A 144,179-nucleotide genomic window follows, 5' to 3' on the forward strand; every position below is an offset into this window, starting at 1 on the left:
TAGTGATGACCGAAGGTGGTTTCAAATTTTAAATTTTTAACCAGGTTATTTCTCTTAGATCCACTGTGATTATTTCGTGATCGTAAAAACGAAAAAATCGTAAAAAAATATAAGCAGATAATTTAAAAATTACGATAAAAAATATAATCTATCATCACTCAAAAATTGTGTATACTCAGAGTTTTGCACAAAATCATAAGCGTTAATTTTAAGTTCATATTAGAAAATAATTTCTAATAAGCCCCCCTTTACCACGTTTTCATAATTATATTACTAAATCATTATAGTTAATAATAATGTAATATACAATTGACAATTGTTTAATACACAATATTACATTTGACATATTATACGACAGTTGATAATAAACAAATATAATATTATAATTATTAATATAAAACAGTAAACAATCTAAAATATAAGTAGCCATTTGTTTAGTTTTTGTGAAATATCTACCTTTATTAAAATATAAATTTTTACTTCTCGAATAGGACATGTTGAGCCAAGGATGAATAGTATTGGCTCCAAAATTAGAGCAAAACGAAATCCAATTTATAAATAATTATAAAAAAAAATAATAAATTAAAAACAATAAAACAATGGTATTTATCAATCGTGTTTTTGTTTTCGTTTTAATTTTTTTTTGGAAAGGGGAAGCTTAAGAACTATAATAGGGGGCTAAGGTACTTTGTATGTGTGAGTAAAATAGTACAACGACGAACCACCTCCACGGATTTCGCCAGCGACAAACACCAGAACACCCCACGCAAGTCAGTCGTGCGTTCACCGTCAGTGCGCGAGTCGCTTTTTCGCGTTTCGGGAAAATATAATATACGTACGCACACATAAACAGTGCTTGGCTGCCGCATAGCGGTGATGATTTCGATGAATTTTTATTATAGACATATTATAATATTGTATTTTAATAAAATTTAGAATTTATCTTATCATCCAATAGATTTGATTGTTTTTTGTGTTTTTGAGATTCGTTGATTTTTCGGATTTCATCTCGAGTGCCGGCAGTCGTGTTTTGTGTTTATTTTCGTGCTCACGTCATACCCGCAAGCGATTTTAAACATCATTATTGTCATTTTAGATCGTTTTCGTCATTTAACTTTTTTCCACTTCCTCATCCTAGCTGCTGAAAACTTAACAGTGAGACATTTCGAAACAACGATAAATTTATACTATCTCATCGATACCGGGTGAGTTGTAATATACGTCTTATCTATAAAGTATATAGGTATCTGTCTCTAGTATACCTAATATTCATCCATATTATAGAATATTAAAATAATATCATAATTACGAATTATGTGGATGTCACGATACATCAAAATATAAAATAGTATATTATATGTGTAAATAATATACTATAATAATACACTTACGGAAACACGACCTTTATCCCCCGATTTTTCGTATTCTGTACGAGCACAAAATTAAAAAATAAATGTATTTTGACAAAAACTTATTTCATGATTTTACAATAAAATTCGTTTTGCTGACAAACCCTTATAGTAATGGTATGTATAATATGTGTATCCGATGCAATTCTATTAAGATAATGACGACAAAAACGCTTGTTATCTTATATTGAAGATGACAACCGGACGGTATATAGCTAATTATTTTTAAAAATAAAACTCAACACTACTGATTATTCCAATGGTTGCTTTACACGCTATAATTTCAACAATGTACATATATCTACTTACCTACATTTTTTTTTTTTTTTTGGATCCTTCGAACTAAGTTTCGATAAAAATATTAAAAGTTTTGCTAAGCAGTGCAAAATAACTTAAAGAGTCTTATCACTTTGAGTTTTAAATTCCCCTAGTACTTTTTTAAATTTGATTTGATTGCTCGAGTACAAGCACCATTGTATACTATAATTGTTTTGTTTTCTACTTGTATACATGTCTTGATCAAATAATTATTATAGAATAATTAATATGCATAACGCGTATAATAGAATACATCATTTTTCACTTCTTGTAGTGTTGATTAAGCCTTACAAAATAAAATAGTATTAACTACGAAATTCTCAAAGTTATCAGAGTATAGTAATATCTTATAAAGTTACATTAAATTTAAAAACTTATTTTTAGTCTCTTGTTGCAAAACTATAAATGTGAATACTAAATTTTTCTTTATAAAATAGTGTCTCAGAGTAGAATTTTTTTGACAGTTGGTTTATTTTTTTATAAAAAATAAAAATAATAGAAAACATAAATTATTTATTTGAAACAATTTAACGTGTTAATAGTGTTGATAAATAAATTATTTAAAAATTTTGAAGCTAATAATTACTATCAATAATATCGAATTATATAATTAATTTAATATAACTTTGTATACTTTAAAATCTAGTATATCAGTGAACATGTAATTTATGATGCTCAAAATAATAGGTAGCTATAATATATATATATAAATATATATAATATACATTAGGGTGTTCCTTAAACTTTTGATTTAAAAAAATGTTTTGTCTCACCCCCTAAATATGTGCGTATATGTATAAAAATGAACTGCAAAAAATTTGAAACCAATCGGTTAAGGTTAACCCGTGCCGATGTGTAATTTAAGTTTGAATTTCTTAAATTTTTCAATATTTACGAAAATTTTTCACATTTCCATAAACATGCTGTTAACCTTTAGAAATATCGACATTTTTTATCGTATATTATACATATTACTAAATTTATAATCTGTGTATTAAATAAGAAAAAATATTATCAATTTTCCTATACTATATGGATGTTTATTAAATTGTAATGAATTTATGATATGATTTAACTAAAATAAATTTATGTTTTTAATATCTAATTTTTTTAATACAAATTGCGTAACTAGTTCCTAACAGGTCGATGAATAATAATTTTGTGGTTGTTATTTTTTTCATGGCCAAAAAATAGGAATTAATTTCAAAATATTATTAAATATCACTTTAGACAGAAATTAGTATTGCATTGATTATAATCTTGAAAAATTTAAAATAATTAAATTAATATTAATATTTCAAACATAGTTAAATATACTAAATAACATATCATATATGTGAATTAACCCAATTCTTAGTTTTTATTGGTAAATACTAGTGTCAAATCAGAAGTGTGCCTATAGTTAGCATAGGTTTACATTGAAATCAGACATGATATTTTTAAGTTTTATTTAAAATACATTTTAATAATATCGAATATTCTAAAACTATATAATGTTCATTAAAAATATATGGATTTCAATCAAGTATAAAGCAATGTAATACTGAAAATAAGAGGAAAACTTTACTTATCAATATATAATTTAAATCAAACAAGTAGATATAGAATTAATATTATTAATTTAAGTTATTACAATAATTTAATACAAAATTAATACAATATTAAAAAACAAATTTAATATAGTCGATTTTGTTTTATTATATTATTCAGCTTATGTCGGATGAATATGTATTCAACATTTTTATTATTCACGTACCTACACATATTAGTTTTTATTTTAATGAAAGTTTTATAAAAAATAAACATTTTTTTGTTATATTGGTATAAAATAATAAAGTTTTATAAATGTTTAATGCACATTTATAACTTCAATAAATGTAGTGAAATTAATTTTACCACAACACTGTTTGATGTGTATAATAATTAAATAAATATATATAAATATATTTTCACATAGGCACATAAGTTACAACATTTTAAGTATAATCTGTATAAAATGTATGCTTGACATTAATTACTTATAGGTAAACATAAATATGACAAAAATGTACTTATCAAATTGTAATTTCTGTATATTTGAATGATTTAATGATTGAATTTTTAATAGCTTTACTTATACAAACTTTAATTTAATGATCGTAACAAAGTATTTAAAAAAAACACACGAATATTTTGAGGAACCAAGTTAATGTTTACTTTTATTTGACATGCTAAACTTATATGTGCAATAATTTGTAAAGCGAATCTGAGGAGTGTGCCAAAAACCATTCGAGGTTAAGGGAGTCTCTGGTTATCTGTTCATGAAAATTAAAAGTTGAATTAGAATACTTAAACGTCCTATATTGTTGATCCAATATTGTATTTGTTAGTAGCTACATTTTTTAGTTTTGTTTAATTAAATATAATACAATTATATTTAAGAAACTTTATTATATTAAAAATTTAACTAAATGTGATTATGTAATAAGCTACCAACATTTATCCCGACCTTTAAAGCTTTAAATAAATGCATTTCAAAAATCTAAATATTGCTTACCGATCATGGTCATGTGTAGTTAGGAATATGAGTAACTATTAACTACTAATTAGTTAATTTAATTTTGGTAGGTATTATGCTTAACGATGCATGTCGAAAACACACGACTGCATGCTAATATAATATATCATACATTCGCAGGTACAATTTTTCGTTAAATAAAATATATTTTTTACACGAAAATAGTAGTTTATTTTTCCTTATTCCTATAATTACTTCCGCTTTCGGTCCTCTTCTTAATATGTGCAGTCCAAACCTTTATAGGTCTATGCAATCGCTTTTTGATTTAATTTTCGCATGTTTATACTGAATACTAACTACTGTTCAGTGAATTCCGGTATTCACTAAAACAAAATATTCTTCAAAACAACTATAAATTTGTTTTACTCCGGCATAATATTATTTCAGTTGTAGATTTTATTGATTCATCATCTGTATTTGACAACCTAAATTAAATGTTCACACAAAAACGTTTGTTACTATATTCGATGAACTCGCGATTGCGCTCATTTTATCATGCAAGCGGATTAAGTGATTTTTATTTTATCCGGAGAAGAAACGGTTGACTTGTGCAGACTGATATATATATATATATATATATATATATTTTATAGATTAGTTTCGTTACCGGAAAGAAATCGTCTGTAGATTCATATGAATTTTTCAAATAAACCCCCTAAATATTTTCATCATGTGGTGACCGTTGACAGTATAACGATGATGGTAGTATTGACGGGTCTACAAAATAACGTTATAATAACATGGTCATTTTATAATAGTGTCTTTTAAGCGTCCAGTAACTTTTAAACGATTGAAGAACATACGAGATTTAACAGGGCCCCTATCTCATAATGATGTAGAACAAGTTGGAAAATTACATTTTACACCAAGTCCATTAAATCGGCAGATAGGACAATAAAAAAAAAACCCCCATGGTGGAGGTCCATTACAAGCGGTCCATATACAAAAGTTTCCCAACAGTTTTTATTTATCTTTGACCTAAAATGCACGCCAAATATGACTCAATATTCGATATCAAAGCATCTTCATTATTGGGACGATATAATAATATTAAAAGACTGTGGTATTGTCAATTATTGTAGCACAATGCGTGCATAATACTAAACACCTACAAACTACATATAAAACTTACAACCGAAGAACATTATCATTCTAATATAGTTTAATAATCAACGGAATAGTAATTTTGATCCTGATAAATAATGGTCTAACATGCCCCACGCGTGAAACTGTATAATTATTAGTAATTACCTAACGGATATGATTTCAAATCGATCGATTTGTGTTCGAATTACGACGTGATTTATTCATAATAATAATTAGGTATATACAGTATATTATAATATAGTTGCTCAAGCTGAAGAATAAATTAATCGATACAAATAAATTATATAAATAATTGTATAAACAAAAATTAAATTAAAATTCACAAGTTATAACTTCAGATGATTGTAGTAATATCATGTTTTATTTTGAACGGTAATCAAGCACAGATGCAAATATATCCAAAATTTACTTTTACAATATTACAGAAAAATATAAATAAAACGACAAATCCATAATATAATCGTGATGTAAAACTCGTCTTTATGTTATTTTACCATTCTAAAACAGTAAAATCTGTTATAAGATATTTTTTTTTTCAATGTCAGCTAAAATTACAATTATTTTTTAAATAATATTATACTTGTCATCACACGTTTTTAAATTGACTCCAGACTAGGAAAGACTTTTAAACCAAATATAAACTTTTTTCTCCGATTTAGTCTTACTTTACTTAATAACAAATACAATAAATCCTACAACAGTTTTAATTATGAACTGACGTACTTTTGTTATTTTTATTTTCTTGTAGTTTTCTATGAAATTAAATCAATACATTTTGTATAAAATGAATTTCTCTCTAGGAAAACGCTTGTTTTTGATCGAATTTTAAAGAACTTGATGCAAAATACAGGGTGATCCATTTAATTTGGTACACTAACTATCTCGGAAGGTAATAATTTTTTTAAATATATTTTTTTTTAACTTCTAGGTTTATGTTTTCCTTTCAAATGGTAACATAATATAATAAAAATATCATTAATTAATAAAACCATTTTTTTTCTCATGAATTTATGTGTTAACATTTTTATTTTTCGTTGATTGGTTTGCGAGACACAGATCCTCAAAATATTGGTGATTTTTAATATTTTTTTAATAATTGTAAAGAGCAGGAGCTAGCGATAAATTTGATATCGTTGAATCCATGGTAATAAAATAAATAAAAATTGATTAAATTATGATCAAATTGGCATATGAGTGTAATTTAAAGGAGTAATAGGACATTTTATTAATCAGGTACAAAGAGAAACAATTATCAATATTGTTACCTATTAGGTCAAACGGTATCGAATTTATCAGTTATAACTCCTACAACTGCTCCTAGTCTTTACAAATGAAGAAATAGTATGAACAATTCCGCATTTACCGACTATAATACCTCCTTCGACCACCAATACTTGAGGAACTGTATCTCGCAAACCAATCAACGAAAAATAAAAATGTTAACGTGTGAGTTCATTATAAAAATGGTTTTGTGAATTCATGATATTTTTACTATATGTTACCATTTGAAAATCAATATTTATAGTGGTTTCGCTAATAAATATAAGGGTGAAAAAATTTAAATATTATACGGTTTTAGAAAAACATAAATTTAGAAGTTTAAAAAAAAAAAATAATACTTTTCGAGATAGTTAGTGTACCCACTTAAATGAATCATCCTGTATATATATATAACTTTATAAAATATAATTACACCGACAAAATTTGAAAATATTTATTTAAAAATAATAATTATAGGCATATAACCTCATTTATTTCAAAAAATAAAAAGTAAACACAAAATTTACGTGAACCGTGATATTAATAATATAATAAAATTGAAACTGTATTTATGGAGTGAAATACTATACAAGACTATCCTAGCAATAATAGGTACCTAAAATAATAATTTAATATTAAATTGAAATTTTCATATTGTAATTGAACGTTCAGTTGACGTAATTATAAAATAGGTAATAACAATGCAATGATAAGCAGCGGTATAATAAGAACTAAAAGTCATCAACAGATGGCTCGTTATGGGTCGTGAATATTTTTTTTTTACCAAGGAAGAGTGACAAACACAAGATACTAGTCAACTACCCACCAGATAGTAACTACCAGATACTACCTATTTACTGGTATTTAAACTAACCATTTGGAAATAAAACTGGAGTAATTGGTATAGTAAAAATTGTGAATTTAAATAAGAAATATTTTTCCCTGCATATAGCTGATAGGAATCTGTTAGTTCAATTTCCGTGAAAATCGTAAGTTAGTGAAACATTGACGGAAATAATATTATAATATAGATGTTTCACTGCGTTGAAGATTTTTCATATTTATATAATATATAATCATATCTCATATTATAATAATTAGATTTAATGGACATTGTGGCTAGCTGTATTGAATGCAAGTACTGGTTGTTTGATGTCGTAGATTACTAATATAGATTTTATATAAAAAAAAAAAAAAAAAAAAAAAAATAGAAGAATACTCACTAATAGTGTCTACCCATATTTTTAACGAACCATACAATAAATAAAAAAATTTAGTTAAAATCAAAAGCTTAAATTAGATAATAATTAATTTTAAATGTAAACAAATGGCAGTGAACTCTATGTTATTATGTTATATAATATATATGTACCTATTATTTTTATGAGTCTAATCACTCGTTTCGGTCTAGATACACTGGTAGAGTGATAAATGGTAGTTAATAACTTAGAACTACCGTATTTGAAAATAATTCTAAACACAATTTAACTGATGACTTATCAGGATTTTATTGGTGAAAAATATCTCTATTTCTCCGGATTTATTCTATTTGTTTTTGCTGTCTTTCCCATTTGTTTCCCTAAAACTACTGGGAAATAAAATATAACCCCTCTAAAGTATCTAATATAGGTGTTCCAATTCTTATCTATTTTACTTGCCTGCTTCCTTCAAAAAAAAAAAATCTAAACATCAATGTAATCGCTTTTATTGGAGTCATAAATAAATTGCGTTTCAGTAGAAATATATACACACAAATTTGAGTGTATAACCAGCAGTTGATGCGTCTACAAACACGTGATTTATTACAGTTATACCTACTATGTAAAATCGACAAGGTTTGTAATAGTGCAATGTATTATTATGATATTTGAATAATTCATACATTAACATAATATTGTTATAACGTTATATATATATATATATTTTAAGAATATTGAAACATAAATGTGACAAAATCATGGCACATCATCTATTGTGAAATTAAGATTACTTATTTATTTAGTATTAATTACGTCTCGACCTATTTGTATTTTATACTCTCTTTAAATAAATTTATGAGAAATTGTAATTGTAAAGATGTGCTTTAAAAGCAGTTAAAATGATTAAAAATTGAGCTCTTGTAATTTTAAAAGTATTAAGTATGTCAATCAAATATTAAAATAAAAAAATTTAATATCAAAAATATCGATTAATCAGATAGAATCCGTGATACGCATATTTTTAAATCCTGTGAATGACACGTCTTATCAAATCAACAAAAAAGAAACGCTGTAGTTTATATTATAGTAGTTTACACATAGAAGATCTTACATTTAAAATAAAAACAACAATTTTTATAGAACCAATTTTATTTTTATAAACTATAATTATTATATATAATAGTATCGATGTTTACTCATTTCAATCGAATACTTTATTGTAAATTCATACTTTGTCAAATGTTCGAAAATTAAAGATTTCGTACCACAGTAAAATATGAATAATGCACTATCAACATGAAATATTATATTTCAGTCTTGAAATTCGATTCGATACTAAAATATACATGTTTTGATATTATATTTTATGTCGGAATATAAATTACTTAAAAAAAACTATAAAAATACTTTGAACACATCAAATTATCATTTATCTTCATAATCTCAGTCTTAGATTTCTTTATCCGTTAAAATTGTGTGGTTTTCGTCGAGCAACAAAACGTCCAAAACGATTAAAATATTGTAATAATATGTAAAGCTTCAATCCTGAATTAATCCCACAAATGTTTGGCACTGAAATTCTGTTTAATTTTTCATACCGTTTACTTAAAAAACATCTTCCGCATTATAGTCATATTAATACTGTACTAATTATTATATTCTCTATTATTTTGTTTCTTGTTTGTTACAATCATATTTTTGTGTCATCGCATCCGCAAATTCAGTTACTGCGACTCGTAATAATAGCTCGTTTTATTAAATTTATTTGAAATGTCAATGCATGTGGAGACATAATAATTGCAACAGTTAACACGTGGTTTGCAATTTTATGCACGGGAAATAAGCGTATAAACAGTATTATGCAATATACATTCCCTGCAAACATCATAATATATATAGTGCTCGCCACAAGTATATTATACCTAAATTATAATATACTTTGATATAGAGACTCTCTGCGCTTCGGTGAAACAACAAATATAATGATATTCAAAAACTTCATCACGCTTCCTCGATCGTTGTCGTTCTACACATAGAACATGTCACGTATTGTAGGTCTTGATCTTAAGGTCGGGTTATAATAAACGCCGTCATGTGGTTTTGCGATGTCACCCATAACATAGACATCACAATATACGTGTAATGTATATAAGCAAAACTTAAAAATACAACGTGGCTATATTTTTCAATACCATTTTATTTTTACACAATCGCGCATAATATATAAGTGTCATCTGACGGCGGTGGCGCGCGCAATATAATTATTGCGTGTCAGTCGTAAAATTAGTCTTGACGCTCTCTGGCTGCTCAATATGTTCATTCACGAACATACCGCTACAATAAAGTGAGCGGTTAGGGTAATAGCCAAAAAAAAAAAAGAAATACGAAACACTATAGCTTTGATATTCAAAACCATTAATTGGCTGGTAAAATACCAGAAACAATTATCGACGTCAAAAATATAAAAACCGTTTTCACTATTCGAAAGCTTATATTTTTTATTTCCAGCAGGCATTTTATCGCGGTCTTGGCAACTCACCAACTCCTCGACCCGTTTTCTACCGACGAACGAGTAATCTAATATAATCCACTCAATCTAATATAGATACCAACGTAGGAGTAAATTTTAGTAAATCAGATCATAGATGCACAATGGTAGGAATTTGATGGAGAGGCTTAATTTTTTTTTTACGTGTAGACGTTTTTTGGCAATTTATGACTTTTTTTCTAAGCGGTTTCCTTCCGCAATTCTTGTAACTCTTTGATTAATAGGACCCCAAATCAACAACAACAACATCAAATAAATTAATATAAAGGTTGTGTGCTACTTGGTATCTAGTATATAAGTAATATATATTTTCACTGTACTTTACCAAAAAAACATATATCTATATAATTCCTCAACTTTCCTGGCTAAACATCTAGTAGTTTCATGCTACATATTTTAATAATATAATATATATTTGCTTACGTTATTAAATTTTTTTCTCTTTATCATATCATATTAATTATTACTGATCTGTTTTTCAATTATAAATTATAAATAATAATGAATATTAAATAAATATATTTGTATGATACAAAAAAAAATTAAAAACATCTTAATTGAATGAATGATGTTTTTCATTTTTATTTTTAAGATAATACTCAGTATAAGTTTGAGTTGGCCATTTAATTGTACAAAGTCCAAAGGCTGTTCTATTTTGCTTTAAATCTCCACATCAAGAACGCATAACTGCCTGAGGACGCCTAATCGACCTATATAATCTTAGATACGTTTACTAAACAAAAACAGTCATGAACGCTAACTACATTGAAGTTTGTTGTACGACTCCATCGAGCGTTAGTATTACTAAAATAATTTACAGTCATATCATACGTGGTCGAATTGGGCATGTCGTTACTCGTTAGTCTATATATTATATATTATATGTTGATACAGCATTAAATTGTTGCACACGTACCATTGAGTACTAACTCTTATATTATATTAAAATGCACTTACGCTGTCGGTCGATTAATATTATATTGTAACCATTGCCAGTGGGGTTGCAAGAGTACATTTCTATTGTGGCTCCAGACTCGCAATGATCAATCGTACAGTACACGAAACATTAATGTCTGATATAACATTATAGCTTTCGTATATGTATCAAAAAATAAATAAATAACAGATCGGTAGGTGGCAATCATAAAAACACGACGCCGCGCGCCGTAGTCCAGCGGATAAGGGTCAGACACTGTCCACTGCCATCGGGGAGATGTTATTATATTATAGATAGATCCTGTAGAAGGAATTTTTATTATTTCGGAAACCACGCACGATATAATATTTATATACAATATCTATATATATATATATATATATATTACATTTAAGGGGTGAACTATAAACCCTGACAGCGAGTAAATATATAAAAAGAAAACTGTTGACGTCAGCATATCGTCATCGTTATATGCGTGACGTGTATGCGAGGTGTATTATATAATATATAATAATGCGTATACCGGACACGGAAGTGCTGACTGACCGTGACACAAATCCGATAATAAACACACCTGAGCGATATCGTCTGGTGGTGGCCATTTTATTGTGGCTAAAAAACTCGTGTGTAGAGAAAGGTATTATAGCCACAAAATCTTCAATCGGATTTTGCAAAGGCTGAAACGTGGTTTTGAGACACGTTCGGTGTGGAGCTTATGGCGAAAACGCAACGCGAATATTCCAACAAAATTAAGGATCTGAACGTGGAGGAATTTCCAATATCTTATAACACGGTGGGTAAATAACGTAGGTATTGTTGACTAAATCTGCTATGGTGTTATGATATACAGTTACAGTAGTTTAGTACATTATATGACTATATATTAAACACGTCCGATGTTAAGAAATGCAATTACTTTAATGCCAGAACATTAATTCCAGCTCGACCAAAGTTTTCACGAAACAGGTAGCTAAACATTCAGCACACTACGAAAAATTACATTTTGTATTATAATATATTAGTAATATATTAGTAGATATTTTAATCCAGTAAATATTTTTTTTTAGTTTAGGTAGGTACTATGTTGTATAAGTGTGATTAATATATTAATCTTAATGTTTTTTGTTTTTTTTTTATATATTATATTATATTATATTTTAGGTACCTATGTAATTTTTACAATAATTTTATTTCAATGTTATATCTGTATTATGAACTTATTATGAAATATAAAATATTTAAACAGGTGTCTACGTGTTAAAAAGAAAATCAACTGGATATCAGCTGTATTAATTTACATACATATTATTATACCTATAGGAAAAGATTGTTGAATTACTCGAGAACGTTTTTAGTTACCACCAGTAAAATTAAATTGACCTTAAACGAGAGTGTTTATATACAAGCATATAATAATATGTACCTATGTTATAAATATTATTACAGTAGCGTGAAAATTTCAAGACGTTTGAAAATCCAATATCCATACTTACACCCTTTTTGATTTTATGAATGTAATATATATGGAAAATAATGGATATATTGAGCATGGAAATTGCCAATGACCATACACGCAATTACCATATTATATTATGTTCGCGCATAATATTATATAGTGCCACTATATACCATAGACTAAACGTATAATATAAAATCGTTCGGAAATATAAGTACTTAGTATTATCGTTATAAATCGTTTGTCCAGAACGAGAACTGAGAAGCAGAAAAAAATACATTTTCAAAACGCTATGACACAGCCACTATAAATCGTCATCCCGCATATTATACAATATTATATAGAGATAATGTAATATATTATTTCGGAAGAAAGATTGCAAACGACATATCAAACGTTTTTGGACGTACGCAGTAGTTTACTTACCGAATCGATGGTGGTCGTCGTTATCCTTACTTGTTCTGTGGGTTTTCAATCCATAATGATTATTATTGAATGTCGACATTCGGGTGTTTACCACCTATACACTGTATATACCTAAGCAATTCCGACGGCACGGACAACAATAATATTATAAATTAACAACTAAATAACATGACAGTAAAAAGGACGACACGTAGGCGTGCATGCAGTTATCAAAGTTCAACGGACCTATTTGCTTAACTAGAACGGACTTGAAATTTTCACCAGAATAATAATATTGCAATGTATTTTAATATATTTTTTCTTATATTACAAATACATTTGATCATTATACAACATGCAGTTGTTTTACAGTTAACTTCTGATTTATTTTTAAATATAAATTTTAACAAACTTTTACTCGATGAAATTTTATTTTTGTTTAAAAACTTGATATATTTATAATAAATACTTTTTCATTCAAGTAGTCTAACAAATTCCAAATACCTTTCAAAAGTATTTCGTAAGTAAAAATGTATATGGAAATAGAGCATTTATAATTGGCATTCCTTCACAGAATTTTACATATACGAACAATGTAGCGTATGCTGAGGAAAAAGTATAAGCAAATACGATCACGGTTGGAATTTACATAGTTACATAGTTTTTCTTTTTTTTTCTGTAGTTGTTATTAAATAACGAACCGACTTGAGTAATGTGTTTTTAATTTAAATGTTTTTTTTTTTTTTACGTTGTAGATACTAGATACTATATGCTTTGTCAAATATATAACAAAAGGTTTTAAATCTACAAAAAAAATTTCTATTAACTGGTATAGAGAATAATAATAATTAATAGCTGGTTTTTCACCCACCCCTATCAAATAAATTACATCAATAACACCATGCAAATGGTGAATGCATAATAAATATTAATATGAATATAGTAAAATTATTATACATACAATATATCTGGATAGAATATGTATAGACATGTGCAATATTGAAATTTGCATATCTTAATATTCAAATATCGTCACTATATCAATTATCAGCCAAAATGCCTATACATAATATAGTGAGAGAATGATAACATAAGGGGTTTTTTTTTATTAATTTTAGTTTATTTACAAGGTATTTAAAACTGTTTACATGTTCACGTAATATCCTTATATATTAACAGCAAATGTTAAAGATAATATTATATATTATTATCCAATGTTCATAATCGCCTGTCAAAATATACCAAACAATTATTTGAATTAGCGTATACTATGAAAAAATAAATTCTTAATAGTAAGCTACAAAATGCGCAATAATGCGGTTTGGTTATAACATATTATATGATGGACTATATTTACAAAAAGTCTCCTGTTTTCGACATAATAATATTTATTTTTGGCTTGCATATATTATTACATTTAATCCGTTCGACATTCGTGTGTTGTATTATCACTATTATAGATTAGTTAGATATATATATCTAAACGGGCCGTTGCCAAAAACATTTCGATTCACCTGCCGGTAATATTATATTTTTGTTCGATATATTATATATGAAATGCGTATTCCCCGTGATTAGCCCGAATGCTGGAAATCTAGTATAATCTAGATTGAGTATGACGTTTATAATGTATATTGTGGGAGTTCGGTGAACCTATCTGTAAGTTTGTTCCAAACGTTTTGAATGCTGCTAAAGTTATTTAGCGTTTTAGAATTTATATGCAATATTCATCGAATAGTTTATCGGTTGATCCGTACGTGTAATTCAATCACATTTTACGAGTGTCATTGTTTATTACTTTGTTATTTGATATTCTTTACTTTTTTATTGAGAATAGAAAAAAAATATTTACGATATCTTGTCATATTGACTGATGTCATTGTGTTCACGTTAGAATATAATATTAAATTAAAATAAAATGATTACAAAGTAGAGACTGGTAAATAAAAATATATTTAAAACTAATTCCACGGTTAAGGTCTATCCATTGATATCAAATCATTCATGTCCAAAACAAAATGCCATTTTAAATATTTTGTGAAAGATTTATAAATTTAAAAAACTTATGAGCTTGTATTTAAAATTTGGTACTAACCTACTACCTACTCATGACAAAAAGTTCATGATTTTATTTTATAATCACTTTGACTTAAAAATGTTCGTACCTAAGTAAGAACAAATAAATATGATTCTTTACATACTTGTCGATAGGTACTAAGTTGATCAGTGTTTGTTACTCACCTTAATAAAATACATATACGCGCTATCTATATAATATAATTACTTTTACTAAGAATAATATTCCTATTCGACTATACCATATAATATATCATATTTTTATAACTGACTAATAATATTATAATATTCGAATTTTGAAACACAAATCTGAAATATTTTTTTTTATAACAATAAAATTACGTCAAAAATGTTATTGTTATGGAATACAAACATCGCATATTTATTTTTATTTTTCAAGTTTGAATATAATGTTTTATAATATTATTAATTATTAGTAACTATAACCGTATAGTGTTTGTTTATTATTACCTATATATTATATTTCCTTGATATTTTAACACTATGCAAAGTACATTAGAAACTTTAATTGCTAAGTAAAAATAATTAATTATTCATGTACAAATTATTTAACTGACATTGAATAAGTTATTAAAATGTTATATAATAATATTACACGATGATCTGATACTGATTATGAACTATTATATTAATGGTAAATGATCAGATATTATTATTATTATTATTTTTTTTTTTAATTTAAATAAATAGGCCGCGGCGTGTATACCATTGGTATACAAGGAGTTTAAGGTTAATAATTTTTAAGGATACAGTATTTACATACTATTTAAACAAAAACAGATTATAAACTATTTATAAGATTGGTTTTAATTAGAAGGATCATCTTGTGATTTATGGTATCTAGATGGAGAGTTTCCGACTTGATATTTGATACCCCTGCAGCTTCTCGTTTGTCCGTTTCACATAAATGACATTCGGATACAATATGTTCAATTAACAGGAGTATACTGCATCTGGCGTATATGGGTGAGTCTTCTTGCTACAGAAATTACGGGTGTATTAATTGATGTAGTTTATTAATAACAAATGAGGCGTCTGTATAATTTCCTTTTTTGATAGCGTTCATATGTGGGAATGTCTTTTAGGGCATCTCAACATCTGTGGTCTGTTTCGATACATTGAAGCTATTTTGGGGGCGCCTGGTTGCGAGTAGTTTGATCTCCTGATGTCGAGTGGGGCTACGCTGGTTGTATTAAGCACAATGGGAATAAGGTTGGAGCGAAAGACTTCGGTGACAAGCCTTAGTCCTGTGTTGTGCACAGTATCGATCACTTTAAGTGCTGATGTCTATAAATAGGAAAGAATTATATTAAAGTATAGACAGAATGAGTGCTTCATATATTTGTAATAGACTAGAAGAGTGACTTCCCCATGATTTGTGTGCCAGATATTTAAGGGTATTCATTTTTATGAGCGATTCTTTTCGAATATTCTTGAGATGAGGTATCAACGTGTTTCTTGAATCCAACATTATGCCTAATATTTAATGGAGTTTTTATTTGGAATAGGGATATTGTTCATTGTTATGGTGGTATTACCAAGGTTAAGTGCTATATTGCTTCCTGCAGGTAGTTTCAAGTATTATTATATGACATTATAGCAAGTAAATCTTATGAATGTCACATGCTTACAAATAATATCAAAGAATCAGTTAATCATAGCACATTATAATGGGCATAAAAATTAATATAAGTATAACATTTATATCAAATACTAACAATTAAAAATACCTCGTGGCTTCTTTGCTTTCAAAGCTATTCAACGATAGAACCGCAGTAACGTATATATAATATAAATGCTATTTAAATAAAAATGGCGAAATAGATATAATGAATCATAAGTTGTAACTTATAATTGGGAATTAAAATTTAATTTGATTAAACAATGCCAGTACATACTGCTTGGTATCTTAAACTTTGAAAATAAATAATCCAAAAAAAGTACTTATTTTACTTTAAAAATATTGGGGAAATGTAAACTTGGCTCACGGTTACTTGTGGTTTTTGTTGTTAACTCAGCCCGTAAAATGTAGATGATAAAAAAGGTCGGTTGTAAACTCAGCCCAATAATTTTGATCAATTTAAACCATTTCAATTTCAAAATTAAAATCTAAATTATACAATGGTTAGAAGTAACACTTAAAAATATAAAAATAAAGAAATATTTAGGTGAGTGAACACACGAAACACACAGCCTTTTACATAAACAAATTGCCTACATTATTACACTACAATTTTACTTATACTTTAGATTCTACATTTACTCAACGAATTTTATATTATGAATGATAATAATATAAAAATAAAAATATTAAAAAATTATTAATTAGATATTATAAGAAAATCTCAGAATGACATTTTTTCGGGACAAGTTTACACGTCGATCATTTGGGCGGTGGTAAACTCTCGCGATTGTATGGTAAACACTCCCGGGTGAATATTATGTTTATCTGAAAGAAATGTGTAAACTCTCCCAAGTCAATATTATGTTTACCTGAAAGAAATGTGCAAACTCTCCCGAGTTATTTGAAATGTTATTGCTTCTCTATGAATTGGCTACACTGCAGAGATTGTGATTATAATTTTTATTATGATTAGTATTATCGTATTTAATCTGTATTTATCTTGTGTTAACCTGTATTTGTTATTTAAATATTTAATTACCGTTAGAGTATTTTTAATTTAAATATTTAAAACGATATCGACTATAATGGCTCAACCAATTCTAACTGTGTAAAACGAATAATACCCCATGCTCCCCAGCTAGCTTAGTAGTACTCAAGTGGACCCGGGAGAGTTTACATGTTCTCTTCAGGTAGTACTGAACTAGACCCGGGAGAGTTTACATGTTCCCGTCAGGTAGTATTGGACTAAACCCGGGAGAGTTTACCATCGGGAGAGTTTACATGACATTAAAATCGGGAGAGTTTACAACCGCCCGATCATTTTTACCTGTAAAATAACAAAGCCAAGCTTAAAAAAGCCCTTTTAAACTATTTTTTCATTGATCCGAATACATAATCGTTAAAAATATTATACACGTTACCATTTATTGTGAATAAAAAAAAATATGAATTTTAAAATTTTAAATAAAAAAAATACTGGGAATAATTTAATCTCTTGAATCAATTATACAAATATAAATAGTACCCTAATTTTATTTGGTATGAAATTTAATATTCAAACGAGTGAATTTTTAAGTACCTACTGTTTTATTTTCAAGCGCTCACCACACGAGTTAATCGTTTAATAAATAACAACAGACACAGCTTTATATTAATATTAATATTTTATTCAGTAGATTTTTTTTCTCGGTTTTTCTAACTTAATCAGGTATAAAAAGCCATATTATATGAGTGACTATTTTAGTTAATTTACAAGCATTAAAATTAAATTAAATTTAAACATCACAGTAAAAAAAAATCAAATAATTTTTCAAATAAATTAATTCTAATTTTGTACTTCAACTTTTTCACATCTAGTAAATCTAAGTAGATATCATAATCTAATATATAATAATAAAGGCATTAATAATTAAATAATATTGACATTAATTATTGAAAACGTTAAAAACCAAAAAGTAAAAATTTATTGTTCAGCCTCACTACTTTTTAAGATTTACCACTATGTCCTAGGGGTAGGTCAAGCCAATAGAGTACCGCTGCTTTGATTTTTGAAATTATAACTTTAGATTTTTTTCTGTTTTTTAATGGATATAACATACAATTTGAAATTTTAATAAAATTACAAGTTTTGTTTTTTCTTCAAATTGAGCTCTAAAAATCAATATAGTAAAAATAGTGTATATTTTTAAGCTTAAAGGTAATTTTTTTTTTATTATTTCAACATCTTAAAAACTTTTGTAATAGCATTGAATAACAATGTAGTTACAATAATATTTCTTTATTGTGTTTTTAAGTTAAAAACTTTTACTGTAAAATGTTCACATAAAATGTTGCAGATGAATGTTTATACTATACATACCTACGCCATTTTACAGATTTTTTTATGAAGTATCTACAGCATTTAGATTATACATATATCCGGATATGAATAAAAATACTGAATTTTTGGTAATCTTTAGTACTTTTAACTCATCTTAACTAACTAGCTAAGTAAATATAATTTGAAAGTACTAATTCAGTACCAATATTATGGTAAAGATTTTAAATAGGTAGGTATGTTAGGAAAAAAATTCATTATCTAAATTACCTCTTTATTATAGTCAAATTGCATTGTTTTAAAAACTTTTGTTGCATTTTATTAAACAAAGATTAGATTAACTAATCAATAATTATATTTAAGTACTTATATCTGCTCTTACAATTTATTGCTAATTTTACGTTTTATAAGACAATCTCTTGAAACAAAAAATAATCAAAATTGTATAAACCAAAAATAATAAGTGATATCAATAGAACTAACCTTCGTGTAGAGTAAACAGATGTAAGATAAATTCAATTTGGATCTTAGACTTACAACACTTTTACAATCAAAGTTCACTTTTATGTTTTATTGTTATTATTATAATAAATAACTAATATCAACTATATACATCATTATTTAAAGGTATCATACAATATAAACGTTCACATCAACGTATAAGGCCAATTAAAATTATAATTATCAGATCCGCAATTATTATTAAGTTTCAATTTAACGGTTTCAAGAATATATTGTATTTTCACACGGTTTCTACATCATATAATATATTGCAATAGACGGTACATCATGATATGCTTTTCAATATTGTTTGAGTTACAATTAAATTATAATGAACACGTCTGACTGAATACTTTGATTGTGAATAATATAGTGTAGGTACCTATACCGGCTATACCTATAGGCTAAAAGTATATTGCATGACTTACACTAATTTATACTCGTGGCCTGTGACTAGACTCCTTAAATATACATAAAAAAAACGTCTAAAAAAACAAAACTATACAGTTGTAAATCCTGACAAGAATGACCATTCAATTATGTTACTATAAAATAACTAACTGACTGTGTTATTTCTTGATGCACTCTAAATTCTACAAATTCTATATTATTATAATATTTCAAAATTTCAAGCGCTCATCAACGCTTCTAAAAGATTAAAAGAATAATTATGATGGCATTGACAAAGTGTATCGTAACCAATGCTTTTAACGAAACGAAATAAGTTCTCGACCTTTGAGAAATTTTAACGAAATTATTTTAATCGAATATGTTTATCTCTTGTGCAGACACAAATGCGTGCTCTTTTAAGCAAATTTAACAGACACCAGTCACTGGTTTAAGTTATATTAAAGTGCACTACGTCTCAAATCGTGGTTTCAGCACGATTACAATCAACCCTCTACCATAATTCACCCTATTACATATCTTGTAATTCACAAATAAATCAGTAAATAGCTATATGATTATGGGCATCATCTTTTTTTTTTGTAAAAGCTTAAATTTTATTTTAATTAATACAATGCAATGCGTCTTCATTTATCAATAAAGTAACACCAGATATTGATATAACCATATTACCTTTCTCGTTTACATGTATAACTATATAACGTTATATTTCGTATCAATAATACACTTTTTTTAAGTAAATAAATTATTTGAGGTGCCCAATGGTGTTAATAAATTTATTAAAATACTTATATGAATACTATTTTATTGATTTCTGAAAATTATGTTATTTATTTCGTTCGAATTTAAATATATATGGTAAAGAATTAATCAAAAATCGAGAGTAATATTTTGAATACGATTTTTCTAACATGATAAATATAATTTTATTTGATTCGCAGAATTCGTCAGTTGCGTTGATATAAAATAGCTTAATCCCTCAAAAGTCTAATAAAGTCATTGCTATCTAACTACTATACCGTTTTATATATTATAATAGTCACGCCGTTATCCCAAAATTCGTTAAAAATAGGTTAGATACATAATATTGTAAAACGTAATTGAGGTTATATAGGCAACTGTATGAAATAATATATATATATTATCAAAATATTATTATGACACAACTGTGGCCGTGATTTTAATTTTAAATCGTCGTGATCTTTTGATACGTAATAATATGAAAAAGGGTAAGTTTGTCTGAAATCTATATCTGAACCCAATTTGATTAGGTAGCTCAACAAAATGTTATAAACATTTTGCAGTCACGCAATACCAAAAATATACTTCTTTCAATGAATGTCACTTACGATAGGACATATTTCTTTAAAAAAGCAATAAATATAAAATAATTTCATTTAGTCTTTAGTATTTTGAACACGTCATGTAATTTGTCTTTAAAGAAAAATTCTTAAATATAAGATACCAAAATATAGAAGTAGGAATCATAATCATTAATAACATTTTGTTGATATCCATTTTACAATGTAGGTGCGTACCTATATTAAAAAAAAACATAAAAGTTATGAATTACAATGTTCACATAATTTCGGTAATATTTTAAAGAAATATCTATACATTATATTACTTTCTATTTAGCAAATACGTAGCAGTTTCTAAAATTGAAAATAGTTTGAAACTTGTGATAAATTTGTTCATAGTATATACATATAGAACAATATTAAAAATGTTCTCTGTTTTTTTCGTTCTAATTTAAATTATTTAATTTTTATATTGTTAGTAGGTATTATTAGTCTGCATATTGTTTTAATTGGCAAAGGGTATAGACTATATAGAATGGCATTTTATTCAAAGTAGAGGAATAACTAAAGTAAGCATCATAATACAAAATAAGATTGTTTTTAAAGAAAAAGGAATTTTAATTTTAGAATATTTTTTCACAGTACAATAATTTATAACTCTTAGAATTTATTATTTAATGCCTACTGAAACAGGTGTTGAGTTTTTTTTTCACACAAATAATTAATTAACCAAAATATAAGAAGGTGCAATAATAAGAGGGCATTTGTTACATACATTAATATACAGTTGTGCTAATTAAGTACCATGCAAAAATGTATTTTTTTTTTTTTTATTGGTCTTGAAATTTATACAATTTCTGCTTCGACTACTAGGCCATTAGCATAAAATGTATTTTATTATTGCCATAAAGTGCTATTATTGAATAGCTTCTTCAATCAAGCCAACTATGACCTATTATGTACTATTATGTATCTCTTCATTGTGCTTATTGTAAATATTTTTTTTACAGATTGTACAAATTAAATAAATATGATAAAAAATAAATAAAATAATTGCTAATATATATATATATAATATATATTATATTTATTGATACCTGTGATGATTTAATTATTTAATTTTACAGATATAACTAATAAAGTAATAATAAACTAAATTTACTCTCGTTGATTGTTTTATTCGAATTGTTTTATCTAAAAAGTTTATCTTGATCAAATTACATATTATATTTATTACTTATGAATACATACACATAAATATTAATTATATAAAACTATAGCTTTATTAGGTATATCAAAAATAATATAGTTATTAGCTAATTAGCGATTACCTAGTAAAATTAGCAATTTTACTATAATTACCATTATAAATTTACCTATTAACTTGACAGTAGAATTTTAAAGCAAAACTTTCTGTAAAATATAAATCTATGTATATTTTCATAATGTTCATCTATGTAATTCATTTTAACTGAGATTTTGATTAATGAAATATAACTTCAGATTTAGTAAATTACATATAATATAGTTAATCATGGTAAATTATATAAAAGGTAAACAGTATCCAGAATTTGGCTGTTAATAGTGACAATGGAATATTATAGTTGTTTTATTTCTTTATTTTGATAAACTAGATAATTTAAAAAAAAAAATAATAGTATAACTTACTATTTTACATGGACAAAGACATTCCAAAGCTCGATGCTGAAAATAGAGAGTGCTTTTTTATTTATAACGTACGAAATATATTAATGCAGTGATTATGTACAATAATATATTTATTTAAATTATACTTTATTGCAGGGTTTCTAGTGCGATGGTGGTTTGAATAATGTATCAGTCGTACTGCATTTTTTAGTATGCTGTTTGAAGAAAATTTGAGGAATAACACCTTATACAGTGACAACATAAGGTAAACACGCTTGTATAATAAAACATTTAAATAGGTGACTACTTAACTAAGCATAATTCAAATAGGATAAAAACATATACGTACACAGAGCTCATAAATGCCACAGCAGTCACACATAATGGGGTACGATGATATTTAGATCGTCAAAAATATTGTTTTAATATTCATTTAGGTAACGAATATAAAATCGTGCCTTCTTAAACTCCATTCAACATGTATGTATAAATTATATTAAAAATAAGAACATAATTGGTAAAAAATATTCAATTTTCTTTTATGTGTTTCCGAATCTGATTTATAATCACTTAAATTGTCACTTGCTATTTCAACTATTTTCTTTAAAAATTAGGATCATGATCACAGAATTTTGTTTATTTATGACATACGCTAATTTTTTAATAAAATTATAATAATTGTAAATTTACTTATGAGCTCCATAATTAGATAAATAATAAAAATTTAACAATGTTAGGATGACATTTATTTTACTTTTAAAATAGAAACTCTAAAATGAACCACAAACAAGCGCCATGTACGTAAAATAAAAAAAAACCCAAGCAAAATTGTGCAAATTTTAGGGTAGGATTTAAACATAATAAGATAATTGTTTGGACAGAATTAACTTTGATTCAAATAAAATTTAAATTCAAAAAGAAGGAATTATGCAGTCATTATTATGATGTCATACCTACTAATTACGAATATATTTAATTACATTGAACGTTTGTAGACATAATATGCACCGTATATTTTTAATCTTAAATTACAGTACGTTTCTGAAACTACTGTGCAATATTTTTACAACCAGAGGCCAAGTACATGTTATAAGAGATTAAGAGAGTGATAGATTTTCACGCAGACAAACCAAAAATGTAATATTCAATAGGTATGAATATAGTTTACGGACTTATGGTGTTACAATTAGGATTTGGATGCATTGTTGTAACTTGTATCCGGAAATAAATCTTTTTGTACCTATTAGATTTCATTACTCTCTCATCGGCGATTTCTTAATCTCAGGCTGCGGACGGAATAATTAGTATTATAGGTCTTAAAAATGCGAATTATGATGATTCAAAGGGTACCTATTCAATTAAAATGAAAACATATGTTATTATAATGTTATCCAATACAAAATTAGTTAAATAATACTTAGGACTATACAATTTCAGTGCCTGGAGTAACATAAGATCTACACTTAACGAAAAGTTACTTTTATTCTCTTTGACTTTATCTGTAAATATTACCATTATGATATTCTTATCATACAGATTTTTAATTATAAAATTGACTAATTATAAGACAATAATATGTACTTAACGTATTCGACTTGTGGAAATACATAGAAAGTACTAAGTAGTGTAAGGGCCGCTTAGATACTATTAAAAATGAATGTTTAGTAAATCACAAATTGGATAGCTTTAAAGTCATGGAAAATCCATTACAGTAAGTGACGTCTCTTAGAGCAGAGTAGTAGCAATCATAGTGATAATATTGGTGAAGAAATGATAATATTTAATACTTTCCCCTTATTTGGAGTCCTATCATGCTAAATATAACTGAACTATGTGCAATTATTAATAAATTTAAAAGGTAGATTTTATTTTATTTTTTCAACTTATCACATATAAAATATCTTTTAAATGTATATAAATTTAAACGTTATTTGTAAATGTATAGCAACACTTGGCTTCAATTTACTAATACTATTATGAACAGAATTTGGGCGTTGAATTAAATAAGTAATTTTAGATGATTATATAAATTACCTACCTTGAAATTATTACTGTCATTCAATATAACTGACGTACTTCCAGTACATTGTTAACAAAAACTTTCATATGATTTTGAGCCTTAAAAAAAAAAAAAATAGAAAGTACCTAATATCTACTTATACGATAGGTATTATCAGCGCAAATTTAACATGATAATCGTGAAGACACAGCCAAATGGCAGACAATTTTAGAAATTGTAATGATGAATTACCTTTTTACTGCGGTTGCGAATTCTAAATTCAAGATTTCCTATCAGGAATATGATTTGGGTAGACAGAATTTCCGTATTCTGATTGAATTGTGCGATATCTGTGAAGATTTTCATTCAAATTTTTTCACATTTTAAACGAAATTATAGTAAAAAATTCTGAACCATTTTGTGTAGTGAATATTATTATTTTGTTATATCGCTCTGTTGAGAGGTTAAACTCGAGCCTGATATTTTACTGGCGATATTTAGATTAATCATCTTTGTGTATTACCATATCAGCTGAATATAAAAAATATTAATAATATCATTAAACGAAAAACGTGAGCACACAAATCAGTTGAGTCTATTTATAGTTAATTTTATTTGAGAGGGATAGTAATGTCGTTGCTCTTCCAATTTCAATTAAATCTAGAGAGTGATTATGTGAATATTTTAGTGATAAAAGTTAACTTCGGATGGTCTATACTCTATATTCAATATGCATGAGTACATAACTGTTGTATACTGTGACCACCGCAGCACTGTAGTATCATAGCATATCGCTTTCGACGGAGACAGACCGATAAAAGTATAATTTCTAATATCAATAAAACCATCAATTAGATATCGATATAATATAACCATTTCGCATGCTCACCGTTGTATGAAAATGAAGTTCCACTTTTTAAATCAAAAACTTAAACTTATACCGTGATGCCACCATACTATTCAAACTCGATCGATCACCATATTTTAGGTTTTATATTATTTTTATTTTTACGATGAGCTGGAATGCCAAAACTTATACCTAATATTTTATTTTCAGACAGAGTTTCGGTCTGCTGACTTTTAACAATCTTATGGCGCAAATCGCACGTGACAAATCGGCAGCGATATTTTATTTTTTCGATTTTCGATACAATATTTACAGCCTTGAAAGTTAATAAAAAGTCATAAAAATATTTAATTGTGAATACCTAATCTCTATCGAACGCTTATACAGTCATAGACTCACAGCAGAGCTCGACTATATAGCTATATAGGTAATCACGCGCACGGCGATGGCGTAGGTATACGCTAAAAATATTTTGTTTATTATTATTACTTTAATAATTTCAACAATTGTTATCATCACTTGATTTTTAGTCATCAACATTTTGTGTTATTTATTTATATATTCATTGGCGTAATCCCATCATTAAAATTCAGCAGCTGCAAAACTTTTATCTGTCCAATAATCGTAATGACAAATTAAGTCATATTTAAAGCTAATCGCTTTGCTCGCGTGTACTATAGTACCTATCTTTTTATATTTGATAACAATAAAACATAAACAAATATCAAAATCTATAAATTTTAAACATCGTATATGGTGTTTATGTACCATGGTCGATAATAATATTTATATGAAATTAATTACAGTAATAACAAAATATTTAAATAAGTTTATGAAAAATTTGACAATTCAGTATCCAGTTTCGGTGCAAGTGCACCGTCGTGTATCTCCCCACCCCCTAAAATTACACCAATCTATACATGTATTATTATTATTTATTAATCTTATTGACGTCCATCCGTGTTTCTGGTTTGAAATAGCTACGGCAACAACTACAATCGAAACGATGACCCGTGGGGCCCGAGAAGAGACTCACTACCGGTTGTCGTGCCCGTCACGCTCATCTACACTCTGATATTTGCCACGGGCATCGTGGGCAACGTGAGCACGTGCATAGTGATCGCCCGGAATAAGTACATGCACACGGCCACCAATTACTATCTGTTCAGTCTTGCCGTGTCCGACCTGCTGCTGCTGTTGTCCGGGTTGCCGCAGGAGATTTACCAGACATGGTCCAGGTATGATGACCGTGAGGTCCAGATTTGTATTTTCCTATTGGTGGGAAAAAATTTTTTTTTAAATAAAAATAGGTACCTACCTAATAAATAATTAATATTATACTGTTTGATAGCTAAATAGGATGCAGCTAATAATTATAGAGTAGATATCAATGCTATGATGTATAGGTATCACTGGCGCACCGCATAGTAATGAATCGTGATAATATTAATATTATAATATTGCACGTAACGTAGTACGTTATAAAACACCAACCTAGCTTATAGAGATAAAATGGTGAGTTCCCATCGTGCATCATTAATTGCCGAAAACATTAACCGCACACACTCGCCGGTCATTTCGTTATTCACGGATGTATTTGCTTCTACACCACACTATGTAATAATATGATCTCGTAAATGATAATATATGAACTACATTGAATGTATTTAAAGGGATTTTATCGTTACTGCAATTAGATTGGTTGGTATCCACCCCCCCCTCCCAAACACCTTATACGAAACGTCTTACGACCATCATATGTACATGATACAAGTAAAAATAAATATATATTATGGTAGGTTAAATTTTATGAAATTATTATTTACATTAATTTTAGTTGATGTTTTAAACGATTTTTTTCGCAAATAACTAATAAGGGATATTTTCTTTGAGTCATGTAGTATCTACCTATAATATAGGTCCTATATATATTAGAGATTATGACCACAATATGTTCTCAGAATGACAATAATTCGAACCTTAGGTACCGCAACCATGTTACATATCCAAGGCATTAGGACCTAACCCACAAGACATTTTATATGAACTTAATTTTATTTAATTCAAGCGTGATATGATATCTTTAAAGTAAAATATAAATTCATTTTCAAGTGGCCGATGTATTTTCAAGATCAATAAAAAAAATTACGGCGTGTAGTAGATACGTATAAGTTAAACGATTAACGAGTTTTATTTACGAGTAGTTTTCAATTAGGTATATTTCATGTAATGCTTTGAATACGTTACACAACCCATTTGCAAGAATGATAATATTTATTATTTGTACATTCTTTAGTAGAATATAATTTTGAGTCCACCATTTGTAGGTGGAGCTAGAATTATTATTCAATTTATTGCTGAACACGTCAGTTTTGACTTATACGTTGAATAAATACTAGCAACGATAAAACGGTCACATAATTATATTTACGATCAAATGACTAAAATATACATTTCTTTTAGACAGTGTGAAACATGTTATAAATTTTAAATCGGTATCGAAAAATATCCATTGTTAGTTCGCTTTTCATACATACGCACAATTTGTACAAATTATTATTGTTTGTAGTTAGAATATCGGTCTAAAATTATTAATAGTTTTTAAATGAATGAAGAGGATAGAATAAAGACGGCGTTGTTTCACAATTATACAAGAAAACCAGTTATTTTACATTTCAGAGCGCTTGGTTAAGTAGACTTTCTCACCTTTTATTTTGGAGTATTTCCACTCACGTACGACTTTTATACACATATTTATGATTTCTTTTTTTTAAACAATTATACAAACTTATTTTGTTGTTTAATTATTTTTTTTATTTTTTTTATGGCATAAAAAAGTATTTCAAGGCTTTTAAACATGTGACATAAATATAAAGTATCATTAAAATATTTTTAAGATGAAGTAAAACTGAAAAATTAACATTTTTTCAAAAATGTAAAATACGATAATGTTTCATGAAAATAAACTACACTTATAGGTATTAAACCTAGGTAGGTCAATTTCTAGTTCCGAGATCTAATTCATTAGTTTAGAAGTGGAATTTATGATGCCGTTGCCATTTCTGTCAAACTTCCTCTTGGAACATAAACTGAATATGTATGACATTAGCTGTATTAGATCACCACAGTCGTAATTTGGGAAATCTGTCATTGTCCATTTAAATAGAATTTCTTTTCATTATACATGTCCAATTATGATCTTATTTAGTCGGCACCAAACATTTCTTGTGAGTTTTCATCCTGATAGATATACTTTTAGATATATTTGTTTGTAAGGGCTATAACGTATTTTATATAGTAACTCCATCTGATCTTTTAAGAGTTCCCAAGGTTAATTGCAAGGATAAGGGATAAGCTATTGTTACATCATTCAATATTGGTTCGCGAGACTAAAATCATTGTCATGATGGTTTATGTAAGATTTCTTGGATTGGTAAATGTCCAGCCATATTGGAATCGATCAGTTTATTAATTATATTGGTCGCGGAGTATTGGTGTTTAAGTTCGTGAGTTTTTATGAAATGGTTGAAGACATTCTTAGATGCAAAGAAAAAGATGAGAGGCTAGCTGAGACTGAAGCAAGAGCTGCTCTAAACGACTGAGCTTCCTTTGATAAATCAGCAGAACGGGATTCCAGACAGGCGGGGGCCGAGAATAGAATTGACGAACGGGACTGATATCATATCATAATTATTAACTATATTGTTTAGTATTAGGTGAAGAAGTGCAGAAGATTTCTGATGTTAATTACTTGCGCTAAGTAGTTATATTCATTTGTTAAGTTTTGTGTTAAATGTTTTTCATTAATAAACGATGGCAGCAGAGGAGTAATATTGTGCAAACAGACCCTTCTCCGCTGTCGGTTCTAAATAGGAAAAAAAAAGTTCATGAGGTTTTATATTAGATATCACTTAACAGCTTCGGTATCATTAACCTTTGCGCTAATTTTAGATTAGTAAGCATATTTAACAATAGTTTAGAAGTGTTAGAAATATGTTTTATTTGTTTTTGTAAGTGACTGCATCGCCAAGACAAGAATATATAATTGAATAAGCGGTAGTTAGAGACGCACTCTGGCGGAGTGTGTCACATAGGGGTGTGTAATGATAATGTGAGTGATAAAAACACACATTTTCGTTGTTGTAGCATCATAGAATGTATCATGTAAAAGTTGCTTGTATTAATTTTTAATAAAGTATGAATATTTTTTCTGTATTTATGATAAGTAATCTACCTATTGTTTTATCAAAATGGCATACATAACAGTAACAAATAAATAAAAACGTTACACACTACAAAAACGACTAGTGATAGTTTTTTACACATAACTAACCATATTTTTCCATAATTTCAGTAATGAAAAAATCAAATACACTTTATGAATATAATATATTAATTAAAAATTATACAGAAAATTAAGGATGACAGGCATTGTCAGCTCATCTATAACTACAAAAATGTCATATACAACTGTAACTTTATAGGTACTAAAGTATTTAAGGAAAAAAATTCGTCGCTTAATTATGGGAAGAAGTACGAGAACTTGTATTAATAATCTTGTATAATTCAAGGCATAAAATAATTCATTAAAATTTGGGGACTGGCAACCAGAATTATTAGTGATCATGGCATTTACTACATATTATCAATATAGTTTGAAGTTTTTTGAAATCAACAAGTGATCAGTCAATAGTCACACCATTGCATTTTTACCCAAATTAAGTTTATGAGAATGATATACTCGTATAAGGTATAGCACAAGTTTAAATTTCCGTTCATATAATTTTCACATGAAAATAAAACTATCATATTTAAAAAATGTTCATCCATTTTGAATTTAATATGTATAGCAATATTTAATAACTACTAGCATGTGCAGCTGCATTTGATTTAATTAAAATTATAAAACGATCCAAAATGATAAATTATTTATGGGGAAAGAACGTTTTTAAAATAACAAATAACAGTTGTATATTATAAAGTATAAACAAAGAAGGATATAATGGTTGTAAAATAATAGTATTATGACGATAAAACATACTCGTTATTGACCGAGTAAAACTTATAGAACATGCCTTGGGGACACATTTGAATAACTGCAAGTCGTCTAATATAAACTAAAAAATCACATACTGCAGGAGTTGAGTGACTTTGACATATAAAAAATATATAGTTAATGTGCGTGTGTGTATCGTAAATGAGGGTGTTTGACGTTTGTACAATCTAATAAAATAATATTTGAAGTAGACATTTGATAATATTATATCCATTTCAGGTGTAAAATAAAAATCAAGATTCGACATTCTGTAGTCTAATAATATTGATTTAGGACACAAAAAACTAAGTAATCTATGCTAATTTAAGCCTGTATTGGATAAAGATGTTTTTGTTTTAAAAACAACAGATGTTACGAAAATGATTATCTACGTGTAAAGCTAAAAAGATGATTTTTTTATAATAACATTTAGAAAAACAAAAGGTTATTATTATTCCTCTATCTTTAGAATATTTAAATTAAATAATAATGAAACCATGCACTTTAAATTAACTAAAAATGTCTGTTTCTTTAAATGATTAAATATTTGAGTTCGAGTTATTTAAATAAAGTAATTTATTATTACTTATTACTTATTAGTTATTACATTATAAGTTAATATCTGAGTTTTTAATATACGTCAACATAGTTATATTTCAACCCATCAAATTTTATATAACTTAAAGTTTAGACAATGTTACATTTTTTTAAAATCATTTGAGTAATTATTAGTAGGTATTTTAAATATTTGTTGATCAATACATAAAAAAAAAAAATTAGTTTTATTTTAATCTGTATATTATATATAAATATATAACATTTTGATGCTTGACTTTTAATTAAATTATATAATTAACTATATTAACCTTTATTATAATTTATTTATTACATAAATGAGTATCATATACATTTCCAAAAATTAAATATATATCAATACTATTATTATAATATGAGCAAGTTTAAATGAATTAATTCGATTTTAAATTCAAATAATGAAACTTACTTAACGAAGCCTTTTAAAACATCAGTGTATTTGGGTTAAAAAATAAGTGATACAAATATCATATGTTTTCTAAAAACCTAGGTTAAATTAGTATTTTATACTCATTAATCATAACCCTAGGATAATATATGTCGATAAAATATTACAGTTGTTACGAGTTTCACATTTTAAAATGATTATCACTTTTTAATACATTCATAGTCATTCCTTATTAGTTATTATAGTGAAAATATTTTTTTATTTTTTTTTCGCATTGAACTTAAAACATCAGCTACTTGGTCATTAGTTATTAATAAACATTTGTTTTACATATTGCTTACATTTTAATTTAAGCTCTGATTAGGTGACATAATTTGATTTCTATCATTAAGTTGAAAATGTTGTTATTTGATTGCAGATCAAAGTATTATTGCTGGAAAAGTGTATACGAAACTTTTTAATAGAAATATACGTGATGCAGTTTCTGTATTATTAGGCATTGTTGATTAACTGAATGCTTTTATGTATTCGATTTGAGGGATATCTTCAATTGTATTAAATAGTATAGTTTGATCTTTCTTCGTCAATAATGAATTTGTGGTTGTTTCTGCAAATGTTTTGCTAACATTGGATTGTGGTTGTGAGGAAGTTGTGTTGAAATAGTTTGTGTCGAAAATGTTCATAATTAATAGACAGTCATGTCGACGAGAGAGATTACACCTACATCGGTACCTACTATGTTTGTGGGGAGAAGAAATAAATGAACATAATTTCTTAATTTCAGTGTCTGATACTGCTATCAGAAGTATCTGTAATAAGTTATCTGTGACAATCGATGAATCTGGAATGTATGTGTGTATCAGTTAGTTACTTAACACGTACTAAAAAAATTTTAAAAATAAAACAATAGGAACTAATCCACTTTACTGCCCCATGCAAATTTTTCTTTTTTTTTTTTTGGAACTGACTAATGTTTTCTATTTAAGAACAATGTTGCAATCAGAATTTATCGGTCGGACTTAGTTTCGAAGTTATGGCCTTTGGAAGTTCGCGATTTTGCGTTTTTTTGCATACCCAATACGCTATAATTTACCACGATTTTATTTTTTTTCTCTTTTGGTACTTAGGTATTCTAACATATTTAAAACGATGGTGCAGTCAGTATTTGTCAATCAAACTTAGTTTTGAAGTATGTTATTAATCGGTTTTCAAAATTTGCAATTTTGCGTTTTTTACGCATACCCACAAAGATATAATTAAAGTACAGAAAACAAGTTAGATCATGACAATAGTTAAGTCGCTCTCTACGCCTGTTGGTTTTGGTCTCCAAATTAACGAGTTGGATGGGGGATCGTACCCCAAACCCCCGGGGCTAAAATAGCAAACCTTGTGGGGGGGGGAGTAGAAGTTCGATCTCTCCTGGGTGGCGGGGGGGGGGGGGGGGAGAGCACACCTGACCTGCGGGCTGGTGGATGACGTCACAAGTGAACTTAACCTAGTTAGTTAAAGTATAACACAAGTAGAGATAGTGGCTCTGATTTCCAAACTAAAGGGACCCCCTTCCACTTATTGGCTCCAGTCACCAGACTCAATAGCCAGTTAAAGCGACATATTAAGTATATTTCGCCTTCGGTTACAGTAACCCTCTGGAAGTAGAAATAGCCAATATGGTGTATATAAATTCTCGCATTATACCTAGTCCCTACCTACCTAATAATAATTTAATTTTAATAATCATTCAATTATAAACACAATTTTAGATTTTATATTATATTATTAGGGAAACTACTAAACTAGATTTTAATACTCAATTAAAATATAGTTACGTCAAGTGCTGCATTCCAGTGAAGTTAACCTATCGTAGTCTCGTGTTTGTACACTCGTTTAATTTTTATTTAGTATGGAAACATAAAATTCGATTAAAATTTTCAAAATTTTTAACTGTGAGTTAAGTGATCATCTCAATTCTAATATTGTCGAGAAGCTGCAGAATTGGCTCCTTATTCCTAAAGAAGGTGACTAGAGGGCATAAATTACAACTAGTAGCACGAAGTCATGTGAAAAATGCATATTCTTGGGGGTAAATTAGATATACACGTATGAATGACACTATTTACCATTGGAACAAATTCTATAATATTAGGTAATCAAATATATTCTATTTATAGATACCGTGAAAAGTACATGGATCTACATAAAAAGACAATTAGATGTGAATACAAGGTTTTAATAAGAAAAAACACAATTTTTTCAAATTCACACATGTCAATTGCCAACATTATTTTGTTAACTTATCTAGAAATAAAACAAACAAACCAGACGTGCATTATGGAAGAACTAAGCGTAACTCGACATACGATGGTTGATTGGGCTAATTTTTGTCGTGAGGTTACTTTCGATCACATACTTTAAAAAAAAACTAAAATCGGAGGTGACTTCGTTGAAGTCGAAATTGATGAGAGTAAATATGGCAAGCGCAAATACCAAAGATGTCATCATGTTAAAAGCCAGTGGGTATTTGGCGGCATTGAACGGGGTAATAATCGATGCTTTTTAGTTCCCGTTGAAAAAAAGGGATAAGGAAACGTTACTTAAAATTATTAAAGATTGGATTCTACTAAATACTACAATAATTGCTGGAAAGTATGTATTTTAAAAATAATTATAAATAAAAAACTAATTAATAAGGTACTATTTTTAGGCATAATATGATTGTTTGAATGATGAAGGTAATAATAGTACTTTAAAGTCAACCACAGCATTAACTTTAAAGATCCAGATACCAACCAGCACACAAACATGATCGTAGAACTATGGAGACATGTAAAATATTCACTGCCTCAATATCATAAAAAAATTTATTCATAGCTGGATACCTTTCTAAATTTATGTTTTTAAAACAATGCAAGGCATTAAATATCGATCCGTTCATAGAGTTCTTAAGAATTGCAGATAGTCTTTTCAACTCAATTACGTTGATAATGATAAAAATGATAATGAGGGTAATGGCGATAATGAGGATGAATTGAGTGAGGACGATACATATTTTTAGATATTATATATTATTATATATTATAATAAACACCTATTAATAAACTAATTTTATTATTAAAAGTAATTGTGTATTCTTATATTTTCAAATTCTAAATTCAATGATTGTGCCATAAGTAAAAACAAAAACCTAGGCTTAAAAATAAATAGAAGGTACTCATTAGTCATTAATAATTTAATTAATAGGTATATGTCTCAAGAATAAAAGAAAAATCGTAGAAGACGTGAAAACGTAGCATTGCGCTCAAAAAACGCAAAATCGCAAATTTCGAAAACCGATTAATAACATACTTCAAAACTAAGTTTTACTGACAAATACTGACGGCACCATCGTTTTAAACATGTTAGAATACCTAAGTACCAAAAGAAAATAATATACCTAACCTAACGCAAAATCGCGAATTTCCAAAGGCCATAACTTCGAAACTAAGTCTGACTGACAAATTCTGATTGCACTATTGTTCTTAAATAGTAAACATTAGTAAGTTCCAAAAAAAAAAAAAATGAAAAACTTGCATGGGGTGGAAAAGTGCATTTTAGCCAACAAATAAAATCATACCTATATTTTTTTAAATTAAATAGTATTTATTTACATGTTTTTAACATAATACTATTACTATGTTTATTGCTTTATTATTATTTATTACATTTTGAAAATGCGTTAAAATTATTATTTTCTGCTATTTTTAGGTATCCATATGTGTTTGGAGAGATGTTTTGCATAATCAGAGGGTTTGCTGCTGAAACATCAACGAACGCTACTGTGTTGACAATTACAGCGTTTACCATTGAAAGATACGTTGCAATTTGTCATCCGTTTATATCACACACAGAATCAAATCTACCCAGAGCGTTTAAATACATATTAATCATTTGGGTTATAGCGTTGACACTTGCTTTTCCTCAGGTAAATAATTCAATATGCTTAGAAATTATATAAGTGATAAATCCCGAATTGTTAATAGTTAGTTGAAGTAAGTTATGGTAAGTTAATTTCAACTTCAATTCAATGTTTGTATTCTAATTGATATTAATGATAATTTTTAACACACAAAAAAAATATATTTTTTTTAATCAATCGAAAAATAAATATTTCTTCAGGTAACTGTTAATTATATCATTATTTATTATGTTTATTTTTCATCGTTGCACAAAAAACATTAAAAAAACTAAATAATCATACACAATTGCCTACATATTAATGAATATTTTGCATCAAAATTCAACATCATATCTGTAATTTATATATTACACTGTTTTTTTTTCAATAATTTTACATGCAGGCATAATATTACAGATAAGTAGTAGGTACTCAAAAGTTGTATAAGTATATTTTCGTACTTACTACTAAGTATTATATAATTATATATTATATAATGTATATACAATTTTAAAAAAATGTCAAGTACCTACATATTTAATTGAAAAATTTTTATCAAAAGTTCTATACTATATAAGTTTTCTAATAATAATTATACTCAAATATTACTTTCAGTGATAAAAAAGCAAATAATAATAAACACATCCGAACAAGTATAATATCATATGAACCGTTAAAACATAGTATATTTCATTGGAAGGGTAAATTTCTCATTTAACTATGAAAACTCCAAAGCTTATACCAAACGCTTGTGCAGACTTGAGACTACGTTTTATGTAAAACTTTCATTTATCAGTGTTTTTGATGATCTTTTAATATTAGATTGTTTTCCATAAGCAATTAAAAGCTCAGTGGCCATTGTTTCAAATGAAAAACGAAGGTGAAAAACGTTTCCAATTCGTAAAGTTTTTCAATAGTTATAGTAGATAAATTAAAATTCATTCAAAGATATTTACGCATTATGCCTACTCAGTGGCGCAACTAAGGGGGTGCAAAAAGGTCTTTAGCACCCCAAGTTAAAATTTAGCACCCCCTGTTTTTTATATCTATAACTATTATTATTTTAGTGAAATTCTATGAATTTATGTTTTTAAACGATGGGAAATTTCCTGAAATAATGTATAACTATTTGGTCGTATAATATAATTCGTTATTTATCTTTGTTGAATATTGAAAAAGATTTATTCAATCAGATAAACACCGACACTATTTTGAATAAATATTGTATGAAACCCAGAAAAATTATGCTGATTTAAAATGTGTCAATTATTATTTATTTTACAAGATTATGAAATTAAAATGTTTCAATATGTTACTGATATTGTAGTAAAAAAATAGTATTATAATTTTTGTTAATTTTTTTATTTTTGTTAAGTCTTAATATGTGTTTTAAAGATTTTATGTATCGATTAAAGTTGGTCTATGTTTAAAGAGTGTGGGGGGATTCACCCCCCCCCCCCCCACGGCTCTGTGATGCATTCATAGATTTAGCAACTATGTGGGCCTATGTGCCTACCTATTCAGGAACGTTAATATTAGATCACTAAGGGCAAATCTAATAACCACTATAACATGCTTGAAAGATGGAATTTTGTACCGATATAATATTCTGTTCATTATTTCACTGTTATACGTAATTTCTTTAAATATTTGAGAACAATTTAATGTTATTTTTAATCAATTTCGTTAAAAATGTTTATTGTACGATACTGTATTTATTTCAAACAAAAACTATTTAATACAGCTATTTATATGTCTATTATTTCAATGATCGAGCAAACATAATGAAAATAAAATATGACAGTTGTTTAGTTTTGTTTATAGTTGTAAAAATAAAAGTCTGGGTTAACCAACATAAAGAAGCAACGCTTTGTATTTTATGGTAAACTATTTTCTCGGTTTATTTAACGTTTTAGAACCAAAACTATCTGGTTCGCATTTAAAACCATAAATTACAACGATTGTCTCCACTTTGTTCTTAATTTTATCAACAGAATCTGATTGTTTCATTAAGACGAAGTATGGACCTTTTAAAACTTTAACAGTTTATGCACTGAAAGAATGTTTCCAGACTTATAATTTCATTATACGACAAAAAATCTCAATCAGTGACACCAAATCGAAACCTTGTACATTTCAACACACATAATTTTATGGTCTATACTTATTCAACCTAACGCGGTTCTAATATAAAAAGCCTTAAATTCAATGTAAATTACAAGCAAATCACAGTTTAATATTTCTTGTTTTTAATTTTAATGATGCTAAAGGTTAGAGCAGGCGTTCTTATAATCTTTGAAATGAGACCAGATTTTTACTTGTGAATCACTTTTTTAGGATCGCTTACATGTTATGTATTTTTTAATTTTTAATTTTTTTGTAGAGTATGGACAAATATACATACTTACATTATACATTTACATGTTTTTAGACATGATCCAGCACAAAAATATATTTTAAATGCATTCAAACTTCGTGTTCAATTTAATTCCCAGTTATTGTAAAATATTATACTAATGAGTATATTTTGCTTATATAGGTCAGCACTAACTTGATTAAATACAATTCCACTATACAGTGTTAATATGACAATGAATCACATATAAAATGCATTTGAAAAAAATTGAATTATTAGAGCATCTTGTTAAGTTTCTAAAATTGAATACTCCTCTTACTTCTGTTACATTATAATAATGTTATACCTACCTATACATTTATTATACTATTGTTATAAATAATATAAACATTGGAACTCGTAAAATTATAAATTAACAATTCTCTCTCACCTCAGTACCGACTATGTAAATGATAGGTGTTTCTGTTTACATTATACTTTAAACCATTCCTATTATCCACAAAACCAAGGGTTTCAATAAAAAACTTAGTTTATAGTCTAGTGTTCGTGTTCAAATCTGCTAGGTGAGTACTATATTCGTCTAAGTAATAATTATAGTTCTCTCTACAAGAGTTTGTAAGTAATTAATTTCGACTGACCTACGTTTTCTAATGTTTGTCTAAATGGCTTGTAATTTAGTTTCCTTATTCGCTAAATCCTTTGAGTGAGCATATAGTAGCTTCAAATAAATTTTAAGCAACAAGTATAAATAATTTCACCAGGACGAAAACGATAGCTCATAACCCACAGATCATTAGTACCTATAGTTAATTATTGGCTAAACTACTAATGATAAATGATAAAAAAAAATAAAAGTGAATAACCTCAAAAGAAAAGTATACCTTAATAATTCACAATTCGGTTTTTGATTAAATGACCATTTTTTTTATTTAGAACTAATTTAAGTAATTTAAGTGTCAACTGAATCTAAAAATAATTTAGACATATTACGTGACGTAAAATTGTCTATAAAAATATGTCACTGTTAAAGATTCTAATGCTTTGAAAATAAAAGAATTATATATTATACTGATTTATTTATAGAGACATGACAGTTTACATGATTTGATTAAGTAAACTAAAGGTTACTTAAAATTATGATCATCATAATTAATAGGTACCTTAAACACATTTATAAATATGACTTCCAGATATTTAGTTAATTTGTGACATTATTAAACTAATGATTTTGTTATAAACTCTTCCATATTTTAAACTTAAAAGTTTAACCATTGTAATCGGTTCATTTATTTCGCTACATTAACAGAAAATACATAGATTAGGGTGAATTAAAAAAAAAAAAAAAAAAACATTAATACAAAGATAAAAGAAGCACGAATTGTACATCTGAACCTATATTGTAGTAAATACCCCGAGCTTATAAAGATTACCTGAATAAACATTTAAAACTATTATTATAATAAACAACAATTTAGTTAAAGCAATTTCGATTAGCTTTAAACTTGTGCAACTGTTGTTGAAATATTTATTTATTTACTTTTTATTTTTTTATTATACTACGTCTTATCTAGTATGTGTCGCACATCAACAATAAAGAAAAAACACCAAGGGATACGCCAACACGTTTGCTTACAAATATCCATCACTGTTTAAAGTTACTTCACTCGTTTCACGTGGCTCTTTATGGGAGATAAGTTTTCAACAAACTTTTTTTGTTGCTATATCCAATTATTCAAGCGGAAAAAATATATTAGTTTACTGATGGTTTTTCGTTATCCTTAGAAGTAATAGATCATATTATACGTCATTCGTGTGCGATACAACAAATATTGTTTCCACAAAATTTTTCAATATTCTAAATAAAATTATTTAAAACAAAACTATCAACTTGAAAATGCTTGAAGCATATTTGTATTTTCAACGGGCAGACTTATCTCTTTTTTTCAGCCAAACAATACTGTCCGGGCTATTTTTTAATACAATATTTTATTCATTTTCCCGTGGTGGGATTAAATCTAAAAGACCACTTGAAACCTGGTATATTCTGCCACGCTGACAATGTTATGAGTAAGTGAATGTCAGAAGATTAGCTATGATGGACAACATTATTTTAACTGAGTTTTAAGTATGTAGCAGTTGACGGTAAACAAATACCTATATTATGTATTTAAATATCGGATGTATTGATGAATTATATATATTTAGAAGTAACTATATTTCAAATAATTTAAATTAGTAAAATACACACCGAAAAATAATATCTTCATCTTTAGCAATGGCTGAGTGAAAGCTTTGGGGCACTCTGTACCCACATGACATTTTTTATCCCATTATAGTGCTACTAATAAGTGATAATTAGGCATCTAAATTCACATCCTAATAATAGGGAAGATTTATATATTAAGATGTGATTCATACAACTGATATCATTTTATTTTGTTCTGCGTTAAATGAAAACATTTTAAAAGCATTTTTCAGTTTGCGTCAGCCATCGTTCGATTTTATGTTATTTCATTCCGGTAAAATACAGAGTAATGGTCAGATAACTTCAAAGTCTGAAGCATTATACCGGTCAACACCCCCGTAATTATTTTAAGCTAGCTGAACCCGTGTACTTCGTAGCCCGTTAAAAATTCTATCTCATTTATGGTCCATAGTTCATATTGTGTGTTAAATTCATTTCATGTGATGATGCTATTAGTATATTTTTATACATAATGATAGATAGTGGTTAAAATATATTATAATCTCACAACGATATTCAATTCCGTATATCATTTTGTAATTTTCTTCGTTTTTTCAATATAATGTTGACAATTTAAATATTCAATTCAATGATATTAAGGCATAACACTTTCTAACTTACCATATCTTCTGCCCATATGTCTAATAAAATTCTGTACCAAATTTTGTCGCAATCGGTCCAGCTGTTTAAGAATGTATATAGGACTAACAGATAAATATATATTATATATTATAACCATCACTATAATAATAACACAGAACAATAATAACCGCTAATAATTACTGTCACTAAAGCAACCATTTATAAATAAACAAAAATGTCCATCCTAAAAATAAGTCCAGCTGCTCTCGAGTGCACTTGTTTGTTTAAATGGTTGCCTTTGACTACCAAAACATATTAATATTATTTATTTTATTTTTTACTGGGCAGATAGCGCCACTTTAAAGTTTAATTTCATCACACCCTCATCATATTTCTCTAACCCGATAACTTTCTCAAATTTTTCATCCGTAAGAACCTTCTCCTGGCAATTACGACCCAAACAAAAAAAGAGTGAGCGTAATCGGTTCAGCCGTTCTCAATTGATGAATTGTTATACATTTTTGTCTCCATTTTTATATATATATATAATATATAGATGTATAATGTATATGAATGTATATTATATATAATAGTATATTATGTTTATTGTATATTTAAAAATTACAGTATTCGGAAATTAAATCTGTAATTATTTTATATTTAATATTGGGTTTTGCATTTTTCCAAATATTTTTTTGAGCTGATCATTAAGTATATTAATTAATATTATGTATACGAATAGTATGAATACAGTTTATTCAGTGCATATGGTTTTAGTCAATCTATTCATTAAAAATTAAATATTTATCAAACCTAACTCTTTTATAAAATAATAAATATTATTATTTATATTATAGCATTATAATATTAAGTGTGTAAAATGCTGATGAAAATTCTTCATAATAACACATCATATTTCTATGACTTTTCATAGCAGAATAAATGTACTATAATTTATAATTTATAACAATATACAGTCACTGCAGCCACCAGAAAAAAACTTTATTTTTTCATCTATATACATTATACAACCTAATAATTCAGCGAATTGTTACTCCTGATGAATTTTAATTTGGTTAGTACCATATTTTGGACGTTCAATATTATTATTAAAATTTTATAGTCTCTATTTAGAGTATAATAATCTAATAATGACAATGATGTAATGAAAAACTTAATGATAGGATTTGATTTTTCCAAACTGTCCCGACGCTAACAATTTGTCTGGCTTCAATAGTTCATTGTATGTGAACCATGAACTACTTGATTACAATATGCAATAAAATCATGAACAATATTACAGTTCAGATATGTGTATTAGTGAAATAATAGAAATAATATACCTATACTATAGTAACAAAGTATATTTTTAGAGTGAACTCAGACTAGACTATAAGAGTCATTTGAAATTTGAAAACACAATCGAAATTTCTGATATGATATTACTTTCAATATTATACGGAAACAAGATATTATATGTATAGTCTGCGTATTCTATAGTTAAATTCACTGAATTTTTTATACTTGGATGTTTATTTCTAAAAATAATAGAAAAAATCTTCCGATGTATCTAAACAAAAAAATCATAATATATTCTGCTACCGATTGCAAACAATAAACTTAGCGTAAAGCCATCTATTATAAGTGTTCATGATAAAAAAAAACAATATTTATAGTATGCTTTAGGTGTACTTTAATGCTTTATATAGGTACCTACTTACTGGTATTGTATTTATGAATACATCGCAAACGAAACGGGTTTAAATTATACTCTCGAGTCTATGATAATACGCATTAAACAAGTCATGGCTGATATCGTATTTGTCTTGCCGAGATTTAACGGAAAACTTATTTGCGTATATTTTTAGAGTGCGGTGGTAAAGGGTGACTCGGGATTTTCATCGTTAACCGCACACATAAAGAGGTTTACAAAGTTCTAACAAACAAAAAAAAAAGGTTTAACCCGGGTGGAAACGAATTTCACTCGTGGTTGTGTATTTTGGTGCCAAGTGATGGGAGGGGGAGGGGTGCTAGAGAGCAGACAAGGGTATATATATAAAAAAAAAATACACTTAAGTAATCTTCTTTCATTTCTTTCACCGCAAAACATTCAGTGCATTGCGTCGTGTACGATAATAACCACGTGTCGTATTGGTTTGTGCAGGCCATACAGATGGGACTTGTGTACGGACGCGAACAGGACGGCACGATCATACCAGAGCTGTCCACGTGTGGACTGGCCAACAAGCTGCCGTACGCATTTGAACTGTCTTCAATACTATTCTTCCTGGCCCCGTGGATACTCATCGTCGTCCTGTACATACTCATCGGCCTCAAGCTGTACAAATCCAAGCGTGAATCGTCCAGAACAACATGCTCGGCTCACTGCCGGCACACCGCTTGCCTGAGCTCCACCCACACCAGAGCCACCGGGCGTGTAGTCAAAATGCTTGGTGAGTATCCTAAAAATCCATTGATATAATATTATCTAATTATGAATATACATATATATCACAAACAGAACATTGTTATGACACTGATAAGTATCCTGTGGGTGATGCTAAATGTTTGCATATTATTATTCAAAAATTATAGACATTGAACTGTTTTGTATTGATTTATAGTATGATATAAAAAGGTATCTTAAGTTTTAATGATCTATAATGGGAAGAAACTAGGAAAAAGGAACCCATTTGAAGACGACATGTGTGATGTGTTTGCCTCGCCTTAAACATCCTTAAATATTTGAATAATTGAAAATATATATATAGTATAGTTTGAAATTCAAATATCTGAACTTGAATGAATAATATTACAGGATACAATAAAGTCAATCATATTATGTACTTATATAAGTATTTATAAACTCATATTGTCAATATTAATAGTTAATACTCACCACTTCTCCCAAACTCTGTGATAAATTTCACAGGGTAAGTAGGACACACTAAATATGTTTCCGTTAAATCTAAGCGAAATATAGTTCGGTATTTATTTAATGGTTTCGTATTAAAGGAAAAGGCAAATTCAATTATAATTTTTTTAGTTTGAACGAAATTTGAAATTTGGATTTATTCTCGTTTATTGATGAATAGTGTAATGACGGAAACGGCAAAAGTAAAGTTTTGAGACAATTTGAGCTGAAAATATAGCGCAATAACTAAAATAACTAATCACGTCATAATATGTGGAAATCATAAACAAAAGTTTTTACTTTTTTCTTTTTAATCTACCAAGCATTACCTTTTATAATAGAAGCGTTTTAAATGTTAGTTAGGTACACGTTTTTCAGAAAATTTTATATTGCTATAAAGTATAAATGTTCGTTGACATTTATTGAGATTAAAGATTAAAAAAAAAAAAAAAACAATGTATACATTATGTCGACGAAAACACATTTAATGAGTATTTTTTAAACATTTTTCCAGCTCTTTCTTTTAATTTTAAAGCATTTAACATGACGTTGTCAACATAAAATGTTATCGAAAGACGTGGAATAAAACCATTATTGTAATATCAAGTGATGCTAAGTCTTGATTCGATTCTTTTAAGTTCCAAAATTAAACGGCTATGACATGAGAATGCCAAAAATGTTCATGTATATACAATATATATTATATATGTTACTGACTTAATATAAGTGATTTATAATACTATATAAAAAGCTACCAAAAATTAAGTAATTAGTAATTACCTTTTTTTTTTTTTTTCCGTTAGTATCGAGAATCGGAGGAGGAACCATGGTGCCAATACTTCTCCTCCGGCCCAAATTAGTAATTATCTGCCTAATAAAGTTTCTAATTAATATAATTTTTCTATTTGAAATGTCTATTATTGTAATACACTGTAAAATTAAAAACATACTGAACACCTTCATGACGAACTGGGCCCTGACGAAGAATCTATCCAAAATATAATTTTATTTTCGAAAGATATTGAATTGTGCAATTTAATTTAAATTATCATTATCATTTAAAAACAAGCCAATGGTCACGTTACCGAGGCTTTTTCCTTCATAAAAATAAAAAAATTAAAAACATACAGATGTGAATAATTACAAAAATACATTATATATATATATATATATATATTATATGTATGTATTATTCGATAAAGATACAAACATTACTTGAATTAAAATTTATAATTTAGGTACTTTAAGAATTTTAAAATAAACTAAAAATATTTATTATTTAACCTAGTAATAAATTATAGACTTGAACAATAAACCTTTTAATAAACATTGCTATTTTGTAAACCTGCTAGGTATCGTGATAACATGTTTTTTGAAAGTTTTTATTTTAGATACTAGTAAAAGAACTAATAAAATAATAACTAATTATTAAACATTCTTAGGACAGAAAACATTGAACTTAAAACAAAAGTATATATTACGATATAAAGAGATTCAAAACATGACAAATTGTATAAATGGATATTCTGTTTAAAGAACAAAAACGATTTCAAATAAATTACTATGTTATCAAAGTTTTATTTCAAAACAAATTAAATATATTCTATGATTTAATCTTGGATAAATCCATTTCACTTATATAAATATGTATATATATTTTTTTTTTAGTATATTTATTTATTCAAAATAAAAAAAAATTACAAAAATAAATATCAATAAATAAAGTAAAATAATTAACTCATATTACCCAGAAAACTGAAGTATATGTTTTACTTGATTTACTTTAAATTAATTAACAAATGGTTTTTAAATTCTAAAAAAAATCAGATATAGTATTTTTATAATGAGTGCGTTTTAAAAAAATATACATATAGAATTCGTGGATGTCATTTACGGGCATACAAAAATATTTTGTTTAGATTTTGAATATTAATTACCAACGAATGGGAGAGACAAGCTGTCAAGAACATAGTTGATACAACCAAGTGATGGGTGTTTTTTAAAGCCATTTTTACCTGAAATACATTTAACATATTCCATAATTGGCCAGGTAATCCAGACGTTTGATGTCGCAATAGGTGAATTTTATTTAAAAAATTCATTTTTTCTCAATACCTATATTGTTATCGTATCCGTCATCTACCGAGGAAAAACTGACAAAAGTGAAAAAAATATATGAAGTACCAACTTTATAATAATTAAATTGTAAATTATGTTAAGTGTGGCTTGGAAATTATCTCTACTCTCAAAATATTGAGTTATTTATTAATGTAATAGGAGTGTTATATTAATAATATACGTACATATACGCGTATGGCGGTTGTGACTGGTTTATGTGGTTTTATATTTTATCTAGCTGTCCTGTTTTTAATACATTAACTCAATTTTTTTTATTTCAATTTTATTATTCTTTGGTGTTTTATTTTCAATAGGTAGATGACATGATATGTTATATAGTAAATAAGTGGTGTCTAGTTGTTGGATTTAGTAATCGTCACTAATTAGAACCTTGTATAGATGTATATTTTTTGGACATTATATTGGTTTAGCTACCTAATCTATAAATTTTATTTTAGTATAAACATTATTATTGATTGATATTTATATAGATACTAATGCTACTTTTTTGTCGACTGATAAAATATTGGCATGTATCAACAGTTCTACAACTTCTACATACTGGTATACTATTGATTATATTGATATTTTAAAATCAAATCCACTTCAAATTGATGATTGTACGTTTCACTTTAATAATAATAAATAATATAATATATACGATATGTCCCGTGAGAATTTACCTATTGCGATATCTCCCGAAATAATGGATATTCTTATGGATTTCAGTACGAAATACTTCAATGGAGAAACTGGAAATTCTATTTAATTAAGAAGGGTGTAAAAAATCACATTTTTGTCATATTTAGTGTTAATAACTGAACTACTGAAAAAAAAAAAAACGCTAACCACTAAATCTAAAACAAACTACACATTAAATACACATTAAACTACATTTTAAATTATTAATTTATTATCTATTATATTAACAAAAATAAATTAGTAACAATAATAATACTTCGATCGATATTCATTGAACGAGGCACTTAAACCACTGATTGATGCACTAGACCACTTTTAGGCGATGGTGTACCTACTTACAAGTTTTCTAGCGAAATGATGTTTAATACATTATAGTGCACCCCAAATCTAGGTTTATGCATAAAACATGAAATTTTCAACATGGCTATTCGAAGTTTTGCGCATTGGATTATCGCATAAACACGTGGAAATAGAGCCATTTATTCAGCTAGCACAAACGAACGTGTTAAGCATTGCAACCAACCGTACACCAAAATCACTTTTTGTGTAATTTTCTCCTTATAAGAATAAATTTCTTCGAATACATTAGTATCTTATTAAAACCATGTAAGGCATTGAAAACAAATTTGCATGAACCATCATGTGCGTTTAGCAGCAACATTCAGCTGAGTAAGACAAACATTTTTTTGATCATCTTAGTTATGGATCTTTATATATATATAATATAAAAACCTCAAACATTATATGTATTTAATTATATTTTTAGATGGTAAAAAAATTAATCCACAAAAAAATAACGATTTGTACGCATGATCGTAAAATGTATAGATTGTTATAAGAATAAACGTTTGCATTAAAAATAATCGAATGCATTGTATGAATTAAATTTGTGTTTAATATAAATTTAAATATTAAAGAAAGCAAATTATAGTAATTATTAACGTTTTATACCTATTTATACCATACATTGTATAGGATAATGGTACACAATTGGCTTAAATTGTTTAAACGGACTGACAACACATCTTACATTTTTTTATCTTCGTATTACTGTTATAAAAATACGAAGATTTATCATCAATTTATTATTATTATTATTTTTTTTTACCTTATTTATAACTATTTTAATTTTCCGGACTCAAATAGAAATTATTTCTGATCAGTGGTACAGAGTTTAGTAGATAGTGCACCGATAAACGAACACACCAAACACTAATAATAATTATTGAATCTTCAAATAATTGTGTCATAGTCATGTTTGGTAATATAAGTAATTTATTATGTTTTCTGTAATCATTGAATAATTCTGTGCTGCAACAATAATGAAAATATTTTAAATTAAAAACGAATAAACGTTAAACTAAGATTTTGAAAACAAGTTTTAACTATATGAACATAGTTTGTTCACAAAGTTTTTTTTGTGAAGGTTATAGTCACACCAAACTTAAGAAGCAATCAATCTAAATTGAAAATTCCACTGTTTCGTGTTCTGAATCCATAATAATGGACAACTTACAACATATAATATTATCAACATTTAGAGGTTATTTCCGCGATAATACTTTTTTTAACCCTACCCTCTATACATAATTCTAAGTTATTTTACTGAATAATAAGATTTTTAATCAATATTTTGTTTTGGCATTTAAAAATACCATTTTTCCTGTTCATGGTTCTTAGTAATTAGTAACTACTAATTACATACTATTTAATATTATGTTATTATACTCAAATCAATGAATAATAATAAATATCTACTTGGTGACTAACGGTACCATTTATTAATCATTTTTACGGAAGGATGGCAATTTGGTTTCAGAACATTTGAATGATCTACCTAAAAAATCAAAGTGCATTATTAAACACTTAATTTTTATAATACTTGAAATTGTTTTTTTTTTTTTTATAGTTATAATAAGTAATTTATAGACAAATCTGAAAGAAAATGAAATCTGTATAGTAAATTCTATATATTTTTGAAATTATGTACGTATTAAGCCATAAGGAATAATCAACATACCGTTTTGGAGAATTTGAATAAAGTATTTTTTGAATTAGTTAAAAATAGGTATGCTCAAAATAACTATCAAGACATCTTGACTAAAATGAATGATGAGGTACTTATCCGCGTTTGGCCAGTTATACATGCATGTGTGATAATGATTACCATAGACATTGTTCATGAAGCAAGTCACCTCGATCAACGGTAGCACTTCTTATAGTCCAGAGGTCCAGACAGTCCAGTTATAACTATTATTGATGTTGTCAACAATATTGATTTGTGTAATTTTCATTCTGTCAGTAACAAATATCATCAGTCGTTTTCTTTTGGTCTGTCATGTTACCACCGTAAAAGATACAATTAGTAGCGTGCAGCGTGCTTTTGGATTGCCGATATCATTACACGTCAATTCACCTACAGCTGAGCCGCCAGAGGAAACTTAAAAAAAAAAATGCTGTACCCTTTCAGATTTACATACTACTGATTGAACACATCTAATGCTGAATGACCAAAAATAACATTTATTTTAAACATTGTACTATATGTACAATGAAAAACTGAATGTTGTATCGTCAGAGAATAAAATAATCAAATTTGAAAAACCTATTTATATTGGTAAACATACTTTAAATGTTATATCACATAATTTTTAACACGTTCGTATCACGGCGGATAAATGAAATCAGTGGGTATTTTAAAAATCTAAATAAAATAAAACTTACCTGTATTAGCGTCTTGTATTTCATCATCCCGTTCGAATATTTCTATGACTGTTATTCACATTTCGTCATCGAATAGAAAAATGTCAGTTAAACCTTTGGTCGGGAGATCGGAGACGAAAAAATACGGTACTAGTACGTCATGTACGGGTTGAGCAATCGATTCAGCGGGTTGAATATGAGCCGGAACGTTAACGAAACCTAGGAAAAAATTAGATATTAGTTATTAATATTGAATAGATAGTAAAAAAATAAATACAGTGAAAACTCTCTATAACGAATCTGAAGGTACCATGTGATTTCTTTCGTTATTGAGAGTTTTTGTAATAGAGAGTAATTAATAGGTTTTAAATCAAACCAACCATTATAAGTTAACTTAATGTTATTTACGTAATATAGAGTTTTTCGTTATAAAGAGTTTTCACTGTACAAACCATGAGCATTGAACACATACATTAACTTTACTATTGGATTAAAAATAAAAATAAATTCATACCATGATCATTTTTCATATGTTTATTAAGACTAGTTTTGTAGCAGAATGTCCTTGCACATACTGCAGTGCACACAAAATGTACACCTGCATGCTTCTTTTAGTGGGCGACCAAATTACATTTAGTACCGAATATTGTACGCATTAAAACATTATGTAAATGTTGAAGGTAGAAAAGAATAATATGTATAAGCATTGAGAAAAAATTAAATAGATAAATAAAAGCACGAAGACTTTAAAAACACGGAGTGAGCGAAAGCACTTTGCCTCGAACTCTTTGTTCGTAAAGGTGGCTGGTATCTAGAACAGAATGACTCTGTCCGGTGGATGAAGAACGACATAACGACCTATAACGGAAAATTTGGTGTTTGTAAGCCAGGGCTTGTTAAAATATTTATTGGGTATTTACTATAGGGTATATCACCAGATACTTTGGAAGCCATTGAATAAATTGTACCACATTTTAAGGAATTGACAAACGTGTGTTAACAGCAAAACTGCCGCTGTAGGCCACTCCGCTAGCAATAAAAAATGCTTACCGTCAACCGGGGTGTTACATACGTATTGGAAACAATAGATATTTTGATCGATGTATATAAAATTTTAAATTAGTAAAGAGAGAGTAGTGGTTCGACTCAAGTCGGTGTCGGTACAGTATAGTACAACGATGGAACAAATAGTTTAAACTAACGAATATTTATTAACAATTTCTTAAATTAATATAAGGAACATAGAAAATTATTAACATTTTCCAACTATTGGACTATTATAAAAGTTATTCATGCGTTCATGTTCTATATAATTTATTTGAAAATTTTTTACAGCTAAATCAAGATTATTTATTAAATTGAGGTTAACTTTTTTCTTCGTATTACATTTAAATTTAAATGTTTAATTATGATATGTTTATCTAGTTTCTTACACATTCATTTAAGTATTACAAAATGAATTGCTGTCAATAATTTTTACCTTTCCTCTAGTGAGACTTCTATAATAGGTACATTTTAGAATTCCGTGCCCTCTACCGTATTCTAATTGGTATATTTCTGTGTGAAGCATTCTTAGCCAATATTCAACACTGAAGCGGAGTAAAAAGCTATATTTAATATTAAAAAATTAAATTTTGTACTACTAAATTTTGAAGGGATGAAATCAACCCAACTGTTGTTGAGGTTTGTTAAATGGTGTTTTTTACAATAGAATTTTTTTTTAGTTTATACATAGTGATTTTAATTCACATTCTTCCCCACAAGAAGGGTTTTTAAGTTTTTCGGAAGTAATTTTCAAGTAAATATTTATTACTTCAGTGAATAAAAAGAAAAGGTTACTTATCAGAATTGAAGACAACAATTTAAAATAGGTACTTATTTGAATCGTTATCCATTATATTTATTTTTCCTTTATTTTACTGGATATTGTGTAGAGAGATTTTCGACGTTTAAAACACGACTAATTTCAAAATCAACTCGAAAACGATTATATATACGTTATATTATACGAAAACTTACACATAAATTATTGGTTTTTATAGTTCAAGTTCTAAAGAACCATTATAAATCAGAGGGATGCCGACAAATGTGCAATTACGTTTATAATAATAAAAACTACTAGTGTTTGGTTAGAATAAAAATTATATTATGAGTAAAAATTAAATTAAATTTTGAATTCTTTCCATTATAAATTATATTGTTTCACTAGAGAAATCATAACAACCCAATGTATTCGGCGACGACGTCTTTGAACTTCAGATTCAATATTTTCTATTCTCGAGAGGCTGTACATCATCTGCATGGATATATAATGTGTGTGTAGTCGTAACTGATAAAAAAATATCTCGAAGTGTCAACTGTAACTACAATTATTATTTAACTTATATTAGTTTATCTTATGATTTTAATTATGATATTTTTTTTTCTAAAATAATGATAAAGCTTACTAAGGTGTCATCTAAAAGAATTTAATTATCCGTATTGTTGTCAAGCATCAATATAGCAAAAGCAATATCTTATTCAATATTAAGCTGTCTTGAAAGTGATGGAGTTCGCGGCCCCCAATCCAATATCCTCTCACGAGAAGTAAACACCGCCTCTAAATAATCTTCATATAGTATTCTCTCAGTGTTAGGTTATATACTGGAGAAATCATGTAGTTGTTGGGTGTTGCATTTAACTCCCTGTATTGAATATATATGTATATAAAAATAATAAAAAAAATATTTAGCAAATAAATGATTTAACTTATTCGTCCTGTACAACTTCGCCGTGTAGGGCAATGAGATTATGACAGTATATGTTATTACAGTATATATGCTTTCCTCAATAAATTCTCAATATACATTTTTTTTGCATTCGAGAATGGAATAGGAGAATAGTGCGACTAGTTTGTAAAGTGACACTCACGGTCACAGTATGTACACTGTACATACAAATGCATACAGCTCCAACGGGTTCGACGAGTACATACAATTTTTACTTTGTAAAGAGGAATTGTATTTAATGTTTATAAGAACATACAATGAGTTCGTCGACTATAAATGATTTTTAATTTGTATATAGGTATTATACCGTTATTTTTAAATTTTCCATTAGTTTTTTCGGCACACGTTGTCGACGGCGTCCCGCCGCATGCACACGAAAAATAATATATGTTGGTTGCGACAGAAATTCGGGTGCTTTAGCCTGTATACCATTAATATGATAAGAAAAAGTGATAATAAGATGTGATAACTCTGTGTCTGATGTTCCCTTCCACTGGTTAGGTTAGTGATTACACGCGTGATATGTGTTGGTCACATGATGAGTCGGGCTCGGTGGTGGGTTGAGAATCCGTGTTATATTGTTTGCATACGAGTTTTTAAAATATCAGCACTTTATAATTGCTTGAAATTTTTAGTTTGACCAATATAGTTTTAACTTTACTTTGCAGTTGTCGTGGTGGTGGCCTTTTTCGTCTGCTGGGCGCCATTTCAAGCGCAAAGGCTGGTTGCCATATACGGAGACGTGAATCATGAGGACTACTCAAGTACTTCGATAATCGATGCAAACGTATATCAGGTGCTAAATTACGTATCTGGAATCTTATACTACTTGTCAGCCACCATAAACCCGCTTCTGTACAATCTTATGTCGTACAAATTTAGGACCGCTTTCAAAGTGAGTAGAGGTAAACCTACGGTATTTAATAAACTAATAAATAAATAATGTTCTATACTAGGTAAACAGTTTTTACTAAATATTTCTCGTTTCCTTAGTAGACTTAGTGGACCGAGTCCACTGTATAATTATAAATTTTGCTCAGTGTTTTTTAAATTTCAAACTGCGATCAACAATCTCCCCGACTTCGTACCGAAACGAATTAAATCAATTATCTTTGCTGACGATACACATATCTACGTCGAAAGAAATTCAATCTCTTTAATAACTAAAGTACTACAAAACTGCTTCAATAAGCTGTCAAAATTGTGTCATAATTTAGCTTTTATTTTTCTCCTTATAAAACCAAATATATAATTTTCTCCAACAAAAAGAATATAATCAAACCCAAAATCTATTTAAATACCATCTGTTGGCCTCTTTCTGAAAACATCGCTATTCTTGGTCTTACCTTCGACTCTAAATTAACATGGAAACCTCACATTTTGAAAATTAAAAGATCAGCCTACAAAAACCTAAGAGTAATTAAACGCTTAGCTATCTAGAATGGGATGTCGAGTACTCAATTTTATTAAATTTGTATAGATCACTAGTTAGATAAAAACTAGACTACGGCTCAATCTGCTATGGAAATTCGAATTGTAATATATCCAAAATTCTTGACCCGGTCCATAACACCAGTGTAAGATGTGAAATTGGAGCCTTCAGAAGTAGCCCTATCTCCAGCTTATTAGCCATCACTGGGGAACCTCCACTTCAATATCACAAAAATACTATTATCACTCCGCAAATATATAACCAGCATTTTATTGACTCCTGATAATTCACACAAATCTCAGAAAAACACTGAATACAAGACTTCGTAATGAAATGTCCAACAACAGCATCTCTCCTGACACAATCCTTGAATATGGAACAAGCCTTACCCCCACCCCTAGAGCTTACATAACTAGAAATAAAATTGATACTAGTCTTAATGCCCTTATAAAAAAAGAAACACTCTAAATAGTCTATCAAAATGTATTTAATGAATTAATTCATACGGATAAACATAATAGTTCACAAATCTATACAGCTCCATCCAAAACCTCAACAGGTTTGGCAATTATACACAAGTTCTACTCAAGTATTCCATATTCTAATTACATAGTCATAGCAGCATTTATACGGCTGAATACATAGCACTTTTCAAAGGAGTCCAAACAGTTGTTGAAACAAATTATGACAGAGTCAACATTTGTTCCTACTTACTCAGTGTTCTACCAAATATAATACTCACATTAATTCCTTAGTCATAAAGATAAAAAATATAATATATTTATCCAATAAATACATACATTTTATATGGACTCCGGGTCATTGTGATATCATAGGAAACGAAGGAGCAAAAAAAGCAGCCCGAAATGCTATAAGTAACCCTAACTCCTTAACACTTTCTCTTAAGTCTCAAATTGATATAATCAGGCACGTGGACAAATGCTGCATGCAACTATGGGACTCAGATTGGCGTAAAGTTACCGAAAATAAACTAAGGGAAATAAAACACTCAGTCGAACCTTGGCCAAAACTCAACTATTCAAATCGAAAAGAAGAAGTTATTATGAACCGACATAGAATTGGTCACACGAGAGCTACTCAATACTCATGGCTTCCTCTACCTAATGGAAAAGACTTCCACTCTTGCAATTGTTTCATTACAGTCAAACACATCATAATCCTCTGCCAAATCTTCACGGAGGCCAGAAAACAATATGAAATGTAAGACAATATATGCGAAGCTATAGGACCCTATACTGACATATAAAATAATCACATTAAAAAAAAAAAAATTAAATGTATAACTTAATTTAACTTTATTTTTATTTTTTAGTTTTTAAACATCATTGTAAAAAACCTTTATATACATAACTATATAATATAATTGTAAGCTAATAATCTGAATGTAGATGCTGTAACAATAAAAAAAAACTATAGTTTTCAATTTTGTAAAATATAGACTATACCTACTTCCAAAGATTCTAATCAGTAAATACTGGACGATTGTAAATATTTGGTTATTTGTATGAACAGTATGTGCAATGATAATAATAATTATTATAATTGTCATTACTTTTATTATGATTATTATTATTATATACCTACGCTTATCGTAGGTATATCATACTAATATATTTCAACTGTATAATTTTGTATTGTCCAAATATACGTGTGCACCACAACCATAAATTTAAATGAAGGTATAAATTAATTCTAATAAAAACAATAAACATATATAAATTATTGGAAAATATTGTAAACTACAGTCCACTGCATCAAAGTAATTTTTTTCTTTAAACACTTGCAAAAACTCAACAGATTCTATCAACATTTTATTTGTTTCTTGTGGTCCACTGCTCTTGGAAATAGAAACTTCTTTTCGATTAAGCTTGTTTAAAATGTACTCATATATTGGATATTAATAGATAACTTGAATACAAAGAAAATTCCGGAATTTCAAAGCACAGAAAAATCAAAACATTTTTAGTTGCATGTATCTATTTCTAAAATCGTAAGATTTGATGATCAGTGAGAAATACTGTATATTTAACTGAATGTGTTGGTATCACTACCATGCCATAGTCCATACAACGGCTAGAGAGAGGAGAGAGTGAGCTTGTGTTAGTGTGTGGAAGGAATGTGTTCGACCTTCCTGAACTGCGTTCCTTATTTTTATTTTTATTTTTTGTGTTTTATAACCTGAAATAAATACGGTTTTTAAAATTTAAATTACTGCGTAGAGTATATGTATTAAGTAATTATAGTCCCTGCTGACACATGATTGTAAAATACCAAAATAATCTTACAATCAATATTTTGCCCTTGGTACAAAACTTGGGGAGTAAAAATGAATGAAGCTAAATCTATCCACGGTACCTTCGCACTTCGCCACGGCATATGTCCAACACTATTCCTCAATAACCAACCGCTCCCTCCTGCCCAGTGTGTACAATACCTTGGCACCCTTATTGATCGCCACCTCAACTGGAAACCTCATATAAGTAGTAAAATCCGTACACTTAACGACCGCTTCCGTCTCTTTCGTCCACTTCTAACATCTAAGCATATGAAACTCTCTAATAAGCTCCTACTCAGGCCCATTCGCACTTATGGGATCCAACTATGGGGCGCTGCCAAAATCTCCAACATCAACCGCATCCAAAGATTCCAATCAAAATCTCTACGTACAATTCTTAATGCGCCATTCTTTGTCTCTAATCACACCCTCCACTCTCACCTCAAAATTCCGTATGTCTCTGAATTAGCGAAAACACATTATAAACGTTTCAATAGCCGCCTAGCCCACCATACAAATCTCTTAATCTCTGATCTATCATCTATTTCTATACCAGGTAACCCAACTAAGAGATTAAAAAGACAATGGTGTCACGACCTGCTAGCCAAGTGAATATATGTACAATAATAACCTAGCCTAAGAAAATCTTACGTAGTAGTACGTACTAATTTCGTAGTACCTCCACTGGGAGGCCTCTACAACCCGTCAAATCTGCCATTTTATATATTATTATTTTTTTTTTTATCTTAGCTTCTATCATAAAATGATTCTTATTGTTATCCTTTGAAACAGATTGAATAAAACATAATAATAAACACAAAAAAAATAATATATTTTGTAGTTATAGGTATTAGGTGGTAGTACCTATACAAATGTTTAACTATCGAAATTATTGAAATAATTTTAGATTTATGAATTTGTATTTATAGATTAAAATTAGGCGATCCAATATTATGTAGGTAGATGTTGGTATAAATTCAATATCATTGTTATGAAAATTATTATTTTTATTAGTTGAGAATATAGGCTAAATAAACTATTAGTAAAGACCTTATAATATTGAAACACATGGTAAACGCGGAAATATTTAAAAACTGTAAACTTTTTAATACATGCGCCATCGATTAATGAATTTATAATTTTGTTTATTATAAATTTAACCAACCAAATAATATTTTATGTACATACAAATATGTTAATTAATTAATTTAAATAGTCGATTAAATTATTGTTTGATGTACAAATATTTGCCTATCTATCGACATCTTTTATTTAACGCACATTTTTTTATTAATTATTTGTCAGGAAACTTGGAGATCTTGCAAAGGGGCCAGTGGAATAAGTCCCGATCATGGCATGCCCGCCTTGGACTACAAATGGCAGAGACACCATAGCCATAGCAGAAGCTTCAGCAGTAGTCATTTTGACGAGGTAAAACAGTTGGGAATTAAAATGCTTATATCTATTCTCTTAACAGTTGGGTCAATTTTTTATCCTAAGAAATTTGTAATTTTTGCTTGAATTCTCTTTAAATTAGAATTGCCTCATCAAATTTATTCATCACACCTCATAATATAGTCTTCATCAGTTTCAATAGGCACCCTCATAAGTCATAATAATTTATAAGTCTCATTAGTCATTCCCATTATTGGATATTAACGTAACGGAATTACATTGCTTCTAATGCGTAACGTAATTTCATAAGAATTATTTACAAGTAACGGAAATATAATAAAAATTACTTCTGATAAGCAATTTCTAGCGTCACACGTTATAGTTAGGAGTAGTTAAGTTTTTTTTAATTATCTACTAAATAATAATTTACAGTAAAAAATGAGGGTTCTCATTTGAAAAAAAAAACAGAAGTTTGCCACTGGAGACTCCTTAAATAATACAAAAATTCTCATGAATTTGAAAATATGGTCTTTGAGTAGGTTAATTAAATATTTAAAAATTTGAATTAGAATAAATTCATTATTAAAGGAAAAAATGGGGCTGAGCATGCTTGTTGAATCACTCTATATATCGTTTGTACCTGAATGTACATCGAGTTAAATGTGTATTTATAACTTTTATTTTTGTACATCTTTTTAAAATCAAACCTTTTAAATATTTTTAGTTAGATTGCTTATAGATAGAAAATAAATTACTTTTAAAATAAAAAAGGAATAGTTTTTTGATTTTGTAACGAGAAAGTAACATAGTTACTTTTCTATTTGAAAATTAATGTAATTTTATTTAAGATAAGAACAAAGTAACTTCATTACTTTTTAGAAGTAACTTATACAAAACTAGTTATTCCTTTTGGATAACTTAGCGTCTTTGCATGAACCTACTTCTATTTATAATCCTCATTTCGATCTACAAAATTAATATAATATTACAATAAAAAATAATTGTATCGCGTGCTTCAGGTTGTTCACATACAATATTTTTTACACTTTTTAAATATTTACAATAATCTGATTTTCATTAAATTTTTCAGATAGACACCAAATCATAATATTTTAATAGTTCCATCCTATTTAATATACATACCCGTATCATTTATAAACTACTTATATAAATAAATAACCTATTATACTACAATGCTCAAATACTCAATAAATATATTATAATTTATAATTGTAGGCATTGTTATGCATGTGACATAATATGATATCGTTTGGTACTTATGAATTAAATCAATATTAGCAAGTTTAACAATAAGCACTACTATAAAGTTACCTGCCACCCCCCCCCCCTAAGTTTAAATTGGAAATAGTGTCACTGGATGCTCTCTTCCCTCAAGTTTTCACATCTTGTAACTATCATCACATTTACTTATTATATAAGTTAATGAAAATAAATAATAGTTAATAATAATAATAATAATAATAATAGTTATAATGATAGTTAATATAAACTTGTAAATAGATTGTAAATTTCTTTTATTATAAAAAAAGAAGACATATACAGGATGGTCTATCTCTATAGCATTTTTCCATGTTTCAACACTTTCAACTAGGTATAATACTTTACCTAATGAATAAACGGAAACATACGATGATTCACATTTTAAAGGTTATAATAGCTGATTTAAATAAATTATTATTAATCAATTAATTATAATTATTTTTTATAGTATTAAAATGATGACATATATTTTAATTTAACATTTCAAAGCGGAAATCGCAAATAATTTTCAAAGTACAACGAATACTATGTAAATTATTTTGTATTTTTAATTAATTTAAGTTTACATAAGTGAAAATGTGCTCCACGCATTTTACAGGCTAAACATTTTATTTTATTTTTATTACACATCTCATATTTTAATTTCAATGCCAATTTACAAAATATAAGTTCAATATTATAATATAATAATCTTGCTAAAAATGTAATGTTTATACTTATAAATATTATAATAAAACATCATATATTATATTATTTTGTTTTTAAAATGTAAAGATATTTAGTATTATTTTTGCCGTATATTATTAAAGCGTTTTCGTAAAGAGATTATTTTAATTTGCTTATGAAACTGTCTCCAGGTGAATTCGATGAAACAGTTGATGCCCAACAAGTCCTGGCAACCTACAATTGTAGCGATCAATGAGAGTAGTGACACAGGTACATCGTCGGCCGCCGACAAATCAATACGATTTCCACGCAAAACGATTTTCAGCAAACAAGACGCAATTAAAGAAAACGGCACAGCAATGTTGGAAAACGGAATTACCGTTGGCGTGTTGACCAATAACAACAGGACAACCACAATGTTGATGACGCCGAATTAAACGTAGTGTTCCTACTTAGCATTACCTGTCCAGAATGTCATAACCAGAAATGCTCATGAATGATATTAAAACCAGGTACCTACTTGTTTGTTAGTGGAGGCCATAGTAACCCTATTTCCATATACGACCGGGTCTCTCACTTAAATTTATTTCCTCTGTTAGATTAGAATATGTTAAGGAAATTTGCATTTCCCGCCGGTTTGAGGATGTGTATAAATGCACTTGAATTCCTAATTAACTCCATGCGGAGGAAATCAAAATCTAAAAAAATTAGGTATTAAAAATGAGAAACGCAAAAAGTAGGTGATAGTAGGTTCATGTAGTTGATCTAATTGAGGTTGTACATTTTTTGAATAAGGAATATTTCAAAATAATTAAAATCAATCATAATAATATTATACTACAGTAAACTTTTATCAACAATTCTCCGAAAAATATTTAAGAAAGTAAAATAAAAACAAATAATTTTTTACATTTTCAATTGTGTCAGACAAACACTTCTTTTCCTGAATATGCATTAAATCCTCGCTTTTGTGTGTATACAGCATATTTAATATTGTAAATAACATATTTAGAGATTATTTCCCTTGCACGTAGCAAGTTTATAAAACATATTTTTAACAAACAAAATTAAAATATATCTTATTATTGCGATTACTTGTTAACTGCGGCAATAACTTCTATTTCGACTTTGGCATCCTATAAAAATAAACATACAAAAAGATTAATCATCACATAATTTAACATCCCGAGTAACACGAATATGATTCGGTAATTTTGTTGACCTCCGAAAACTAAAAGAAAGAAGTCATATTAAGTGTTTTCACATAAATAGTGACAGATAAAAATAACGAACTATAATATTGATCACGTCAATGATATTTTAAAGTCAGTTTTGTTTAATACTTACTAAGGGCAATTTGGCCACTTGAAACATTGCTCTAGCCGGATATGGTGGCACAAAAACTGTTAAATAGAAAATAAAGAAGCAAATTATTGTTTTTAATCAGTACTTAGTGCAGTCTATTGTGAAATTCAAATGAGCCCGCATAATTACATTGCTTGTAAATCTCGTTCACCGTTGGGCCGTCTTTTATGTCAGCTAACAAAACCGTGGTCTTAACGACTGAAAATAATAAAAATATATACACTCTTAAAAATTATCCAAACATGTTATCACCAAAATAAAGGAGTACCTTTTAGTTTTATTACATAATCACAAGGATGACAATATCCAAGATAAATAATTCACCCTTTACATTTTAAACAAAATATTATTGTTTTTAAATGTTACTTACTATTATTTTTGTGTTATTGTACACCTAAGTGTATTGAATAATTTATAAATAAAATAAATTTTATTTGATACTGTTTTTTTTTTTTATTATTATTTTATTTTGAGTTTGTAAATCATACGTATGATATGAAATGAAGTATGGTGCTCATTATTAATATTGTTAAAGTAATTCGTCTTTTGAATTTTCATTACTTATTACATTATATATAATATATAATATAATTTGGTTATTCTACATATTATTATATTGTATAATATTGTTTGCATAGACAAATATTTCCCAACTGGTAGTCTGTGGACTCATCTATAGTGGTTTCCGATGCCAAAGAATTTTTTTCAATATTATGAAGAAAAATATAAGTGATATAGTGGGAGAAAGGTGATAATGAATAAATCAAAGTCCGTGATGGTGGACGATTTTAAAAAAGTGGTCTGTACCTACCTATTATTGAGTTGGGAACCACTGGCATAGACATTCAACCAAATAATAATAATTCGTTAAAAATTAGTACCTTTAAAAAAAAAAAATTAAATATCTAAATGTATTTATAAGCTTTTCAAATATGTATTGCAAATGAAGATATCATCTGGTACCTAATTACTTCCTAATGAATAGTCATAAAATCATAACTGGCCAAGTAGCTAGTCAAAAATACCATAACATTTGTGGAAATTCACCGAAAGCTGGTAAAACACACATAGGTAATAAAATATGTTACAAGATCTGTATGGCTTAAATATAATTTGTATATTTGTAAGTTATAAATTTATCAGATAATAACAAGACAAATAGATAAAAATTTTAATTTTAATTTTAATAAAAATTTGTTGGTAGAATAATGAAAACAAGTTTATATGAATGAAACATTTTATAATTATAAGGTTATGACATCGACGTATTTATATAGTCAGCTAATAATCAATGGTGTCTATTATACTTATTGTAATCACAATTTGGTTGGAATTTGAAAATACAATAAAATTATGAAATAATGTAGATTATATGTAGACTACCTACCTACAATGTTATTTATTGTTACAAGTTTTAATCACTTAACTAAAATTATGTTAAATCTTTAATTATTATAATGCAATTTTTTTTTAACAACTAGGTTTGACCACGTTCCCACGATAGGTACATATTAATATATTATATTTCCGACGCAATGTGAGATCATTTCACAACATTACTTGTTCAACATCCGATACATTACAAATATCAAATAAAAGGAAAAACAATTAACTATTATAACTGTGCAGTGTGCATATATTATAACGACATCGAACGAAAACTTATATTATACGAATCAATCATGAAAAAGTGCAAAATAATAAGAACCCAAGACGTTACAATATTATAATATAAGTATACCGCGTTATACATGTAAAGTACTAACTTCAATACAGTGTAGTCATAGCATAGGTACCTACCTATTTGCTTAACGGATCAAATATCAAAGAATATTGCAACTAGAATAAAATATACAGTTAGGTATATAAAAAGTTGAGATATTATATTGAAATGATTTTGGCAACTGAATTTTCTGAATTTTTTTTCATATCTGTGACGTTTGAGTAAATCTATAATGTCCTATATCGATGTTTAGTTTCTTCAAATATTTCCTGTATGAAAAGTTGCGTATATTTCGAAGTTAACAAACAATGGAGAAACTTTACGTCAAATATTTCATTAGAAGTTCTTTAACCAGAACGCATGATATAGAATATGACAAATCACATGAACATTTCATGTAGACAAAATTGTATACGCGTAGTTCGAAAATTTTAACATGCCATGTAATTTTCACTGAATACTTAATAAAGTCTATTGCTGCTTAGCGAACTATGAATTAATATCTACGTGGTTATACAAAATATAACCGTTCAAAAGGCACAAGTAACTTTTCGTGCAGGATTAGGAACTGAATCAGAAACTATTAATATTTTTTCTCACATCATTATTCATTTAGTATTATGTGTGTCATGTGTGTCAGGTGCAGTTTAGCTTTTATAAATTATAATAATATAATAAAATATATTGTAGTAACAGTCGTTAATTTTACATTGTTAAGGAAGTCGAGGGTTATAAGAGGGGTATATAAACGTATTTAATATATTGTTTAATTAATATCAACAACTTCAGTGATTAAAGTATTAAACATGATACCCACCGCAGATACCACATAACTAATGCCTATAGGACATAGGTATTAAATATAAATCATGATTAAATTTAAATATTTTTAAAACAATACCACATTATATAATATAACTATACACTAAAGGTATTATAAAAACGCTACTAGACTTTTAATTACATCATAAAATGTACTACAACGATTGCTGAAATTTGAGAAAAAATATACTGAGTTAAAAAAATCAGTTAGGCATGACAGATTATAAATTTAAAAAACCACTATACATTAGAACATAACGATGAAATTTATTATTATGAAGAACAAAAATAATATAAACACATTAATTTCATATCTACTGTGAAGCCATATTAAAATCTTGTTGTATATTAGAATTTTGTGTTATGGAATAGTCGACTAAGATTCAACAATTTATAAGAACTATAAGTACATCATTGGTTTGGAATCAAGTTATTTGTATTTTGTGGTATCATTCATGTACTATATTATCATATTTATTTAGAAACAAATAAAAAGCAATACTTGTGTTAACCATCATATTATAATATACAATTTATAGCCGAGTGACACCATTTAAAACTAAACTTTTAACCGGTGAAACTGGTGAAATGTCTAATGTTAATTATGATCGTAAGTTTTGACAAAATAGTTGCATTTCTTGATATACTTACTTGAACTGAAAGAAGATTGAGACGCTTCTAGAACATGTTTAATATTTTCCAGTGCCTTTTTTATCTCGGGTCCGGCACCGCCTTCAACCAGCTTACCAGTACAAGGATCCAATCCCAAGGTACCTGACAAATAAACTGTATCACCGTATTTAACTGCTTGGCTACAAATAAAATAAAAACTGTTTTTAACTGTATATACATATATACATATATTTTTAATATATTATCTTGTATAAGTTGATAACATAGAAGTTAACATTTTATACTACATGTATTTATAACATGAAGACTAAAGTTTCATATAATATAACCATTAATGTTAAAAGGTCAGTTGTATTACTATATAAAAGATACAATAATCTGGTCTTTAGATGCTTTTTAATCTAAAATAAAGACATTATAATTAGATATAGTTACAATTAATACCATAGTATAACAAAAAACTGTTAATAAAATAATATTAATAAACAAAAATCTTATTAAAAAAAATCAAAATGCATAAATTGATCATACATAAATAGTTTAATATAAGCTAATAAGGTTGTAATTAATGCTTAAAAATCAAAATTGAATATTATGTCCTAAAATAATTTATAACATTAATCTCTCATGTTTTCACACTTAATTATTAAAATAAATATAATTATATGAACCGAAACTAATTAAACCAATGCGATTAGGGAAAAATTCCGTATTTAATTATTCGTGAATAAAGGTTACAACATATGTTATTCAAGAATGTTTTGCTTATCCTTTAGTAATATTGTATAAAAAAAAATAAACAATGAAGAATGAGTTCAAAATTCGTAGAAATAAGTTGTAAATACCTCTGTTAAGAACTGATATAAAACAAATCTATAAAACATTCGTGAAAATGTATGAATACAAAATAAATATAATGCCCTAAAATTTTTTTTAAATTTAATTTCGTATAAATATTCTTACTTAAATAAATACTTAAATGTTCAAATAATAATTAGATATTGTTCAATGATAAGTACAATAAGAAACATGATAAAATGTTGACAGTTTGACCTCAAGTTAAAAATAATTATTCGTTGATAAAAATATGCTCGTTCGTAAATACAATTAATGATTTCTATACCTACCTAATTTATTCAGAATTTAATTTATGATAAAATATAATTTAGATGCCGGAGTAATTTATTAATTTATTTGTAATTTTCTATTCGTTACCGATGAGAAAATGTTTCAATACTTGAATGAAAATATTTAAAAACTATAATCATCTCGTTAGATTAATACATCAAGCAATTGTAAGTTCGATAAACTTAAATTTTTCGAAGATAGTCTTAATTAATTATATTATCATATTCACTCTAAATCAACATTAACAAGTAGATACATAAAAAAACAGAATGGGTATCACGAAAACTTGTATAACCAATATAAATTCCCAAAATGTATTATTTATTTTCACTCAGATTATAATTTAAATAAGTATAATTAAATCTGTTTAAAATTCAATCAAGAATAACATGATGACCAACTCTAATCAAAACAAAAAAATACTATAAAGGTACCTATAAATTTTTATTTTTTAAGTATGTTAATAAACAATTATAAAGCGTATACACGCATTTGAAATGTATCATATTTTTTATATTGATTAAAAGATTAAAGAATTAAATCAATTGTTTGTGGAGTTATTACAATTAGGTACCTATAAAAGTTTATCTAAGGCAATACATTCACAAATAAATATTAAGTGTAAAATACAAACGATTAAAATGTTTCTCATGAAGATAAAAATATGACAAAATTATTTCAAAGATATTTTCTCATTGCGTACGTTTTTTATGATGTTGTGTATCCAAGTATAAATTTATTAAATAATTACAATATTTTATTATTCAGTGACCATGATTTATTTTAGAATATTTATTTTACTTGGTTTGTACCTATTATCATAAGAAATAATGTTTGTAAAAACATGAAACAATATTATTTAACGTTTTTATTGATTTTTAGTTAATACATTACGATTATACAAAGATCTCTAATTATAGCTGGTTTGAAAATATTAGAACATTCACTTTAAAATTACAATTAAAAAATGTTAATAGTATTTAGTATAAAATAATTTAATACAAATTTGATGATTTATATACCACGAAGAAACTTGTTTATGTGAACTTGTGCAATTATTAGAATATAAAATTACATTATATCAAAGACGTGTTTTTACTCAGATCCAAAATACATTTTTTAATGGATTCGGAGTCAAGATTACATTTCACTTCAAACAGAATTTATTTTTTCTAGTTTGTTTGATTTTGCAATTTCTATTTCAAACTGACAGAACCACAGCAATAATTTTCAATGGCCGTTACAAGTAGAATAACTTAGACGTTGCTATATTTGAACTCGAATAATGTTATAACGTGTCCCGAGAATTATATGCGGATCAAAAAAATTGAACCGACAACTTACAACAAGACTTGTAGTCGATCGCCTAGGTGTGGAGAAAATAACATTTCGTAAAACGAAATTCACAATAATGTATAATATATTCGACTTGATGTCTTTGTCCGTACACTATGTACGAATAAATTATATGTGTATATTATTTTGAATCACGAGTGCATCACAAACACAAATCATACGACAACGGTATTTATTGTAGGTGGTCTCATTTCGAGAAGTTGACGTACGATTTGACCACTCAATAAAATATGTCACGGTGAAAATGACACGTGCCTCCTAAATAATCGGCCAGACTTCTCACTCTGAGTGATGGAAATTGAAAACTTCGACCGTCATAAGCAATTTGAAAAAAAAATATAAACTCGTCATCGTACGTCTGGGATGTTATCATTAATAATGAGTACAGCTCGTTATGCGATACGTTAACAGGCATCAAAACCATACTATAACATAGTATAGTATGTATTATGTATAAAGTATATTGTATATTAATTGTATATGAATACATAATATACATCATAAGAATTATTACAAAATTAATTTAATCACCTGTAGATTCCGACCGACGGACCTGCCAAGTCCGTTGACACGTACGACAAGTTGCTCATACCTTTGAAGAACTCGAAACGTTTTCTTTGTGCTGTCGACAATGACGGAGTGCTAATGACCGGCGTGCGAGCTGTTAGTCTACTAATGAACATAATATTTACGTATCTATTTGTATTATAATATTATTGCGTGTTGGTGGCGGTGGTTATCGATTATCATCGGAGTCATTCGGTGATGAGTTCTCTGCTATCTGAAGTCTAAATAATTTCTATTGAGGAAACACGTATAAAAAAAAAAAAAATGATAATAATATTATTATAGCCAACTACTGTTTTCGTCGGCATAGCATCAAATGCACTGCGACAATTAGAGATCATTGGAGATCGCGTTACCCCACTTCCCACAACCGATAATAACGCGTTACATATTTTGTACTACGCTAGCTTATAATATATTATATTGGGTGCGTGCGTGCGTGCATGTGTGTGTGTTCATGTACAGTGTACACGTCATATACATCTAATGATTAATAAAATATCATATAATATAATATTATTATATATTAATATATAAATATATTATATACAAATGAAAGTTTAGTTAAAAACTTATATTCACGGCTTATAGGGCTGTTGATGAGGCTTACAATTTAACTCAATTAATGCAATTAAAAGTAATTTCTATAGGCATGGGGTACCTGAAACCATTAGATCGGATAGTGGTACTCAATACACACCAGAAGAGTTTCAAAAATGTATAAAAGAGTGGCACATAAAACATATAGGATCGAGCCCTACTAATGCACAATCAAATGGAAAGGTAGAAAGACATATCCAAACAATAAAAAAATGTTGATCAAAGCAGATGAGGATAAGAAAGATTATTATCTAACGTTACTAGAATATAGAAATACACCAATAAGTAAAGATTTAGCATCCCCTGCTGAAATATTGATGGGTAGGAAAATAAAAGGGTTATTACTAGAGCCCGGAATTATATTCTTTACAAATAGCTAAGATAAGATGCTAATATTCTCTTAAAAAGTTGAAAATATTCTCCCAATATTCTTTAATCATAATAAAATATGCTTTTTGTTTGGAGCTAGCTATTTTTGTGTAGTAATTCCATTTTTTGTCGGGCATTGTTATCTTAGATAAGTCACATATCTTATATACTACAGTGGATTGCAGCACATTACTACGTAAGGGTATAACAATCGTATATACGATGGACGATGGTATATAAATATATAGTATATTTTCAATATCATATCATTATCACTATTATCGGACATAATATAATTTATATTATTTACGTCACTGCAACCAAAAATATCGAACATCTATACAAATTAATCGATATATTCTCTAATATTCTTTATTATCAGAAATATTCTTTTATCTTGAAATATTTTAAAATATGCAAAAAGAACTTTTGCCATTATTACACCTGTTTCATGATTCGTAAAGATTTCGAACCTCCGTCTGACTGCATAGACTCATAAAAAATATGCAAAAGAATATTATAATTCCGGGCTCTAGTTATTACCTATAGAAGATTAAAAAGGGAAATATGCTGAGGTGAGAGAAATATTGATAGAATTACAAAACAAACAAAAACAGTATTATGATAAAAACGCTAAAGGATTTAAAGAGTTAAGAGAAGGGGATAAGGTTTACTTACAAAAAGAAAGAAATGGAAAACAGTGGAGTCCTGGGGTAATACAAAATAAAATAGATGGTAGAATGTCATATATTGTAAAATTAGATAAAGGGGGAGAATTGTGGAAAAATAGGAGACTATTACATAAACATATCATAAGTGCATAACACCGGAAGCATTAGAGAATAAAAATGGAGAAAAGAACAAGGAAAATAATAATGTAATAGATAGAGAAGGGAGGACTGATTATAAAAGAAAGACGAAAATACCTATAAAATTACAGTGGCGGTTTTTGGGGTGAGGCAAGTGAGGCGGTGCCTCACTTAAAAATTTAGTAAGAGGAATATGTTTTTTAAACAAATTAGACATAGTTTATATTTTTTTCATTTGTATAATATATTATTAATGTTCTGAATTTTGTCATAGAAAAATGTCAAAACAGAATATTAGATTTTAATACAAACATCATTCTGTAGTTAATAGTAATTAATAATATGGTATCAGTTTATACGGGTGTAAGGACTACGGGGAGCACGGGGCACAGGTTGTTTCAGGCTAAAATTATACGCGATTTTGTTGCCCGGTGTCGACTGTGGTCTCGTAATCTTCCAACCGTACCCGTAAGAGCGACCGCTGACGGTGCCTCTCACGTGTAGTTGTATTTAATATTACTGAATAATACGATCCCGCACGCACACGAGCCGTACGCATACCACATGCACTTCATAGGCGACGATTGAGGTGGCATGTAAACATTGGCTCGGCCGAAAAAGTACACAATAATTATTGAATTATCATCAGTGTTGGTGACACTGCGTAAAAATCAGCTAAACGACGTACAATTACAACACTGCAGTTATCTTCTATTCGTATCGAATTGTTTAATCATAGTCTGTGCTTGTATTGTCGTCTATCTGCTATCTCTACTACCTATTCTACTAATCACTTTCTAATCTTTTCAACATGTCAATTTGTTTAATGTATTATAAGTTTGTGTTTTTATTATATATAATATATATATGTAAATGTATATAATTGTTGTATATATGTATGTTAATATTTAGTCGCCTCAGTCAAAATTGAATCCCAAAACCGCCACTGTAAAATTGAAAGATTTTAAGATGTAATAATTAATAATTTATATTACTTATGTAATTTTAAAATTATGTTTTAATTTTACTTGTTGTATGAAAAAAAAAATTAATGATGTTATTTAAAAAAAGGGAGATATAATGATAACAGATTAGTTATCAATTTATTATAGATTAGTTTTCGTACATTTGATATTAATTATAAGTTTGACGTTATGGTCACTAATTTAATATAATTTAACTTGATGTAATAGTAATTAACTATAGTTAATGTAATATTGTTTCATATTGTGAATTAACTAATAAACAAATCTACAGTAATATTAGTAGTATACTCACGCGTTACGCTCACATGGTCATACAACACTACAAATTGTTTTTTTATTTTGTTATTATAGTCACATCATTCTTTCATTCAAATTATTCCATTAATGACCATTTAATGTCTAATGATGACAAAATTCACGTTGCTTCGTTAGACTTAGTATTGTTGAACCATAGAAATATATAGTTAGTACCACACAAATCCATTTTAATTTTACAAGGTTGGCAACGCCCTTGTTGTCGTATAACCACAGATTATATAAAACCAGATCGTACACTTCTTCGATTTACTGATAACACGAACCTACCTCAAATCAGTAGGGTCACATAAGAGAAATAAATTAATGTACAACAACTTTTACCATAATTTTTAATTATTGTATCAAATAATATTTAATACATGATAATATTATATTATATTTACTTTGAGCGTCAATGGCTCAATGCTAATGGAATTCAAAAAATCATCTAAAATTTTGCGTAGCTTTAATTCAATATATGAATTAGTCTATTATAATCTTCGGACTTATGTTTATCAAACCTACTTGTATTTTTTTAAACTTTTAACAGATAATCATGTTAAGAACACAAATACTTCCCTAACATTTTTTGAGAAGTGTTTTTAAAATACTTTTTTGTGTATATTATTCCAGAATACTAAATTTGTTTTCTCTTTTTCGATATTTTTATTTAAACTTCAAGAAATAGTGACTCTGTTACACAATTTAAAAATATTTTACTGTGTACATCACAAAGACAAGGAGGAAATACATTATTTTTAAAATAAAAATAAATTTTGGTCTGTGGCAGGAGTATTAGCTCATTTATTACAATGTTCTTCACAAGTTCAATACTCAAAAGATGGATAAATAAACAAAATTATAGGCAGAGAAGATTAAAATCAGATTCCGTAAGAAGCCCGATTTTTAATTTTATGTCCAAAAAATAATTCGTAAAGCTAACTAAACGGGCATGGTTTAACATGAAATATTATACTAAGTTTTACAGATATCAAAAATCGGGCATCTTATAGAATCAGATATGAAAAATATTTTCTTTATTATTAAATAAATATAAAATAATTGGTGCAAAAATAAATTATGAAGATTAAATAAAAAGGTTTAATAAATAAAAAAATTCACACTCAGCATACCGCGTACGTTGAGCAATGAGCAGCAAAACAATAACAGTAATTCGGTACAAACTACGCTGAACAGTGTCAAAAAAGTCAGTGATGCGTAGTTAATAAACAATAATTTCTTATAAAGCCTTATTTTCCCTATCCGTGGAGACACTGATTTAAGGTAGGTTTTGATTTTTGGGATTTTTGAGAATTACATGGGACGAATGGAGAGTGCACCATCTGGTTTTATATAATCTGTGGTATAACCACGACATAATTTACATCAGTCAAGTTACAATAATTAACAGTAACTCTTATAATTTTTCTGACAACTACCGGACGTCCCTACCTAGGCCGTCGCCGGAATTGTTATCAGACCAGAGGCGGTTTTGGGATTCAATTTTGACTGAGGCGACTAAATATTAACATACATATATACAACAATTATATACATTTACATATATATATTATATATAATAAAAACACAAACTTATAATACATTAAACAAATTGACATGTTGAAAAGATTAGAAAGTGATTAGTAGAATAGGTAGTAGAGATAGCAGATAGACGACAATACAAGCACAGACTATGATTAAACAATTCGATACGAATAGAAGATAACTGCAGTGTTGTAATTGTACGTCGTTTAGCTGATTTTTACGCAGTGTCACCAACACTGATGATAATTCAATAATTATTGTGTACTTTTTCGGCCGAGCCAATGTTTACATGCCGCCTCAATCGTCGCCTATGAAGTGCATGTGGTATGCGTACGGCTCGTGTGCGTGCGGGATCGTATTATTCAGTAATATTAAATACAACTACACGTGAGAGGCACCGTCAGCGGTCGCTCTTACGGGTACGGTTGGAAGATTACGAGACCACAGTCGACACCGGGCAACAAAATCGCGTATAATTTTAGCCTGAAACAACCTGTGCCCCGTGCTCCCCGTAGTCCTTACACCCGTATAAACTGATACCATATTATTAATTACTATTAACTACAGAATGATGTTTGTATTAAAATCTAATATTCTGTTTTGACATTTTTCTATGACAAAATTCAGAACATTAATAATATATTATACAAATGAAAAAAATATAAACTATGTCTAATTTGTTTAAAAAACATATTCCTCTTACTAAATTTTTAAGTGAGGCACCGCCTCACTTGCCTCACCCCAAAAACCGCCACTGTATCAGACCACCATCAGCGTTGTCCCGGTATGCATTTTAACCTTAGATCATATACAATGGATGAAGCCACAGCTCAATATGTTGATGTACATGTTAGCGTCAAGCCGCCAGTTGTGTGTACCTTTCTGCGCATGCGCACTTGAGACTTTTCGCATATTTTTCATAATGATATGATAAATATGAACTGATAAGATTAAATTATAATTTTGAATTCTGAATTTGAGACTAGTAGCTAGCGGCGCATGCGCAATATAGGTCATATTATTGGTGACTCGTCGCGAGCATGTACATCATCGCCAATATGTGTAATCTCCGTAAATATAAGTTGCGTCCCAAAAAAAAGGTTCCGATAACAACATACGTAAGTTGCGGCCCGTGTTTCTGTCGTGTTTATCAATCGCATCCGACGGAAAATCCATAAAACGAATATTTATAATGTTTTTATTGATGGCTGGTTAATAACGACTCGTATCAAAAGAGTATATCCGGTTCTCTATCTGCTAAATTGCCTAAATTTTACTGTAATAACATTACATACGACAAACACATATTAGTTCAGCGATAGCCGTTCTATACGAATGCACGTGGTGATTTTTGAAAATGAACGTAATAAATAGTGAAATGCAAAGTGAAAAAAATAAATCATTAAAAGTGATTTCAGGTTATAAGTATCGTTTTCACAAATTTTTAAAAAATGATGTTGAAAGTTGGTGTTGCACCATCAAAACATGTAAGTGCTTTGCAAAATTAATTGTTAAAAGTCTTATTGATACTGAAATTGACATTTTTAATGAACATAACCATGAGCCATTGCCGGAAAATATTTTAACTAGACAAAAAATTAGTAACAATTTAAAACGAAAAGCAGTTGATGACATGTTTGTTAGACCATCGAAAATTTTACATTCTGAATTGAAAAATGATGATATTGAAAATATAACTTCTGAAGATGTTTTATTAATAAAAATAAATATACATAATGCTCGATATTCAAAGTTACCCAAATTACCAACTTCATTAACACAAATTCACGAGACTTTAAAAAATATGGAATTTAAAACAATTAAAGGTGAAAACTTTTTGTTAGTTAATAATAACGATACAAATATATTAGGTTTCTCGACAGTTCGTAATTTACAAGCTTTATGCAGTTTGAACACGATATTTGTAGACGGTACTTTTAAAAGTTGCCCGAAATTATTTTATCAACTCTTTACTATTCATGGTGTGTTAAATAATAATTATATCCCACTTGTTTATTTTTTATTGCCATCAAAGTCAGCTAATTGTTATACCTATGCATTTCAACATTTAGTAGTGTTGTATATGCATGCCTGTGTGTATGTATATAGGTATTGTAAGATATATTTCATTATCAGCATTATTATTATTATTATCAGCATTATTATTATTATCAGCATTATTATTATGTAGTTAGTTGTCGATCGAACGCCGTATAGTGCGCGTCGTCGTATCAGTCTCGCTAAGTTCGTGTGATTTTTTTAAATAAACTGTTTTAACTATTAAATACTAGAAGTATGTTATTTTATTAGTTATTACATGGCGCTGTGGCAAAACGCGAAACCAATTCCTCGTGATTTATAATTATTTATTGTCGCCTTTCAGTAAGATCTGTCACATGGTTTTAGCCTTATGAGCAATTTCTACGTCTGAAATTATAGGTTAGAACCAAGTACCAACCTTCGTGAGTTGATGTCAGTGACGACAGAATAATTGTGTTTCGCAGCATACTTCAAGTCGTTAGTATCACAAACAGTTCAGTAAACAGATAGTGCGTGTTATCTACGTAATTGTTGTGAGATTGTCAGTGTCACGTACTCATGTTTGTCAGTGAATTATTAACAAATCAATTAATGAATTAAATCGGTTTTTTTTTTTGTTTGTTGTTTTCACTTTCTCGTATTAAATTAATTTGTCATGAATACACCTACAATTTTCGATTCTGTTGACATCAATCAACTTAAAACTATTAAAGTCGATGAACTCAGAAAAGAGTTAAAGTTTCGACATCTTCCGGACAAAGGAAACAAAGATGAGCTTATTGATTTTTTATTAGCCGACAACGAACGCCTTGTCGCTGATAATCTACAAGAGTCAAATATTACCTCGCGTTTTAAACAAAAAGAAGATCAAATCAAGTTATCAGAAATGCAAAAAAAAATCGATAGTTATGAAAAAATCGAATCTAAGGATAACAGTACAATACCTATTGAATTATTAACGCAACTTGTACATACTCAAAAATTGATCTCAGATAATTTAAGTGCAAACAATAATAATAAAGTTCAAATCTTATCAACTAATGATACAGCTAATGCTATCTCTTTGTATCACGGGAAAAAGCATGAAGACATTACTGATTGGATCTTAGAAGTAGAACGTATATCTAGTCATGCACACTGGACATCATCTTTAACGTTAGTCAACGCAGTATCCCGACTTAGAGGTGCAGCGCTTAATTGGCATAAAGTATCAGGACGTCAACTTGTTTCGTGGTCAGAATGGAAAGATATAATAACTGATCGTTTCAAGTGTAAAATGTCTTTCTCTGATTTTTTAAAATTTCAAAGTAAACGTGTCTTACGTACAGATGAATTAATTGTAGATTACATTTTTGATAAAGATGCTATTATCGAAAAGGCACCATTCAAAATGGAACAATCTGATCGCGTATCTCTTATTTTGGAAGGAATAAATGATAATATTTGGGCTATTCCGCTTGCAACAGCTAGATGCCTAACTGTTCAAGAACTTCTGGACCACGCTATACCACTTGATACTATTCGTAAAGTAAATACAACTACTAATAGTAACAATCAGAATACATTTAATAATACTAAAGTTCCAAAAGAAACAACTAGGGAAACAACTAAACCAATTCATCGTTATAACCCTACTACAGATAATAAGGATGAGCAACTGTGTTTTAAATGCAAAACTTTTGGTCATATAAGCTATGACTGCCCTTTTCCTGATAGTGTTTCTAAGATTAGAGATTCAAATAAAGTCAATACCAAAAATCAAAAGTCAACTGATATTAAACATCAGTCCGAGAAAAAAACACAAGATTTAACAAACAGTAAAAGTATTAATTGTATTTCAACAGATTTACTCAATATTTCTCAAATACCAGTTACCATTAATGGATCAATTACGATAGACGCCTTGCCAGATAACGGGTCATGTGTTACCTTGTTAAGAAAATGTTTTGTGCCCAAAGATGCTGTAATTCATGAATGGCAAGACGGACCATACGCTACACCTGAGGGAGATTGTACTCCATCCGGCTGGATTACGTTAAGAACACAGGTTGGAAAAATCGACTACACTATGCCTAAAGTAGGTTTATGTGAATCACTTCCAATTGCTATGATATTAGGACGTGATTGGCAAGCTGCAGTACATGCCACTATCATAATCGAACCGAATGGAGCAATTTGCATTAACACTCCATCTACAACTCAAGAATTCGGTTGTATAAAATCTAATAAGTCGTTTATTGGTTGTGTAATTCAGTCCAGATTTGACAGTAAACCTCTCATTTCAAAAACACCAACTCTGATTAGTAACAAATCTGAATGTGATACTGTTACTGAACATTTTTTGTCAAGTGAAGAAAAACAAGCATTAGAAAATTTGTTAATTGAGTATAATGATATTTTTTCCACATCAGAAAACGAAATTGGTGAATTTCCTAATTTTCATATGGAAATCAATTTAACTAAAGATATTCCAATTAAGTGTAAACCATATAAAGCATCAGAAATTGACAAGCAATTTATGCGTGAACAGGTAGAAAAATGGATTAAAAATGGTGTGTGTAGAAATTCTACATCTCCATATGGTGCTCCAGCATTTGTTATAGAACAACCACATCATGAGTCTACTCCAAGAAGATTTGTTGTTGACTATTCTCGCACAATAAACCCATTCACAATCAAAGATCCATTTCCAATTGATAAAATGGACGATATGGTTCACAAAATAGCAGGAAAGAAATACAAAACACTTGTTGATGTTAAACATGCCTTCAATAACTTTAAGATTAAGGAAGAAGATATCTTCAAAACTGCTGCTGTTACGCCTGATCATCACATAGAATTTTGTCGTGTTATTTTTGGTTTAACTAATGCACCAGGCATTTTAGCTCGAGCTATATCTATCACATACAGTCATTTAATTGATAACGGTTTAGCTAAATATTATGATGATCTAGCAGCAGCACACGATACTTTTGATGAACATATTCAATTTATTCATTCTCTTTTTAAAGCAACACGTAAATACAATCTTAAGTTTACTAGAAAAAAATGTGAATTTGCCGTATCAGAATTGAAAATTCTTGGCAGAATTTTAGACTCTAGAGGTGATAGACCTGACCCAGATCGTACACAAGCTGTAAGTCGATACCAAACACTCAAGTCTCTGAATGAACTTCGCAGTTTTCTTGGATTTGCAAATACTTTAAGAAGATACATAAAGAATTTTGCACAAATTGCCAAACCTCTTACAGACAAATTGAAAACTAAACACATCAGAACCAACAATAAAAATAAAAATACTGCAATATCTTTAAATGAAAAGGAACTTCAAGCCTTCGTCAAATTGAAGACTGCACTGATAACTGCTCCGATTTTAGCACATTTTGTGCCTGACGCTCATACATCAGTCGAAATAGACGCTTCATACGAAGGATTAGGCGCTTGTTTAACTCAAATACAAGATGGTGAATTACGAGTTATCGAATATGCAAGCCGATCTTTAAAAGATGCAGGAAAAAGATACCACAGTAACGAATTGGAAGTTACAGCAGTTCGTTGGTCAATCACTGAAAAATTTCGACTCTATCTAATTGGTAAACAATTCAAATTGATAACTGACAACTATTCTACCGCCTACATTATAAATAAAGCTAAATTAAACAGGAAGTTTGCACGATACGTAGCAGATCTAGCTGCATTTGATATGGAACCAGTATTTCGAGCTGGACGTCTTAACAAAATTGCAGACCATCTATCAAGATATCCAATAGAAGATATCCAAGAAGAAAACACAAACAAAGTTTGTTTAGCAGTTTTCACACCACCAAACAGCCGTATTTTAATAGCACAAAATACAGATCCATTCTGCAAACAAGTAGCCAAGAAGCTATCCAGTAACAAACAGAACAATCAATGTAAACAATATAAAGAATCGTACAGATATGAAAATGAAATTCTTGTTTTCATTCAAAAAGAACATGGCCGTGAACAAGCGAAAATTGTGATTCCATTTTCAGTCAGACAATCCGTACTCAAACTTTGTCATGATGACTCGGGACATTTTGATGTTGCTAAAACGTTAACCAAAATACGTTCAAGATATTGGTGGAGCACAATGCGTCAAGACACTAGGTTTTACATTAAGGGTTGTGAGACATGTCAACAGATCAATCGACGCACTACTCTTGCATATGGTATGCTTGGTGAGCGACCATTACCAACCACTCCATTTGAAATAGTTTCTTCGGATCACCTATCTTTACCTTTAACAAAAGCTGGTAACTGTTACATATTAGCACATATTTGTCATGCCACAAGATATTTATTAGCTAAACCAACTTGCACAACTGCAACAGATGATATAATTCACACCATTGAAAATGATTTAATTTATCATTATGGACCACCGTTGACTTATATTTCAGATAATGCAACACCGTTTTCTAGTCAGAAACTTAATACATTCCTTAACAAGTATGGCATAACTCATTCTTTTACACCACCGTACACACCTCAAGCAAACGGTTTAATTGAACGAGCAAACGCAACAATGTTAGCTGTCCTATCTAAATTTGCCTTAGAATTTACAGATGACTGGGATCAACGTTTACCTAATATCATACTGGCAATTAATTCAGCAAAACAAAATTCTACTAAATTCTCTCCTTTCTATTTATTACACGGTTTTCAACCACGCATACCTATTGGAGAAATTCAACTTTGCACAGTCACAGAAGACATATCACGCTTAGATCAAATAAATGAAATGAACGAAGCTCGATCAATTGCAGTAGATAATCTAAAACAAACTCATGTTGTTAATAAAAAACGTTTCGACAAATGCAGGCAACATCATACATTCAAAACAGGTGACTTGGTATGGCATGAATGGCACCAAGCCTCAGACAACAAGTTATCTCCTAAGTATAAAGGTCCGTATACAATTGTCAAACCAGTTGGTACAGTTTGTTACCGTATAATAAAGCCTAACTCAACCAATTCAAAAGATGAAAAAGTAGTACATATACAATCTCTTAAGCCATATCATAATCGACCCAATTTAGAAGAACCATATCAACAACTCGAAGAAGAAACATATCAACAACCTGAAGAAGAAACATATCAACAACCTGAAGAAGAAACATATCCACAAGTAGATGAAGAACCTAGAACAAATCAATCAATTCCATCAGTCAGACATTCAAACAGAACTAAAAAAACACCACATTGGCTCAATAATTATGTTTTAAGCTAAGATTATTAATTTTTGTAATGTTATTATTTTTTTTTATTTCTTTTTTTATATTTCAAACATTTAATGTTTTGTTCATGCAATATTAATGCACATTGTTTATTTTTGATTTGCTATTCATATAATAACATTGTTAACAGTATCTATTGTTAGCGAGTGGTCACACTGATGGCCACCGCCGCCGGTTCTCCAGGCCACGGCCCGGACTCGGTACGCCTGCCTCGTTCTGATTTTCACGCAACCGCGGTGCACGACGTTGTGTGCTCCGCCGACGGTGTGTAACTGCCGTTATAGTAATATAGTGTTATAGTGTTATAGTAATATAGTGTTTCAAGCTTAATAAATGATTAACCGTACAACGAGTTGTTTTAATTCTTAATCCTGACACCCCATTATAATAAGACGTTAACAATTCAGAAGTGGGATGCGATTCCTTAAGTGCGACGTGCGTGACCAATAAGGAATCGTCCGAATCTCCGAAGTGCGTTCGCAATACGAACTTCGCATTCGCCCGGTAATCGAAAACCGTTTCCGAAGTTTCGCTCATTTACGCGTGGGTTTGTTTACGTTTTTTTCCCCCCCTTTCGAAAACGTGTTACCCTATTCACCGTTTTGAGGTTATCGCGCCGTCGATATCGTACCGCGTTCGTGCGGTTATCGCACCGTCGTTATCGCAACCTCGTCGCGTGGCTATCGCGCCAAAATCATCGACATTACCGTAACCGTGGTAACGCCGTATGACGACTGATTAGTGTCGTAATCACTTATCACACCGAAATCGCTATCCGATAAATATCGTTATCATCAGGACGATTGTTGTTGTTGTTGTCAACGAACAACATGCCATCCGATAACGAAACTGCTACGGCCGGCTTAGTGGCCCCGAAGTACAACGATCTATTCAATGCCGTACAAGAATTGCAAGAAAAATTACGCGAGATGCAGGCATCGTCCAGCCCGAACCCTGGAGTAGTACCACCGAACGTCGACTACCGTATTCTTCCGGATGTCGGGACGTCAATCTGGACGTTTACCGGGCATGAGACTAGTAGCCAAGCAGACGACTGGGTTAGTTCGGTCGACGGATTGGCACACACCAACCAGTGGCCGCTCAGATATCGACTAATGTACGTGCGCTCCCACGTCTCTGAAGCTGCCCGTAGCTGGTTTTTGTTCGAAGAGTTTCCTGAATGGAACACCTTCATCGAAAAATTCCGTAAGACGTTCGTTCGCACTATACGAAAGACGGACTTATGGCGAGAGCTTGAGTCGCGTGTCCAATCGCCGACCGAGCCCACAATTGATTACTTTTACTCGAAGATTGGTCTATGCCGTACGCTAGACCTGACGTTCACCGAAACGCGCGATTACGTGCTTGAAGGCCTAAGGTTCCAACAACATGGGTGTCTGGGCGATTGCAGATGGATCGAGACGGACTCCTATCAGACATCCGCGAATGGGAACGTCTACGCGCTAAACGGCAACATTTATTTCCGACGACGAAGACGATACGTCATGTAGTTACATGGCCGAGGTCCAGGCATCGAAACCTAGGGAGCCGATGACCATCGAAGACGTAAGGATCAACACTTCGGTGACCGCCGAACAACGTGAAGAATTGATGACACTTGTGAACCGTTATCGCAACGTTTTTGCCAAGACGTTGGACGAATTGGGTTGCACCGACGTAGTGAAAATGGAGATCGTCGAAACGCCCGATAGTGCACCAGTAAACGCTAAACCGTATCGTTCATCGCCATCCGACAGGCGTCTCATCTCAAATATTCTACTTGAATGGAAATCGGCCGGCATCATTTCGGACTCAACTTCATCGTACGCAAGCCCTGTATTATTAGCCAACAAAGCATCGGGCGAGAAGAGACTCTGCGTCGACTACCGTAAGTTAAACGAACAAACCGTAACGCACCCGTTCCCTATGCCGGACGTTGATGCTCAATTGGGGGCACTGGCCCATGGATGTATCTTTACCACGTTGGACCTATCGAATGGGTTTCTGCAGATACCTCTCTCAGACGAAGCCAAGGACAAGACAGCCTTCGTGACCGAAGACACAGTCGCCCGGTTCGAGCGCATGCCCTTCGGCCTGAAAGGGGCACCCGGAGTCTTCCAGCGACTCATGTCTATAGTTTTTAAGGATCTGAGGGACGCCGGTGTCGTGAATACCTACCTGGACGACATAATCATTCCGTCGAAAAACTGGGCCGATATGCTGATCAGCCTGGGCAAGGTGTTCGAAGCCCTCATGGGGGCGAAATTGACCCTGAAACCGTCCAAGTGCAACTTCGGAATGACCCAGCTGGATTACCTGGGATTTCGAATCAGGGAGGGCGAAATTGAACCAGGACGAAAAATCGACGCAATCAGTAACTACCCGCGACCTCGAGACGCACACGAAGTGCGACGTTTTCTCGGCCTGGCTGGATACTTCCGCCGTTTTATCGTGAAGTTTGCCGAGATTGCCGAACCACTGACTCAGCTTACGGCTACGAACAAGCCCTATGCTTGGTCAGACGAACACCAGTCCGCGTTCGACAACCTTAAAACGAAGCTCAGTAGGGGACCGATCGTAAGAATGTATAGTCCGACCGCAGTCGTCACCGAGGTGCACACGGACGCTAGTTCCAAAGGTTTATCAGGCATACTGCTGCAAGGTGATAAACAATCGAGTTTGAAAATGGTGTACGCCGTGAGTAAAAGGACAACTCGACCAGAATCGAATTATCACTCGAGCCGACTCGAGTTGTATGCCATAATATGGACCCTTAATCGACTACACCCGTTTCTGCTCGGGATACGTTTCACTGTCGTGACAGATTGTCAAGCTCTCACTTACCTTAACGTCAATAAGACAACCAAACCACAAATAGCACGTTGGTTCGAGGTTTTCCAGGAATTTGATTTGGATATAAGGTACCGTCCTGGGTCGCGCATGGCGCACGTCGACGCTCTGAGCCGAGCGCCGAACGACAACGAATCAGCTGACATGTCCGTCGAAGCCGAACTCTCGAGCCGCTTAGAAGTATTCATCGCGCTTTCGACCACTGATCGAGTCAGACTCATGCAGCAAGCAGACGAACGCACCCGCAAGGTAATCAAATTGTTGGAGTCGCCCAACGAAAGAACTAGAGGCGAAGAAGCAGAAGTAAGCCACTACGAGCTGAGTGACGGGGTGCTCTACCGCATGTTCCGAGGTAGACCGTTACTAGTGGTACCTAAGTCGATGCGGAAGGGTGTAGTTATGTCGGCACATGATTATGGCGGACACTTCTCGGTGGACAGAACAATCTCTCGAATAACAAGGGATTACTGGTTCTCTTGCATGAGGAGGTACGTACGACAACATATTAAAATGTGCATAGATTGTTTAACCCACCAACGACCGGCTGGCAAGCAGGCGGGACTGCTTCACCCGACACCACCGGGACGACGACCGTTCCAGATAATACATATCCACAATCTGGGACCATTCGAAACGTCAAGGTCCAAAAATCGTTACCTACTGGTGATCGCAGACAATCTCACCAAGTACGTGCAGCTGTATCCATGCCGTACAACAGACACGGCTGGCGTGCTACGAATTTTGGGAAAGTTTGTCGACGAAAGGGGACTACCAGATCGTATCATCAGCGATCGGGGAACGTGTTTCACGTCTCACGCCTTTGACAGGTTTTGTAAGTTAAACTCTATTAGTCATGTACTTAATTCTACTCGTCACCCACAGGCAAATGGACAGGTGGAACGGGTGAATCGCACCATCCTGCCACTGCTGAGCCTGACGGCAACAGACCAAAGTACATGGGACGCAAGGATACGCGACGTCGAGCGGCATCTCAACTCTGCAGAAAACAAAACCACATCGAAAACCCCATACGAAGCCTTATATGGATATCAACCGCGCTACCAGGGAGGTGTTCTACACTCGCTGAGCCGAACCAAGAATGACCGAGTAGAACCAGCAGAGCAACATGCCGAGGTGCGAGACTCGATAGTACAGGGACAGGTTCAGATGAAGCGGCGGTACGACCAACGTCATCATGACCTACTTCGCTTTGAAGCGGGTGAAGTGGTAGTCATGCTGAGGCAACCTGTGCCAGGTCAGTCAACAAAGCTACAGTCTAAGTATCGTGAACGCCCGCTGCAGGTCATTGAAGTTCTGCCCTCAGACACTTATCGTGTGGCCGAACTGACGTTAGAAGGCAAGACGGTTTATTCCACTACTGCACACGCATCTCAATTGAAGTCATGGAAAGTACTCAGGGAAGAGGATCCAGATTCCGATTCACCAAGCCACGGGGAGACAAGCGAAGAGGATTCAGATCCTACACCAGGCGGCCCGACCCAACGGGATGCCCCGGAGGACATCCCAGACGACCCAAACACATCCAAAAGGATCAGGAAGCCTCCCGCCCGCTACAAAGATTATGTAATGAATTGTTATCCTTAGTAGGATAACAAAAGGTAATGTGTCTAAAATACCTTTGTATATGCCTAACAGTTTGTAACCAGTAAGCCTACCGGCTGCTATAGTTTATATAATGAATGTAATCTGTGGTATGGTAACATTAAAAAGAATAATGTGTTATTATAATACTTTTGTATATGTTTAATAGTTTTGTAACCAGCAAGCCTACCGGCTGCTACAATTTATATAATGAATGTAATCTGTGGTATGGTAACATTATATAAAAAAAATAATTTGTTTTATAATACTTTGTATATGTTTAATAGTTTTGTAACCAGTAAGCCTACTGGCTGCTATAAGTTTATATAATGAATTGAAATCTGTAGTATGATCATAATGTTATAAAAAAAAAAAAAAGATACATTTTTTTTATATTATAGCTATGAACCAGGAAGCAGACGGCCCGGGGACGGTCCGTGGAGTCGGATGGCCGAATGTTAGCGAGTGGTCACACTGATGGCCACCGCCGCTGGTTCTCCAGGCCACGGCCCGGACTCGGTACGCCTGCCTCGTTCTGTTTTTCACGCAACCGCGGTGCACGACGTTGTGTGCTCCGCCGACGGTGTGTAACTACCGTTATAGTAATATAGTGTTATAGTGTTATAGTAATATAGTGTTATAGTGTTATAGTAATATAGTGTTTCAAGCTTAATAAATGATTAACCGTACAACGAGTTATTTTAATTCTTAATCCTGACACCCCATTACAATAAGACGTTAACACTATTTTATCTCATGTTATAAAAAAAAACAAATATAATATTTTAAATATATTTGTTTTTTGAGGGCGAATGTAAGATATATTTCATTATCAGCATTATTATTATTATTATCAGCATTATTATTATTATCAGCATTATTATTATGTAGTTAGTTGTCGATCGAACGCCGTAAGTGCGCGTCGTCGTATCAGTCTCGCTAAGTTCGTGTGATTTTTTTAAATAAACTGTTTTAACTATTAAATACTAGAAGTATGTTATTTTATTAGTTATTACAGTATGTATGTATGTATGTATGTATGTACTACGTATATATTTATGTATGTGTGTATGTATATATGTGCAGGGGGGCTTGCATATCTATAACGCTCAAATGTGTTGTCTCAGGATAAAATGACTGTGTGACCGATTCGGTTCTCACGATGGTCTACGTGACCAAAAAGGCTGGGTCAGCACATACTGAAGGCCTCGGACGGACCGTTGCAACGCGCCCCGTCTGTTGGTAGGCAGTCGAGTCTGGTCAAAAGAGTGAGTGACACCCGCGTTACTCAGCAGAGCATCTTATAATTTGTATAGCAGAACCTCGTATAGTTTTAATCAGATCCTCTCGTAATATTAGTATTTTAATATTAATTTCTTTAGTGTGTAATTCATTTAAATATTCAGTTCTTTAGTGTTTAATTCATATCAATATTGATTTATCCAGTGTTAAGTTCATAAATCAGTAATTATAATATAATATATATACCTATAACCAACACCTGTGTTACTTCATTTGACACTAAAACTAAGATAAACCTCACACGACGGTACACTACACTTCATTGGTGGCAGCGGTGGGATCTCTGAAAGGGAAAAATGGTCGTAATTCATTTTACGACAGTGCAATTTTGGAGATCACTAACCTACGTGGATTTACCGCCTTCTAAGTGTAATAAGTGTCAATACACCAACACAGATTTCGTTCAAAAATCAGTAACACGGTGATTGAAGGTACATATGGTTATTATTATTATTATACGGTATCGGGTATACGTCTATACAGTGTCGAACGTACGCGCCGCCGTCGGTCAGCAGTACTCGTCTCTAAATATATACAAAAAAAATCATCGTCGCCGCCGCCGTAATTTATTAACGTCGTCGTCGTCGGCAGTGCCGCCGTGATATAATTCGTCGCCGTCAGGGAGGGGAGCTGCACACGTCTTCGCTCCAGTACGCACCGCCGCCGCCGCACCAGTGGGACAGTTCTACAGCACTATCAGCGGACGTCGTATCAACATTCAACACCGCCACACTATCAACCATGGTTTAAGATATACAGGTTAGCTATCGGCTATCTAAATTGTATTGATAGCTGCGGTCAGAACTCGTCACGGGTTTAGCGCATAATTTCACCACATCTGTAGAGCGCTAGTAGTAAGTAGGGTCATATAGCATGTTAGGGAACGCGGAACTAACTATATTATTATTCGATAATTCAATATTGTGATTGTGATTTTCTATTTCTTTTCTAATTTCTGATTGAGATTTGCGAATTATTGCGATTGCCTTTAAGTAATTATTATGCTCCCTTGATGCAGAATATTCTAATTCTATTTTGCATTTTTAGCTGTAGATACAACTTTTAATTTATTTAGGTCATTTTTCAACATTTTTAAGTCATTTTTTTTATATTTTATGTCATTTTTTGTAGGTTATGTACAATGTGGGGGCATTTTTCTCAAATTTTAGGTTTTAAAGAAAATTTGTATAACATTAAAAAAAAAATAATTTTAATATTATTATTGTGGGGGTTTTTGGTGTTATACATTCTTTATTTATATTTTACTTTTTAATTTATTTTTAATAATTTTAAATAATGCATAAAATGTAAATGCATAGGTACTATTGTTTATTAATATTATAATTCATATTTTAAAATACTATTATACCCATATCTCTAATAAAAATTATTATTTATAAATACATTTTTTTCACTTATTATGTTTTTTTAGGCATTTTTAAGTTTTTTTTTTAGGTCATCTACATCCTAACTATATTGATAATGTATTTCTTTTAATTTTTGAGGTCCAATATTTTATCATAGTGAATAATGCCACGTTCGTGCTGCGTTGTTGGATGCCAAACTGGATATAAGTCCAACTCTAATAAAATTGTATCTACTTTTTCTTTTCCAAAAAATGAAAGTTTGAGGCAAAAATGGATAAATGTGATACCCCGAAAGGATCTTATTGTTACCAAAAATTCAGCAGTATGTGCTAACCACTTTACTGAAGATCAAATTATTACAAAATGGACTTCAGGGGTTGGCAACAATAAAGTTTGTGTAAGTATTTATTTTACAAATTCAAAAAGTACTATTCGATTAATTAATTTAAAAAATGTGGTATAATAATAAATAATAATAATAATAAAATATTTATAAATGTATAATTGTTTGTTTATTTATTAGCACATAATTAATAGACAAAAAATTTTTTTTTTTACAAACCTTACTAATAAATGTATATTTTTTTTGTATTATAGGTAGGGGCTTTATTATTTTAAAATAATATACTTATTAATGAATAAATATATTTTGATTTAACATTTCTAACAAATTATTGAAACAATAAACTTCTTATAGGTACTTTGCCTGGAAATTCTATAAAAATTTAAGGACATTTTATAAATAATATTGTATACAATTTATTTATCACTTTTTTCAGATAAATTTAAAATATCCAAAATTGAAAGAAGATGCAATTCCGTGTTTATTTCCCGGCCCAAAATATCTTTCAAAACCAATTAAAAAAAGAAAATCTCCTACAAAGCGAGTTAACCTGATGTGTTCACCCACTGATTCTAAAAAAATGAAACCATTAGAAGTAATTTTTTTCAGTAGTAGTGAATAAATATTATTTCTACATCTTATAGTTAGTGTATATTCAAACCTTGTTTTAAACTATTGATATTTTATTTGAAATATTTTGTTACAGTTATGAAGAGGCTGAATTACTGTAATGTTTTCAGTTACAATAATAATAGTAAGTATAAGGAAAATATTTATATTCAATAATGAAAATATTGAAAATTATTTGTATTTAATTACAAAACAATGAAGACAATGACAAATGGAGTGAATGTAAGACAATATAATATTATAGGTATATTATTAATTGTAATTTAATCTGTTGTAGTATAGTCCATCCAGTAATAAATAAGTATAAATGAATCACTGTTTACCTCTACTTGTAAGTTATAAATTATGAACCATTATAATAATTAAAAAGTATATTAAGGACATTAAGGTAGGTAAAGTTTAATAATTACACTTAATAATAATTGTTTTAATCATTATTTATGAATTTGTGATCGTTATTCGGTACATAAAAAATTACAATATCTTAATGTAGGTAGGTAATTGGCTGGGCTGAAGGTTATTTAAAAAGTTTTGAAGATGATTGGATATGTTTTTAAACCATCTTTTAATAATATATAATATTATATCGACATAATAGATATCTGAATAAATATATTTAAATTGATTTTTTAATTTATATTATATTTATTTAGATATTAAATGTATGATCATTAATTCATTAAATTCTATCATGTAGGATACACTAGTACACTACCTATTATAAGTAAAATATAGCCCTACTTACTACTAGCGCTTTACGCGTGTGGTGAAAATATGAACAACTGAACCGTTACACAATCAGACCGTATAGCGGGCCGGCGATAGCTAACCTGTATATCTTAAACCGTGCTATCAACGGAAATCTTATCAGCACTATCAGCGGACGTCGTATCAACACCGCCACACTATCAATGGAAATCTTATCAGCACTATCAGTAAACAATAACAATCAACATAATCATAATGCAGTGGTATTTATTATGCATCATCGCGTAAGTTTTATTTAATGTATTCGTTAATCGGGATTTATTTATGCTAGTGCGTGTCGAATTCAGGGTCAAATGGTAGCACCAATTTAGATTTAATATATTTCAGTATTTTTAGTACCGTTCCCGACTAATTTACTTTAATCTATTTAATTTAGTCAATAATTGGGATTTATTCATTTATTTATTTTTGCTAATGCATTTCAAACTCAGGGTCAAATGATAGCATCAATTCAGATTTAATAGATTTAAGTAGCTCTAGTAATGATCCCTCTAGTGGAGAATTGTATGAACCAAGTAGTTGGTTACGTAATGCAAGAGATACGATAGAACAAGCGGACGAGCTTTTAGGTTCAACCAGGTATTTTCTAAGAGAGCAAGCGACCAACGCACATCCAGAACATCAACAAAATTCAGAACATCAGCAACACGTACAGCATACCGGACATCAAAAAGATAAGACAATCGCAGAACGTCCAGAACCTCAACCAAATCCAAAAAATCAACAAAATCCAGAACATCGACGAAATTCAGAACATTAGCAGCACGTACAGCATACAGAACATCAAAAAGACAAGACAAGCACAGAACGTCCAGAAACTCAATCAAATCAAGAAAATCAAAGATATTCGGAAAAAACAGTACGTCAAAATAACTCAGAGCTACAAATAGGAAAAATGGAAGACCAACAGAAGCTAGAAACCTCTAATCTTAAGACGGAAACACACAAAGCTGGAGTAAGCATCGAAGCAGCAATGCGCGTAGTACCGAACTTCGATGGAACAAGCCCCGACCAAGCATATCATTTCCTAAGGGCGTGTGATTTCGCCGTCGGGATTGTTGATCCGGATCAGGTCGATTTGTTAGTACAGGGACTGATAATTAAGCTATCACGAAGAGCATTGCGGTCTATAAGATATAAGGACATAACGACGTACAAGGAATTCCGAAAAAATATTGTAGAAATATCGGAAACCAAAAAGTTACTACCCCAGCTGCACATGAAATTGCTCACGTGTTAGAAGAGTCCTGATGAAGGAGTGCAGGAATATTATAATAAAATGGAGCATTTACTACACGACTTAATTAGTGCAACAATGGAGGGGGGAGATTACGCGAATGGAACGGACATTGATAGGTTGTTACACAATTAGGTGCTCAACGCATTTATAAGCGGCTTACCCGAATCTTATCAGATATTATTAAAAGCGCGAGACCCTAAGAAGCTGAGCGACGCGTTAGTATTCGCTTTAGAAGAAGAAACAGAGGGAAACCTGGCGAAGGAAACTCAATTGTTCAGTATACAAACTAACACCAAGAATCAACAGCCATCGAAATCTTATTCCGGAGTGTCAAAACATGGAAACAATGGTAAAAGCAACAACACCAATAAGGGCTGTTTCAAGTGTGGCAGAACGAATCATTTTGCCAGAGACTGCAGAGCATCACAATGGGATCAAGAAAAGTTTAGAGCCAATCAACAAAGTGGACCACAAAATTTCAAAAACTCCGTTAGAAATGTATTGATATGTAGATATTGCAAGAAAGAAGGGCACGAGCTAGAAGAATGCCGCAAAAGGAAATACATAAACAGCAAGAAAGAACAGGACCCAAAAGAAGTCACCACAGAGCATCAGAATGCGGGAAACGGGGCAGAGCCGAGCACAACCAGCGCACGTTCGGTTCAGCAGATTCAGAGCGTTGTTTTAAGTCTGCAACGGCCCTCCACTTCTCAGCAGCATTAATAGACAATACGACCTCGCTCAGGATTGCACAGTGTGTTAAGGAAAAAGTAAGATTGATGGTGGATACTGGTAGTGACGTAAATATGATAAAACTTTCAGTGCTGAAGAAAAATATACTGGTGGACGAAACCACTATTTAAAAACTAACAAGTATAAATTCACAGCCAGTGTTCACCATAGGATCAGTCACTTTAAAAATCCAACTTGGAACGGAAGATACAACTGCCGTGTTCCAGGTCACGCATGACAACGTTCCTATATCAGAAGTAGGTGTTTTGGGCGCTCCATTTCTCCGAGACAATGGAATAAATATTAACTTCAGAACCTCTACATTGTCGACAGAATCTTCAAATCCAGAACCTCCAGAACCTCAGATTATCCAACCAAGTTCGGAAACACTCATACCCGTCTTGACAGACAAGGAAGATGGAACAACCTTAAAAATCCATGCGCAGAACATCGGAGATAAAGGGATTTTATCGAGAAACATTGTCAATCATGTAAAGGATGTGTCTCGGTAATAAACACGTCAGAGGATCCCATCGAATTGTTTCCACCCCGGCTGGGGGGTGTGCAACACGAAATCTTCAGAGAATCAGGTGCCTATGTTTGTCATCAAATAGAAGAACAGAAAGTTAAAGAGAGCCGAACAAAAGGGTTAACAGAAACAATTCAAATGGACCACCTAAATCACGAGGAGCGAGCCAGCGTCCTACGAATATGTAAAAAAGATCAGGATTTATTTCATTTTGAGGGAGAACCTCTGTCGTTCACCACAGCGATCCAGCATGAAATCAAAATTCCGGAAGGAACGGCTCCAGTAAACATCAGGCCATATAGGCTTCCCTACGCTCATAGACAGGTGATTGTCGAGCAAATGGAAAAATTAAAAGAGGATAATATTATTCAACCGTCAGAATCGCCATGGAACGCACCTCTAGTAGTGGTACATAAGAAACCTGATGCGAACGGGAAACCACAATTCACGGTCTGTGTGGATTTTCACCGTCTCAATCAGCTTACCATCGGGGATGCTTTCCCAATTCCAAGGATCGATGAAATTCTGGACCAACTAGGACGCTCCAGATATTACACCACGCTAGATCTCGCCAGTGGTTACCATCAAGTACCAATTCGACCACAAGACTGAGAAGACGGGATTTTCAACAGACAATGGTCACTTTGAGTTTGTCCGAATGCCCTTCGGACTATGTGGTGCCCCAAGCACGTTCCAGCGTTTGATGAACAACGTGTTGACAGGACTGAATGGTACGAAGGCGTTTGTATATCTAGATGACATTATTATATACGCAGTCGATCTAATGGAACACGAGACTAGGCTGGAAGAAGTATTCCAACGATTGCGGAAATTCAACTTACAGCTTCAACCGAACAAATTTCAATTCCTTGACGCGAAGTCATCTACCTCGGACATCTAATAACGGATGCGGGTGTGAGACCCGATCCGACAAAAATCAGCTGCGTACGAGATCACCCCGTACCCAGAAATCCAACCGAAATTAAGCAATTCCTCGGACTCTTTGGTTATTATAGGAGATTCATCGAAAACTATAGCCAAACTGCAAAGCCAATGACGTCGTTGTTAAAAAAGGGCCAACCTTTTGAATGGACCGCAGAGTGCCAGACAGCGTTCGAGGCACTCATCCAAAAACTGGTAACAGCCCCGATTCTTCAATATCCAAATTTTGAGGAATCATTCATATTAACAACGGACGCATGTCAGTACGCCATTGGCAGCATTATCTCACAGGGCGAAATAGGTCATGACCTACCTATTGCCTACGCATCGCGTACGCTAAACAAAGCGGAACAAAATTACAGCACTACAGAAAAGGAACTGTTAAGCATAATTTGGTCAGTCAAGTATTTCCGGCCGTATATTTTAGGTCGAAAGTTCCGAATTTACACCGACCCTCAGCCACTCACGTGGCTATTCAATGTGAAGGACCCGGGGCCCCGGCTCATGCGTTGGAGGCTTAAGTTGGCCGAATATCAGTATGAGGTGGTTTATAAACCAGGTGTAGCAAACACAAATGCGGACGCGTTAAGTCGAATGGGACGAGTTATGCTAAACAGTACCTTCGTTCCACTCACACAACTGAATTTCGACACTTACTTGGAGCTAGTGGAAGGAAAATCAATAATCAACAATAAAGTCATAAAGGAAACAGGAGATCTATTTGACGCTCCGTCAGATTACAGCTTAGCGCATTGTGTATCACAAGACTTGAAAATGAACCAAGGCACAGCTCTCATGTTTCGTAGAAAATTTGGCAACGTAGAAATATTAAAGAGCCAAAATCCACAAATCCACGAAGTTGTATATATTCTACAAGAGGATCGGTATATCTTGTACATGATTACTAAATGCAAATATTGGCAAAAATCATCTTTAGAGGACATGTTCCTGGCAATACAAAACCTCAGAGCCATCTGTATCGAACTCAATATTGAAAAGCTGGCGCTTCCTCCGATTGGTAGCGAAAGTGACCAATTAGATTGGTCTACGATTAGGACCATGGTCCGATTTATATTCAAGGAAACAAACATAGATATCCATGTGTATCCTCAAATGGAGTTGAATGATTCAGAAAAGCGACAAGTTTTGGCAGAGCACCATGCCAGCCCGCTAGGAGGTCATCGTTTAATTTTTTTATTTTTTTTTGAAGTGTATTCAGATGCAATTCAATTGGAAAGGATTGGTGGATGACGTAAAAGAGTACGTCTCCAAATGTCCGTCATGTCAAATACAAAAAACAAGTAACAAGAATATCAGGCAGCCTATGATTATAAGTACTACAGCGACGGAACCTTTCGAAAAGGTGTTTATCGATGTGGTCGGTCCTCTACCGAAAACAGACAGCAACAATGCGTATATCCTGACAATGCAGGATGACCTAACCAAATTCTCAATGGCCGTCCCTATGTTTAACCACGAGGCTAATATAGTGGCGTATCACTTTGTGACGTCATGCGTATGTCTTCATGGGATTCCGGGAGCATTGGTCAGTGATCGGGGAACAGAGTTTCTGAGCAGAGTATTAGCTGAAACATGCAAGCTGCTGAAAATAAAATAATGCAACACCTCACCTTATCACCCACAGGCTAACAGAGCCCTGGAAAGGAGTCATCGGACTCTGGGGGAATACCTTCGGCATTTCATAGACCAAGATCAAATGAACTGGTATACATTCATTCCGTATGCTATGTTCGTTTTTAACTCATCAGAACATCGTTCCACTGGAAAGCAGCCACACGAGTTAATGTATGGGCGCACCATAAACATGCCAAATTCGTTCATGAAACCCCCTGAACTTCGGTACAATTATGAGGATTACCATTTGGAGTTAAAGCAGAAACTTCAACTGTCGCATCAAATAGCCAGGGATCGTCTGTTGGAATAAAAACAAAAGACGAAAGAGTATTAAGACCAAAAGCAAAATCAAATCACTGTACATGTACATGTCCTACTGTACTGTAGGTGATCTTGTACTGCTCAAGAATAGTGCAAGAAAAGGGAAACTCAGCCCCAAGTGGTTGGGACCTTACGAAGTAATCGAGCTTAGAGCCAACGAAAATGTAACCTTACAAAAAGAACGTAAAAGGGTGACAGTACACAAAAATCTTATTCGTGTTTTTGCGGACTGAACATTGTGAATAGCATGATAAATCTGGGAATGTAAATACTAACATAATCTTAAGTGAAAAAAAAAACTTAAAAAAAATTCATTTTCAGCTTCACTACAATTAAGGATCAAAGCACTGTATATAAGCTTTATTGAAAACTAGAATTAAGTATGAAAAGAAAACGTAAATCTTGTTTCAGAATTTTATCTCAATCAATCATAATCACCTCTGATGCCTTAGAACATAAAGCGGAATATCCTTTAGTGTCATCCACGTATGCCTATAACATCACGTCATACCACGATCATCAGGGTTTATATTTCGAGCACCATGGGTCAATGAAGATGTCATATCTCAATTGGGACTTAGTAGCATACATCGACCTCGTAGATCCGGGTTATAAATACCAGGATATAATGTCGCTGTATGAAGCTACCGCAAAAATTTGCGGACAAATGACAGAGCGGTTCGGAAGTACGGAAATATCAAATGCATGCGAACAATTCGTACAGGTATTTTCAAGAGCAACATTGCCCTACCTGTATGAAATCGAAACCAGTCGTCGTAATATGCTGCTTTCCATTGGAGATAAATACACGGGGGAAGCTAGGATACGACGAGGATTGGTCCACACAGTACAACGGATGGTGAAAGTATTGTATGGCATGTATTCAAATATTGACACCGATTTCATATTCAAATAAATAATAGCCCTCAGTCTAAGCAGAAATCAGAACATCACCCTAAGCTCGGAGAGGATAAAAATCATGCAGGTGGATACAGACAAACAGATAAAGAAGATCACAGAGCATCAGTAAAAACTGGAGAAAAATCTTCAGTATTTACAAGAGCAAACTAGAGTAGTCATACAAAAGCTTGACAAAATAGAATTGAAAACAAGGCTACTAGAAAAGGCGTTTCTTTTCGAAATTTTACTTAATCAGTATTCATACGAAACCCAAAATTTAATGGCCGTAATTAACTCAGCAATGAATGGCGAAATACATACAAGCGTGTTCTCATCGGAGAAATTTCTCATAGAATTGAGGGAAATTAAGATGAACTTACCGGTAGGAACAGCATTGCCACTAGAACTTAAAGCAGAATTTCTAATAGAATTTCTACAAATCTCTGACCTAACAATCCTTCATAGGGAACACTACTTAGTTTTTCTTATAGGAATACCTTTATCATCTGTTGAGGAATATACCATGTATCACCCTATTTCATTACCCATCCAATATGGCGAAAATACCATAGCCCTAATTCCCTCTGAAGTCAACTACCTAGCATTAAGTAACGACAACGAAAACTTTATCTCATTAGGGGTGAGTCAATAGGAATCATGTAGTAAGTTAGAGTCATATACACTTTGTAAGGGTGAGCAACCGATCCATTACCGAACGGGATCCAACTTATGCGAGTTATCTCAATTAACTAAATTTAACACCCATTCGAAAGACTGTAAAGTCAAACTAGTCACATTAAAGACACCTATTTGGCATCGATTATCGAAGACAAACTCTTGGTTGTACTATACTCAACCAGATTTATGTACGATTAAGTGCACAGATCCTCCGCATACATTCAGAGTTGAGATCTCGGGTGTGGGTAGCTTGACCACCTCCTCATCTTGTGAAATTCATACAAAAAGTTCTGTACTCGTACCTTTAAGATCTTAAATACAATATAAAATCAATGTTAACAGAAACTTTTTGCTCAGTTTTGCCACAGAACCTCACTAATGTAAAAATATTTAAGGATTTTAATTCATTAGCTCATAGAGCAATGGAATCGAGTGAACTTAAGCCTAAACCCACAGAACCATTGTTTATTTTTAAAATAGAATTCCATATTATCATGCTTTATATATCCATAACCTTTTCTATATTATTTATAAGTGCAGTAGCTATAAGGTTTAAGAATAAAATCATAAATATGTATAATCCGGAAATTGCGGGCAACCTTTCAAATAACGATCAAGATAACCTATAAGTTTGTAATTAAAAAAAAAAACCTTTTTGTATCGCCTTTAAGTTAGAAGTAAAATTAAGTTAGTTTAAGTATAAAAGACACCATGTGGCGGTATTTTAACTAGGTGTTACCCGTAGTTTAAGAAATTTGTAGAAGTAGTAAATTAGGTCGCAGGGACTGCTCCAGTTTAACGCTGGGGGTATGTTGTATATGCATGCCTGTGTGTATGTATATAGGTATGTATGTATGTACGTATGTACTACGTATATATTTATGTATGTGTGCATGTATATGTATATGTGTAGGGGGGGCTTGCATATCTATAACGCTCAAATGTGTTGTCTCAGGATAAAATGACTGTGTGACCGATTCGGTTCTCACGATGGTCTACGTGACCAAAAAGGCTGGGTCAGCACATACTGAAGGCCTCAGACGGACCGTTGCAACGCGCCCCGTCTGTTGGTAGGCAGTCGAGTCTGGTCAAAAGAGTGAGTGACACCCGCGTTACTCAGCAGAGCATCTTATAATTTGTATAGCAGAACCTCGTATAGTTTTAATCAGATCCTCTCGTAATATTAGTATTTTAATATTAATTTCTTTAGTGTGTAATTCATTTAAATATTCAGTTCTTTAGTGTTTAATTCATATCAATATTGATTTATCCAGTGTTAAGTTCATAAATCAGTAATTATAATATAATATATATATACCTATAACCAACACCTGTGTTACTTCATTCGACACTAAAACTAAGATAAACCTCACACGACGGTACACCACACTTCATGGCGATACAGCTGTTTTGGAAATTAAATGTCCTTTTTCGATCAAAGATTCGAATGAATTACAAACAGCGGTCGACAATAAAAAGGTATACAGAATATTAATTAATTAAATAAATATTTTAGTAATATGATTGTTTTGATAATTTACAGATACCTTATGTAACTATTGTAGACGGGAAAATGAAATTAAAAAAAACTAGTTAATACTATTATCAAATACAGGGACAATTAAAAATAACAAGAAGGAATGTATGTTATTTTGTTGTATACTCCGAAAAATGTATTGAAGATGACGTAATCGATTACAACGAAAGATTTTGGTATTCAAAAATGGATATTCAGTTAGAGACGTATGTTTACAAAAATTTAAATACCCTGCCTACCTTCGGTGTCTTATCTTTGTCGGGTACATTGTTCATGTGCAATTTTAGAACTATGACATAAACTATCAATTTGATAGTGACAATATTTACAAAAACTGGTTTTTATCGAATAATTATTTCGTTATATAGAAACATCAGATTCGTTATTTGGAGATAAATTTACGTGTAATTAACAATGAAGGTCATAGTTCTTAAAAGTATTTCGTTAAACAGAAAATTTCGTTAAATGGAAGTTCGTTATATGGAAGTTTCACTGTAATACAATTTAACCAATATAGTTTGTTGCATTGAAATACCTATTAGCTATTACATAAGATTGAAAATGTATAAATTGTAATAGGTAGTTATAAATTAAAATAAATAAATAAATAAATAAATTGTATAATAATATACCTATTTCACAGATTTTATAAAGAATGTCTTCTGCCAGAATTGGTTGAACCACGGTATGGAAAAAGACTATTAAAATCTGACATTTTCGAACCTACACATATATCGGAAAACATCAAAAATAAAAACAAAATCATACTAGACGTATCTCAGTAATATTATTATGTAAAATGTAAATAAATTGTAATATGCATATTATACGTATCATAGTACGTATTATACCTTCTAATTGTTTTTATTTTAATATAATTATTATTGTAATATAATAATAAGTAAATTATCCAGTAATCGAATCATACAAAAATCTATACCTATCTATTGGATTACCAAAATTGCTATATATAAATATACTAGCTGATCCCGTGCACTTGTTGCCCTTAAAAATTTGTAAATATAAATCAAGCTATGTTGTATTGCCGTCTTTACAATCTATATATTGATACATATATTTAGGTAAGCAGTAACTTTAAAAAAAAATAGTAGACCCTCAGTACAGCAAACGTCAATTAAAAAGCGACATTATTGAACCTCCTCACATAATTAAAAATATTAAAATTATGAAAAAAAAAAAAAAACAAAATTTAGTCTTCATAATAACTACAAATTGTACATAATATACATTTTTTTTTTATACATGTATTATTAATTTGTAAACTACTGTATAATTTTTTTTTTTTTTTTAAGTTTAGTTGTTAATAAACGGAAAGATGCTAAGAAATGGGAAAATGCAAATTATGCTGTAGTTAAAAATAATTTAATATTGAACAGTTGAACGTAAAATATGTATTTGTTTAGGTACTGTTAAATTATATTTTACTGTATGTATTATATTTGAATGAGTACTAGTGCCATAACTACAAACTAAGCTATGTTGTGTTGCTGTTTTTACATATTGGTGCATATATTTAGGTAAGCACTAACTTTTCAAAAAAGATAGTTCGAATGGTACGCGCGGATATTACAAATAATACCGCGACGTTTACTCTGTGAATTTTATATTGACGGGATACATCAAAGTCGAACGTTCATGAAATAATAATCGGCGCTCCCGAGACGCGCTGAATGAGCAGTGCCAGTAGTGCCGCCGATTGCGAGTAGTAGGCGTGGCTTAGACGTCGCGCGCTTGCGGATCCCGAAAACACCTAATAGCGCCGCTCTCTCGGCCGTTGCATATGTAATACTTTGAGTATCACGTCCTCTTAAATATTAAATAATTTGTATTGAGTCAAAAAGTTAACTATTATTATTTTGTTTTTAATAATTATTTATGTTATTTTTAATTTGTATTGAGTCAAAAAGTTAACTATTATTATTTTGTTTTTAATAATTATTATTCTATTTTTAATTTGGATTGAGTCAAATGTGTAACTATTATTATTTTCTTTTTAATAATTATTTATATTTTTTTAATTTTAAACTGTTTTTATATTTATAGGCACTTTAACCTAACCTTGGAAAATATTTGTTGTATTATAATTATATTGTGTTATCACATATGCAACAACTAGTAGTCTCAGACCTCAGTTGTTCTGTTCTGTTATGCTCTCTCATGTAATAAATTAACCAGTTTTTTTTTCAATTAAATTAATGTGTATTCATTATACAATTTATCAGAAGTGGGATCAGAAGCCAGATTTAAACATCTCGAGATATATGGTTTATGATTTTTATCCATCTCGATCAACAATACGGACACGCGTATTGATCCAATACCGTTTGTTGTAAATTTAAATACACGTTTTTAGTAAATTCAGGCCGAGTTAAGTAAGATGGATAGTCATAAAGATGAATCGAGTTTCCAAGGCGTAATCGAAACAATTTATGTTGGGCCTGATGATGTTCCTAAAGCCAGTGGCCTAGCCAGGGGGGGGGCTAAGAGGGCTATAGCCCCCCCCCCCATTGACTGTGTTTATTTTAGCCATAGTAGGCTATAGTCATATTATGATTTAATAATAAAAAATATCAATCTTTATGATATTCTTTCTCATATCATTGTCTTATCATGGTTAATTCACACAGCGGCGTTTAATAAATGTATAGTACAACTGTACTTCGATAATACGAGCCTCGGAGCAGTCGGTGCCTACCTTTTACAGTTGTAACACTTGTACCAATAGGCAATAACTACTATCACAGTATCACGTCCTTATCTAATATGATGCAAAATCCATATTGTGATTATTGTTAACAGACATACACTAATAAAAATATAATGATAATTGAAATAAACATTTAACAAATGATAATTTATATCGGTTACTGTAATACTGTTACGGTGTTACGCATAGTCGCATAGACAAACGACAAAGTTTATTACCTACTTTATTACTTTATTTAGTTTTTCTGTTACTATATTGATATTATATTATTATATATTCATTTTTTTTGTGTGTTTCGTAGCGAATAGTGGGTAGTGGGTAGTGGGTACGCATTTAAAATTATATAAACATGAGTGATAAACGGAAAAATGTATTTCCAATATTTAATATGAAAAAAAAATGCCAAGAAGTCTACTCGGATGAGCCAGTAAGTACAAATATCAAATTGCATTGACCAACTTAAATAATATTATGTTCTTCATTATAAATTCCATATGCTGAATTTTTATGTTTACAAATTTGAAAATTAAGTACAGAGTATTTCTATATATCTGATATTACTATAAAATTATAAGATTAACTATATTTTTTATACTTTACTTATGAAGATTAAGATTGATAAGGCTGAAAATGAGGAACTAACTATACCATCAACAACACCAATTACCATTAAATCTATTGAACCTGATTCTATTATTTCTAAAGAAACTGATCCTAATGAAAATATTAATGAAACGGTAAAAATTGTGTAGTTTTTAATTTATTTTTAATTTAGATTAAAGCCATTTACTGTCATAAGTGTAAAGTGTAGAATTAGTACAAGTGAATAACTATTATATTTTATCTTATATTTATTTATTTATATATATTGATAATTTTATAATCAATCTTATATTCAGATTCATAGATTTGCTTGTATGCTAATGCTTGTTATTTATTAATTCTCACTTAATAGGTTCTTGGTGCACCTGCTTGGCCCCTTAATGATATTGCTAATTTTATTGGAAAACAGCAACTAAATGCTAAAGAAATAAATAATTGCTTGACGCTTGAGTGGAAACCTCCTGCTAACTATGTTTTTCCTGAATGTGTTGAAGGGAAACAAAAAAGGAGATTTCTACACAAATATTTAACAATGTTCCCATGGTTAGCTTATAGTAAATGCAAAGAAGGGGCTTATTGTAAATATTGTATAGTTTTTGCGTTTTCTGGAGGTGGTGTTGGCCATCAAGTAATTATTTTCTGCTTAAACTTATACCACCATAATAATATGAATAGTTTATAAATTATATAATTTGTTTTTATAGAAACTTGGAAAACTAGTTAAGTACCCTATGGTGAAGTATAAAGATGCATTGAAAGAATTACAAAATCATCAAAATAATGACTACCATCGTTTGTCCACACAAAGGGCCAATGACTTTTTAATTAATTTTGAAAATACAAATAATAAGTCAGTAAATGTGCTTCTAGATAAACATAAACAACAAACAATTGAATACAACCGTAAGAGATTGATGCCAATAGTTAAAACTATACTATTTTGTGCTCGACATAATATTCCATTACGTGGGCACCGGGAAATGGGTTCCATGGCATCAGGTAATGTCAGAGACTTTTGTTTAAATGGTGAGCAAGGAGTGTTTCGTGGTCTTCTTGCTTTTAGAATTGAATGTGGTGATACTGATTTATTGAATCATTTGGAAACAGCACCTAAAAACTGTACAATGATAAGTCCTCAGATTCAAAATGAAGTAATTGAAGCCATTGGCAGTGTAATTGAAAAAAAAATTGTTGAAAGAATTAAATCTTCAAAGTTCTATTCTATTTTGTGTGATGAAACCACCGATTTAAGTACAGAAGAACAAATGACCGTTTGTATTCGATATGTTGATTTAACAAATTGTGTCATTCAAGAGGACTTTTTGGGTTTTGTCAAAATGACTTCTACCACGAGAGTTTCAATCAAAAACGCTATTAAACAAAAGTTAGAAGAACTAGGGCTTAGCTTAGATAATCTCAGGGGTCAAGGCTATGATGGTAGATCAAACATGGCAGGCAAAAACAATGGTGTTCAGGCTCTAATTTTAAACGAACAGCCATTAGCATTTTATACCCATTGTTTCAGTCATTCACTTAATTTATGTATAACTAAAGCGTGCGAAGTGTCTTCAATAAAGCATATGATGGGAGTTATTGGTGCTGTTGCATCTTTTTTCTCTGCTTCTGCAAAAAGAGCAGACAAATTAAAATCTGTTATAGAATCAGAAATTTCAAATACAGAATCCCACAAACAGAGAAAGACTAAACTTAAAACATTGTGCGAGACGCGTTGGGTTGAACGTCATGACTCCTTGATGACATTTAAAGAATTGTATGTTTTTATACTTAATGCACTTGAAGAACTACAACATGATTCAAACACTGAAACTTCAAGTAAAGCATTACTGTACTTAAATTCTATAACTAAAAGTGAATTTCTAGTGGCTATTGATGTTGCGGCGCTTTGCCTTGCTTATACATTACAACTTAGTGTTGCTTTACAATCTAAGCAACAAGACTTATCAAGAGCATTATCCGATGTCATGGTAATAAAAGGGGCATTACAGAGTCTTCGGGAAGATGCAGACAACCAGTTTAACATAGTTTTTAAAAACGTAATAGAATTAGGAGAAAAAATTAATATTGAAATACGCATGCTTCGAATATGTAACAGACAAATAAATAGAATAAATATTGATTCTGAAAATGCTGAAATATATTTCAAACGATCAATATTTCTTCCTTTTCTTGATTATCTCATTCAATCAATGGATACACGGTTCGATAATAGACTATCTAGCATAATCCCTCTAGAAGGTTTGATTCCAAGTCATTTTGATGAGTATGACGATAGAACTATTTTAGAAGCTGCCAAAATATATAGCAATGATTTATCTAATAATATGAACTCTACACTCAAAGCTGAGTTATCATTATGGAGGCAACAATGGAAAACTAACAACATACCAAAGCCTGTCTCAGCTATTGAATCAATGTCCCACTGTACTAACCTTGTACCTAACATTAAATTATTGTTACAGTTGTTTGCAACCTTGCCTGTAACTTCTGCAACACCAGAAAGAACATTTTCCACCCTGTCAAGAATGAAAACATACTTGAGGTCAACAATGATGGAGAAAAGATTAAATGGCTTAGCTATGGCAAATATAAATAAAAAAGAACTTGTTAAGGAAGCAGATATCATTCAAGTTTTTGCTCAAAACGCCCCAAGAAGAATGCAGTTAAAAGATTGGAGCCTGTAGGCATAATAAATAAATAAAAATGTTTATACATGTATACAATTTAAAAAACAAAAGTAAATAAAAGAAATATGTTATTTGTATTTTTTGAATTTTTTTGTGAAAATTAGCCCCCCCCCCCCCATACAAAATTCCTGGCTACGCCACTGCTTAAGCCAATTATGGTAGCGGCGTTACTGGCAGTAGTAGTGATGTTACATCCGAACCTAAGGTCAGTACTGATTATGTCTTGAAACAATTAATGAAACATACATTACAAGTAAGTAAAATAAATAATGAACCTAAAATTATACCAGTTTTACCCGATTTGAATAAATCGTTGCCTAGTTTTGCGGGGAAAAGTTATAACGATGATGCCTTAGATTGGCTAACCTCCATAAATGGCCTGATAATCTGAAGATGGAAACTGCACGTAATTGCCTTGAAGGTTCAGCAAAACAGTGGTTCATTGGTTGAGTTTTCAATTCTTGGAGTGACTTTGAGACTCAGTTCAAGCGTACGTTTGCTATCGGTAGTCGATGGAAAACCTTAGTTGCACGTGTACAAGATAAAAATAAAAACGCATTAGACTATTTCCATGAAAAGGTACGTCTTTGTAGAAATATTAATCTCGGAATAGAAGACATTAAAGAACAAATAATGATAGGTGTAAGCTCCAAAGAACTATGTCAATATTTATTGAGTTGTGATCATTTTAGTGAAGACAGTTTATTGAGCGACATTATTAACTTTTAACGTATGATCGAATATTGCTTACTACAAAATAATAAGATTTCTAACAAATTGGACTTGGGTAGAGTAGTATCTAATCCTAGTGATCGGGATAAAGCTAAAGTAGTAAAGAAGTGTACCAACTGTGGAGGAAGGTATCATGTTGAAGAATGTTGCAAACAAAAGCGAGAAAATGGATCTTGCTTTCTATGTGGCTCTATAGATCATAAAAAACCAGATTTTCCGAAGCGTTCCACATCAACATGGAAGGCTAATAAGGCAAGAGAAACAAATAAGTCTAGAATGTCTACAATGTTCCTGTGGCTGCGGTACAAAAGGTGATTGGTGGAATATTCGGTGAAGATCAGAGGTAAAATTAAATGCAATTCTTGATTCCGGAAGTGGTATCCCTTTAATAAAAGAAAATATTGTTCCTCTAGGCGTTAAGTATAATTCACAGTTTGTTAATAACTTTATTGGTATTAATAATGTTAAATTAGATATTTTGAGTGTCATCAAAGATAAGCTTATAATAGGTGAGAATAATTTAATGTTAGATTTTCATGTTGTTTCTAACAACACTAGGTATGGTAAATAAATGTTTACTGGGAAGGAACTTCTTACTAAATCAAACTATAACCACAGATTATATAAAACCAGATGGTGCACTTCTTCGATTTACTGATAACACAAACTTACCTCAAATCAGTAGGGTCACATAAGAGAAATAAATTAATGTACAACAACTTTTACCATAATTTTTAATTATTGTATCAAATAATATTTAATACATAATAATTAATTATATTATATTATATCATATATAATTTATATGTACTTTGAGCGTCAATGGCTCAATGCTAATGGAATTCCAAAAATCATATAAAATTTTGCGTAGCTTTAATTCAATATATGGATTAGTCTGTTATAATCTTGGGGCTTATGTTTGTCAAATCTACTTGTATTTTTTAAAACTTTTAACAGATATTCATGTTAAGCACACAAATACTTCCCAAACATTTTTTGAGAAGTGATTTTTAAATATTTAAAATATTTTTTTGTGCATATTATTCCAGAATACTAAATTTGTTTTCTCTTTTTCGATATTTTTATTTACACTTCAAGAAATAGTGACTCTGTTACACAATTTAAAAATATTTTACTGTGTACATCACAAAGACAAGGAGGAAATACATTATTTTTAAAATAAAAACAAATTTTGGTCTGTGGCAGGAGTATTAGCTCATTTATTATAATGTTCTTCACAAGTTCAATACACAAAAGATAAATAAATAAAAAAAATTATAGGTAGAGAAGATTAAAATCAGATTCCGTAAAAGAAACCCGATTTTTAATTTTTAAATTTTACGTCCAAAAAATAATTCGAAAAGCTAACTAAATGGGCATGGTTTAACATGAAATATTATACTAAGTTTTACAGATATAAAAAATCGGGTATCTTACAGAATCAGATATGAAAAATATTTTCTTTATTATTAAATAAATATAAAATAATTGGTGCAAAAATAAAATATGAAGATTAAATATTTTCCCTATCCGCGGTGACACTGATTTGAGGTAGGTTTTGATTTTTCGCATTTTTGAGAATTACATGGGCCGACTAGGGAGTGCACCATCTGGTTTTATATAATCTGTGCTATAACTGTAATTTTTGATAATGGTGAAGTAATGATAAAATAAAAAGAATTGTGTTCAGAGAATCAATATATTGCAGATGAGATTATGTTAATTGGTGAAAATGGGTTGTTTGATGAAATCGATGGTAAATATGAGTTAAAAATAGAATCTGAAGTTGATTTTGAAGTAAAAACTAAATTGTATGAGTTATTCGAGGAATGTTATGTTAAACCATTAAGGCCTAGTGAACCCAAAGTTGATTTTGAAATGACTATAATTATTGAACCTAATAATGTACCATTTTATTTTAGACCTAGAAAGTTTTCATATTATAAAAAACAAAAAGTAGAAATAATTATCAATGAATTACTATAAAAAATAAAATTATTCAAAAGAGTTATTCGCCATATAGTTTTCCCATTGTTTTGTGAGAAAAAAACAGGTGATCTGCGTCTGTGTGTAGATTACAGGGAATTAAATAAGATAACATTAAAAGATAACTTCACATTACCAAGGATAGAAGATCAAATAGATAAGTTAAGAGATAAATATTATTTTACTAAACTTGACTTAAAAAAATGCGTTTCATCATGTTAAACTTAATAAAGAATCAACTACGCTGACAACATTTGTCTCACATTCTGGACAGTATGAGTACTTAAGGATACCGTTTGGTCTTAAAAATAATCCACCAGTTTTTATGCGTTACATTAATTTAATTTTTAAAGATTTATCATTTAATTGAATTTAGTGAAATTCTAATATATATTGACGATATCATGATTGCAACTCAGGATGTACAAAGTCATTTTTACATTTTGAAAAAAGTATTAAAGTTATAAGTAGACAATTTGCTAGTATTGAGATTAGATAAATGTACATTTTTATATAATACAATCTCATATTTAGGGTATATTATATCAGGAGAAGGTATACAACCAGGCACATGTAACATAAAAGCTATACAAGATTTGCTTTACCTAAAATGACAAAAGAACTACATAGCTTTGTAGGATTGGTTTCATATTTTCGAAAATTTATTAAAGACTTTTCATTGATGGCAAAACCTCTTTATGAATTATTAAAAAAAAATACTCCTTTCGTGTTTGGCCAAAGGGAAATGGATGTTTTTAATCATTTAAAATGCTTACTAGTTTCCCCACCAATATTATTAATTTATTCTCCATTATTGGAAACATAATTACATTGTGACTCGTCTTCACATGGACATGGCTCAATACCACGGACTAAGATAAACAGGACTGGAAACGATTGATGGGAGGAGGGTGGGCGGCCGGAACCACAGTGTAACGCTTGTGGTACATGGGCGAATGTGGCTCTATCTATTGATAATACTTTCTGTAAATATTAGCAATGCTATTCCTATATTAGGATTAGACGCATGCAGATTATTAAAATTGATTAGTAGGATAGATACAGTAACACTGGAAAATGTGGAAGGTAAAGTTAGTAATAAAGAGCAGATAACTGAGTCCTATAGTGATATCTTTGAGGGACTAGGCGCATTTACAGGAAAAAAATATCATATTACTTTAGACCAAAATGTAACTCCAGTTATAAGCCCAAATAGGAGAGTACTATTTAGTATTATTCCTGAATTAAAAGATACAATTAAATCACTAGTAAAAAGGAACGTTATTAAGATAATAAATGAGCCAACTGAGTGGGTAAGTCCCCTAGTGATTGTTAAAAAACCTAAAGGAGGACTTAGATTGTGCTTAGATCCAAAAAATCTTAATAAAGCGATAAGGAGAGAGCACCATCCCATCCCAAACGTTGAAGAAATATTAACGGGATTAGAAGGTAAAAAGTTGTTTAGTGTATTAGATCTAAAAGATGGGTTCTGGCATGTGAAATTAGATGAGGAGAGTTCAAAGGTGTGTACGTTTACTACACCATTTGGTCGTTATTGTTTTACAAGATTACCTTTCGAAATTTCATCGGCACCTGAAGTTTTCCAGCGTAAGACAAGTGAGGCTTTTGGTGACATAGATGGCGTGCTGTGTTATTTTGATGATCTTATTATATCAGGAGCAACAGAAGTAGAACATGATAGAGCTCTAATTAGAGTGTTAAATAGAGCTAGAGAATTAAATATAAAATTTAATAAAGAAAAGTTTCAATTTAAACAAAATACAGTAAATTATGTTGGACATGAAATTTCTCATGAGGGTGTAAGGCCTGATAAGAAACATATTGAAGCAGTAGTAAAATTAAAGTATCCAAAAACTAAAAAAGATCTATTGAGATTGTTAGGATTAGTAAAATATGTGGGAAAATTTATACCTAACCTAAGTAAAATAACTGCACCTTTAAGACAACTTACACAAAATAATGTTGAATTTAAGTTGCAAAGTCAACACTTACAGTCTGTCGATAAGCTTAAAAAACTGTTATCAACGTCACCAGTTCTTAAAACTTTTGATATTAAAAAACCTATCATAATACAAACAGATGCATCTCGAGATGGCCTGGGTTCTGCATTAATACAAGATGGGCATGTAGTATTGTATGCATCCCGTAGTTTAAATAATGCTGAGAAACAATATGCTCAAATAGAAAAAGAGATGCTTGCCATATCGTTCGCGTGCGATAAATTTCATACATTTATTTATGGTAGAAAAGTAGTTGTACAGTCTGACCATAAACCACTGGAGTCTATATTCAAAAAAGATTTGCATAAAGTGACTATGCGGCTACAAAGACTAATAATGAGATTGTTAAGATATGACTTAAGTATTGTGTATACAACCGGAAAAGAGATGTTCATTGCAGATACATTATCAAGGGATTTTTTAAGCATAGAAGGTGATAAAGATTCTGAAATAGAGTTAGTGGTTCTTGAGTTAGTAGAAAGTTTGGCTATGTCAAAAGAAAAACAAGAATTATTTAGAATAGAAACAGAAAAGGATAATGAACTAAGTACCCTGATTAAAATGTGCAATACTGGTTGGCCAATAACTAAGAATAAAGTTCCACAAAACATAAAAAAATTTTGGAATCTTAAACATGACCTAATGATTATAAATGGACTAGTATTTTTAAACAAAAAAGTTGTTGTGCCGGAGGTATTGAAAGATCCAATGTTAAAAATAATACATGAAGGACACTGGGGAATAGTCAAGTGTAAGTCCAGAGCAAGAGAGTTACTATATTGGCGTGGTATGGATAAAGACATAGAGAAATAAGTTCAGTCTTGTACTGTTTGTACTAAATTACAAAGTTCTAAACCTAAAGAACCTTTATTATCTCATCCTGTACCAAACAGATCTTGGGAAAGATTAGGAGCAGAAATATTGGAGTTTGATCATAAGTATTATCTGGTAGTCGCTGATTATTATTCCAACTGGATAGAATTGTTACATATCTCTAATAAGTCAGCAAGTGAAATAATTTCTAAATTTATGTCTATTTTTGCTAGGTTTGGTAGCCCTGATGCAGTAGTAGCTGGCAATGTACCATTCAACAGTATTGAATTTAGGAACTTTGGAAAAGATTGGAACTTTGAAGTGATAACAAGTAGTCCCACTCGTATTGAAGGTGTTAGTTTTTCCCCAGCAGAACTGTTAATGACTAAAAAACTTAAAGAAAAATTACCTGTCTTAGAAAGTCTTTTGAGACCAAAATACATTAACCTCGATAAAGTAAAAAATAGTTTAAAAAGAAAGAAAACAAAAGCAAAAGCAATATTATGATAGACATGCAAAAAAGTGTAGCGAATTTAGGCCACATGAGGATATATTATTCTTAAAAGATAATGTGTGGGTACCTGGAAAAATTATTAAGAAAGCCAATGCACCTAGATCTTATTGGGTGAATGATATGTGTAAAAAAGAGTTTAGACGAACAAGTAGACATTCGAGGAAAATATACTTAGGACCAATTAGTATAAATGGTGAAAGTGATGAAAATGTAGATCTTAAAGGAAAAATTGTTAAAAATGCAGTTACTAATGAGAGAGGTGAAGAAATAATTGTTAATAATATTGTAAAAGGCAGCGTAAACCAAATATAAAGAAAGACTTCCTATATTATTGATTAATTAATTTTTGTAATACTATTACCTATGTATAATTATTCTTATGTTGTATTTGTTATTTCAAAATAATTAATATTTAATTACTTAGCTTCGAATTTTTTGTATCAACTCTATATTGTGTATTCATTTAAATCTTAAGTGTAAGGATGTTATGTATGGTCACACTGCTGTTCAGCAGTTAACCTATAAACACTTATTATTATTATTTGTCTGGTTGTCACTATATTAGTATGTTGTCCATGTATTATAATTTATATTCTGTATTATATTATATTGTTGTATCCTGTATATACTAGACACCCTGTATGCGATATGTGCGTTCGCTGGATAACGCAATGGCCTACGTGACTGTGGGAAGTGCGTTGGTCAGCGAATTCGCCGTGCAAGGACCCGTACGGTTCCCACGGACGGGGCCGTGTCGGCAGTCGGAGTACGGACTCGAGTTAGACAGAACCTCCATTGTGTAGACAGAAAATCTTAGTTATAAGTTTGAGTAAAAATAATAAAATTAGTGTACGTGAAGTAATTTAACTAGCGTTTTTATTTATAAATCATTAATTCCTGATTCCAACGATAATACGGCGTTAGCACACATCAATATTATAATTATTATAACAATATTATATGTATACATATGTTATATTGTGTTTAATAAATATGAAACGTTACAACTTAGCATTTGTTACACATGCATTTATTTGAATATTTCTATTTATAATAGTTCATTACATTTATACTCACCTATTAGCTTTTGGGTGTTAGTATTGTACTGCATTTTACCAACTATAAATTATATATTCATTTGTTTTTCACGAAAATGCCGAGAAAATGCTCTGTGGATGGTTGTACAGGATCTTCAGAGGGAAAAAGAATACTTTATTTAAAAGCCCAAAAGATGTGGATTGTTTGACGGCTTGGAATGAAGCGATTTCAATTGCCAATGGTCGAAATTGCTTTGCTACATTTGTTTGCGAAAAACATTTTAAAACTGAAGACATTATTTATGAATATGCTAACCATCCAAATAATGTAAGAAATATTTTCATAAATAAATAATTAAATTACAAATAACATTAACTAGGTACAAATTAAAGATAAACGGAGAAATGAAACGCACTATACCTCAATTAAAGCGAGGTGCTGTTCCATCAATTTTTTCTTCTTATATTGGTGAAGTAAGTATAATAGACGATAGTCAGTATGACCAATGCAAAATTGGTATATTTCTAAATTGATAGTTTAAATACATATTTTATTCAATTAAAAATATGATTAGGTACCAACTACTAGGTACTATTTTTTTAAATTTCAGCCCTTAATTATTAAAAAACCCAGACCAGCATGCAGTAAACAATTAGTATGGAGATATATTCCTGCTCCTTTATCTGTGAATGATAATAGTGAAGCCATTCAGGTACATTTTTATTTAGCTATTTATTAAAATAATTATAAATAGTTCTACACTTATTTTAGCATAAAAATTAATAATTTTTACTATAGAAATGTGAACATGTACCTGAAATTAATATAAATACCTTTGACAATCTTTTATATGTGTATAAACATTTGAAGTTGCCATTGGGTTGGTCGTCATTTGGAAATGTGAAAGCAGTAACATTTTATTTATTAGGACATACATTTAATGGTGAACAACTTTTTGCTACAATTGAAAAACAAATCACATTTACATCTGAACATGAAATTGGATTTTATATTATGAACAATTTTCCAATAAGTTGTAATGATCTCGGTTTAAGTTTTAAATTGACTTTTCCCCTTAATGAAAAAAGTATTGAAGAATCAATTGAACATTTTAATAATAAAATAGTTTGCTATGGTGCTACTCATGCGTCTAATTTTTCTGGTAGTATTTATCATTATCTTTTATGATTGCCTGATAAGTTTTGTAAAATATTTACTTTTAGGTATTCAAGTTAAAACTGCATCTCTAGGATTCAATAATGTATGGCGTCATGTTAAATGTTAAATGATTATTTAATTGATTCTAACAAAAGATGTAAATTTTGTGAAGGTTTATTCAACATTTAGGGTGTATAAAAAAAGATCTTTGGAAGTAAAGTCCAAATATATAGGTGTTAACATTGATAAATGTCCTATATTATATTATATTAGTATTAGTTGATAAGAAAGGGGAACTGATTATGTGATTAGGTGATAATGTAATTGATGTTATTATGATTCTTATTATTAAGTTTAGTCTAGTCTCAACAGCCGTACGTTGACTGTTGTGCGAGTCACGTTGTTCCTAATCATGAGTTTTAATAAATAAATGATCAGTAATTTAAGTGTTGTTAATATAGGGTCAATTCTTACTCCAATCCGCAAAAAGAAATATTGTAATATTTTAAATAAAAAAAAAATTTACAAAAATCTAATTCTAAGTAGGTTCAATAGTATTGTATACTCTTTATTATGAATCACTATGAAATGTATCTAAAACTTAATTCTAACTTTGAAAAATGTGTAGATTGCGATTAACAATTGACAAAATGAACAATGTATTAAAAAAAATTCACCAAAAAACAAGAGACATGAGTGATTCTTCGGTGAAATATGTATTAAATAATTGTAAATTATGCGAGTCTCAGAGAACAATTATTCATGAGAGAATTACTGCAAGTAAAGCAGAAAGTCCAAAATGTAGAAGGTACAGCAAAGATTGGATTTTATTATGTGTATTATTAAAAATTCGGTAAGAACTAAGAATCAATCAATATTGTATTTTAGGTAACACTATAAGTCCAATGAATATTATCTAAAGTAAATTCAAAATTAAATTATAATTAAATAATAATTTTAAACTTCAAAATAAATCAAATCAATTGTATACTGCGTGCATGATGATAGATTTTGTTTATATTATTTTATAATAGTCTCTAGATAAATAGATGTCATAACTCATATTATACACGATATGTATATAATTTAGTATATATATAGAAGGTATATAAAATTAATTTCCGCAGTTTGTATAATGTATCTTATCGGTTTAGCCGCAGATTGTATAATCTTAATTTTTTTTTGCCGCAGTTTTCATATCGACTTTTAGAAAAAGGTTAATTTTGCTGCAGTTTACATACAGCTGTGCGTTCTGCTAGCGAGTCCGGTAGGTTGGACTTGATGCGAGCTCGTAAACAAGGCCGAACTGAAGCGTTGATGGATTATTTCCAACCAAAAATGAGGATGTGCCGTGAATTAAAAATGTCATTCCACACCTCGAAAGACTATTTACTCAGAGGTCTGTGTTCACGAAATTTGGCGCTGTATGCCGTCGGTCGTCGATATGTTGATGAAGACGAACTATTGGATGACTTGCTCAGTTGGGAGCGGATGAACGCGTTCCATCAAACCTCGTCGGGGAATGAACGACCTGCAGATAGTGCTAAACCACGCGCGATTGGAAATATTGTTGGGTTTTCGACAACGCGCGCTACGGAGAAGATCGTTCTTCCGACGTCGAATAAATTTGTTGCTAGCACGGAAGCGCGCGGTGACAGTCAAGTATCGTGTTGGAACTGTAAGTTGACGGGACACCTCTCTCGGGATTGTCCTACGCGCCGAAAAATCGCCACGTGTTATGGGTGCGGAGCAGCCGGACACATTCGACCGTACTGTCCACAACGGGGCTAGTCGAGCGTGGCCATGGAAGTATGCGAGACAAGAAGTTACCCCTATCGGAGGTCAGGACGGATTAATGGTCGTGAGGTTGATGTCCTCCTCGATACGGGGTCGCATTACAATTTAGTAAAGGTGAGCGTCGCCATATGTTGCGGACTTCTGATCGAACCGTTAGATAAACCGTTGTTTGGACTCGGCAGCGTCACTGTGCCGTCCGTACGTGCTGTTGGTGTCGCGCGAGCCGAAATTGCCATCGATAACGTTTTTCCCGGACGAGTCGCGTTGTTGGTGGTACCCTATACAGTGCAACAACCGGACGTTATTGTGGGGCGTGAGTGGCTAGACTCGCCGTCAGTGGCGTACCGGAAGATCGGCCGTGAGCTACATCTGTCCAAAGCCGAAACGTGTTTGGGTGAGACCGAGCCTACGGTGATGACTGTCGGTTGTGAGGCCGACTACATTAACGCTGTGGAGGTGCGTGGGGTTCCGGAACGCGACGCGTTGGTACTGAGTGATTTCGCCTACGTTAAGCCTGACATAGACGAACGGGAGCGCGACGATCTATTAAAAATTGTGAATGAATACCGTGAATGTTTTGCGAAGGGACTCAGTGAGCTTGGATGCACTCCATTGTTGAATGTCGACATCAACGAAGTACCAGGAAGTTTCCCCGTTGTTTGCCGTCCGACCGAGAGGAAATTGCGAAAATAGTATCTGAGTGGAAACAACACGGGGTAGTATGTGACACTGTTTCGCCATACGCGAGTCCGGTGCTACTGGTAAAACAGGCTGGCGGTAAAAATCGAATTTGTGTGGTTTATAGGAGGCTGAATAAGCAGACTGTCCGACAACATTATCCGCTACCGGACATGCAGGAGCAGTTAGAGTCCTTAGCTCAAGGTAACCTGTTTACGCAATTGGACTTGGCGAGCGGTTATTTACAAATACCATTGTCGCCCGAGGCATCTGCCAAGACCGCGTTCATTACTGCAGATACGACGGGGCAGTTCACGCGAATGCCGTTCGGTCTTTCCGGAGCAGTCGCTGAATTTACACGACTGATGCAGCGGGTACTTGGACCGTTACAAGGGAAGATCGTACGGAATTATCTTGATGACATGATAATAGAAGGTAAAGATTGGTCCGATATGCTGAACAAGCTCAAGTTAGTACTCGATCGTCTCCGAGAGGCTAATTTAATCTTGAAGCCGACGAAGTGCTTGTTCGGTACCGAACGTGTTGAGTTTTTGGGGTTCGTGGTGGAACGCGGGCAGATCCGGCCGGGGCTAGAAAAATGGCGCGCTATTGCAGAATATCCCACTCCTAAGGATGTACCTGCGATCCGACGTTTCTTGGGTTTAACGGGATTTTTTCGCCGCTTCGTGGTTGGGTATGCCACCGTTGCTGAACCGTTGACCAGTCTATTACGGAAGGATGCGATGTTTGAATGGTCTGGAGAGCAAGAAAATGCGTTCCGCTGGTTGCGCGAGGCCCTTGTTGGGGACGCCGTGCAAACGATGTACCGCCGTGATGCTGAAGTGACGGAGCTGCACACTGACGCGAGTGCAGTTGGGCTGGGAGCCGTCTTGCTACAGTCCGGGCAACGGAATGACCCTTTAAAAATGGTGTACTGTGCCAGTCGACGAACGTGTGAACCCGAATCTCGCTACCACTCTAGTAAGCTAGAGCTGATGTGTATAGTATGGGCAGTGAACAAGCTCAGGTAGTTCCTGCTGGAAATTAAGTTTGTAATCTTAACCGATTGTCAAGCTTTAGTTTACCTTAATAATTTCAAAGGTCAGAATGCGCAAGTCGCGCGTTGGTACGATTCACTCCAGGAATACGACTTTGAAATACGGTACCGGCCCGGAACACAGATGGCGCATGTCGATGCTCTCTCTCGTGCACCTGTTGGAGAAGAGCGACCATCATTGGACGAGTTGCTCACTGAACGTACCGACGTGAGAGGGATTGTGTTGTCAATAGAAGAACGAGTTGCCATGTGTCAGTCGGCTGACCCCGAGATTGCCCGGCGGAAGGCGGAGTTGGTCAATGCACCGGAGAGTGAATTTGTATTGCGCGAGGGATTGTTGTACCGTAACGTTCACATCAAGTTATTGTTCGTCATGCCTAAGAGCATGAGGAAGAGTCTGGTAGTCACTGCACATGATCTCAGCGGACATCCCGGAGTGGACCGGACTGTGAGCAATATAATTCAAGATTTTTGGTTTCCAGGCATGAGGCGATACGTGAAGCTACATGTCCACATGTGTTTCGAATGTTTGCTAACGAAGGACCCGCGGGGAAAAAGGCCTGGATACTTACATCCTATACCTATTGGTAACAGGCCATTTGAAACAGTGCATGTCGACCATGTTGGGCTGTTTGTAACAACGGCTGAAGGGTTCAAGTACATTTTAGTTATGGTGGACAATCTCACAAAATATGTGTCCTTATACGCAGTTGAAGACACCAGTGCTGAACAGTTGATTGTCCAGGTCAAACGGTTTGTCGATAAATTTGGACTTCCTGGGCGACTGATTACTGATCGCGGTAGTTGCTATACATCTGGAGTTTTCGAAGAGTACTGCCGACAACAGGGTATTCGTCTAGTGTGGACTTCGTCACGCCACCCCCAGACCAATGGGCAAGTGGAACGAACTCATAGTGTGGTCATGGCTACTCTTCGTACTGCTGGAGTAGACTCCGATGGGTGGTCTGAGTTGTTGCCAGAGGTGCAACGCTTGATCAACAATAGTGAGAGTCAGTCCACTACTAAAACTCCTTTTGAAATGTTGTATGGTTATAGGCCGAGATTCCGCCTGGGAGCGTTGAGAGAGTTGTCCACTACTACCTCCAGCGGAGGCACGGGAGGAGGTACGCGCACGTATGGAACTCTCTAAACAGAAGATGAAGGCTGCATACGACCTCCATCGCCACGACAATATCCACTATCAGGTAGGAGAAGTAGTAGTGATGAAGAGGGCTGCCAGCTCAACAGGACACTCTAGGAAGTTACAGGATCGATACAGAGGTCCCCTAGTCATAACTGAAATCCTACCTGGGGATGTGTATCGGGTCGTTGAGCTGTGTACTGGGCGGCCGAGTAGATTTGCTACTACTGCGCATGTCTCCCAGTTAAAATCATGGAGGCTGACAGACTGTGACCCCATAGAAGAAGCTGAAACGGAGGATATGACTGAAGAATATGACGGAGAAGGGGAGGTCGGAGGAACAGTCTCTGCACCGGAAGCGACAACTGAGCCGGAAGAGGCACCTGTGGATGGACCAGTCGTTAGACCCCGCCGCAAGCCAAAGCCACCTGTTTGGATGGAAGATTACCAGGGAAAGTGGTAGACTGAATTATTACTTTAATACTGTGATCATAATTCTGTTGATATCATGATTCCTACTATTGTTTCTGTGTATATTATGAAAAAAAAAATTGTTTTGTACTGATTGTTATATTACCAGTTGCTACTTTTCAATAAGCTTTTATTAATTGTTTAATTAAATCTGATATTTACTGTTGTTATGTTGACAATTGCACAATCTGTTTATGTTAAATGTCATACTATAATATTAATGTTATTTTATATTACTTTTTTTTTTTTTTGTCATGTCCTGCTATATTGCTCAATTCTATTGAAATGTTATTTTATATTATTTTTTTTATTTGTCATGTCCTGCTATATTGCTCAATTCTATTGAAATGTTATTTTATATTATTTTTTTTTATTTGTCATGTCTTGCTATATTGTTCAATTCTATTGATATGTTATATTATATATTGTAAAACCCCTGTCGAGGACGACAGTTTTCGTCAGGGTGGTCGAATGTAAACACTAACAGAGGGCGCGTCGTTCACGTCACAGGCGGGAGCGAGCGTTGTCGTCTGTAGTGTATGAGCAGTGAGTCAGTCAGCGTTTGACCGCAGCGTCGTCGCCCCCCCCCCCCCTGTGCTGTTTGCAAGGAGGTGGTGAATTTCTTTTTCTTAATTTGTATGTTGTTAAATTGTTCCTTATGTCTATGTTAATATAGTGATTTCGTTATAAAATATGTGCGTTGCGTTACTATCCGTCCTGTAGTTAACACATATATAAATTCAATATACGCGTTCTCACTATAAGTATATATCAAATGTATGTACCTATATTAAACACCCTACACACGTTTATTATGTATTTTCCTGATATACCTATTATTATACCTATATACAGGGTGTTTCACGATGTTTGCAATAACATTTGATCTATTTAACATTTTTCGATTTTTTTTAACATGTAAGTAAAATTTTAAAATTTTAAAATTTTCTATTTGATATTTGAAAAAATCAAAATAGCCATTTTTTTAGATATGATTTTTAAAATAAGTTCGAAAAAAAAATGCAAAATGTTCAGCCGATTATTTTCTACGATTTTTTAAAGTTTGCACAATTTCATATTATTACTAACCGATTTTTTGGATCCAACTTAGGTATCAACTATCTTAAGCTTTCCATGAAAAAAATCCAACTACCTATCTATATATGTATATTGTATATCTATAAATAGTTGTGATATATCTTAAATTTTGGTATCTACTATCTAGACAATGATATCACTGATTATATTATATTATATTATTATTACTCTGTGAATTGTGATATAACCCATTGGGTTTAATAATGCATAAACCTCATCACGAATTAAAATAAATGTATTAATAATTATTTTATGCCATTTGTATTAGGTATCATATTAATAAATATGTAAAATTATTTGTATTATGTAGTATAAAAAGATATAATTAATATTATATAGTATTTAACTTATTAAATAATAACAACATAACATTATAATATATAATGGTATACAATAGAATAAACTATATTAATTATTATAATAAATAAATATTTAAAAAGTCTTTTATTTAATTTAGGTTGTGTACTGATTAATAAACATATCTGATATCTAAGATGGGTAGTAAGTAATTTATAATATTTAAATAGTGTTATTTTGAGGTATTCTTTTTTAGTTTAATTTATGCATATAGTTCTGTATTTTTTGCAAGTATTTGGCTATATTTATTCAAAAAACTAAAGTTGCGTTTTGCACACCGAACAAGCAACACGTATGTTTCGCTTTCGCAGTTCGCGAGATAGTGCTGACTAAGTTATTACAATTTTTTTTTTGTTAATTTTTACAATGCAAACCATGGCCTGTCGGACGGATGGTAAGTTTTTATAAACAAATATTTTTTTTAAGTGGGTCACACTTAAACTGACCGAATTGCAAAATGTATGCAAATATGGAGGTCGATTCAAATCTGCCGCATAAAATAACAGTTGATGCTAGTATTTGGACACAAATACAAAACGACAATGCGACCTTGAAACAAATGGTAACGGAATTGGGATTAAACAATGAGAAATTACAACTTCAGATTTCTGAAATGAACGCTGGGAGCTCCAAAGAAATTTTGAGCTCGCCAAAAAAAATAATCAAAGTGACGAAAGAAGTAGCGAACACTTCTGTAAAAATCCATAAACCACCTCCAATAACAGTATGTGGTGTAAACGATTTTAAAAAATTAATGATTAATTTAAAACTCGAAGAAGCTGAAGGACACGAGCAACAAATGAAAACTTTGGCTAATGGTGAAATTAAGATACTAACAGGCGACGAACACCAGTTTCGACGAACTATAAAAGTATTAGAAGAGCAAAAAGTTGAGTATCATAGATACCAACTTAAAACTGAAAAAAAGTTTCGGGTGGTAATTCGTGGATTACATCCTGAAACTGATCTCTGTGATATTAAAAACGAATTATCCGAGCTAGGACATTTTGTACATACTGTCACGAACATTCAAATAAAAAAAAACGTCGACCCTAACAACAAGTTTAGTGATCGAACTATTGTAAGACTTCCATTATTCTTCGTGGATTTGGAACCAAAAGCAAACAACAAAGATATTTATGATATTAAAAACTTGTGTTATCATATAATAAAAGTAGAACCCCCAAGGAAAAAAAAAGAAGTTCAACAATGCAAAAATTGTCAACTATTTGGTCACACTCAAAACTACTGTTTCAAAACACCAAAATGTGTAAAATGTAGTGAAGGACATACTTCTCTAAATTGCCCTAAGTCTAAGAAATCAAAGGCGAAATGCGCAAACTGTGGTGAAGCACATACTGCAAATTGGAAAGGATGCATCACTTATAAAAATGCAATAGATAAAGCTCACCCTAAAAAAACTACAGCAGTACAAAGAATACAACAGAAACCTGCGAAACCAGTCACTCAAGAAGTTTCTTTTGCACAGATGGCTAGTTCTTCAAACAAAAATCAAAAGGGTCCACTGATTCAAACCCATACACAACAAAACCAAAATGTACCGTCGCTATCTGACGTTATGTCAGCATTAACAAAATTAAATGAGAGATTGGACAGGCTTGAAAATAGCCAGCCGAAAACCAAAGCGCAAAAGAAAAAGAAATGAGTAGAACGCTTCGAATCATAACATGAAACGCTAATGGGCTTGTACAACGAAAACAAGAACTTGAACATCTTATGAATAACGAAAAAAATTGATATAGCTTTAATTTCAGAAACCCACTTCACAACGTGGACCACTCTAAAATTACATGGCTATCGAATATATACAACAGAACATCCGAGCAATCGTGCTCATGGAGGAACTGCAGTAATAATAAAAGAAACAATTAAACATTATGAACTTGATAAACATCCTCAAGAATATTTACAAGCAACTAGTGTCCATATCAATGACGGCAACAATGATCTAACTATCTCTGCAATTTATTGTCCACCAAGACATAAAGTAGATGACAAAAAATTCATTGAATTCTTCCAGACACTCGGTAGCAGATTCATTGCTGGAGGAGATTATAATGCCAAACACACATTTTGGGGATCGAGATTGATTACCGCCAAAGGGCGGGAATTGTTCAAATCAGCAAATACAATTAAAGCACAATTCATTTCAACTAGAAAACCAACATATTGGCCGACTGACCCAAATAAATTACCTGATCTTATTGACTTTTACGTAATGAAAGGAATTTCATCAAATTATACGGAAGTTGAAGGACTACTAGAACTTACGTCAGATCACATTCCTGTGCTTCTCTCATTAAGCTCTGATGTGATAATGAAACAAAAAAAATGTCTATAACAAACAAAAAATCAAATTGGGACCTATTCAGAAATACCCTCGAAGAAAAAATAATACTTTCAACTCGATTAAGAACAATATCAGATATTAATATTGCCGTAAAAAAAATAACCTATGACATTGTTAGTGCGGCGAAAATAGCAACTCCGGGAGCTATCAATGGTAATCACCAGTTAACTTACCCACTAGAAATAAGAAAACTAGTCCAACATAAACGTCGAGCGAGACGAACATGGCATAATACACGGAACCCAACGGATAAAACGGAATGGAACCGAGTAAGCAAAATTCTTCATGACAAAATCAAAGAAATGAAAAATGAAACATTCAAATCATACTTAAGTGGTCTCACTGCGACGGATAATACTGATTATTCATTATGGAAAGCCACAAGACTCATGAAGAAGCCCCGTGTTCAGATACCACCACTCCGCAAAGAAGACGGCACCTGGGCACGAAGCGAACAAGAAAAAGCCGAAATATACGCTCGGCATCTTGAACACGTATTTATGCCAAACACTATTGACTCTGAGCTTGACACCTTGCAATGCCAATCTCTTGATGCAGCACGTGAAAAAATCAAATATTTCTCACCGTTGGAAATTGCAAAAGAAATAGATAACAACTTAAACCCAAAAAAATCACCAGGCTATGATGAAATTAGTCCAAAAATACTGAAAGAACTTCCAAAGAAGGCTATCGTTCATCTTACACACATATACAACACTATTTTTCGCTTGGAATACATTCCAGAACAATGGAAACGGTCACAAGTTATTATGTTGCTCAAACCAGGAAAACCACCTGAAAATGTCACATCATACCGACCGATATCACTCCTTCCAAGTTTAACTAAACTTTTAGAGAAACTTCTGTTCAAACGCCTAAAACCGATTATAGAGGAAAAAAATCTTATACCAGAACATCAGTTTGGATTTCGCAACAAACATTCAACAATCGATCAAGTACATCGAGTTATTAATGTGATTAGTAAAGCTCTTGAAGAATAAAAGTACTGCTGTGGAGTATTCCTTGACGTAGCTCAGGCTTTTGACAAAGTCTGGCACAAAGGACTCCTCATCAAACTGCGTGATCAGCTGCCACATACCTGGTGTGCACTTCTTGAATCATACTTGACTGACCGTCAATTTCGAGTCATACACGAAGAAGCGATAACCGAATGGAAAGATATATCAGCTGGAGTACCGCAAGGTAGTGTTTTAGGACCTATCTTGTATTTACTCTATACGGCTGATATACCAAACGATGATAACACAACATTAGCTATGTTTGCCGATGATACAGCAATTTTGTCAACACGTAATATAGTCAGCTTACTGCAACCAATAACTTACAGAGGTCAATCGACAATATCTTTGCCTGGATAAGACGTTGGAAAATTAAGATTAATGGCGATAAATCGGTACACGTTAACTATACGTTACGCAAAACCGAAACCATCCAAATAATATTGAATCAATCACCAATCCCACAAAAAAATTCAGCAAAATATCTTGGAATGCACCTTGACTCTCATATAAACTGGAAACACCACGTCCGTCAGAAAAAAATTCAGATTAAAGAACAAATGCGAAAACTTTATTGGTTAGTCGGACCTCACTCCGAGTTAACCATAGAAAACAAACGTCTACTGTATGTAGCAATTATAAAACCGATCTGGATATATGGCATTCAATTGTGGGGTTGTGCCAGTAAGTCTAACATCGATGTAATACAACGCTGTCAAAATATTGCACTTAGGACCATCATCACTGCAGCCTACCGGTTCGAAAGAAACAATGCAATTCACCGTGATATGATGTTGCCTACAATAGCAGACGAAATCCAAAGGTTTGCTCGCAAACACGAGACGAGGCTAGATCACCATGTCAATCCATTGGCCATTCGATTATTAGATAACTCCAAGGATATCCGACGTCTTAAGCGTCTGAAACCATACGACTTAGTTTAAGATTTTAGATTAAGGCAGGAGACACTTCATTGGAAGTGACTCCATCAACGTGTAATATACATATATATTTTATGTCAAGTATATAAAATATGTGTGATTGTCAAACATATTTATAAAGACCTTTGGGTCGTTTAAATAATAAAGCCCCAGGGCATTATATAAAAAAAAAAAAAACTAAACAAATATTAGAATTTACTTAACGGGTTGCCTAAGCAGAGTATTAGTGTAAATTGAAAATTCACTTAAAAGTTAAATAAATAAAGCCATAACTCACAAAATATAAAGTACATTATATATTATTTCAACTAGAACACAAATAACAAGGGTGAATGAGGTATTTTTTTTTTAAGTATAGAAGATAGAATGTAAAAATATTTATAAGTACCTAATAAATTATTAAGAATATGCTTTAATAGGCATTTTAAAATATTTTTATTAATTTTAATTTTGAATATTAAGTGAAATATTTTGTAACATAAAAGGTAGGTACTTTATTCATAAGTATTATTACTAATATGATGAATTGAAACCTACAATCTAGATAAATATTAAAAATACCTAGCTAAATACTTTTTTTCATAAAATATTAATTTGTTATAAATTAAGTTTAATACCAACATTCATCCCTTCAACTATTTTGATTAGAATTACTTAAACAATACAGCACAAGGTACATTAACATAATATAATTAATTTAAAAAAATAAATATAAACTAAAACTATAATTATAAATTAATTTTACAAAATTTTCAGTACAAACAGTATATATTTTCAATGATGACGGCATATTGATTTTTGAATTTGAATCATAGTTATTTCAAATATTAAAATTGATATACTGAAAAATAATTCAAACCTATTATTATTAAATATTAAAATTTATTTAATTAACTTACATTTTAGAATGTCGATCGAAAGTATTATTTGTATTTAGTGTAATATCTACTGTTCTACGACATCATTGTGTAACGAATTTCGAGTCGTTGGTAATACAATTCAATTCGTTAACTTTATTTTCGAGTACAAAGATTTCATTTATTAGTTTACAAGGTCTTGAACATACATATATTTGTACTCAAAGAGTTTACACGAAAATTATATATAAGGGATTCACATACAAGGGTGGGAATGGTGACATAGAACTCACGGTTGTCTTCGGTAGTTTTGGGGTTGGACCGTTCCCGACGTTGCAACGTGTGCGCAGTAGTACTTGGCGTACAAATCCCGTCTGTTGACGTAGGTGGAGTGGTTTAGCTCCTTTGGACGGTAGTGGCTCCTGGTGGGTAGTCTCACTGTCCTGATCGTCGGTGGCGGTAGTAGCTCCTTATGGTAGTCTCACTGTCCTGATCGTCGGTGGCGGTAGTGGCTCCTTGTGGTAGTCTCACTGTCCTGATCGTCGGTGGCTCCGGATGGGTAGTCTCACTGTTCTGATCGTCGGTGGCTGTAGTGGCTCCTTGTGGTAGTCTCACTGTCCTGATCGTCGGTAGCGGTAGTGGCTCCTTATGGTAGTCTCACTGTCCTGATCGTCGGTCGCTGTAGTGGCTCCTTGTGGTAGTCTCACTGTCCTGATCGTCGGTGGCGGTAGTGGGGTACACTGGCCTGTGGCACTCCGTGTATAACGGCAGTTTATTACCGTCCGGCTGTGCAGGCTAGGATATATACAGGGCGATTCTTTTATCAAACAACACTCATTATTTGAAAAAGTATCGACTTTTTTCAAATTTTTTTTTTTCAAAATTGTAGATTTATGCTGTTCTAGAATTGTATATCTTTTTTATATTTTTCACCCTTATATTTATTAGGTAAACCACTGTCAACTTTTGATTTTCAAATAGTAACCTATACTTAAAATTTAATAATTGAATAAAACTATTTTTTTCATTAATTAATACGTTCTAATTTTCATTTTTCGTTAATCCGTTGATGAGATATTGCTCCTCAAAGTTAGGTGGTTTTGGGAGATAGTTATCGTAATATGTAAATGTGTTATACCTCGTCAGCAGATACCGCAGCTATCAGGATTTTTATGTCCCAGTGCAAAAGATATCACACTTTTCAAATCAGTTCATAAAGTACTTAGAGCCCCTAAATGTATTTTATTATGCCCATTTTGCAGGGAGACACGAAGTTCACCCCACGAAGGTGATAACGTCAATGGTCAGTGGTCGTAATAATTATTATCAATTATAAAGACCAGAAGTTATAAGTAATAAATTTGATATCGTTCAACCCAAGATATAGCGGCGATAATCTTTGTACCTGATCGCCGATAATACCTACATACAATAACACACGATCATAATATTACTATTATTATTGGTCTGCTTCTGTTTGTAGCTTCGATCACGATCTCACCTCTATTCTATGCTCCAACACACCATAGAATAACATACGGAAATACAGAATTATTTTAGTGTTTAGTCCATAAAAGTTACTGTTGTCCATGGTTTATCATTACAACTAATACAACTGTCTATCATAAAGAAAATACAGTGTTACCAATATGTGTATTTACAAAATAAATAGTAACTTACTGTTTATTTGTCACAAATAAAATCCCGTTTTTTTTACTCTAGTAGACAGCCTGTACTACAGTTGTAACAACTGTTAACTGTTTTAAATCACTGCTGTAGTGTACAGTAATTTATTTTCCGTTGTCTGTTACTCGTTACTGGTCAGTATAATTTATAGCATGGTGCTATGGCGTCAGCGACCGATACTACCAAGTACTAATTACTTGTGTACTACAGTCTACAGTAGTAAACTTAATAAATTTCACATTTTCACAATAATATTATCATAATAAATAATATTCTGTGCCTTTGTAGTTTTAACGAACTAGCTGATCTAGTTAACTGGAGCTCTAGTTAAATATTTGAATATGTTTAATTTATCAACTTACTTATTTTGTTATTTTCAATAAAATTCCAAGACCAATTTATTAACTTGATGTACATGTGCCTACCAAAAATTCATTCGTTCGTAAGTATAAGAATTCATATTAAATATAAATTTTAACAAACTTTGGTTAAGAATGGAAAAAATGTAACATACATACATAAATATACATGTATGTATTTGTATACAATTTGAATAAAAAATACATGTTATTTATATTTTAGCTTATGTTCAAATTGCTTGCCATCTTCAGTTAAACAAAAATGTTTTAATACTTCAGAGGAAGTAGATTTTTTCAATATTGAGTTTTCAATTTTGTTGCAACAATCTCTTATTCTTTGTTTAAGTTCCTCCACACTATTGCATTTTTCTTTATACACTTCATTTTTTAGATGGCCCCAAAAAAAGAAGTCAAGAACACTCAAATCGGGGGAACGAGGTGGCCATTGAATAATGGGGCTGTGAGTTCCAAACCAGTTATTGTCTCCATACATCTTATTGAGGTATGCACGTACAGCCAAGGTATTATGTGCTGGTGCACCATCTTGCTGCCAAATCAAATTCAAGCGCTGTTGAAGTGAAATATTTTCCAATAGTATGGGTATATCATCTTTCAAAAAACCAAGATACTTATTGCCATTAAGATTTTCCTCAAAAAAATATGGACCAATTAAATACTCATCAATAATCCCACACCAAACATTCACACCCCAACGAACTTGCTTAGTTCATTAATTTTAAGATTTTTAAATTAATAATAAAAACAAAAATCTAAACAGTAAGCACTGAATACGACTTCAAACTTATTAATCCTACCATCCTACCATCCTACACACACTATTGGCAAAATTAATTTTAGTTATTTAGGTATTCCATGGTATTATCAAAAGTAATAACCAATGGTATTTTCAATGATAAATGAGTGCAATAACAATTAATAATAAATGTACAATATATTATATAATAACCATATCTAATAATGGACCTTAATGGCATAATATTAACAATAAATTAACTTAATAGGTAACTTAATTTATTTTTTTATACATATAATATACATATAACTGTGTATAGCTTTGGTAGATTTAACTAATACAAAATAATATGTTAATTATTATTATAGATTTAATATATCTATTTAATGCTGTTTACCATATGGATACTTTGAACATGTAAATGCCTATTAGGATTTAAGTTTTTTAATGATAATTTTGTTTTTTAACAAATCAAATATTGTACCTCTTCTCATATAAAGTATCATTTGAGCACATGCACATTGAATAAAGAAGTTAGACAAGTACATAACACTATGGTACATATGTTTATTACAAATCTGGAAATACAATACTCTGAACTAATTTAATATTAAGTATAAACAACATTTTTTTTTATGTTTACAATTTCAATTTAATACATTTACAATTTCAAATCAAATATTAGTATAATATAAATAATTCACCATACATCGCTTCAATAGTTGTAATATACGTTGTAGGACTAGGTCTTTTTGACCAATCACATGAATTTAATTTTAATCAATATGTAGCTATTTAAATAAACAATGACATACGTCCAAATATACATATATGGCACTGATATAATTATATTTTATGTAAAAAAATCATATTTTCAATGTCGCGAACAGGGTTTGAGACCATTGGCACAACTAGAGTGTGCAAAAGGGTCTTTAGCACCTCTTGTTTTTTTAGATTTAACTATCATTATTATAGTGAAATACCCTCAATTTAATGTTTTTAAAATATAAAATATTATAGCACCCCACGTTTTAAATTTTTTAATGTATATTTTCTACTTTAATAAGATGCAAGTGATAACCACTAACAAAAACTAGGGAGAGAATAACCATTTTTTAGATTGCTTAATTTTGATTATTTAAATGTTTTTTTAAGCGTTTGATTTGATGATTTTAGGTTCTGTTTAGCCCTGAACCCTGTTCACGACAAAATTCCTCACATATTATACTGATATTATTATGAACCGTTAAACAATTTTACTTTAATAAGCCTAGGACTATGAAAAACCTATTTCAAAATGATGATACAGTTTAATCTAAATGTTCGTTTTGCAGTTAATATGCAAAATATGAGTAAAGATAAAACATGTATTCAAAAAATTAAAACAAACTTTTCAATCACCCCAGACTTAAAAGGTAAAATTTAAAAATGGTATTAATAATATTCTAACTTGAATTTAGTACTAATTATTATTTGGCGACAACACCAATCATTGACAGAAATAATTTAGTATTTATCATTATGACATTATACAATGTAGCACAGTAGACTAATGTTTTTGGATGTTTTGATTATTATATCTTTTTTGTTAAAGGGCTTGTCCGTAAAAAATAAAAATAAAATAATTATTAATCACATAGCCACTTAAAAATTCTTAATTTGATTTAGGACATAATCTACATATTAAACACAAAATAAATATCTATATCTATGTATATTATCTTTTAAGTTGTAATGATTGATGTTGTCACCTAATTTAAATTATTTATAAACTAGCATACAAATTATAAAGCTTTAACATTAGCACAATTTTTAGTTTTCAAAACATTTTTTTTTTCATTCCGAAAATCGGTTAAATGATTTTTGATGTCCCTCTCCACTTACATTCCTCTTCAACTTTCAGTATGTTCCTATTCTAGTACCTTCAATCACTTGCTTCAGAAATGGAGTTCTAGCCCTTCCTTTTACAGGTTTCCTCCTTATAACGTGTCCGATCCATGCTTTTCTTCTCAATCTTAGCGTACTCCGTATTGATTTTTGATTCTCCTAAATACCTCAAAATTTTTTTATCTTTTCTGTCTATTGAATTTCAGCGTTTTCCAACAATAATACTTTAAAAGCTTTTATTTTGGCTTTCTCAGTCTTCAGTAGTGTCCCAATATCTGCTCCATATATGTAGATCTACATTCCACACAAAGCCTTTTATAAGTGATTTTCTGTTGTCCAAACTTAATCTATTTGAGGAAAAAGATTTATTTTTTTATAAGAGGCCTGTTTGGCATGCGCTATTCTACATACTGCATCTGTACAACTTTTCTCATCGCTTGTGATTGAATAGGTATGTGAAGTTTAAGTGTTCTTTAAGCTAATGAGATAGATTGTTTTATTAATTTTAATTTTTGCTTGCATTTATCAACTAGTAAAACTTACCAATAGGTACATTGTACAAATGCACTTGCAAAGTATCCAATTCACGTGAGATTAACCAATTTAGGTACTTAAATGTTTAATTAAATTACTAAATAAAATACAATATGTGGTAAATATTATAATTTAAGTATATACAAGAACTAATAATATTATAAATTCACCATTAAAATTTAAACATTTAAAATTATTAAGTATTAACAAATAAAATACTTTATTAGTTATGTAGTGATCACGTCGCCTACAGGTATCAGTAGTCAAGGATGATGTTTGGAAGGTGACTCTTGAGTTAATTACACAACGTAGAATTCTTCTTAATTAGATTAATTGGTTATTTATTGTGGTAAAACATATATTTATTTATAACATGAACGCTGAATGTAAGTTAAGTATTCTGAATGATAGAATAAATTCGGTTTGATTCGAATATTTTCTAAGTTCAAAATATTGTTTATAAGAAATTTTCTAAGTCCAATGAATTAAATTAAACAACAGACTGGCGTGAAGGTGCTCTGGCTAGTCTGGTCAAGTCGCGTCTGAATACAGGCCGTTTCGGGGTCCCTTATATAGTGCTACCCTCTACTCCCCATAGTCTACTTGCTCTTGTCGCTGTTCTCACGGATGTGGTAAAGTTATCTAGATTGACGGAAATGCCACTCGCCCACGTACGAGCTAAATGAGTATCCCATGCGGCTACAGACTTCGATAATTTATATTATTATTAACATTATTATTATGAAAAAATATACATTATAATATTACTTTATGACATTGTTTCTTGTAACTTTTGTAATGATGCATAACCCCACATCCTGTGCACACCTATCAACGATCTTTCATAGTCGTCTAACCACATGATTACGTGTTGCCCTAACGTTAATGATTTCCACGAAATGCTTTCTCTCTTATAATTACAAAGTTGGTCGCATCCTACCCTATCTTGGTTCGGCTGGTACCTAGTTGACCGTGAACTAGACAATGCGGGACGCTAGTCCATAGCAGTTATTACTTATTACCGACTCACGATTCAAATATTGTTGTTATGACTTGTCTTATAAAATTTTAACCTAAATTATAACCGTTTATTCACTCAACGTATTGTTGGTATGTGTGTTAAGAACCACTGAATATTGTATTAATATTATATTATATATATTCTTGTATTAATTGTATGTATAGCTGTAAAATATTGTAAACTGATGTGTGTGTGATTTCGTCATGCGACTGGTCTAAGGAATCCGCTGAATGAGCCTTTTTGAACCGGACGACCAGCTCGTATGAAGAACAACGGGGACACATAGTCAGTCTTTGAGTAACACATTACCAATACAGACCATTGCAGAGCGTTCATTTAATTAAAACATCATTTCAGTTAAATAAAGAGTATAATATTAGCCAAAGTAATTTCGTCTCGTTGTTTTTTTATTTGTCTTGGAGTCGCTAAGTGCGCGTCCATAACATTTTTGGTGGCAGCGGTGGGATACGGCTATTAGTCAGTATCCGTTACCACGAGCAAAAGAAATTACGCTAAATTTTTTTTTTTTATTCTCTTATAATTGTGTGATTGTTTTAACCGTCATCAATTTCAAAACATTCAAGACTCGTCAGAACATTTTCAAACTCCAGACCATCTACAGAATATTTCAAGTAATACAAGTTAATATTATATATAACGTAACGTGTCGTAGTGAACGGATAGGCATAGCGTGAGAAAGGGTAACGTCAACAATTTAATACAATACCCCGTACTCGCCGAGCGTATAATATTCGTTATTACGTAGCAGCCGCGCGTATAATATTCATTATTACGTAGCCGCCGCGCGCCGCCCGAATCGTCATCAGAATATACGATAAACAGCCGCCGTGCGTTAAAACAACTGGTTGTGTGTGGAGGTATCGCTCTCTAGTGGTGCAATCGAGCGAAACTACGAATTGAGCGCCACACAGTGACCAACGGACTATTTGTGCCGCCGTAACGAAAATTAGGTCGTGACCGTGAAATTGCCGCCGCGAAGCAACTAGGTCGTGACCGTGAAATCGACACCGCCGCCGACGACGTCGCCTACAGAGGGTACGCGCCGTCGCGGATGTAAACAAAAAAAAAATAAATACGTATTATCGTCGTACACACTAATACACAAACATCGCGTATATCACATGTATTACCGTTATCACCGGTAGTCACGTAAAATAAACTAAAAGAAGCGAAACCCAATATTAATTATTGGTCCCTGCGCCAGCTGTTTCGGGGCGTAGAACTTCGTATCAGAAAATTGCAGTCGAAGAGGATAGTCGTCGTTGAGAACGGAGTACGTGATCAATCAATCCACAAATTCCCGGAACATTTCAGCATCAAAGGCGGACTATTCAAAACTGGACAGAATGACAGTAAATACACACCGATCCTCGTGAGTTAAAACTATTTTATATAATATTATTATATTTTTATTATCATTTTTTTTTACTCTTTTCTTTTGTGCTTCTGCCTGTGAGTAGTGATTGCCTATTTGTAACTGCCATCCTATTGCTTATTAGCCAAAAAAAAAAAGGGGGGTTAATGAATAACTCCGAGAACGGAAATAATTCATTAAATGAATGTAACGAATTAAATACAGCTTTTACTCAACAACCTATCCCAACTTCTCGAACTAGTTTGCCCGTTAGATTTTCAAATCCTGAAAACCCGATTTCTGAGAGAGAGGTAGCTGATATTACGGTAGATAATTTATTAATTAAGGAAACAGACCTATCGAAAGCCACAGATAATTTATTGACTAACATATCTCATGAACTACAAGAGGTAGACAAGAGCATAAGTTACGTTATCACAAAAACAACTAATCTAACTACAGAAAATACAGAACATACAGAAAATACAGAAAATACAGAAAATACAGAACATACAGAAAATACAGAAAATACAGAAAATACAGAAAATACAGAAAATACAGAACATACAGAAAATACAGAAAATACAGAACATACAGAACATACAGAAAATACAGAACATACAGAAAATACAGAAAATACAAAAGCCACAGAAAATTCGATACGAACAGAGATTTTAGGACAACCCAAGGACTACAAAAATTCAAGAAAATCCGAACAGCAAAAATTAGAAGAAAGTTACTCAGAGATTCGCATTGATTGGACCATAGATCAAATTAGATACGACAAATTGAACATGGCAAATGACACAGAACCTCAACGACAAGATTCCGTATCAAATGAAAATGTCGGAACTTTGACTGTCACAGAAGAGCAGTTAACACAAATTATTAATCAAAAAGTGCAAGATGCACTCAGGTTACGAAATGTCCCTCAGACAGCAGAGGCGATGTCCAGCAATCAAATTGGCCTACAAGACGCGATCAGGCTATTGCCAAAATCACTTGATGGTGAGAATACCGAGCAAGTAGAAGTATTTCTAGAAAAATGTGATTTTGCTGTATCTTGTACGGTACATACAGCCATTCCACGGTTGGTACAAGCAATTCAAACCAGATTAACTGGCAAGGCTCGACAGGTAGTAAAATACCAGAACTTTGAATCTTGGGAAGAACTAAGGGATCTTCTGAAATCAAATTTAGAACCACAAAGAACCACCCAACACTTGTATCAGTCTTTATATGCCACAAAGCAGAAAACGGGAATGGATATATTAACTTATTCTAAGGAAGTGGAGGCCCTTCAAAATACGATTATTGAACAAGAAACATTAGGCTGTTCAATCGAGGTAGCTCAAGCTCTCGAGAGGACAATAAAAAGACAAGCATTACAAGTATTTATTGAAGGCCTAGGAGATTTGAAAAACTATATAAAAGCCCGACACCCAGATTCTCTTTTCAACGCCATACAAGCAGCTAGGGAAGAGGAGATAGTAAGAAAATCATCAGAGGAATCCAAAAAACTATATAAACCAGCAGCGACTTCAAAAAACCAACCAGGACTATGCAATGTTTGTAAAAAGCCTGGGCACTGGGCAAGAGATTGTCGATATGCCAAGACGGAAAATAAGAAGGCCAAATCGACTACCACCTCCACATCAGTCGCTACAGTTAGTACGGTCACTTGCCAATATTGTAAGAAGCCGGGACATACGAAAGACGTGTGCAGGAAATTGAAATATGTATAATCAAAGAGGAATGATTCAAATCATACTGAAACTAAACCAGCGGAAAACTACCAACAACCGAGCACTTCCGGCGGGCTCCCGGTAGGGAGTATCAAAAGCGCCGTGATATCTTTTGCAGAGCATACCCAATAATTTATAAATTAACAGATCATCATTTAACATGCAGAACATTTCAGACCATTAATCCAGACGTAAAGTTTTTAGTAGATTCAGGGAGTGATTTAAACTTGATCAAAATTAGTGCACTCAAAGATGAAGTGATAGTATACGAAGAAATTATCTATCATTTGAAAGGAATTAGTGATCAATTAGTGAAAACAATAGGGTACACTACAATTGGAATACAAGTTGGAAACCTCAATATACCTACTGAATTTCAGGTGATACATTCAGCTTTTCCAATTCCCCATGACGGAATTCTAGGAAAACCCTTTATAACTGGGAACCAGACTATTATAAATTATCAGACTAATGAACTCACTCTACCCACAGTAGATGATATTGTTTCTGCACATTACACATGCGCCATCATTCCAGCACGCACTGAAACTCTAGTGGCTATTCCAACACCAACTTTTCATGAAGGAGAAACCCTGTTAGTCTCTGCGCAGATTATTGGGGAGGTGTTAATGTGTAGTAATACTGTCAATAATGTACGAGATGGATGTGTACTTGTGACTGTCATGAATCCCAAAGAAGAAGCCTTTGAATTGACAACTTCTCATGTTAATAAACTCAGTATAGAAAAATTTAATACAGCCAAGATACATACGTTGACCAATCAAGCAGAAACTTCATATAAAAGTAATAGGATAACTATGCTGAGAAATGTCCTACGAACTAATGAGTTAAATTCTGAGGAACAAGAATCTCTCATCGCTATTTGTGAACAATATACAGATATCTTTCATTTAGAAGGAGATAAATTAACAAACACAGAAGCGGTTTATCACGAGATAAATATACCTACGGCAACTCAGCCAGTCAATGAACGTCCGTACAGGCTTCCTTTCAAACACAAGGAAGAAATAAACAAACAAGTAAAACAATGGGAAGAAGATGGAATAATAACACCTAGTAAGAGCCCTTGGAATGCGCCCTTGCTAGTTGTCCCTAAAAAGCCAGATCGTGACGGGGTAGTCCAATATCGAATATGTGTTGATTTTAGGAAACTCAACCATATATCTAGTGGAGATGCATATCCACTCCCGAACATAACAGATATATTAGACCAATTAGGAAAATCCAGGTATTATACTACCTTGGATTTGGCCCAAGGTTACCACCAAGTAAAAATGCATCCAGACCATAGGGAAAGAACAGCATTTTCCACCGAGAAAGGGCACTTTGAATTCCAACGTGTCCCATTCGGATTAAAAGGAGCACCCGCCACATTCCAAAGACTGATGAATACAGTATTAACAGGATTAAATGGATTAAAAACATTTGTATATCTAGACGATATCATAATATATGCTCGAGATATCCCAGACCATTCGAAAAAACTTCAAGAAGTCTTTGAAAGATTAAGGCAGTTCAACCTGAAACTCCAGCCTACAAAGTGTGAATTCATGAGGAAAGAAGTAAATTATTTAGGACATGTAATTACGGACCAAGGAGTACGCCCTGATCCACAGAAAATTCAATGTGTAATGGATTACCCAATACCACGGAACAATAAGGATATAAAATCATTCCTAGGTTTATCAGGATATTACAGAAGATTCATACCTGATTACGGGAGAATTGCTAAACCACTCACTTCATTATTAAAAAAGGACGTTGAGTTTAAGTGGTCTGATTTATGTCAGAAAGCTTTTGAGGATTTAAAAAATGCCCTCACACATGAACCTCTGTTGCAATACCCCGATTTCAATAAACCATTCAACCTCACATGTGACGCTAGCAATTACGCAATAGGGTGTGTGTTATCGCAAGGCCCAATTGGAAAAGATCTCCCAATCGCATATGCATCAAGAACATTGAACAAGGCTGAACAAAACTATAGCACAACGGAAAAGGAATTGAGTGCTATCATATGGGGAGTCAAGCAATTTCGACCTTATTTACTGGGGCAGGAATTCAACATTATCACTGATCACCGAGCATTAACTTGGCTTTTCAATGTCAAGGATCCTGGTTCGCGACTAACCAGATGGAGACTTAAACTAGAAGAATACCAGTATCAGATTCAATATAAGCCAAGATGTAACAATACAAACGCTGATGCATTAAGCAGAATCCGAGTCACAACTAGGGCACAAACTTCGAAAAACGAACAAAAACCTGAGTTTTCAGAGAATACAGAAAGTACAGAAATTCCAAAACCTTCAAATACTACAGAACCTACAGAAATTCCAAAACCTTTAAATACTACAGAAAGTACAGAAATTCCAAAACCTTCAAATACTACAGAATCTACAGACATTTCAGAACCTTCCATGAATTCAGAATCTTATCAGACATTTTTAAATTCACATGACCTACCTACTTCAAATGTTATAGAGATGGTAGGCGATATCTTTAGTACGTCATCGGACACCTCACTGGCACATTGTGTTTCCGCAGATCTCAAAATGTCTAGAGGAATAGCCCTCCAATTTAGACGAAGATTTGGACGGATACAACAATTACGTCAACAGGAAAAATCAGTCGATGATGTGATACTTTTGAGAATAGAAGGACGAACAATTTTTTATCTAATAACGAAGTTACACAGTTGGCAAAAACCAACTTATCAATCTATATTCAATTGTCTACAAAAACTTAAGGTACTTTGTGCAGAGAATCAAATCACTAAAATCGCCTGTCCAAGAATCGGATGTGGACTGGATGGACTCAAATGGGAGGAGATCCGTAAAATGCTTCGTTACATTTTTAAAAACACTACAATTTATGTAAGTGTTTACTCTAAGGAGGAATTAACCGAAGATCAAAAACTCCGGCTAATATCAGAATTTCATGACACTCCGTTAGGAGGTCATCAGGGAGTCACCAGGACTTTTAATAAGCTATATGCGCAGTGTCATTGGAAAGGGATGAGGAAACAAATACGAGATTTTATTAAGAAATGTCCTATATGTCAAAAGAATAAAATAGGAAATAAACCATTGAAGGAACCCATGGTAATCACCACTACTTCTGACAGACCCTTCGAGAAAATATTTTTAGATGTAGTTGGACCTTTACCAAGAACTCATAGAGGGAATTCCTTTATCCTAACGCTGCAAGACGATTTAACGAAATTTGCATGGGCAACCCCGATGGAAAATCATGAGGCTAACACGGTAGCGCATCACTTCGTAACGCAATTCGTGTGTTTGCATGGGCTACCAAAGAGCCTTGTAACCGATTGTGGTACAGAATTTCTCAGCAAAGTTTTTAAGGAGGTATGCAATCTTCTTAAGATAAAACAGACTTCAACAACCCCGTACCACCCTCAGAGCAATGGATCGCTAGAGAGAAGCCACCGTACTCTGGGAGAATATCTACGAAACTTCATCGAAAAAGATCAATTGAATTGGGATATGAAAATTCCATACGCAATGTTTTGCCACAACTCCACAGTACATTCGGCAACTAAATTTCAACCTTATGAATTGGTATATGGTAACCCAGTTACCATTCCCTCATCTTTATTAAAAGAACCAGATCCTCAATATAATTATGAAGATTACCAGTTTGAAATCAAGAAGCAATTGCAAGAATCACATGCAATAGCTAAAAAACATTTGATAGAATCTAAGTTAAAATCAAAAGCCCAATATGACAAGAATGCTAATCACAGAAACTTTGAAGTGGGACAAAAAGTTTTACTACAAGATAAAACATCTATTAATAAGTTAACTCCAAAATGGCTAGGCCCTTTTGAAGTTTTGGAAATTGATCCTACCAGTAAAAACATAACGATAAAAAGAAAGGCAAAGAGGCAAAAGATTCATTCGAACTTATTAAAACCATTCCATGAATAATATTGATAATAAACATATTGTTTACAGAAAACTGAAAATTAACGACCCAACCATACTCATCGGATACCTGATTGTCACCTCCATCCTCATACAAACAAGGATAACAAAATGTCAGAGTCTACCACCCATGGATGTAGCAAAAATTACATACTTCAACAATACGGAAGGACTTTACTACAAATTTCTAGGCAAACTAAAAGTTACGGATTCCGATTGGAAACTAATAAATTTCTTGGATCTAGAACACTATACAACGAGGTACATGGCACTATCCAGATTATACAATACTACTTCTCAACTCTGTGGTGAGTTACGACAGAAAACTGAAAATTCAGAAAATAAACATAGCTGCCAACAGTTTGCACAAGCAACCCTTCCATACCTTCACGAAATTGATCAAAACCACCAGAATATTTTATCAACAATAGGAAATAATGATCAACCTAAAAATAGAAACCGTCGTGGTCTTGGAAATGCTGTTAGTCGGATGGCCAACGTACTATACGGCAGTGCTGAGAACATCGATTTTGGTTATCTTTTCAACAAAATATCTAAATTAGTAGGGAATAAAGTAAAAGAAATCAACTTGATACCTGAGCAAACTCGAATTATCGAATTAGCAACTAATGAACACAATTACACGCTACACCAGACATTAACAAACCAGCAGAAAATTGAACAGAACATTCAACTATTAAGCGAACAAGCAAAGAAAAACGCACAGAACATTGATCACATAAAGATCAGGACAACGCTGTTGGAACAGACCCTTTTCTTTGAAGTTTTATTGAATCAATACGCCTATGAGACTCAAAATCTTTTAGCAATAGTGAATTCCGCCCTACATGGAAAATTACACACTAGTGTACTGAATACACAGCGTTGGTTAACCGAACTTCGTGAAATTAAAACAAATATCCCAGTAGGAACAACTTTTCCATTCGAAATTAAAGCAGAATCTATTTCCGATTTCATAAAAATTTCCGAAATCATAATTTGTCACAAAGATCAATACCTTATCTTTGTAACAAAAATGCCATTAGTACAAATCACTGATTATAATGCCTATAATATAATTCCATTACCTATCACGTATGATAATCAGAGCCTTGTTTTAATTGATCCCGACATTGAGATTTTAGCAACTAGTTATGATACAGAAAAGTTTTTCTCGTTGACAAATAAGCAATGGGAAATGTGCAGAGAGGTACAATCATATACACTTTGTAAAAGTAGTCAACCGATCCATCATAAATCTAAAACAGATTCGTGTGAGATATTACTCATGTCAAAACCACAAACCCTGCCCGACACTTGTAAGATCAAATTCGTAACAACAAACGCATCTGTGTGGAACAGACTTCCGCAGTCAAACTCTTGGTTATTCTATTTACGATCAGAAATCATAACAATATATTGTGAAAACCCAGTCAGAACATTTACTTTTGAGATTTATGGTGTAGGTCGATTGACTATTATCACAGCATGTAACATTCATACAGATAATACATTATTACTACCCTCCGATCACATAAGACCGAATACTTATGCTGATTTAATTCCTGAAAACCCTAAATTTGATGTCAGAAACTCCTTTGCAACCTTGTTAAGTTTATATATACCTCAAAGTATCATTAATGTACAGATTATAAAAGACCTAACAAAGTTTACACATAATCTACAAGTATTAACTACTTTAGAAAAACGATCCCCAGAACCTCCAAGTTGTATAAAAATAGATGTACACATAGTAATATTATATGTATTTATTATTTGTATCATTAGTTTAAATATTTTTGTTATATTAAAATTAAAGCGGAACAATACAAAAATGTACAAGCCAGATATTGCAGAACCTGAGCTTACAGAAAATAATTAGATTAAGTTCATATAGTGGAAAATGGGGACTAATAAGCCCCCCCAGATAGCAATTTCTCAACATTGAAGTTTCAATAACATTGAAACTAGACTACATTTCAAATATTATCATTTTAATCGTATTAAAATGTTTTATAAAGTTTAAAATAGTTATATTATTTTTTAAACATTTTCATACTATCACGATTTTGTTTTTTTTGTAATATTCAATTTGGAAGTATGCCTTAATATTATAATGCAATTTAATTATCAACGTAAAGTAACATTATTTTGAGAATACTTTCTATATGTTTCCAGTTAGTTAAATTTATATTATTTTAATTGTAATTTTCCGAAAATATTAAATAACATTGAATTTTTAATTGTATAATACGTACTATTTCTAAAATACTATTTATACTTTGCTGTTTATTAATAATACAAATTTTTAGTAGGGAGTTATAATAATAATTGCAATAAGACTGCAGTTTATTTAATTTATAAATATATTTGGTCGATAATAATTTGCACTCACACTCCACAACTACAGCTGTGCTCAAATTAAATAGACTCGAAAAGTGTTCATATATAATACTAGGTTTCGCGTCCGTTATTCTGGTTCATAAAAAATATTGAACAAATTTCCATTTGGTAAGACACTTTTGACAGTATCCTTTCGACAAAAAATAATATACCTAATATAGAAGTTATATTTTTATAGAAGTCCTATAGAGGCTTCAACTGCTTTATGCAGACGCCAGATATCACTAATAGCGTGTCATGTCTTCGTCTTATCGCAAGAACAACGTTATATGATCGAAAATGCAAGTAAACCCTTGTCCCTTTGCAATTAAAACCATGACCACAATAAAAGGCAATAAAATGTAAAAATACCCAATTTACTACAATACTACCAAGTAAACAATAAAATAATTAAAAATTTTAAAATTAATAATATCCGCATATTTTTTATGAGCGTTCTGGTTCGTAAAATTGTCCATTTTGATTTTCGACTTTTCGAGCACTGCTATCCACTGTTAAAAGGTAGTAAGATTATACTAAATAGCATTTTTCAATCTCTATTTTGGGTACCTAGTATATTATATATTATAGTAATTTGCGCATTGCGCATTTGCGCTCATAGTATCTAACTAGGTATCTAAGATATCTATATCTATATCTAAGATATTTTTAACTCTGCGCGTTGTATTATATTTGTGTTTTATAATTTATAATCAACAGTCGTTTCTAATAATATTAATATTATATGTATTATAATATTGCGTATCAGCAATTAAAACGCCTTATGTTAGTTTGATGCATAGACGTCTTTATACTATACTGCGTTCATGTTAAGAATAAACCGGTATGGCGCACGACGACTGAGCCGCCTACTACTGCCTGACCTATCGCCGCCGTGTATACACTATCCAGAATCATTAACGTGTTCGCGCGAGTGGACGCAGTGACAGTGAGATAATACAGCTCGCTACGTATTATACAGCTGCTACAGTTTCATGCCAGCTGACGAAACAGTAAACTCTGAGTTTTGACACTTTTCAAAATAGAATATTATACTGTTTTCTCACATCGCGGGACGGGCCAAGCCTCATTTCTCCCACTCTCACTCTCGATCATACACGATTTAATACTGTTTAATAGCTTTTTGATAACACCGATTTCAAATTATGTACAACGGTTAGCGCTAGGCCACGACTCACGAGAGCAAACACGTATTATTATTTTTATTGTTCTGTTATTATCATGTTTATCATCGTTATTACGTTTACATGATACAAGTTAAGTCGTTCTTAATTTAAACCGATTTTATTATGAATCGACATAAATTTCCTGACTTGTTTACATGTGACTACGTATAATTTATTTATTTATAAAAATAAAATCTGGGTAATGTGTATTATGGTATTGCTTATCACTTATCAAAATAAAAGTGGTTGTTCTGTTAACATGTACAAAAATACAGCCGATTTTATTTATTAAACCGATTTAATTTGGTTAAACCACATTATTCGAGCGTCCTTAAAATAAAAGCGGTTTAAGTTATTAAGGTCACTTTAAAGCGTTTACATAATACATGATTATATTATATTATATTATATTTTTACATAAACCATTTTAATTTTTAAACCGCCTTTAATTGTGCATGTAAACGTAGTACGGACGTATATGTACGTCCGTGGTTATTATTAACAGTTGTGCTTGCGTGATAATATTGGAAACAGCAGATTGTAATGATTGTATAGTGTGCACAACGAGCTTGCGGACGGCGCAGCGGTCGCGCGTTCGTTGCGAACCGGCGGCAGCGGTTCTTGGTGGGGGGTGCGCACTGCTGAACGTAAACCGGTCACGAAAGCGGTATAATCATAATCTATTGTCATTGAAATAATCGTTTTTTTTTTATTGTGGTGTGGTGTTTGAATTTTCGGTGTCCGCCATTATTAGTGGATGTTCATGTAATCGTGTTGTAAATGTACACACCATACTTGCGAATCGTATGATGGTTGGCGGCAAGTAGCTAGGTACAATAATGTGAAATAGTTGATATTAGTGTTTGATTTCTCGACATTTTATCCGTTTATCGTGTCCTCACTCCTCGTGTCCTCGTGTACACGTGAACGCCGAATCGCTGGTTCTATACTTACTCGTCCGTGGTTGTTTTCCAGTTTGAACTTAGTACCTACTTACCACTTTCCAGTGTATACTATATAACGTAAGTATTTAATATAATTATTATTTAATATACTAGTTTACTACCTATTATAAGTACCTATACATAATATTTGTCGTTTACAATCATCGCATGCTCGATCCGTCCAATTATTACTATATTATTATAATATCTTATATTCATTATCCAATGTGTTCCGGGAGGAGGAACGGCTTGTGTCATATTATGAAAGTCCAATAAAAGTTGGGTAATTATGAAAAAAAATCTAGTTATGGACATATATAAATCATAACCTACCACACAATATGATGCTGATGTATATTCAAAACTATTCAACTTTCTTATGTACCTATTTATTTTTATTTTGAAGCTTATATTTATTGTGCTATCAAACAACATATAGATACCTAGGTAGGTACATTTATTTTGAACCAAAATTAATAAACAAATTTAATGAGATTTTTAAAGATGAGATTAAATAAAAAATTGTACCTACCTACCTACCTACCTATTCCTTTATTTAATTAAAATTAGGTGATTGTGAAATTCTTGTGTAGGTACTTATATGTTATAATTATTGATAAATAATAACCAATAAATTAGCCTCAAAATAAAAAAAATACATAAATAAACTTAAATAAATGTTGAATAGTTATAAAGTTACATCAGCCACATTGCAATATACAGTGTACCTACCTTTTGATTATGATTTATTAAATTGCCCATAAGGCCATATAACTATAAAAAAAATAAAACAGTTCCCTTTAAAGGAAGTTTAAAGAAAAATAGAAATAACTAAATATGTAGGTATACAGAAAATGTGGTTTCCAAAACCAGTAGAAACTTAACAATAATGTGACAACTTTCATATAACAACTTAAAACTATGTACAAAATAGGTAGGTACCTATAGGTAATAGCATAGGTAGTGCTGATAATATAAGTACTGAAATTGGATTTGTTATGAAGTAAGTAACATTTCCTGTTAAATGTTTATCATAAAATAATAGGTACCTAATAGGTACATATTTATATTGGTAAGTAAAATATAAAATATAATGTTCAAATTTTATAGAATAAATATTATAGGGACAAATTAAAAAAATAGTAACAAGCCTCTTATTAATTTATATTTTTATTACAGTATTTATTACCTATACTATATACTATATAGTATATTTACATAATATATAATATATAATCAATGACATAACATCATAACCTATATATTATGTATAGACAAAGGATTAAATGGATTAAATTATTTAAATTATTATTTAAAGGATTAAATGTTTATGCAAATTCCATTTCTAAAAACAATAATCAAAGTTTAATTAATAAATAAGAGTTAAATTAGGTATTTGTTTTCTTTGGTTACAGATATTCAAGTTGAATTAGTATTTATTAATTAATTTTAATAGTCATAAACTAAATCCAAATTAAAAACAATGATTAAAAGTAGTAGAACCAAAAGAAGAAAAACTAGACAAGAAATAAATTTGTTTGAGGAAATATATTCAAACCGTGAGTTAGATGAATATGCTTCCAACTTATCCGAAAGACAAAATATTGAACTATTTGAAGGACAAAATATAAACATATTTAAAAAACAAAATATACCAATTTCAAATTGTAATGTTGTACCCGGAAATAATGATGCTGTAGTTAATACTGCCATAGTTTCTCCATCAATATCTCAAGCTCCTGATGATTTATTGGAAAACATTACTTCAGTAGCTGAGCCTTGCTCGATATCAGATTTACCAACTCTGTCACCACAAATATCAAATATTAATGCATTTTTAGCTAATTGGGCAGTCAAGTTTAACATTTCTCACAATGCTGTAAATGGGTTATTGAATGGTTTAAAAAACCACCAATACAGTACTAATAGTCTTAATAATCTTCCATCTGATGCACGTACATTATTAAAAATTCCATCTAATATTTCTAAAGAAATTCGTACTGTTAATCCTGGAATATATCACCATTTTGGTTTGGCCAACGGAATTCGAAAACATGCTTCACCAAATATTAACAACATTCAGGTTGTCATAGGTATTGACGGATTACCACTGACTAAAAGTAATAACTCTCAGTTTTGGCCTATACTAGCATATATTATAGAAGAAGCTACATCATTAACTAAAGTTGTTTTTCTTGTTGGTCTATACTATGGAAAAGAGAAACCACTTGATAGTAATGACTATCTATCAGATTTTGTGAAAGAAACTAAAGATCTTACCTTAAATGGGATCATAATTAATAATACTAAAATTAATGTTTCAATTCGGGTTTTTTGCTGTGATGTTCCCGCCAAGTCTTTCATTTTAAAAGTGAAAGGCCATAGTGGGTTTTCATCATGCACAAGATGTACCATCGAAGGTGAATATTTGCACAATAGAGTTTGTTTTCCGTACACTGAAATTCAATCAACTATGAGAAATCACCAGAATTACATTAATATTACAGATGAAGAATATCATGTTGGCGGTGTAACTTCAAATCTTGTTGAATTACCTAATTTTGATTCTGTTTTTTCGTTCTCACTTGATTATATGCATCTAGTTTGTTTGGGTGTAATGAAAAAATTATTAATGCTGTGGGTAAGCAAAGGTCCAGTTAGTGTTCGAATACGGGCAGCAAAAATTAATGAGTTATCTTTACATTTATTAAATCTTAATGTGTGCGTTACTTCAGATTTTGTTAGAAAAAGCCGAACTTTACAAGAGTTAAGTCGATGGAAAGCGACAGAACTCCGTTTTTTTTTGTTATATACTGGACCAATTGTATTAAAGAAAATTATAAGAAAAGAGTGTTATACTAATTTTATGACGTTGAATATTGCAATGATAATTCTCTTAAGTCCAGATTGCAGTTATCTCATCGATTATGCGCGTCAACTATTAGAATACTTCGTAATGAGTTTTCAAAATATTTATGGTACACATTTTGTATCCCATAATGTCCATGCATTACTACATCTTTGTGATGATTATGAACACTATGGCCCACTTCATAACTGTTCAACATTTATGTTTGAAAATTATATGAAAGAACTGAAATCGTTTGTAAGGAAACACGATAAGCCATTACAACAGGTTATAAATAGATACAATGAAAAATGCTCTGTTAGTATCACAAATTCAAGTACAAATAATGAACAATTTATTCTGAAACCTATTTTACAACATATGCACAGTAACGGCCCATTACTTGAGAATATAACTGGTCCACAATATTTCACTTTATTGTATAAAAATATAAAAATACAAATAAAAAAAAAAAAAGATTCTTTTATTCTCACTAAAAATAATGAAGTTATTAAATGTTTAAACTTTTGTCTAATAGGTGAAGAAGTTTTAATATTAGGTTGTATATTTAAAAATACAAAACCATTATATGAAGACCCTATAGACTCAAGAATACTGTATATATATGAAGTTAAAAATCTTTCCAAAACTATTCACTGTTGGAAAATAATAGATTTGAAAAAAAAAATGATTGTATTTAATCATTTTGATAAATATATAGCAATGCCTATTATTCATTCTGAATTTTAAATCTGTGCTATTAAATTTTATCCTGTAAATATTATGTAAATATAATAATATCAAAAAATACATATTTTAGTCTAAATATTATGAGTAGAGCATATTATATATAGGTACTTAAGCTTGTAGATAGTTAACAAGATATACATTTTGGTTCTAGGTAATAATAACTACTATACTAATAAATATATAAATTGTTTTATTAAATTGTAATATTCTTTTAGATGGACCAACAAATTGGCTGGATTATAGTTATATTTAACAACGACAATAGCGTAGAAGCAGTTCCAGATATATGGTTAAAAAAAAATAACTGTGCATGGCCAGCTAAATCCAAACATACTAAAAAATATATTGAAAGACGTATAAAGCCTAATAATAATGATTTTACTTTTTTCAATGCTAGAAAATTGGGAAACAAAGTATACAGTGAGTAGTATTCT

General features: G+C 31.2%; 6 protein-coding genes, 1 long non-coding RNA gene and 1 pseudogene across 9 annotated transcripts in view; 7 read left to right on the forward strand and 1 right to left on the reverse strand.

Annotated features, from left to right (window-relative positions):
• Nucleotides 1-769: 769 nt before the first annotated feature.
• On the forward strand, nucleotides 770-61,146 carry LOC107166160 (pyrokinin-1 receptor-like). 2 transcript variants are annotated; one of them, XM_015514713.2, is made up of 8 exons: nucleotides 770-1,205; nucleotides 23,248-23,356; nucleotides 26,918-27,175; nucleotides 35,696-35,912; nucleotides 43,233-43,521; nucleotides 52,942-53,178; nucleotides 57,307-57,432; nucleotides 59,535-59,677. In XM_015514713.2, the coding sequence occupies exons 2-7, from the start codon at nucleotides 23,304-23,306 to the stop codon at nucleotides 57,393-57,395; spliced, it is 1,143 nt and encodes a 380-aa protein (XP_015370199.1). In that variant the 5' UTR covers nucleotides 770-1,205; nucleotides 23,248-23,303; the 3' UTR covers nucleotides 57,396-57,432; nucleotides 59,535-59,677. The 2 variants fall into 2 exon arrangements, with proteins under 2 accessions (XP_015370199.1, XP_015370198.2); XM_015514712.2 differs by having other exon boundaries at nucleotides 773-1,205; nucleotides 52,942-53,168; nucleotides 59,535-61,146.
• On the reverse strand, nucleotides 60,155-67,238 carry LOC107166161 (reactive intermediate imine deaminase A homolog UK114). Its single transcript, XM_015514716.2, has 5 exons — nucleotides 66,902-67,238; nucleotides 63,905-64,065; nucleotides 60,838-60,906; nucleotides 60,691-60,746; nucleotides 60,155-60,479 (listed from the first exon to the last, which is right to left on the reverse strand). The coding sequence occupies exons 1-5, from the start codon at nucleotides 67,051-67,053 to the stop codon at nucleotides 60,435-60,437; spliced, it is 483 nt and encodes a 160-aa protein (XP_015370202.1). The 5' UTR covers nucleotides 67,054-67,238; the 3' UTR covers nucleotides 60,155-60,434.
• A 27,068-nt stretch (nucleotides 67,239-94,306) lies between these two features.
• Nucleotides 94,307-94,999, forward strand: LOC149058051 (uncharacterized). Its single transcript, XM_089218292.1, has 2 exons — nucleotides 94,307-94,645; nucleotides 94,697-94,999. The coding sequence occupies exons 1-2, from the start codon at nucleotides 94,307-94,309 to the stop codon at nucleotides 94,997-94,999; spliced, it is 642 nt and encodes a 213-aa protein (XP_089074418.1).
• A 1,068-nt stretch (nucleotides 95,000-96,067) lies between these two features.
• Nucleotides 96,068-96,993, forward strand: LOC149058052 (uncharacterized). The gene is made up of 3 exons (XR_016190163.1): nucleotides 96,068-96,162; nucleotides 96,227-96,426; nucleotides 96,864-96,993. It is a non-coding gene; the product is annotated as an uncharacterized LOC149058052 (long non-coding RNA).
• A 2,304-nt stretch (nucleotides 96,994-99,297) lies between these two features.
• On the forward strand, nucleotides 99,298-102,253 carry LOC107170567 (52 kDa repressor of the inhibitor of the protein kinase-like). The gene is made up of 4 exons (XM_089218293.1): nucleotides 99,298-99,375; nucleotides 99,557-99,685; nucleotides 99,904-100,179; nucleotides 100,256-102,253. The coding sequence occupies exons 1-4, from the start codon at nucleotides 99,298-99,300 to the stop codon at nucleotides 102,251-102,253; spliced, it is 2,481 nt and encodes an 826-aa protein (XP_089074419.1).
• Nucleotides 102,254-109,475: 7,222 nt separating this feature from the next.
• On the forward strand, nucleotides 109,476-111,095 carry LOC149058053 (uncharacterized; annotated as a pseudogene).
• A 1,226-nt stretch (nucleotides 111,096-112,321) lies between these two features.
• Nucleotides 112,322-113,008, forward strand: LOC107166158 (uncharacterized). The gene has a single exon (XM_015514711.1). It carries the CDS (start codon nucleotides 112,322-112,324, stop codon nucleotides 113,006-113,008), a length of 687 nt encoding a protein of 228 aa, XP_015370197.1.
• A 26,846-nt stretch (nucleotides 113,009-139,854) lies between these two features.
• The window catches only part of LOC149058054 (uncharacterized), a 7,385-nt gene continuing 3,060 nt past the window's right edge, over nucleotides 139,855-144,179 (forward strand). The window contains exons 1-2 of one of the 2 annotated variants that reach the window (XM_089221194.1): nucleotides 139,855-140,225; nucleotides 143,961-144,165. In XM_089221194.1, the coding sequence (XP_089077320.1) occupies nucleotides 143,961-144,165 (205 nt within the window). In that variant the 5' untranslated portion in view covers nucleotides 139,855-140,225. The remainder of the gene's footprint in view (nucleotides 140,226-143,960; nucleotides 144,166-144,179) is intronic. The other variant, XM_089221193.1, reaches the window with a different exon arrangement.

The sequence above is a fragment of the Diuraphis noxia genome, unplaced genomic scaffold, assembly GCF_037042655.1.
Source record: "Diuraphis noxia isolate RWA-SAM2 unplaced genomic scaffold, SU_Dnox_SAM2 contig0002, whole genome shotgun sequence".
In the NCBI taxonomy this organism is placed as follows: domain Eukaryota; kingdom Metazoa; phylum Arthropoda; class Insecta; order Hemiptera; family Aphididae; genus Diuraphis; species Diuraphis noxia.

Bases quoted from the DNA above. Each gene is read 5' to 3' on its own strand.
- LOC107166160 (XM_015514712.2), top strand. From the start codon at position 23,304: ATGCTGTTTGAAGAAAATTTGAGGAATAACACCTTATACAGTGACAAC. The intron at 35,913-43,232 runs GTAAATAATTCA...TGGTTTGTGCAG, and splicing joins TGACACTTGCTTTTCCTCAG to GCCATACAGATGGGACTTGT. The intron at 57,433-59,534 runs GTAAAACAGTTG...AACTGTCTCCAG, and splicing joins GCAGTAGTCATTTTGACGAG to GTGAATTCGATGAAACAGTT.
- LOC107170567 (XM_089218293.1), top strand. From the start codon at position 99,298: ATGAGTGATAAACGGAAAAATGTATTTCCAATATTTAATATGAAAAAA. The intron at 99,686-99,903 runs GTAAAAATTGTG...CTCACTTAATAG, and splicing joins ATGAAAATATTAATGAAACG to GTTCTTGGTGCACCTGCTTG. The intron at 100,180-100,255 runs GTAATTATTTTC...TTGTTTTTATAG, and splicing joins GAGGTGGTGTTGGCCATCAA to AAACTTGGAAAACTAGTTAA.
- LOC107166158 (XM_015514711.1), top strand. From the start codon at position 112,322: ATGGAAGTATGCGAGACAAGAAGTTACCCCTATCGGAGGTCAGGACGG.
- LOC149058051 (XM_089218292.1), top strand. From the start codon at position 94,307: ATGAATGGCGAAATACATACAAGCGTGTTCTCATCGGAGAAATTTCTC. The intron at 94,646-94,696 runs GTGAGTCAATAG...ACACTTTGTAAG, and splicing joins AAAACTTTATCTCATTAGGG to GGTGAGCAACCGATCCATTA.
- LOC107166161 (XM_015514716.2), bottom strand. From the start codon at position 67,053: ATGTTCATTAGTAGACTAACAGCTCGCACGCCGGTCATTAGCACTCCG. The intron at 64,066-66,901 runs GTGATTAAATTA...TTTTATTTGTAG, and splicing joins CCGTCGGTCGGAATCTACAG to CCAAGCAGTTAAATACGGTG. The intron at 60,747-60,837 runs GTAATTATGCGG...TCTATTTAACAG, and splicing joins GAACGAGATTTACAAGCAAT to TTTTTGTGCCACCATATCCG.